The sequence below is a fragment of the Notamacropus eugenii genome, chromosome 1 (assembly GCF_028372415.1).
Source record: "Notamacropus eugenii isolate mMacEug1 chromosome 1, mMacEug1.pri_v2, whole genome shotgun sequence".
NCBI lineage: Eukaryota > Metazoa > Chordata > Mammalia > Diprotodontia > Macropodidae > Notamacropus > Notamacropus eugenii.
The window spans coordinates 444020296-444164474 of NC_092872.1; the positions used below are offsets into that span (position 1 = coordinate 444020296).

Sequence of the window (144179 nt, forward strand, 5' to 3'; positions counted from 1 at the left end):
CCATTGGAGTCATGCTCTCTAACACAGAGTTTGAATGCTTGGCAGTTTAGTTCGAGAAAGGACTTTAGCGTCTGTTATCTTATCCTGTCAGTTGATCTACAGAATCTTCCTAAGACAATTCAAATGGAAGCAATTCAATTTCCTGGCATGGCATTGGTAGACTGTCCAGGTTTCACAGGCATACAGCAATGAGGTCAGCACAACGACTCTGTAGACCTTCAATTTGGTACTCAGTATAATACTTCTTCTCTCCCACACATACAGAGCCTCCCAAACACTGAGCTAGCTCTGATAATGCCTATGTCAACCTCAATATCAAGTGTACATGACCAAGGTAAGTGAACTTACACACAGCATTCAAAACTTCTCCATTTGCTGTAACTGATGGTTCCATGTATGGATAGTTGGTGTTGGCTGATGGAGCACCTATGTTTTCTCGGTGTTAATTGTTTGGCCAAAATTAGCAAAAGAAGCAGAGAATTGATCCTTTGATACTTTATTGTATCTCAGCTTCAGAGGCAAACAGAAAATCATACACCAACACTCCCTCCACTTCGGTCTTGGCTTGTAGCCTTTTCAGGTTGAAGAATTTACCTCTGTCTGGGCAGCTGATCTTGATGCCATGTTCATCCTCATTGAAAGCATTTGACAACATGGTTGAAAACATCATGTTAAAAAGCATGGGGGGGCGGAGCCAAGATGGCAGAGTAGAAAGACAAAAAAATGCAGGCTCTCCCCACACAGCCCATAAAAAACCTGTAGAGAGAAACTCTCAACAAGTTTTGGAGCAGCAGAAGTGGAGAACAACAGAGGAGGAGATTTGCTGTCTAGGGTGACCTGAAAGGTCAGTTGCACAGGATGGAGAACCAAGCATGGAGCCAAGTGCGGAGCTGAGCATGAAGCCCAGCCCAGCCTTGGCCACACCATGTGGCTCACAAACAGCCCTCAGGGGTGGAATCTCCAGTCGCAGCAGCTTCAGGTCCTCAGATCCCTCAACCCACAGGGGCCAAAGGTCAGTGATGGGATTTTTTCAGCTGGCCAGGAAGGGAGAAGGGCCTTTCCATAGCTCTGGCCTCAGGTAGTGGCCACAGAGGCCACACCAGGCAGGTGGCAGGAGATCTTAGGGCAGCCCCTACAGCAGCCTGAGACCATTGCTGGATTGTAAAAATCCCTGGGGGCAGTGAGGGAGGTGGTCTTTGTCTCGCACTGAATGGTGGCCCTGCCCCAACAGCTTGATTGAATCCCACCCACCCAAGTGCTAGCTTGGTGGAACTGGAAGTCAGGTGCCTGTGGAGAGGAAACTCTGCTAAGATTTTGGGTACAAAAACCCTTTCCTGCGGCCAGACCAGTACACACGTGACTGTGCCACCTTGGAGGAACTGATATCTTATATGTCCCCAGAGTCTTGACAAAGGACCCAAAAGTGAAGTAACTGGTTGGGAAAGTGCCCCAAAAGGGGAAAAAGGATGGGACTGTGGAGGGTTGCTTTCTTGGGAAGTGGGTGTCTCCTTCCATCCTTTCAGATGGGGAGGAGCAATGCTTGCCATTAGGGAGGGACATGGAAGTCGGGACTTCTGTATCCCAAACATCCAAGGTGGATATTCAATGGTCTCGGGCCATGGAGGAGCTTGGGAAGGATTTTGAAGATCAAATTAGAGAGGTGGAGGAAGAACTGGAGAGAGAAATGAGAGAGATGCAAGAAAAGCATGAAAAGCAGGTCAACACCTTGCTAAAGGAGAACCAGGGAAATGCTGAAGAGGATAACACCTTCAGAAATGGGCTAACTCAACTGGCAAAAGAGGTCCGAAAAGCCAATGAAGAGAAGAATGCTTTGAAATATGGAACTGGCCAGGTGGAAAAGAAGGTTCAAAGGCTCACTGAAGAAAGTAGTTTTTTGAAAATTGGAATGGAAAAGATGGAGGCTAATGACTTTGTGGGAGGCAGAGAAGTCACAAAACAAAACCAAGGGAGTGAAAAAATGGAAGATAATGTGAAATGTCTCATTGGAAAAGCAATTGACCTGGAAAATAGATCCAGAAGAGAAAATTTAAAAATTATGAGACTGCCTGAGAGCCATGATCAAAAAAGAGCCTAGACATCATCTTTCATGAAATTATCAAGGAGAACTGCCCTAATGTTCTAGAACTAGGGGGCAAAATAAATATTGAAGGAATCCACCAATCACCTCCTGAAAGAGATCCAAAAAGAGAAACTCCTAGGAACATTGTGGCCAAATTCCAGAGTTCCCAGGTCAAGGAGAAAATATTGTAAGCAGCTAGAAAGAAACAATTCAGGTATTGTGGAAATACAATCAGGATAACACAAGATCTAGCAGCTTCTACATTAAGGGATCGAATGCCATGGAATATGATATTCCAGAGGTCAGAGGAACTAGGACTGAAACCAAGAATCACCTACCCAGCAAAACTGAGTATAATACTTTAGAGGAAAAAATGGTCTTTCAATGAAATCAAGGACTTTCAAGCATTCTTGATGAAAAGACCAGAGCTGAAAAGAAAATTTGACCTTCAAACACAAGAATGAAGAGAAGCATGAAAAGGTAAACAATAAAGAGAAATCATAAGGGACTTACTAAACTTGAACTATTTACATTCCTACATAGAAAGACTATATTTGTAACTCTTGAAACTTTTTTCAGTATCTGGGTAGTTGGTGGGATTATACACACACACATACACACACACACACACACACACACACGGAGCACAGGGTGAATTAAATAGGATGGGATCATATCTTTAAAAAAATGAAATTAAGTGGTGAGAGAGAAATATATTGGGAGGAGAAAGGGAGAAATGGAATGGGGCAAATTATCTCTCATAAAAGAGGCAAGTAAAAGACTTTTCAGTGGAGGCAAAGAGAGGGGAGGTGAGAGAAAAAACATGAAGCTTACTCTCATCACATTAGACTAAAGGAAGGAATAAAATGCACACTCATTTTGGTATGAAAACCTATCTTACAATACAGGAAAGTGGGGGAGAAGGGGATAAGCAGGGTGGGGGGGATGATGGAAGGGAGGGCAGTGGGAGGAGGGAGCAATTTGAAGTCAATACTCTTGGGGAAGGACAGGATCAAAAGAGAGAATAGAAGCAATGGGGGGCAGGACAGGATGGAGGGAATTATAGTTAATCTTACACAACACGACTATTATGGAAGTCATTTGCAAAACTACACAGATATGGCCTATATTGAATTGCTTGCCTTCCCAAAGGGAATGGGTGGGGAGGGAGGGATGGGGAGAAGTTGGAACTCAAAGTTTTAGAACAACTGTTGAGTACTGTTCTTGCAACTAGGAAATAGAAATACAGGTAATGGGGTATAGAAAGTTACCTTGCCCTACAGGACAAAAGAGAAGATGGGGATAAGGGAAGGGAGGGATGTTAGAAGAGAGGGCAGATTGGTAATAGGGGTAATTAGAATGCTCAACGTTTTGGGGTGGGGGGAGGAGAGAAATGGGGAGAAAATTTGGAACCCAAAATTTTGTGGAAATGAATGTTGAAAAGTTAAATAAATAAAAAAAGCAACATTGTTAAAAAAAAAAAAAAAGCATGGGAGCAAGTACTCATTCCTGTTTCACTCCATTGGTGACTGGGAAATCACGAGAGCATTGTCCAGTATCTAGAACCCGGGCAAACATGCCATCATGAAATTAATGTACAATACTGATGAACTTCTCTGGGCAACCAAATTTTGACATAATTTTCCATAAACTGTCATAACTAACAGTGTCAAAGGCCTTGGTCAGATCTACATACTTTGTATGCAGACCTCTGCTCTGCTCTTAGCATTTCTCTTGGAGTTGTTGGGCAGCAAACACCATATCAACTGTTCCAAGGCCCTTTCTGAAGCCACATTGACTCTCAGGTAGATGACCATTTTCCAGGTGAAGAATTAGGCTACTGAGGAGGATTCCAGCAAGAATCTTGCCAGCAAAAACTAAGAGAGAGACACACAGTGATTGTGGCAGGACAATCTATTCTCTTTACCTTTATAGAGCTGAACAATGGAGGCATCCTTAAACTCCTGGGGGGTAACCTCCTCGTGCAATATAACCTGGAAAATTTCAGTCAACTTTTTTATGAGCAATGGTCCCCCTACCTTGTAAATCTCATCTGGAATAGAATCATCACTAGGTATTTTGCCACATGAAAGGAGCCTAATGGCACTCAAAACCTCTTCTTCAATTGGAAGTTCAACTAAGGAGGAATTGACTTCAACCTGAGCTAAATGGTCAATGACCTCAGCATTGATTGATGATGGTCTGTTGATAATACTATGGAAGTGTTCAGCCCATACCTCCAGGATCTTGTTCTTATCACTAATCAATGTGGTTCCATCAGCACTGAGTGTTTGTGATGCATCATAGGTTTTTGGTCCTTAAATAACTTTCAGGGAATCATAAAAGCACTTTGGATTGTTACTATCAGCATAAAGCTGAATTTCATCTGCCTTCTTACTGAGCAGGAATCTGGCATCTCTCTAAGCTTTTCTTGTATTTTGCTTTTGATGGAATTAAATGTTGTCTTTTTAGAGGTGGATGAATTATCCCATTGGTAAGTCCTGTGGAGTTCTCGCTTTTCATTTAGCAACTTCTGAATTTCCCCATCATTTTCATCAAATCAGTGTCTGGGAGTGTTCTGAACCAAATGAGCAAATCCAGTGCTGTACATCAAATTTCTGAAAGCTGTCCACTCCTTTTCTGCTCCTCTGTTGCCAACTGTGTGTTGGCTCAACTTTCCCTCCAAGTTAGTAACAAATTGTTCACACTCAGAGAAGACCTCTAATTTATTGACATTAATTCTTCTGGTAGTCATTTTGCCATGGGGGTGGCACTTTTGATGAATGCAAATATTTAGGTTGAAAAGGATAAGTCTATGATCAGTCCAGCACTCTGCACCACACATTGCCTTTGTCACTGTCACATCTTGTCTGTTTCTTCTCCTTACAATCACATAGTCTATTACATGTCAATGTTTGCTTCGAGGGTGCATCCAAGAAGTTTTATTGCATTTAGGTAAATGGAAGACAATGTTGGTGATGAGAAGGTCATATGATGCACAAGTCTTCAGCAGTAAATGACCATTGCTGTTCCTGTTTCCAACTCTATTCCTCCCTAGGACTCCCTGCCAAGTCTGGTAGTCTGAGCCTACTCTAGCATTAAAGTCACCCAGAATTATAAGCTTGTTCTCCTTTGGCACATTGATGATAAGGGTCTCTAGGTCTTCATAAAATTTTCCTTTGACCTCATCAGGATTCATCATGGTGAATGCATAGGCACTGATGATGATGGCATGGAGTTTTCCTGCAAGTGGCAATAGCATTTGTCATGAACCTGCCATTCACTTCTTTTGGCAGGCATACCAACTTGCTGACTAGATTAATTTTGATTGCAAAATCTATGCCAGCTTCATGGCACTCCCCTTCACTGTGACCACTCTAGAAAAATATGTATCCAGCTCCAACTTCAATAAGGTGACTTTCATTTGCAGCCTTGTTTCACTCATGGCTGCTATTTGGATGTGATAGCTGTTGAGGTCTTCTGTCTGTGTATGTATGTGTGTATATGCATACATACATGTACATGTACATACCTACACATATATAATATACACATACATACATACCCATACACACCTTAGTATATAGATATGTGTGCGTGTATACATACATACATATATATATACATATATATATATGTATATTCTGTCTAACTACCCTAATACTGAAAAAGGTCTCATGAGTTACAAATAACTTCTTTCCATGTAGGAATGTAAACAGTGCAACTTTAACGAGTTCCTAAAGGCTTCTCTTTCCTCTTTATGTTTTCATGTTTTTCTTGATTCTTGTATTTGAAGTTCAAATTTTCTATTCAGCTCTGCTCTTTTCAATAAGAAGGCTTGAAGTCCTCTATTTCATTGAAATTCCTTTTTTCCCCCTGAAGTATTATACTCATTTGTACTGGGTAGGTGATTCTTGGTTTTAATCCTATCTCCTCTGACCTCTGGAATATAATATTCCAAGCCCTTCAATTCCTTAGTGCTAAATTCTGTGTTATCCCGATTGTATTTCCACAATACTTGAATTATTTCTTTCTGGTTGTTTGTAATACTTTCTCCTTGACCAGGGAAATCTGGAATTTGGCTATAATATTCCCAGGAGTTTTTCTTTTGGGATCTCTTTTGGGAAGTGGTCTGTGAATTCTTTCCATTTCTATTTTACCCTCTAGGTCTCGAATATCAGGACAATTTCCTTGATAATTTCTTGGAAGATGATATCGAGGCTCTTTGTTTTGATCATGGTTTTCAGGTAGACCAATAATTTTTTAATTATCTCTCCTGGATCTATATTCCAGGTCAGTTGTTTTTCCAATGAGATATTTCACATTGTCTTCTATTTTTTCATCCTTTTGGTTTTGTTTTGTAATTTCTTGGTTTCTCATAAAGTCATTAGCTTCCATCTGCTCCATTCTAATTTTGAAAGAACTATTTTTTTCAGTGAGCTTTTGAACCTCCTTTTCCATTTGGCCAATTCTGCTTTTTAAAACATTCTTCTTCTCATTGACTTTTTGGACCTCTTTTGCCATTTGAGTTATTCTATTTCTAAAGGTTTTATTTTCTTCAGCATTTTTTGGATCTCCTTTAGCAAGCTGTTGACTCGCTTTTCATGATTTTCTTGGGTTGCTCTCATTTTTCTTCCCAATTTTTCCTCCAGCTCTCTTACTTGATTTTCAAAATCCTTTTTGAGTTCTCTCATGATCTGAGACTGTTGCATATTTTTTTGGAGATTTTGGATGTAGAAGACTTGACTTTTGTGTCTTCCACTGATGTTATGCTTTGTTCTTCCTCATCCAAAAGAATGGAAGAAAATACCTTTTCACCAAGAAAGTAACCTTCTATAGTCTTATTTTCCCCCCTGTTTTTTGGCATTTCCCCAGCCAGTTAATTGACTTTTGAGTTCTTTATCAAGTGGAAGGTATACTCTAGGGACCTGTAAGTTCTCAGTTTTTTCAAGGTGGCATATTCAAGGGAGACGAGTTTACTTCTCTCCTGGCCTACACTCTGGTCTGGGAGCCATGAAAAGCAGTCTCTTCTGTCTAGGATCTGTGAGTAGGATTCTGTTGGGGGACAGCTCTGGACCGGGGTCCCCCGTGAGGACCGTGAGACGCCTGAGGGTCTGAACCTGCTTACGTGGCAGGCTAGCTGGTCTAGCAAGCCACGAGGTACTGGGATGGCCCTGGTAACAGTCTGGCTCCACCCACGGGGAGGCACTTGGGAGGAGCTCGCCCGCCCATGGGAGATACGGGGGAGGAGACAGGGGATAATAAAAGGGGATGACCATGAGAGCTAGGGAGAGAAACGGAATAAAGCTTGCTGGCTGCAACTCCTTTCGGGTGCTCTGCCTGTTTATTCCCCTTCCCCAACAGGGAGAGGGAATTCCCTCCCCTGAACCAGGAGGAGGGCCGGAGATGTCCGAGGACCGGGGATAGGTAAGTAGAAGGTGAAGGCCCGGGAGTCGCCCCGGGCAGGATTCCATCTACAGAGTCATCACCAGCTCCACCACATCAGCACTCATCTTTACCCCAAGATTGCCAGTCAGAACTGAGACCCAGATCATCTACTTGATTCCCCCAGCCTAAAAGCTGAGGGCTCCAGAAGTGGGTGCTGCTGCTTCGGGGCTGGGACTGGGGCCAGACTGTACTCCCTTCTCACCCAGGTGAGATCTTTGAAGTTGTCTTTGGCATTTCTGGGTTGAGAGATATGGGAACCACAGCTGCTACCTGTGATTCCATGACCTGAAGTCTGCTCCATTCCTGTCTGTGCCACACCACTTGGCCAAGACTGAGCTGTGCTCTTCTCTGAGATCTATGGTATAGACATTTCCTGTCAGTCTTTTAGGCTGTCTTGGGCCAGAAATCTCTTTCATTCTGTCATTTTGTGGCTTCTGCTGCTCTAGCATTTGTTTAGAGTCATTTTTTCAAGTATTTTATGGGCTGTGGGGGGAAAGTTTCTACAGGTCCATCCTTCTACTCCACCACCTTGGCTCTACTCCCTCAAGCAGACAATTTTTAGGGCACCTTTTCTATCTCCTTCCTCACACCAGGATGTGAGCAGTACAGTCCTTAAAAAGGCTGCTCAGGCATCCAGGATGCTGCCATATCCCACTGTTGCTTTCACTGAGAACATAATGTATGTCTTGGGCCACCTGTGTGCAGGATAATGACTGCAGTTTCCAGTGTATCCACACCTATTGCTTCATCACTTTCTTGTCACCACAGGAATTTGAGAGGTAAAATGGTATTGGTGATGCCTTTTCATTAGGGTGCAATTTGGATTTAAATGAGGCAGAGTTTCACATAGTCATCAGCCCTACTCTCTTCTCCAGAGTCATCACAGTCCATTGGCAGGACAAGATGACTGGTGATGGCTCAAGATGCAGTGGGTGACCTTGGTATCTATCATGTCTAACCAAGCACTAAGCACTCCATAGCACCTGCTTCAGCTGCCTTCAAGGTTGTTGGAGCAAATTTCTCTCATCTGTCCATTCTACCGTGGGAAGCCTTTATATAAGTGGTTTAAATACCCTCATAACTCACCAATAGGTTTGAGACCCCTTGGTTATCCTCAAACTGGTTTAACCCATCTGCTGAAATATTTTACAGGGGTAAGGCTGCCGTGCATGCTGCAGCTTCTTGGAGCCACAGGTGAGAGTTAGGTAGAACAGATGAACCCTAAAAGTGGAAAGCAACCCTGAAAAGGGCCCAGCAGCTCTCAAACCAGAGGTACTAGTCCTCCCTGAACACACTCTGTACCCCAACATACAAGCCATAACATATGAACCAAATACAGAGAAGATCAATGATGGCAGGACAGTGAATGAAGACCTTCAGCTTGTCCCCAATCAATTGTTCAATACTCACTCTAGGTGTGCCAAGCTATCCCTTCTCTTCATGTGTGGTGGCTTCTGTTAAAATTATTTCCACTTGTAATTTGAATATATCTATATTTATATATATAATTTTAAAAATAGTTGAGCTTGATGAACTTGATGTGATATCCTTGCTCTCTACAGATTTTTCCTTCCCATTTGTAATCATCACCACCATTATTTTCATTGTAATAATAATAACAACAACGTTTTCTTTGATGGTCTATGATTACAACTCATTGGCTTGTGCTACTTTTTGCAAGTCTTTTCACAAGTCCTCCACAGTAGGTATACCCAATGTTCTAAGGAGCTTCCTTTATATCTCTTGATACATTGTGAGTACCAGTACAACACATGGGACATCCCTCCATTATCTCCCAGTCTTTCATCTCCTTTTCAGATTTTACATCTCTCCTCTGCCATATGTCCTCTTTCTGCAAAATGTATTGGAAAAGCATTGCCATTTGTTCACACCAACCATGCACCTCTACATTGTCTTTCATTTATACTCACAACTGTAGTTCTTCAGGAACTATGGCACAAACACATAATATGATCAGAAGAAATTGCAATACACACAGAAGACCACATTTACCTTCCTAGGTCCTTTGACTCCAAGTCATAGGTTCTTGGCCCTACATCATGCTGTAATCAAAGCTATTTAGAAATGGAATACACTGAGTCAGAGACATGATAAACTTATAAATGAGAAAAAGACATACATTTTCACACATGGCTAATGTAGAAATTTGTGTGGTTGAATGATCCAGTTATGTAGTTAGGTCTTTATTTTTTCATTTTAAAAAAAATGCTGATTTGTAGGAGTAATGGGAGAAAGAGATTCAACTTTCAAATGCTTGTTTAGAAAAAATTGTAAACTATTTTTAAAGAAGAATCAAATGTGGTTTTATATGTATGCATATATATATATATGCACATATATGTAGCACTTTTCAACTTTAAAGCGCTATATAAATGGCAATTATTATTGTTGTTTTTAAGAAATAGGGGATCCAGAAAATAATTTTGCATGTGTAGGGGGGGCGGGGCAGGAGAAAGATATTCAGTTCTATAGCTTGAGGTGTCTATGGGAATGTTTGGGATCCTTCTGGGAATGTCCAATAAGCAGTCAGCGATACAAGACTGGAGCTTAGGAAAGAGATGAAGACTGTGTGTAGAGATGAGAGTTATATGCATAAGGATGATAATTGAAGGCATGAGAGTTAGTGAAATCAAATAGAGAGAGCATAAATAAAGAAAAGGGCTCAGAATCTAGTCATACAGTTGGTTCAGATCTTTCATTCTTGAAGAGGGCCAAAATGACACCACTATGTTGGAATCAAGGTACAGTGTATCCAACTGTGGCTGATCAGACCAATATGAGCTAGGAAGGCTCTACCACAGTTCAAGCACAAATAGCTCATCGGATCTTGTGGGATACAGATGTCTCTAAATTTCCATACTTCACTTTTTTTGAGCTACTCCAATTTTCTTTGCTTATAAAGCATAGAACTTTCTTTGATATGGGCACACCTTTACTAGTATCTTCTGTGTCACACCAATGATTCCAAACTTCTTCAGAGAGACCTTGAGAGTGTCCTTGTACCACTTCTGACCACCATTGAGCATCTGCATTATGTGAGTTCTCCATAAAATAGTCTTTTGGGCAAAGGTAAGTTTAACATTTGAATAATATGGCTGGCTCATCTGAGTTGTGCTCTCTGCAGTAGAGTTTGAATGTTTGGTAGTTTAGCCCAAGAAAGAACCTAAGTGTTTGGTACCTCATCTTACCAGATGATCTTCAGAATCTTCCTAAGACAATTCAAAGAGGAGCAATTCCGTTTCCTAGCATGGTGCTGGTATGCTGTCCAGGTTTTTTGAGAAAGGAATATTTCTCTCTTATATTTAATAACTAATTCTAGTATTAGCACCAAGGTTTTTTCCCCCCTTTCTACTTCCTCATCCAGAAACCAACCAGTGTGGAAAATCTCTCTTAAAGATTTGCTTAGGTCAAGATCTAAAAAGACAGTAAAATAAATACTACATTTGGGCTAACGGATGCATTCCTACTCACCGTCTTTGCTCAGACAGGTCTACAAAAATGTGGATCCACTCTTTTGTCTTAACAAGTAATATGGTAATTGATGTCTCTATGACCAAGATTTGGATGACATAGATCACATACCCCAAGACCCTATTTTTAGTATAGCTCACCTCATATTGGGTTATCCAGTGACAACTGATTGCCACCCCTCAAAAAAGCCTGCTCTCTGAAGTGTATATATGCCATGAGCCCACTACCATGATGGTCTTTGGTGTGAGAGAGATAATCAAATGACCAACCATTCATTAATAATGAGATGACCTTATTAATAAAATGATTAGATAATTATTTTCTAGAACTGGAAAAAATAGTATCAAAATTCATCTGGAAGAACAATAAGTCCAGAATGTCAAGGGGACTAATGAAAAGAAATTCTAGGGAAGGTGGGCTAGTGCTATCAGATCTCAAACTGTATTATAAAGCAGCAATGATCCAAACCACTTGTTACTGGCTAACAAACAGAAGGGTAGATAAGTGGAATATGCTAGGTACTCAAGACACAGTAGACAATGAATATATCAATCTACTGTTTGATAAACCCAAGGACTCCAGCTTCTGGAATAAGAACTCACTGTTTGACAAAAATTGCTGGGAAAACTGGATAAAAGTGTGGCAGAAACTAGGCATAGACCAATGCCTGACACCATACACAAGAATAAAATCCAAATGGATACACAATCTGGGTATAAAGATTGATGTTATGGACAAATTGGTGGAGCACAGAATAGTGCATTTATCAGATTTATGGAGAAGGGAAAAATTTTTGACTAAAGAAGAAATAGAAAGCATTATGAAGTGCAAGATGGATACTTTTGATTGCATTAAACTGAAAAGTTTTTGCACAACCAAACCCAATGCAACCAAAATTCAGAGGGATGTAGAAAACTGGGAAAGAATTTTTACAGCTAATGTTGCTGATAAAGGCCTCATTTTAAGAATATATAGAGAACTGAGTCAAATGTACAAAAATACAAATCATTCCCCAATTGATAAATGGTCAAAGGATATGAACAGGCAATTTTCAGAGGAAGAAATTGAAGACATCTATAGTCATACAAAAAAATGCTCCAAAAAATTTTTGATTAGAGACATGTAAATCAAAACAACTCTGAGGTACCACATCACACCTATCAGATTGGCAAACATGACAGAACAGGGAGATGATAAATGTTGGAGAGGGTGTGGGAGAGTTGGAACACTAATACATTGTTAGTGGAGCTGTGAGCTTATCCAGCCATTCTGGGGAGCAATTTGGAACTATGCCTAAAGGGCTACAAAAATATGTATACCCTTTGACCCAGTAATATTGCTTCTAGAACTGTATCCCCAAGAGATCGTAAAAATGGGAAAGGGTCCTACAAAAATATTTATAGCAGCACTCTTTGTGGTGGCCAAAAACTGGAAATCAAGGCAATGCCCATCTATTGAGGAATGGCTGAATAAATTATGGTACATGAATGTAATGGAATACTATTGCCCTATAAGAAACGATAAACAGGAAGACTTCAGGGAAGCCTGGAAAGACTTATATGATCTGATGCTAAGTGAAAGGAGTAGAACCAAGAGGACATTGTGCACAGCAATGACCACAGTGTGCAAGAGTTTTTTCTGGCAGACTTGGAACTTTGTAGCAACTCAAGGACTTAAAAAAAATTCCCAGTGGTCTTCTGAGGCAAAATGCCTTCCACATCCAGAGAAAGAATTATGGAATTCAATCTCAGAATGTAGCAGATAATTTTTTGTATGTGTGTATTACGTTTTGGTTTGTTATATGATTTCTCCCATTCAATTTAATTCTTCTACACAGCCTGACTATAGTGAAAATGTATTTAATAAGAATGTTTGAGTAGAAGATATATAAAATTGTATGCTGTCTTGGGGAGGGAGGGGGGAGGTAGGAGGAGGGAGGGAAAATAATAATCTAAGTTATATGGTAGTGATTTTAGAACACTGAAAATAAATAAAATTAATTGATTAAAAAAAGAAAATAACCAATAAATAGTGTCTCTGGCTGACTGGAAAAATAAAATAAAATGATTAAATTACCCAGAAACTGTGTCTCTTAAACATTTTTAATCACCACAGCTTCACAGGTATACCACAATGAGGTCAGCACAATGGTTCTGCAGTCTTTTACTTTGGTAGGCAGTCTAATACCTCTTCTCTACCACAGTTTCCTTTGGAATCCTCAAACACTGAGCTAGCTCTCACAACCACATCATCTGTATGTAAATCCTGGGAAAGTGTACTGCCAAAGGTAAGTGAACTTATCCATGGTATTCATGATTTCTCCATTTTCTGTAACCAATGATTTCATGTATCAATGGGGTGGTGATGCCTGGTAGAGAACCTGTGTTTTCTTGCTGTTGATTGCAATCATATAGTACAGCCACATGTGCAGGATATGACATAAGTAATTCATTATTAATCAAAGGAGGCTAAAAAGGAGCAATCAGAAAGGAGAATTAGGAGAAAGTTAATTTATGAAAACTCAGGGAGGAGAAAATGTCTAAGAGGAGATGGTGTCTCTACTCTTTTTTTTTCTTTTTTTATTTTTTAATGTTTAACAATCACTGCCATACAATTGAGATTTTATCCCCCCCCCACCTACACCCCACTACCCCCCTCCCTCCCCACGACTGCATACAATTCTGTATAGATTCTACATATACTTTCCTATTGAGTATATTTTCACTATAGTCATGCTATGTAGTCAGACTAAAATAAATGAAAGAAATCGTATAACAAATCAGAACATGATACACAAACACATACACATACACAAACATGATCTGCTACATTTTGTGAGTGACTTCTATATTTCTTTCTCTGAGTGTGGAAGGCATTTTGCCTTGAGAACCACCTTTGGGATTTTTTTTTTTTATAAGAAGTTTTTGCGTTATTACAAAAATCCAAGTCTACCAGAGGTGTCTCTACTCTTCAACAGAATTAAATGTTGCTGAGAGGAAAAAAGGGATGTAGACTGAGTAAAGACCATGGTTTTGTCAACTAAGAGATCAATGAGCATCTTGGAGAGAGTAATTCCAGTTGAGTGAAGAAGTCACAAGTCAGTTTGCAAAAGGATGAACAAAGTAGGTAGAGGCAAAATGTATACATAGTATTGATGGTATTTCTGAGGAGTTTATGAAAGGAAGAGTTTGAATAAACATTTTGTTTGTTTTCAAATAGGGAGATTTTGGCCTCTTTGCAAGAAAAAAAGAGCCATTATTTAAGGAGAGGTTGAAAATTAGGGGAGGGAAAGGGATGATGAATGGGCAAGTTGTGAAAAGAGACAGGCAGATATGGAAAGTGTGTATTAGTAGAAGAGATTGACACTGAGAAGAAGGGTCATCACATCCTCAGAAATAGGAGCGAAAAAGGAAAAAATAGGAATTGATACTGAAATGGTTAGATACATAGAATTAAGAAAGTAGGAACACAGGCCTTCTTTTTTTCAGTGATGTGTGAGGCAAGGTTCTCTGCTGCGAGGAAGAGATAAAAGCAGCATTGGTGTCTTGAGGAGAGAAAAGAGGTCAAATGAGATGATGCTTTTGCTCCCTCCTACTTCAACTCTCTATTATAAGATCCTTCTAACTTCAACATTCTCTATTTTATATTCTAGCATTCTGTTTTTTAAGAGCACTTCCTATTCTATCATTCTGTGCTCTGTAGAAAGGCACCATGTTATACTAGGAATGAGCACTGGATCTGGAATTGGAACTGAATTCAAGTTCTGATGTGCAACCTATCACTTATGTGACCATGAGAAAATCCCTGGGTCTCAGTTTCCTCAACTGTAAAATGAAAGGGAAGGAACTCAAGATTTTCAAACTACAATTCTCTGTTTTGTGGAATCATGTAACTAGAGAGTTTTTAGATGTGTTGCTTTTTACAAACTTCTTCGGGGCAGCTAGGTGGTGCAGTGGATAGAGCACTGTACAGGAGTCAGGAGGACCTGAGTTCAAATCTCACCTCAGACACTTTACACTTACTAGCTGTGTGACCTTCGACAAGTCACATAACCCCATCCTGGGTCATCTCCAGTCATCCTGAGGAATATCAGGTCATTGGATTCAGATGGCTCTGGAGGAGAAATGAGGCTGGTGACCTGCACAGACCTCCCTCACTCAAAACAAAGTTAAGCGCAAGTCATGTCATCAACTCTCTGATGGCATGATCTTCTTCAGCAATGAAGGATGAACACACACGCACACACGCACACATGCACACATGCACACACACACATACACACACACACACAAACTTCTTCAATCCACAAGAAAGGAATGCTTTACCAGGTATAATTATAGCTAACTCAACAGAAAAAGACAACTCTCTGGGTGAGATAAAACTTTGTGAATTAAAAATGGATAATTTTAAGATATAAAAGTCTCACTAAGTGCCTCCTTCTCCACCAGTCTCCTTGTTCTTGAGGGAGCAAACAAAAATAAACTCACAGGTTTGTGTCTTGAAACCCAACTGTCGGGGGGATACTACATAAATATTCTTCAATCATTGCTACAATAATTTTGCCCATATATCACACCTTTACTCTGTAAGAAGTGGAAGGTGTTGATTCTTCTCAGCCATATGAAAAAGAGGAGATCAGAAAGAGAAAGTGAGTGGAGAGTCATATGAGCAACTCTATTAAGCTTAATCAAAAAGGGATTTGAAAATCAGCTGGGACCAGTCCTGTATCACCCAGATGAAGGACCTAGGTCTATTACTCTTCACATTAACCAATATGAGAAAGTTAAGTCAGCCTGTCTACCCAGCCGTGGTGGTCAGAAATAAAGAGTGTTTGACTCAATAGAGTTCTCAATGAAGAATTTTAAAGCATAATTTGTAGAACAATAAAAATTGCATACATGATGGAAACTCTCTCTAAAGAAGTCGAAGTTATGAAAGAAAGAGACAGAGATAGACAGACAGACACACACACCCACACATACACACACAGAGAAAGAGAGATAGAGAGCAAACAAAACAAATACTGAACTATCTCAGGGCATTCATTCACCTAAAATCAAGAAAAAATAAAACACAAAAGAGACAGATGATTTATGCGCACACACACACACACACACACACACACGCACACACTCATACCATGAGAGATAGGGCAGATGCTGTCCCTTTCCACCCACATCCAGTAACTCATAGCACTTCTTGCCTCACTTGCTACTGGGAAGTAAAAGCACAAAAGAGTGAGTGACATGTTTTGCTCAAGGTCCCAAACTGGGAACTGTCAGAACTGAGATTAAAATCCAAATTCTTGGATCCTGGGTCTGCTGCTTTTCCTACTGTACCACACTTCCTGAAATGACCAACTAGCAAAAGACTTTCTCCCTTATCTGTCAGGAACTAGGACTTAGTCCCTTTCTGTTGTGTGCTACAGGAGATTAGTTGGAGTTAGAATATGGTACAGGATCAGTAACAAGATCAAACCAATAGGCCTCCAAGCCATTAAAGCTAAACAGTCAGTTTCTTTGTTATATAGAATGGCTCTCAGGAAGGAGAGTTGTGCGGATTAAATGAGATAATATATATAAAGTTCTTGGCAAGCCTTAAACTACTACTATTAGAAATGCTAAACTGCCATTATTGTTATTATTTTTAGTATTGTGATGATGATGAAGTTGGTTCCCCACCAGACTCAACTGTTGCCCCTACCACTAATGGTTTTAGGTGGGTCCTTTGATGGCTTGATGGATGGTTTGAGTCTATACATCATCCAAGTTGCCCTTCTTTGGATATATTCCAACTTGTTAATATCCTTCATACAACGTAGTGCTTAGAAAGCACTATTAATGTAACATCAGCTTCAATAATATTTCTTAAAGAAACTATAGTTACTCTATCTTTATGAGGCAATAGAATCTTAGTAGAATGACAGAAAAACTTGTTCTAGAAAGCAACTTGTCATGGCTGAAGAGATATTGAGTGATGATAGAGTGGAAGGGGATAAACGGAAACGTTTTCCATGAGAGAACTGTTTTGATTCTTGTTTTGAAGAGAAACATGAAGAGAGTCCTTAAGAAGATATTTTTATTTACCAGTAAAGTTCTCTCCTGACACAACTGAATAATGGGACTGCAGTTCCAGAATTAAGAACTCAGAAGTTGAGATAACGATTAAAGATGAGGTCAACTGTGATCTTTCTCACAGCTAATACATTGTAGAAAAGTATTTATGTTTATCTGTTATTATTTGTTATGCGGTCAATAAATTGTGTAGCCAGTAACCTTGATGTTTATTGAAGTTTAGAAGGTGGGAGAGAATGATAAATAATCAACAGTTTATGGGAGAAGAAGTTGCTATGAGTTGATTAGAGAGATGTCACAATTTTAGCAATAAATAGGCAATTAATCAGAATATTACCCCTTGTCTTTGAAGCCAGAATAAGAAAGAATAATGAAAAATAGACTAAAATCAGGTTGAGAGAAAGGTGATGACCCCACCTATGCTATATGTGAAGGTTATATATGGGATTTTAACTTCTTTTCTTCACTGTAGGCATTTTCTCTCTCGTTATAAACCTACTGCAAGCATAAATATAAAATTCCTGATAGTTGTCCTGATAATTAGTAACACAAATCTGTCCATTTTACTATTTATTTCATAAATATTAATTACATACAACTATTGTTTCATCAATGATTGCTATATGCATTACATATTCAATAATTAGTTGTATTAATTAATACTACTTGAAAAATTGGAACCTCACCTGTTTAATAAATAATGTGATGTTTTTGAATGGAAAAGTGACAGTGGTCTCCTGATTTTAGGAGTAGACCTACAAAATTAAAATATGTAAATTGACAAGATATTGAAAAGTCAAAGAATTGTGAGGTTTTATGATAATTCATAGCAAAGTCAGGGCTAGGGAGACAACTCGGTATTCTACAAATTATTCAATTTATTACATCACTCAAAAATGCCAAATACATTTTCATACTAAGGAAATGAAGTTTATCAGGAGAGTAAAGGCTCTAGTAATTAAAGGAAGCTCGACAGTAGGAAGATTGTAAGATGTTTTTAAGTCATAAAGGGATAAAAGAAAGACCAATCCTGGGTCCTCTAGACTAGAAAGAGAAAGCTCACGTGTGAGTAAAGCAAAGACTAGATCCTTTGAAGTGAACAAAAATGTGACATCTGTAGGCAAGGCTGCATACTAAATATGTTATTAGATATATTAGATACATCATTGCAGAGGGATAGCCTAAGCTGGAAAATTTCTGGGAAAGTACTCTATCTTTTGCAAGGGAAATTTGACTCATCAGGTAAGAGAATTGTTGTTGCTGTTTTATAATTTTATTTCTTTTGTTTTTTAAATTTTTTTTTTATTTTTAGGTCCAAATTCTCTCCCTCTCTCTTGCCTCTCCTCCCTGCCTTGAGAAGGCAAGAAATACAATACATATTATAAATATTAAGTCATGCACAACAAGTTTCCACATTAACCATGTTTCAAAAAAGGCAAAGCAAGAAAAGTAAAGAAAGTAAAAAAAATATGCTTCAATCTGCACTCAGAGTTCGTCAGTGCCCATTTTGGAGGTCATGAGTCCTTTGAAATGTCATGAATCATTATATTGATCAGAGTACTTGGTTGTCATTACAAGATTATTGCTATTGTGAATGGTGTTTTCCTAGTTCTGTTCATTTCGCTTTGTACTGGTTAATACTGGTCTTCCCAGGTTTTTCTGAAACTATCTCCTTCATCAAACATCCCATCACAATCATATACCATAATTCCATTTATTATATAACTGAGGAGCATCCTTTTACTTTATAATTCTTTGCCACTGAGAAAAGAGTTACTATACATATTTTTGTACTATGGATCCTTTTCCTTTCTCTTTTATCTCTTTGGAAAGTAGACCTAGTAGCATTGTTAGGTCAAAAGGTATGCCCTGTTTTATAGCTTCTGGGCATAGTTCCAAACTGTTCCCCAGAATGATTGGAGGAGTTCACAGCTCCATCAACAGTCTATTGATGTCCCTATTTTCCCACATCCCCTGCAGCAGTATCTTTTACCTTTTTGTAACAAAATAATGACATAATTCTTAGTTGTCTAAGTTAGAAAGTATGAGTAACTTAATAGAATGTCTATTGGATTTGCACAGAGCTTGAGGATTACTTAACCTGATTACTTAATCACATGGCAAACATTTCTACAAAACATTTCTACAAAAACCAGAGGGATGATTTGGTGTTAGTGAGATGTCATGGAAGGTGTACGATTCCATTGTTAAAAGTCCTCTTCAGTACAAAGGGAAGAATTGACTGATTTTATAGTTTGTGTGAACCCTCAACTGAAGAGCGCACCTGAGGAAGTGGGTGAGGTTAAACTGGAATGAATGCGTAACAGTCTGAAACGTAACTCAGAGATAAAATGATGTCTACATGACATCGGTCAATGTCATCTTATACTAAATATCAAAAAGTTGATGGATATAGTATGTAGAATAGAGTATGACCACAAATCTGTCCAGGACTGCTTGCCCATCTAAGACTCATCATCATGCAGCCCTAAAGTATTTTCTCAAAGGATAAAAAAATGTATGAAGAAAGTGTGGCAAGTTGGAACCACAAGAAAAAAATTTTTTTTCTGTGTGAAAATTGAAAATAAAAAAACATCAAAAGAAAAACAAACATAGGTCAAAACAATCTGGTGTAAAACCATGACCAGAACAGTACAAATTGGAAAAGTCAAATTATGTTCCTTTACATCTGTGGTCCCTGATTGGGACATGAGGGATGAATATACTCAGAAGAGGAATGACAAGGTGGTAAGTAAAAAGCTGAATTCCAAAGAATCAGCACCAAGAAACAAAGATGACATCAGGGATGGAAGTCATCCTGAACCCTGAAAACAATGGGAATGACTTCACTGGCAGTTAGATCACAATCATTTAATACAAAAATATTACCACTAATATCTAGTACAAGTGTGGTCATAAAAATACCAAGTGCACTTATTTATTTCCTATTTATCTTGTATTTAGTTTGCTTGTATATATTTGTTTTCATGTAACTTCCCCCATTGTATTGTCATTTCTCTGAGGCTGGAGATTATCTTTTGTCTCTTTTAAGCACTGGAATTTACCTGGGCATACTATATATAATAGACACTTAACAAATGTTGGTTGATTGATTGATTATGACTTCCAGTGAAAGACTGACTAGTAGTGAGCCTATACCATCAAAAACTTAGGTAGAGATATAGAAAGCTCAACAAAAGAATTTGACTATAAGTCCAACTCATACATAGGCTGGATTATAATGCTGTAGGAAGATGAGAAGTGGTAACTTATGCAGGTGGATGAAGTTTCTATTTTGGAGTTATGTATAATGTTACATTATATTTTTGATATGTATATGCAGTATTTTGCATGTATTCTTATCATATTTAACTAAGCACAGTAGTATTCCATTGTATTCATATACCATAATTTTTTCAGCCATTACCCAACTGATGAGCATTGCTTCAATTTCCATTTCTTGGTTACCACAAAAAGAGTTATTATAAATAATTTTGTACATGTGGGTTCCTTTTCCCCTTTTTGATATCTTTGGACTAAAGAGCTAGTAGTGGTAGCATTGCTTGGTCAAAGGTTTTATATGTACACATATATATATATACACGCACACATATATGTACATATATATATATATGAAGATATAAAACTTGGTTTTAGAGCAATTGAGGCATAGTTTCTAATTGCTCTCTAGGATGGTTGGATCAATTTACAACTCCACCAATAGTTCCATAGTATCCCAATTTTCCCACATCCTTCCAACATTTATTATTTTCTGCCAAAATAGACAATCAGATAGGTGTGAAGTGAAATCTCAAATTTGTTTTAATTTGTTTTTCTCTAATTAATAGTTGTTTAAAGTATTTTTTAATATGATATAGAGATAACTTTGATTTCTTCATCTGAAAACTACCTGTTAATATTCTTTGAGCAATTATCAATTGGGGGAATGCCTTCTATTCTTAAAATTTGACCCAGTTCTCTATATCTTTGAGAAATGAGGCATTTATCAGAGAAATTTGGTGTAAAAATTGATTCTAACTTACTTTTTTCCTTCAAATTTTGGATTCTCTATGGAGAATTTATGCAGAAATGTGGAAAAATAAGTTTGAGTTATTTTTATTGTTATGAATTATGGGATGAGTAGAGACAATGTATAATTCCATGACCTGAGTAAAATTAATTTATGGCTCTATGAAGGACAAGAGAACATCCCCCTGCTAAGGACTTTTTTCAGGGAGTCATTAATATCTCTATTTCTCAGACTGTAGATGAAAGGATTCAGCATGGGAGTCACCCCTGTATACATCATAGAAAAAATAATGTCTTTGATATTAGAGTTACTGGAGGAAGGTAAAAAGTACTGACCAATGATTGTGCCATAAAATAATGATACCACAGAGAGGTGGGAGCCACAGGTTGACAAAGCTTTGCAGATCCCCTTGGTAGAAGGGATCTTCAGGATGGTGGCAAGAATATGGATGTAAGAGATAAGGACACATACTAATGGCAGTATGATGACTGCTACCCCTGCAGCGAATATCGCTATTCCATCAAGGGAGATATCTGAGCAGGATAGCTTGAGCAATGCAGCCAAGTCACAGAAGTAGTGGGCTATGGTGTTGTCTGCACAGAAGGAGTGTCGGGCCAGAATAAGGGTGTGGGTCAAGGAACTGACGCAGGCGAGGGTCCAGGACCCAACCATCAGCAGGCTGCAGAGACTCTGGTTCATGACAGTGGTATAGTGGAGAGGGTGGCAGATGGCAACATAGCGATCATAAGCCATTGCAGTGAGCAAAACGCTGTCCAGATCAGTAAAGAATATGAAGAAATACATCTGTGAGATGCAGTCATTGTAGGAAATGGTCTGGCTTCTTGTCTGTATGTTCACCAGCATCTTTGGGGTAGTGACTGATGAGAAACAGACATCAGTGAAGGCCAAGTGACTGAGGAAGAAATACATGGGTGTACGAAGGCGAGAGTCTAATCTGATGAGCAAGATGATAAGCAGGTTCCCAAACAGTGTGGTGAGATACATGCTCAAGAATAGGATGTAGAATAACATCTGTTGCTGTGGTCTGATGGGAAGTCCTAGGAGGAGGAATTCAGAGACACTAGTCTCATTGTCTCTTCCCATGCTGTTCTGCTAGCTGCTGGAAGAAAAGGGAATCAGAAATAACGCCACTGAGTCACAAAAATCGTAGTGTATTGAATATATTATGCTTCATAAAGTCACAAATCTTTAGACAAGATTTAGAATGCAACTTTAGAATATTAGTTAAAAGGGACCTTAGAAAATAAAATGTTTGAGCAGGAAAGAACTTTAGAGCCTACAATGGTAGCACCAGTATGTAAAATGTGAAAGATGCATTTTAAAATAAATACATTATAGCACAGCCAATATAATGTTCATATTTGTATGAACATATAACCTAGGATGTTATGATATAGAGCATGTGGCATTAAACCTAGAAGGGACTTTACCTCATACAACATAAGACCATGGACTCCACGAACTATGGTCATCCTGTTACAAAATGCTGCCTTTGTAATCTATCTTTGTTCAACAAAATCTCCCCTTATTCAGAGATAAAAATCATCCTACTGTGACTTTCTCTGAGGGATAACTGCAATGGAGTCTCTATTGAGAGATAATAGGGAGAGAAGAGGTTTTCTCACACACTTGATTCCCCTTTCCAAAGAACTGCACCTTATAGATAGCATGGAGCCCTACATTTCCTCATTATAGAGAGATGGAAGAGGCCTCTGAGATCATTTTATCCAACCCCTTCAATTTATAATTGAAGACACTGAAGCTGAAGTTGGTCTCAAGTTGGTCAATGGCAGCACCTATTTGAAATTAAGTTCTTTGACTTTATGTCCTTATGCTTTTTCCTACTGAACTACATTGCCTTTATGATAAAGTAATCTTTTATTCACTTGATTTCTCTTTCTCGTCACCCTTCATTAAAATTTCTCTGCAATTGTTCATTGTACCATGGAGGTGGCCTTGAATTTTCTATTCTGTCCAGTGGATCAAAACTCTTATAGTTCCTACCAAGTTGGGAAGACTTCATATGTGGACCTGATAATGACTGCATGTCTCTTTTTTGAGGAACACTTATGAGGGCAAGCAAAGTAGGATCTTGAACTGTTTTTGCTTAAGTATAATCAAGAAGTATAATGCTGCTATTTGTTCCAGGATCCATGGCCATTTAGACTGTAAGGCGAAGAATCCTGGAAGTGTGGATTGTAAGGGCAAGCAAAGTAGGATCTTTTGCTGTTTTTGTTTTGCTAAAAGTGCCTGTGAATAATGTGATTAAGGAGGATCTTTCCCACCCATTGTTGGGCCTGGGAAGATTTGTAGGAAGGTCCATACCTTTTGTTAATGAGGCACTATGATACCCTGTGGATCTAAAAAGTATTTAAAACTCCTAGGTGCAGATTTACCTTAGGGCTTAATTGTTGAAAGAAGGTTTATGTGCCAGATGAGAGACTCTGGGAAGCTGCTAAGCAGTCCCCCTGACTTTGAAAAACCCAGATGTTGGTGCTTCCCTCTCTGGTAACTATGGTCAGACAGTTGGACCTGTCTGTTAAATTGTGATGTATGTATGGATTATGGTCAGAGAGAGGAAGCCATGCCTGTTTATCTTTGATTTCTCTGTATTTTGTCTGAAGTACAGGGTACTGACTTTTTCCCCTGAACTAACTGAATGATACATGTGCTTGATTAAAGTGACTGTTAACCCCTCAGAAGTTGCCTTTATTTTTTAAAGAAGCAGATCAAAGAACCTGTGATAGTAGGACCTCCTGTGTATGTCGGGGTGCATACTGATACAACAGTATAGCTAATATTATGGACAGCTAGGTGACTCTGAAGATAGACCTGAGTCAAGAAGACCTGAGTTCAGACACTTTATAGTTGTGTGACCATAGTCAAGTCATTTAACCCTGTGTGCCTCAGTTTCTACATCTATAAAATGAGCTGGAGAAGGAAATGACAAAGCACTACAGAATCTTTACCAAGAAACCCCCTAAAAGGAGTCACAAAGAGTCAGAGATGACCAAAAAATGATACAACAACATAGCTAAATTTGCAGAAGACCTCATCTCATCACAGCTAATGAATCTTTTGGCTAGCAGTAACCACAAAAAAGAAGATGATGGAAAATTAAGAGCAGTATCACTTCATAAAACATCAAGAAACAATTACACAGAAGTGAGTCAGGCATTACAAAAGCATTTAAAGATGGAACTGATGGTGTAAAGGACAAACAAAAACAGAGAAGAATAATCTGACAACATTTCCATGACAAACTATTTTGTTTTATCAATGACTGTGGGATGACTACATCTGGATTCTGCCATCTCGGTTCCAGATATTTTTAGTAAATGATCTTGATCACAGTTAGCTGTAAATAGTCTAGCTGATACAAACATTGGTGTGGGTCTTACACAAGACTGAATTTTGGAGTAGGAGAGTAAAATAAATCAAATGTTTTGGCCCAAGAAGCTAAATTCCAAGCACTTAATTTTTTTCTTGATATCTTTCATTTTCACATCACCTTCTTCTTAATCATCATCCCTCTTCCTTCCCCCAACAAAGAAATTCACCCTTTTAAATACAAAATAAAGTCAAAAGGAAAGAAAAGAGTTTGGTAAAATTAACCAAAATATCAACCAACAAATACATATAGTGTTCCACAAACATAGTCCTCAGGTTCTGCAAAGAACGTAGAGAGACAAGTGCATTCTCTTCTCTTTTCTTCAAGGCTGAGCTTAGCCATGCTCACAGAACACTTCAAATAGCAGACAATTTTGGGCATTCCCAGCTTTGCAAAACATCTCCAAAATATGTGATACTGAAAAGTGTACACTTTTCTCATAAAGCCCTTTCAGTTCTTCTTATAATCCTATTTGGTCTTATCTTCAAAACATAGCTCAAATGCATAAAAGATATTTTATATTTTCAAGATCTCAAAATCATTTCCAGAAGGAAATCTTGAGTTCAACTCATTGAAATTCTAATTTTATAGATTATGAATCTGAATACATGGGAGGTGAAATTATTTGCTCAAAAATCACATTGATGATTTTGAAGTTGGGGGTGGGGTTGGATTTAAACCCAGTTCTGAAATTTCAAACCCAGTGCTCGATACCCTTTTCTAAGTTTGATTACAACCTCTCCATGTCTTCTCTTCCCAGATTGTTCTTGTCCATGTTTTCTCATAAATTCCATCGAGCAAATTAAAGAACAAGTTACCCAGTGAATGAGATCTTTTTTCTAACTCATTAACAAGTTTGTCCATTCATTGTCTCATTCTTGATTCATGACTGATCTACCTATTTTTCTGGTCATATACATCAATTGCACCCAAATTACTGTGGGTAACATTGAGCAGCTTGCTTATACCCACTTTGAACCATTCCTTTCCTGTGTGAGTAGTTTAGCATCTCAATAGTTAAATAGATAGAATGTTGGACTTGGAACTCAGGGAAGGACGGAGTTTAAATCCTGTCTCAAAGAATCCCCAACTGGACACTACCGGGCAAATCCAATAGCATCTGCTTCACAAAATAGGAGAGGATCAAATGAGATATGTAAAGTACTTTGCAAACCTTAAAGCAATACAGATATATACTACTATTATTATTATTTTTTATACTTAACTTGTTTTGTGATTGTTGCATTCCATGATTTTCAAGCACATAAAATCTCCAGGAGGATATTGGAAGCAGCAAAATAGAAGAAGGAGAAGTAATATGCAAATATAGCCTAATTCATGAGAAAGAGGAGACAGGGTGAAAAAAATAAACATTAAAAGTTACAAAACGTGGAATCTAGGATAATTTAGAAAGAGAGCAAAAAGCCCATTGTACATCAGCAGCTCCTCAGGAAGCCATTCTATTAAGGTATAGAATATTAATTTATCTTCCTTATGATGACCCTAAGCAAAAAATAAAGCGTTCAATTATTTTTAATTTGTTCTTTTTCTAGTTTTTTTTTTTTTAGCTGCATGCTCAATTCATTGATCCCCTCTGGTTCAATTATTTTTAGCAAGATAGATGGCATAAGATAGTGAATAAGCCTGGATATGGGGTCAGGAAGGTCTGTCTTTGAATCCTTCCTCGAAAAACAGAGGCAGCTAAATAGCTCAGAGGATAGACCACTGGACCTGGAGTCAGGAAGACCTGAATTCAAATACAACCTCACACACTTATCAGCTGTGTGACCTTGGACATGCCACTTAACCTCTGTTTGCCTTAGTTCTTCGAAGAAAGAAATAGCAATCCATTTCAGTATCTTTGCCAAAAAAACCCATGGATAATATTGGTGTGCTGTGGTCCACAGACCACAAAGAATCAGACATGATGGAGCAAAAAAAAAAAAAATACCAGCTGTGTGACTGAACGAATCACTTATTGTCTTAATTCCCCCAAACTCTATTCTAAGACCATAAGTTGACGAGTATATATCAATCTAGATTGGTTTATGTAGTTTCTTACCTGGGAATTTTCTATTCTAATGAAATCACAAGGCACAAAATGATCAGTATATTCTTTGTCCTATATTAGAATCTCTGTCCAATGTCTCATAATGGAATGGAGGTGACCATGGGTTTTCAAAGTCTATGCCAGTAGAACACAAACTGGACCTTGCTGCTACATTCTCTGGGTAGACCCAGACATAAAAAAAGTTTCTGAGGAGGTATCAAGCTAAGTGGTGAAAGGATCATGATTGGAAGGTTGCTTTCAAGGTATTGAATTGTTACCTCAGTAACTCATGAAGACCCTCTATGAAGGCACAGAGTGGTGGCCATCAGTGGAGGGAGTATCTACACAAATGAAATCATGGATATTTTTTTCTTTTCCAGAAAAAATAAAGTTAGACCAGGAAGATAGTCTGCAGAAAGTTCATATTAAAATGATTAACATTAAAAATTTTACTTCTAAAATGGTAAGGTTTTCAGTTTCTGGAGAATTCATGTATGTTACAGGATATCCATTATGTTGTTAGATAAATTAAGTTTTTTTGTTTATTTTTCAATCCTTTCCTTTCTCAAATACTTTGAAAAATATCTTTAACCTAAAATATTTATATTCTTTTACAAAAAAAGGGATATGAAGAATTTGTGATTCTTTTTTAAGCATGGGAGTTCAGGGAAATTCCCTCTATCACCACAAATTGCAACCTGTACATGATTTAGTAAATAAATCCTAGGGATTTGCCTGAGACATTTAAAAGCTAAATGAGTTGCTCAAGGTTATACATTAAGTATATATCACAGGTGGTGTTGAACCCTTTTTCCTCCTTTATTTAAGTCTTTTTAAAAAATTCATTTTAAACTTACACAATAACAAAAGGAAAAGAAGCATTATAAATTTAAATATTAAAACATTAATACAAAGTAAGAAAAGGAAAAAAGAAAAAAGAAAAAAAAATCACCATGTGAACAGCCAAATGTAAGAAAGGATTCAAAATATACAGCAATAAATTTCCATCTCAAGAAGGCCTATATACTAAATACTACACATTGTGTTCAGAGCTGGCCCTCTTTTCTTTGCTTCCTTGTAAGTTTTCTTTTGTTCTCTGCTGTGCAATTTTTACTTCATTTTTTTATTCTCCCTTCCTCTCCTTCACCATGCTCAAGAAGATTACAATTAAGCCCAGATATATATATATATATATATATACACATATATACACATACACACATATATATACCTACACATACATATACATATACACATTACACATGTACATATCACACATGTTACACATATACACATATATGTTTATATATGCACAGAGATATATACATATACATACATATAGACACAAAGATATATACATGCACATGCTCATACATATGCACATATTTTTAGATATTTATAATCATACTCACATATAGACACACATTCATATGCATCTATGTGAGACTGCATTATACTTCTTTGTCCTCTATTTCTCTAGGGGCAGATAACCTCTTCCTTCATAAGTCGGAGATTTCCATATTTTTCCAAATCTACCAATTCATCATTTCCTGTACCATAGAAATATTCCAACCTTATGCTGTTTAGTTATTTTAAATAGCCTAAAACAATATTGATCAATATAGCTGACATATAGTGTCATATTCTTATTTTTCTCCTTCCTAGATCTATTGTAACTTTAACTTTGTTTGAAATCATGATTAGTAACCCTGCTTTTATTTCCCCTATAAGTTTTACTCCAGATGTTTATTTTAAGTTTGTGTGTATCTCTTATTTACTGTACCTCCTGACTCTGCTACTTTTACTTCTACCAGCTACCTTGCTCTCCTATTACTTAACCTATCCGCCCCGCGCTCCCCCCTCCTCCCCCCCCACCCCCCGCCATCGCTGGGTGACATTGTGCAAGTCACTTTATATTTAGCAGTCTCAGTTTCCTAATCTGGAAAATAATCATAATACCACCTATGTTGCAATGTTCTTCTAAGGATCAAATGAGACAATATTTTTAAAGCTCTATGCAAACCTAAAAGTGCAACATAATGCTATCTATTATTAGACATTATTCTTTATTAAGTCTGAGGAAGCAGAACAGTATTATCAATCTGCCTGTCTCTGTCTCCCTCCCTCTGTCTCTCTCACACACACATACTACTTCACTAAGACTGTCCAAACCTTTCTTACCTCCAGCAGTATGAGATAAATTCAGAGGCTCTCAGCTCCAGAGAATAGAACTTCTCCCCAGGATACATGGGAATCTGGAAGGAACAGCAGAACCTAAATCTTCAGAATTCCAGAATGCTCATAGGGGATGGGGAGGTGGAGGAAGCACCATGATTGTTGTGAAGAAGTCCTTCATTCCTTTCCACTAACCAAAGGAGTTCCTGGCTTTTGCTTTATCCACCAGAGAAGTTACCCGGAGGTGGAAGACAATGCTCCCAAGATTCTGGTTAGAAATAAACATCAAGTAATTGCCTGATTCCCCCATAGGCTCCCTGTGAAATGGATACACGGGGGTTAAAGGAAGGAGAATGTTTGTGGCAGAGATTGGAGAAGACAACGCTGTGGGCCCTTGGGAAAAATGCCTTTGGGGGTGTCCATCCTCACTCCTCTGGGCCTGTGTGAAGAAATGATCAGCCTCTTATTCCCCAGCTCAAAGCTGCTTCTCCTGCAAGCATCATTCACTAATGATATCAGACTGGCCCAGGCACTGCGACAGCCATAATCAACCAAAACTTAGATTATTCAGATTTAGACAAGAATCCTCCTCCCCTTCATTTTAGTTTTCTTGTAGTTGGGGGTTAAAACATCTAAGGAATGAAGGAAACACATTTTGTGAGAGCAGAGATTATTTCATTTATGCTTGTATCCGCAGTGCCTAGCACAGTGTTTGGGGACAGAACAGGCAGCTAATAAATACTTACTGACTGAATGATAAACTACAATTTTAAATTAGCACATTAGAGTTTATAGACTTTTTATCAAAACAACTCTGAGAATTAGGTAGTAAATTCCCACACCTGTTTTAGAGATGGAGTTCATTTACAGTGTAGAATGTAAAAATGTATTCTGTTCATTGTATCATTACCAACAGCCACTCAGAAAATGGAAGTGATCTACTCAGGGTAATATTGTCCATTCATTCAATGAACACATGTATTCAGTATTCAGCAGCTATTATGGGGAAGGGTCTACGCTATGCTTTCAGAATATTCAAATGCATCCATCATCCCCTTGTTGATTCTGGATGCTTCACTTTGATGATTCAGAGAGCAACTCTTCTGTGTCTACCTATCCTTTGAGATTCTTGTCCCTCTATGTCCATAAGTTTATCTCTAGGTTCCACTCAACACACTAAGTTGCTTCCTTCTTTTCTTCTGACATAACCATGGAGTACTCTATCTGCCTACTTGTCATCCATCACTCCTACTCCATGGTCAATCCTTTCTCTTTTTTGCTCATAATTTCCCTTACTCATATTTGCTGCAGTTTTTTAAAGTTCTTTATTAGTCATATGTTGCAGCATTCTCACATCCACTATGAACATTTCAAGTGACTTCTGGGTAATGCTAATTTTTAATTTTTTGGAGCACTGTAGTGTTCCATGACTCAAAGTCATACAACACTGGGTCAATAAAAGCAAACATTTTTAAAAATCTTAAAATTGTAGACTCCTCAACTTTTTGATGGAACTTCAGGTCATTTCTTCTACTATCCACCCAGACAGTTCCTGACTTTGTAGATATCATAGTCTACTATATGAGTGAGGTTGTAAATACTTACAATATGAAACAGAACATGGTAAGTCTTTAAAAAATAAGCAATGATCTAAGATTTCATATATAAATTGTTTTCAAACTCTGTACTATAAAGAAGAATGCACTGGACTGTAAGGTATAAGATCTACATGTGAGTCATGCTTATACCATTTACAACAATAGAACACAAGTCTTCAGACTATAAGATTAGTGTTTATTTGACTGTTCTAATAAGAATATCTTACAAAAACACAGACTTATTAAGACTATAAATTCATATACAGCCTCATGTAGTGAAAAGTGAATTGAACATACAGTCACCACATTTGGATTGAGATCTCTGCTTTGCCACTTACTACCTTGGTATCCATGAAAAATTGCTTGCACCTCTTGGGTTCTAGTTTCCTTATCTGTGAAATGAGTCAGTAAGACAAAAATGATTTCTTACTTTCCTACTCTACTATTTAATGAAAAAGATAGCACATAAAATATTATACTTGCTCCTTGATGTTAAAACCCCTGTTTAATATCATGTTGGTTGTATCTTCATTACTTCAGGATGGCGTTACTAAATCAATTTTTTTGTAAAAATTATTTTTGGTTGTTCAATTAAATACTTTCAAATTTTATATAAAAAATTTTTTAACAATCATTTAAAAAATTTTTGGGTTCTAAGGTCTTTCCCTCCCATTGGCCCTCTCCCACTTTGAGAAGGCAAGCAATTTGATATAGACTATACATATGAAATCAAACAAAACTTATTTTCATATTTGCCATGTTGTAAATGAAAACACAAGCAAAACAAAACAATAAAAGTAGATGAAAGAAAAATATGTTTCAAAGTTTTTCAGAGTTAATCACTTTTCTCTCTGGAGGTGGATAGCATTTTTCATCATGGGTTCTTTTCAATTGTCTTGGATTGTTGTCTAAGTCTTTCACAGTTGATCACCCTTACAGTATTGCTGTTACTATGTACAATGTTCTCTTCATTCTGCACACTTTACTTTGCATGAGTCCATGGGAGTCTTCTCAGGTTTTTCCGAAACCATACTGCTAATTATTTCCTATAGCATAATAGTATTCCATTGCAATCATATACCACAACTTTTTCAGCCAATACTCAATGCATGGATATCCCTTTGTTTTTCCATTCTTTGCTACCGCATACTCAAAAAAAGCTTCTATTGGAATTTTTGTACAAATAGGTCTTTGTCTTTTTTCTTTGATAATTTTGGGATGCAGACATAATAGTGATACTGCTGGGTCAAATGGTTAGGGTTAGAATTAGGGTGAGGTTGATTAGGAGCTAGGGTTAGGATTAGCTCTTTGGGTATTGTTCTAAATTCTAAATTTGGGTGCCATTCTCCAGAATGGTTGGGCCAGTTCACAACTTTACCAACAATACATTAGCGTTCAATTTTTTCAAATACCCTCCAGCATTTGTCAATTTTTTTCTTCCATGTTAGCCAAACTTATGGGTGACTAATGGCATCTCAGATTTGTTTTAATTTGTATTTCTCCACTCTTCAGTGATTTAGCCTATTTTTTCTCTGAATGTGGAAAGCTTTGATTTATTCTTCTGAAAGCTACTTGTTTATATCCTTTGACCACTTATCAGTTAGGGAAAGTCTTTTACAAGTATAAATATGGCTTGGTTCCCTATATATTTGAGAAATGAGCTCTTTATCAGAGCCACACTGTAATATTTGTTTTCCACCTTTCTGTTTCACTCTAATGCTGGTTTTGTTTGTGCAAAACCTTTTTAATACAATCAAAATTATCCATTTTACATCTTGCAATGCTCTTTATGTCTTGTTTGGTCAAAAATTCTTCCTTTCTCCATAGATCTGACAGGGAAACTATTGCTTGCTCTCCTAATTTGCTTATGGAATCACCCTTTATATCTAAATCATGTCCCCATTCTGATCTTATCTTGGTAGATACCTAGATTCTAGCCTACTCTTTTCTAATTTTCCCAGAAGTTTTCATCAAAGAGTAAGTTCTTATTCCAGAAGATGGGATCTTTCATTCTATCAAATGCAGGATTGCTATGATCATTTACTATTGTGTCTTGTGTACCTAATCTATTCCACTAATCCAACACTCAGAATTAAGATATTTCTAAGTCAGACTTGTTTTCTGAGCTGGGCTGAGATACACACAATTTCTTGTTCTTTTTTTGGTTATGTTATATCAATTATTATCTTACTATAATCCAATTATCATGTTAAACATATCAACATCATATTGTATCTCAATTATGGAATTGTGCCTAATTACTCTTACATTTTCCATAAAGAAGCTTTAATGGACTCCAGAAAGATGATTTAAAATCGCTGGTTACCTTGAAATACTGTGGGGTTTATGCAGAAGTCTGAGACCTCAGGCTGTGGTGGTAGATTCAACAACAAAGCTAGGATGGCTAAAATTAGATGAGGACTTGGCTCTAGAGTTGTCTTTTAGAATTTCCATGTCACATTCTCCACTTCTGTTTCCTAATTACAGTCTCTTTCTTACTAACTCCCTCATTCGAGGAGGCAAGAGAGTTGTGGAGATTTTTAAACAGAAAGCCAGAATGAAAAAAGTCACACTATTGGTTCCCAGCTATGATCATAGTAACTGTTTGAACCATCACCTGCATTCCCTCCCCCACACCTCAACCCACACAGGATTATCAACATCCTCTTGAATAAGATCATGTTTCTGATTTGAACACTGATGATCAGGTGAATTTCCTTATCTGTGATAAGACAAGTATGTAATTCTCTAGGTTGCATACAAAAGGTACTAGCCTGGTTAGGGTCTTTAGCTCCTCTACCAGGATAAAGTTGTTGATAACTGAAGATTTTCCCTATCGTCTATCTTTGTATAGGGTCTCTAGAAGGACTTCCCCTGGTACTGGAAATGTGAATATATCCACAAGCAATAAAAATATTTTTACTATTGTAGGCTGGTTCTCACTGTCCTTGTGTTGCACAGTATGAATCAAGATCTTGTACAGGTTGTACACAACCAAAATGGAAAAGAAAACAAAGGATCATGGAATTAGAGCAAAAAGGGATCTTAGAGGTCATCCAGTCCAACTTCTTAATTTTACAAAAGAGGAAAATTGAGGTCTAGAGTGATTAATTAATTTGTTCAAGATCACACAGAAAATTGAGAATTGGTATGTGAATCTTGGTCTACTATCTCCAGATGTATTTCTCCTTCCCCTATATTGCTCTCTCTCTCTCTCTCTCTCTCTCTCTCTCTCTCTCTCTCTCTCTCTCTCTCTCTCTCTCTCTCTCTCTCTTTCTCTCTCAAAAAGTTGTTGCCTTTTTCTGGAATAAAATAGCATTACATGAAAATCAGTGTGAGGTTTTGGTAAGAGGTTTTGATTTGGTTTCAGGAGACCTGGCACTTCCTATGTGAAGAATGTAACATCCTTGAAGGCAAAGGACTGTTTTATATGTTTTTCTTTGTATTCTTAGTACCTAAGAGTGCCTTGAACATAAGGGGTCATAAAAATGTGTGGTAAAATAAATTAACTTTGGGTAAATTATATGAGCTCTTCAAAAATTAAGTTTCCTCATTACTAATGAATCCCTATGTTTCCTTCATAGAAATACCAAAAAGTCCATAAATGGTGGCTTGTGAACAATAAACCAACGTAGTTTTCTTTGCATTCATATGAGTGTTCTGTCTACCACTCAAGAGCTCCAAAAACTCTGCCTTTGCATCCTGGGAAATTCTTGTTGATATCTGATGGAGAATTTATGCAGAATTGTGGAAAAATAAGTTTAAGATTTCTATATTGTTATGAATTGTAGAATGAGTAGACACAATACATAATTCTATGGACTAAGTAAAATTAGATCACGACTCTGACTATGAAGACCAAGAGAACATTCCTCTACTAAGGACTTTCTTCAGGGCTTCATTAATATCTTTGTTCCTCAGAGTATAGATAAAAGGGTTCAGCATAGGAGTCACCACTGTATACATCATAGAAAAAATGATATCTTTGATGTTAGAGTTACTGGAGGAGGGGAAAAAGTACTGACCAATGATTGTCCCATAATACAATGACACCACAGAAAGGTGGGAACCACAGGTTGATAAAGCTTTGCAGATCCCCTTGGTAGAGGGGATCTTCAGGATGGTGGCAAGAATACAGATGTAAGAGACAAGGACACATATTAATGGCAATGTAATGACTGCTACTCCTGCTGTGAATATCACTAGTTCATTGAGAGAGACATCTGAGCAGGATAACTTGAGCAATGCAGCCAATTCACAGAAGTAGTGAGCTATGGTGTTGTCTGCACAGAAGGACAATCGGGCTAGGAGAAGGCTATGGGCCAAGGAGCTGGCACAGGAGAGGATCCAGGACCCAACCACCAGCAGGATGCATAGTTCCTGGCTCATAACAGTGCTGTACTGGAGAGGGTAGCAGATGGCAACATATCGATCATAAGCCATTGCAGTGAGAAGGAAACTGTCCAGATCAGTACATAATATGAAGAAATACATCTGTGAGATGCAGTCATTGTAGGAAATGGTCTGGCTTCTTGTCTGTATGTTCACCAGCATCTTAGGGGTGGTCACTGAAGAGAAACAGAGATCAGTGAAGGCCAAGTGACTGAGGAGGAAATACATGGGTGTACAAAGGCGAGAGTCTAATCTGATCAGCAAGATGATAAGCAGGTTCCCAAACAGTGTGGTGAGATACATACTCAGGAACAGGATGTAGAAAAACACCTGTTGCTGTGGTCTGATGGGAAGTCCTAGGAGGAGGAATTCAGAGACATTCGTCTCATTGTCTCTTTCCATGCTGTTTAAGTAACTGCTGGAATAAAAAGGAATCAGAAATAAATACCACTGAATCACAAAAATCATAGAGTATTGAATATACTAGGCTTCATACACATTAGTCATAAAGTCATAAATGTTTAGATAGGACTTAGAATACAGACTACATAATATTAGAGTTAAAAGGTACTTGGAACATGAAGTGTTGGAACAGGAAAGAACTTTCAAACCTGGAATGGTAGCATCAAGTATGTAAAATTCTTAGGGTGGAAAGTACATTAAAACATAGCCAATATGACATTATATTTGGATGAACATATTTGGATGAACAATATAACATTATATTTGGATGAACTAGACTATTATGAAATAGAGCACGTGGCATTAGAACTAGAAGAGACTTTAGCTCTTACAATATTAGAGCATGGACTCTATGGACTATGGTCATCCTATTACAAAATACTGCCTTTCTATTCTATCTTTGTTCAACAGGTTTCCCTCTTATTCAGAGACAAAAATCATCTTTCTGTGACTGTCTCTTAATCACATGGATTCTTCATTCAGGGACAATAGGAAGAGAACAGGCTTTCTCACATACTTCATTCTGCTCTCCAAAGGACTGTTCCTTATAGATAGCATAGAGCCTTACATTTCTTCATAATACATATTGAGATGGCTCTTCTGTGTTAGTTCTTCCTTTTTTACTTCATTCCTGTAAATAATTACTCTTTTTACCTGTTCCTAAAAGGTTTTATTTTTTTTAATTCATATCATACTCAGGTTTACCCAAATCTTTCTTACAAACTATCTAATTACTATTAGAAATCTTAGACATACCTTTTACATTTTCTCAAGTAAAATGTAAATGATCTGTCCTTATTGAGTCCCTTGTAATTAGTCTTTGAGATGTAGCTCATATTCCTTTTGCATCTTATGTACCAAATCTTCTGTTGTTCAAGGTCTTTTTTTAAACAAGTTCCTAAAAGCCTGACTTTTTATTAAACATTCTTTTTTTTCATTTAAAATTATGTGTAACTTCCCTGGGTATGATATTTTCAGCCATAACCACAGCTCTTTTGCTCTGAAATATGTAGTGTTCCAAGACCTGTGGTCTTTTAGTGTTGCTGCTACTACGTCTTGTGTGATTCTAATCATTGCACCACCATATTTAAATTGTTTTTTTTTCTTGTTTTTCATAATATGAGCTGAGATTTTAGAATTTGACTATGATATTTATGTGGGTTTTAATTGTAGGATCTCTTTCAGGTAATGATCAATGGATTTTTAAAATTTCTACTTTTCCCTCTTGTTCTAATGTTTCAGGACAATTTTTTTTAATTCTTTTTTTATCATAGTTTTCAGGTAGTCCAATTACTCTTATGTTTTCTCTTCTTGATCTGCTCTCCAGATCAGTTGTTTTTCTTATGAGATACTACACATTCTGTTCTATTTTTTCATTTTTTTTTTACATTTTCTTTTATTATTGTGTGGTTTCTTATAACTTGTCCAATTCTGATTTTCAAGGAGTCATTTTCTTTTTTAAATTTTATTTGTTTTATTTGTTTACAGTCTCTTTCATATATATTAGATTATTTTCTCCTCCATCCTCAACCTTCTCCCCTACCTTCCCATTCCCTCCTTGAGATGGCATACAATTTTATATAGGTTCTATACATACATTCCTATTAAATACATTTTCACCTTAGTCATGTTGCATAGAAGAATTAAAATGAATAGGAGAAATCATAAAACAAACCAAAACATAATAAAAAAGAACACGGTCTGCTTCACTCTGCAAATGAATTCCATAGTTCTTTCTCTGAATGTGGAAGGCATTTTGCCTTAAGAGACCACTGGGAATTTTTTTAAGTCCTTGCATTGCAATGAAGTACTAAGACTACCAGAAAAATTCCTCACACACTGTGCTTGTTTCTGTGTACAAAGCTCTCCTGGTTCTACTCCTTTCACTCAGCATCAGTTCATATAAGTCTGTCGAGGCCTCTCTGAAGTCTTCCTGTTCATCATTTCTTACAGCACAATAGTATCCCATTACATTCACATACCACAGTTTACTCAACCATTCCTCAATTGATGGGCATCCACTTGATTTCTAGTTTTTGGCCGCCAAAAAGAGAGGTGCTATAAATATTTTTGTACATGTGGGACCCTTTCCCATTTTTATGATGTCTTGGGAATATAGTCCTAGAAGCAATATTACTGGGCCAAAGGGTATGCACATTTTTGTAGCCCTTTGGGCATTATTCCAAATTGCTCTCCAAAATGGTTGGATCAACTCACCACTCCACCAACAATGATTTTAGTGTTCCAACTTTCCCACATCTTCTCCAACATTTATCATCTTCCTGTTTTGTCATGTTAGCCAATCTGATAGGTGTGATGTGGTATCTCAGAGTTGTTTTGACTTGCATCTCTCTAATCAAGTGATTTAGAGCATTTTTTCATGACTACAGATAGCTTTAATTTTTTCCTCTGCAAACTCCTTGTTCATATCCTTTGACCATTTATCAGTTGTGGAATGAGTCATTTTCTTAAGATTTTGTATGTCCTTTTCTAATTGATTGACATTTTTCATAATCTTTTTTTGTTTGTTTGTTTGTTTGGATTGTTCTCATTTAAAAGAAAAAATTCCTCAATCTTTCTCGTTTGATTTTTAAAGTCTTTTTGAAGTTCTTCTATGAATTCTTTTTAAGTAGGTGACAATTTGATGTTACTCTTTGGGGTATAGGAGGTTATTCTGTGTTTTGCTTTTTGCTTCAGTATCCTCCTCTGAAGATGACCCTGGTCTTCTCTAGTCACAAAGTATTTTTTGTGGTTGAGTTCTTTCTTATTTTCTTGCTCTTTTTAAAAAATTTGTAGCAGCTTATTTTTTGTAAGTACCTCTAGTCCCAGGGTATCATGGATGGTGACTCTGGTCTCAGTTTCTCACTCAGGTCTCCCCTCTAGTCTTGAACTGCAACTAAGAACTTTGTACTCATACAAGTCCCCACAGGCAGCAGCGTCCAGACCCCACTGTTTCTGCACTCACAGGGGTTTCTTGTTCTTTCTTGCTCAGGGCTGGGTGTTGGCAGCATAGGTGAGTCTGGCATTCCTTATCAGCGTAGGTTCCCTCAGTCTTCCCCCAGTGAGAAACCTGTTACCTCACTCTGTCCAGAGGTGGAAGTTCTTGTGGCTGGAGTTTAGGTTACTTCCAGCTAAGCCCAGGGATAACACTTGCTGTTTCAGGGGAACTAGACTGAAGGTATTTATGTTTCACAGGGACCAAACCTTAGTCCTAGGGTGTTTCTTCAAATCTTGTGCTATTGCTCCAGGAGAAACACTGTTCTGACTGAACTCTTGTTTATTTTTACTACTCTATGTTCTTCCTGATGTGCTACTTTATTGTGTTTCTGGGGGAAATATGAAAAATTTGTTATTTCCTGATCTGCTGTGCTATCTTCCTAGAATCTTCTAACCCACTTTTTTCAGACTCTAAGCCCTGCACTCTATTGACTACACCACACTGCCTCCACAGTGATACATATGGATTTCACAAATTAATCTTAAATGAAGTTATTCAGAAAAGCTATATGTACTTCAGGTTTTCATGGTTGTGATTCAAATGTTGTAATAAACTGGAATGAAATTGGAGGAAAGAATCACAACCTAAATCACATCAGTATTTCTTTTAAATGGCTGCTGTAATTTAAGATACTAGTCATCCTATTTCTTAACCATTTTTTTAAGGAAATATTCTGGTTTCCAAATGTTCAGATAGTTATCAATAAAAGTTTAAAATTAGATGCTGTTTGTTGAATTTAGTTTTTGTTTATATAGGATCAAGATTATCTGAGATTTCCTCACTGTGAATGCTACTTCCACTGATGCAAATTGTAACCGTTCTGCATCATAACAGATTGGTTTTTTGTGTTATCTAGATGAAAAATTATTAATCTTGTGTCCAATTTAGCGATGAGTCTTCCTAAACTGAAGCAAACTGGTGTTTTGATGACTGATAATCAATCATTTGCTAGGATTTATTTGAAGTGTTTCCACTGTGGTAGGATGTATCAGAGCTTACCCTCCATTTACAGAGCCTTTGAGAACTCAAGGACACCACTCACCATGATGACACACATTAAGACTTCAGATAAAAATGACAAAAGTGGGAGGACAAAGGACAATATTATTGTTCCACATACTTCCACGACACATAGTTCTACAACAAAATCAAAACTCCTGTGGCCTAGATCCACTTATCTACTAATGTGCTGTGTGGCCTTGGCCAAGTGGCTCAGTCTATCTTGGTCTTGGTTTCCTCATCTGTAAAATGTAGTAGTTGGAATAGTTGGACCCTTAGGTCATATGACATCATGTGACTCTATTACCGTCTCCAAATATCAACCCCTTCCAGTTACTGCCATGTCTACAGGGCTAATAACTGCCAATATCTCTCCATACATTCCATTATACCTTATTTCTGTAGGTATGACAGTGTGATCAGAAGAGGATAGACAATTACATAGCTTCTTAATTTAGTTTCTTCCTTCATAAACCTTTATATAAGGGTGGCATATTGGGGTCGGAGGAGGGGGCAGGGAAATTATGCCTCTCCCTGTTACGAGGATGAATGTAAATTTGGGAGTTATTACAAATGTCACACTCAAGGCCAGATTCAAATGGGTCTGAACTTCTTGTGCAAAAGTCAATACATTATCACAGTAAATCTTACTTCTTAAGGACAAAGAAGAAAGCACCAAAGCATTTCATATGAAAGTGAAAAGACTCATGAGGTTGGAATCAGAGGTTGGACTCTGTCAGTTAACTACCTATATGACTGAACAAATTATTAAACATCTCTGCAATTCAGCTTCCTCTATTAAAATGAAGGTCTTGGACTCTCTAAGGTAAATGGAAATAGATGGACTATAAGGTCCCTTCCAATTCCAAACAGACAATCCCATATTGAAACTGTTTTGTATATTCTTGTATATATGTCAAAAAAGTCCATCTGTCTTGACATAATTCTGCCCATAAGACAGTGATATTCTGAGATGGTCCTTCATTCAATTTATTCTCAGTGGGAAAACAAATGATCTGCTTGCCCTTTAATAAACACATCTAGCAAATTCTGGTACTCAAGAGGTATCTGGGTCCTTTGGTCTTTAATTGGGCTAGCACCTCTGGTTTTTCTCTTATTCCAGGTGAGGAGATTCCTAATTGGGGAAATTCCACTGACATGCATCCCATTCAACGTGAAAATTGAGATGTCTTAAACATGGCAATCCAAACATCATCCTTTCCACCTTCACCTAAATGGCTACTTCCCTCTACTGCCATCTGCTTGTCACATGATGGGAATGATTTTGTACTATATCTGCCTTTTTATCCAGAGACATGTATTCCACATAATCTGCATATATCTTTTTGAAGAGAAGCAATCCTATTTTCTCACCATATTCTAGGAAATATATTCCAGGTAATCAGAACTGTCTTTCTATTTAACCTCTCCCTGGGAATTTTCCATTGTGAGAGTTAATGTGGCAAGGGAGTTCTTGGTCCCCAATTCCCTTTCTTTACCTTTGATGAATCAGCTTTCTAGCAAAGAATTCCTGGTTTGCTTTTTCTATCCCTGTTTTGATTCATGCATAGAATCTGCCTACAGTATTAAAGCACATGGGTCACAAAGTTGTTTCCCATTAGGCAATCATTATGTTTAGATTCTAAATACATATTTAATGTCATTGTGTATAATGTTTCATCATAGCTGCTGCAAAAGAGATCTATGCAAAGCCATATTTGAAAGGCTTTCTGATAAGCAACTCAGTCTTTAAAAGAAAATTGACCTCTTGCCACACAGGGACAGTGTCACAAGGCCCCAGATACTTGGAAAGACAACAAATGCTCTCCCACAATTGTTTCCCAATTCCCCTAGGAAAGTGGTCCCAGATAATCCTAATACAAGAAAGTATTTTCCTTAAAAAAGTCACAGTGAAAAAGCACCTTTCCTGTAGCCTAGAGAGTCTCACCTGGGCCTTAATCTCACAAGAGTGAGTCAACCTAATTAAACTTATTGAATCCAGTAAGTCTTCCTCTTTTTCCTGAATAGGATTGATAATATCAGTCAGTGCAATACAACCTCTCAGAATGAATTCAATACTTTCCACTACCTTTAATGCTAAACTGGACTAGTATTCTCACTTGCACCACAGTCTCTGTCTATCCTAACAGCAATTTTTCCTGTGGTTGGGAGATTGAGCTAGATTGTACAGGATCGAATAGATTCCGTTGTAGCTGAATCTGCAGGACACTTTATCACCACTTAAATATCTTTTTGTATATACTATGTCCTAACTCCCAGCCTTTTCAGGACCTTACTGTGGACAACACCATACCAAGAGGAAACAGGAAATGGAACATGACTCCTGTATCACTATCCTCCTCACAGACATAGCTGCCAGGACCATACTCAAAATATCAGAAAAGATAGCAAAGTAAAGTCACAGACCACCACTAGAAAGTCAACATAACCTCCTTTTAGCCTTTTAAGTTCACTTCCCTTCCCTCATAAGTCCTACTGTAATTTCTGATGGGATTGGCCAATCTGACTAAGGTTCACATACCTCCTCAGCAGAGCACTCTTCCTCTAGCCGTACTGGATGTGGATGCTCTACTCCTTAATTCTGTTATACTGATTAATCATCAATAATGCACATCTCCAATTGACTCCAATCTGGGCCAAAGCTTAGATGAACATCTTTACTTCTGTGCTTTTTAATAGCACTAATACACATAAAAAGACCAAAACATGTTATTCACACATAAGATTCTCTTATTATCAAAATAGGGATCCATGTATATTTAGATTATTCATTGAAAGGTCTTCTTTCAAACACACACATATAACTTGTACAGATATACACAAAGCTCTCTCTCTCTCTGTATATGTATACATATGAATGTATATGCACAGGCATATTTAAATGTTTTAATATATAAAATATATGTCTGTAAATATATACATACACACAATATATGTAAGTGTGTGTGTGCAAAATGAGCATTAGAAGGGAACTCAAAAGTCATTCTATTCAACTCATAACTGAAATATGGACCTTCTCAATATAAGCTTCAATCAGAGTTCATACAGACTGTGAATATCTCCAGGGAATAGCAATTCATTACTTGTACAATCAACCTCCTTATTTTTGCATCCTTTAATTCTAGTAAACTTCTTTAACATCTACAACCTTAAACATATTTGAATTATGCTCCAACTACATCTTCTCTCCTCAAGGATAAATTTCCTCAATATCATAACGACTTGAACAAGCTTATATAGATAAGATGTGACAGAGTCCATGCATGACAGAATTTAAGGGTATAACGGGACCTCATAGGTCTTCTGGTGAAACTCATATCTAAAAAGCATGTCCTCTACAACATGCCAATCAAGTGACCTATCAGCTTTCACCTGAAATTCCCTAGGAGGAAGAATCCATTCTATTCAGAAGGATCCCATCCCACTTTAGAACAGTTCTAATTGTTAAGAAACTTTTCATTACATCAAACCCATCTGCCATACCTCTATAACTTTGACCCATTGCTCTGAACTCTCCTCTTAGAATTCAAACAAAACAAACCAATTAACTGAAGGGGTTCCAAAAACAAGTGGATGAATTAAGAAAGATATTTTGCAGGTAACTCTACTACAGATGAGATTTGAAAGGAGAGAAGGAGCCGAGAAGCAGAAATGAGGAAGGAGAGAATTTCTGTTGTGAGGCTAAACCCAGGCAAAGGTTCAGCAGTGGGAGGTGGGGTTTCACTTGTATAGAGAACATCCAAGTAAGCCAGTTTGGTTAAAGACTGGAGTGTCTGAGGGGAGCTCATGTTTAATCAGTCTGGACAGAGATACTGCTGTAAGATTTGGGGAACTTTCTTGCTAAACAGAAAACGTTTTGTTTTTGTTTTAGATACAATTATGAGTCTTGTACATTTCTTGAGCAGTTGAGAGACACGGTCAGACCTGTATTAAAATTCTGTATTCTAAGTCGTTTGTTTGCAAAATGATTTTCCTAAAGCTCAGATCTGATCATGTCACCCCACCCCCTCAATTCCTATGCACACGCACACACACACATACACACATACACACACAAACACTCAATGAAGTCCTGTGGCTTCCTATTCTCTCCAGGATCAAATACAACAGGCTCCGTTTAACAATCAAAGCCCTTTAAACCTAGCCCCATTCTCCATCTCCAGTCTTCTTACATGTTATCCAAGCTCTTCAATCCCAGTGAAACTGACCTCCTGGCTGCTCCAGAGACAAGACACTGCAGCTTTCAGTTCTGGGACTTCTCTGTGGCTGTCCCTCAAGTTTGGAATGCACTCGCTCATCTCTGCCTACTTTCATTTTCTTTAAGTCCCAACTAAAATCCCATCTTTCATAGGAAGTCTTTCTCACCTCCTCTTAATTTTAGTGCTTTCCTTCTGTTCAATTATTTTATATTTTCCCCTTATATTTGTTTTTATATTGCTTGCATGTTGTTTTCCTCATTAGCTTGTGAGCTCCATGAGATCAGGAATTGTATTTTTCTTCCTTTTGTAACCCCAGTGCTTAGCACACTGCTTGGCATAAAGTAGGCACTTAATAAATGTTTATTGATTGATTCAAAAATTTTTTTCATCATTAATATCCCACATGCCATGTTATAGCAGTCTATTCACTAGCATAATGATTCAAGTAAACTGGGAATATGCATTGAAAAATTTTAGGCACCAAAATGAATAGAGTATTGGATGTGGATTCAGAAAACTGCAGTTAAAATTCACACACTTGTTAGTTTGGTGACATTGTACAATTCAATTTACATTTTTCAGTCTAAGTTTCCTCATCTGGAAAATAAGAACAATATCACCTACCCCATAGAGTAGTAGAGAGGAATAAATGAAGTAATATTTGTAAAACGCTATGCAAATGTAAAAGTATAACAAAATGGTAGTTCTTATTAAGCATTATTCTTTATTAAATGTAAGGAAGCAGAACAGTATTATCAATCTGCCTATTAGTCTCTGTCTATCTCTATCTCTTTTTGTCTTATTTAGGTTCTCTCTGTCTGTCTCTCTCACAGACACATAGAACATGCAAACACACAAATATATTATTTGAGTAAAGATGTCCAAATCTATCTGACCTGCATCAGCATGGGATAAATTCAGATGTTCTCAGCTCCAGAGCATAGAGCTTCTCACCAGGACACATGGGAATATGGAAGGAACAGCAGAAGCCAAATCTTCAGAATTCCAGACTGCTCACAGGGGCATGGGGAGGTGGAGGAAGCTTGGTATTTGTTGTGAAGATGCTCTTCGTTCCTATTCACCACCAACGGAGCTTGGGGCTCCTGCTTTATCAGTCAAAGAAGGAACCAGGAGGTGGGAGACAATGCTCCCAAGATTCTGATTAGAAATAAATGTGGAGTAACTGCCTGATTTTCCCTTGGGCTCCCTGTGAAAGGGAAAAACTGGGCTTGGGGATGGGGAATGTTTGTGTCAGAGGTTGGAGAAGGCAATGCTGTGGGCCCTTGGGGGAAAAGCCTTTGGGGTATCCATTCTCACTCCTCTGCGCCTGTGTAAAGAAATGATCAGCTTCTTATTCTCCAGCTCAAAGCTGCTCCTCCTGCAATCTTCATTCACCTAATGACACCAGCTCTGGCCCAAACCCTGGTACACCCATTGTCAACCAAAAGTTAGATTATTCAGATTTAGAAAAGAATCCCCCTCACCTTTATTTTAGTTTTTCTATGGTTGGGGGTTAAAGCAGTTTACTAAGGAATGAAGGAAACTAATAAAGTAAATCTTGTGAGAGTAGGGATTGTTTCATTTATGCTTGCACCCCCAGTGCCTAGTACAGTGCCTGGGCACAGAATAGGCAGCTAATAAGTAGTGCCAACTGAATGACAAACTAAATTTTGTCAAAAGTTGGCAATGCTGTAGCACTTTAGAGTTTATAGACTCTCTTTCATGAAAATAGGTCTGTGTGTTAGGTAACAAATTTCCACCCCCTATTTTAGAGATGGAGTTCACTTGCAGTATAGAATATAGAGAAGTATTCTGTCCATTGTATCATGACCAACAGCAGTTCAGAAAGTGGATGTGACTTTCTCAGGGTCATATTGTCCATTCATTCAATGACCATATGTATTCACTATTCAGCAGTTATTGTGTGCAAAGCTCTAGGCTAACTTTAGGGGATATTCAAATGCATCCATGATCCCCTTCTGGATGTTTGCCTTTGAGGATCCAGAGAGCATCCCTTCTATGCCTACCCATTCTTGGAGATTCTTTTCCACTTATGTACATAAGTTTGTCTCTAGATTCCACCCAACATATTAGGTTCCATGCTTCTTTTCTTCTGACATAACCCCAGACTATTCGATCTGCCCATCTGTCATCCCTCACTCCTCCTCTATGGCCGATCCTTTCTCTCTTTTTTGCTCATAATTTCCCCTACTCATATTTGCTCCAGTTCTTTAAAGTTCTTTATTTGTCATATGTTGCAGCATTCTCACATCTACCATGAACATTTCAAGTGACTTCTGGGTATTGCTGATATTTAATTCTTGGGGCACTGTAGTATTCCATGACTCCAAACCATACAACAATGGGTGGATAAAATGCAACATTTTTTAAAAAATCCTAGAGTTCTATACTCCTAAATGTTTGATGGAAACTTAAAGGTCATCTCTTCCAATTCCTACCTGAATAATTCCTGACCTTGTAGAAATCATAGTCTAGTACATGAGAGAGGTTGTAAATATTCTCAATATGAAACAGAACATGGTAATAAAAAGTAAACAAAGATCTAAGACTGTTCATATGTAAATTTCTTGCAGGCTCTATATTATAGGGAAGGATGCACTAGATTGTAAATTTTAAGATTTGGCTGCATGTGAGTCATGCTTATACAGTTTACAGCAATGGAACCCAAGTCTTCAGGCTACAAGACTAGTGTTCATTTGATTGTTCTAATAAGAAAATCCTATAAAATCAAAGACTTATTAAGACTATTAATTCATATGCAGTCTCATGTAGCAGAAAGTGCATTGGACATGGAGTCAGCACATCTGGGTTGGGCTGTCAGCTCTGCACTTACCAACTGGGTATACATGAAAAATTCTTGAACCTCTTGGGTTCCACTTTCCTTATCTATGAAATGAGGCAGTAAGACAAAAATGACTTCTCAGATACATTACTATTCTACTATTTCATAATTTCATGAAAACACATAACACATAAAACATGGCACTTACTCCTAGATGTTAAGACTGCTTGTTAATATTTTGGTTTTGTCTTCATTGATTCTGTATAGTGTTACTAAATCACTTTATTTTTAAAATAATTTCTGATTGTTTTGTTAAATGCTTCCAATTTTATATAAGAAAATTTTACCAATCATTTTTCACAATTTTAGTTTCTAAATTCTTTCCCTCCCATTGTCCCTCTCTCCCTTTGAGAAGGCAAACAATTTGATAGAATTTATAAATTTCAAATCATGCAAAATATTTCTATGCTGGGCATGTAGTAAATGAAAACACAAACAAAATTTAAAAAATACATGAAATAAAAATCTGTATCCAGAGTTCATCAGTTTTCTCTCTGGAGGTAGATAGCATTTTTCACCACAGGTTCTTTTCAATTTCTTGGATCATTGTCTTGATTAGAGTAGCTAAGTCTTTCACTGTCGATCATCCTTGTAATATTACTGTTACTATGTACAATGTTTTCTTGGTTCTGATCATTTTATTTTGCCTGAGTTCATGGGAGTTTTCCTACATTTTTCTGAAACCAAGCTGCTAATCATTTCTTGTAGCACAATAGTATTCCATCTCAAACATGTAACCACAAGTTTTTCAGCCATCTTCAATTAATGGATATCCCTTTGCTTTTGCATTCTTTGCCACTACATATACAAAAAAATAGCAATTAGTATTTTTGTACAAGTAGGTCCTTGCCCCTTTTCTTTGGTTTCTTTGGGATACAGAGGTAATAGTGATATTGTTGGGTCAAAACATTAGGGATAGATTTAGGGTCAGGGGTTAAGGGTTAGGGTAAGCTCTTTGAATGTCACTCTAAGTTCTTAGGGTTAGGGTTATCATTTTGGGTCTCATTCTAAATTGTTTTCCAGAAATTAGTGTCCAATTTTTCCACGTGCCATCCAGCATTTGTCAATTTTTTTCTTCCATGTTAGACAATCTTATAGGTGTGTGGTACTTATCTCAGATTTATTTTTATTTGCATTTTTCAACTCAGTAGTGATTTAGAGTATGTTTCTCCTGTGACTCTTCATAGCTTTGATTTCTTCTTCTGAAAGCTACTTGTTTCTATCTTTTGACCACTTACCACTTATCAATTAAAGAATGACTCTTACTTTTATAAATATGGCTTTATTCCCTATATATTTGAGAAAAGAGGCCTTTATCAGAGACACGCTATAAAATGTTTCCCAGCTTTCTGTTTCCTTCTAATCTTGGTTGTATTGGTTTTGCTTGTACAAAATTTTTTAATACAATCAAAATTATCCATGTAAAAATTGGCTCTAAACAAATTCTAGAACAGTAGAAGCCACAAAATGATAGACTGAAGTAAATTTTGAAAGTAGACAGAAAGAGTCTGTTGCACAAGGCTGGGAGAGGAGCACAGTTCAACGTAGGCCATGCTGGCATGGACTGAACCAGGAGCAGGCCTTAGGGGACTGAATTGTTGGCAAGTGCTGTGGATTCCCAACTTCTCAACCTACAGGTATTAAGGACAGCTTCAAAGGTCAGTGGGAATGGTTTCTCACTGGGTTGAGAGAGGACCATGGTCCAGCTTCAGCCCTGGCCCTGGCCCTTGCCCCTGCCCCAGTCTCAGGGCAGCTGCTACCACTGCTGAAGTGGAGGCTTCTTTTGGAGCCCTCCACTTAACAAAGCTTAAAAGTCAAGTAATTGGCTGGGAAATGAGCAAACAGGGGAAAAAGAAAGACTTCTTACTTTCTCAGTGAAGAGGTTTTCTTATGTCATTGGTGATGAGGAGGATCAAAACATATAGCCAGAAGAAGATAACAAAGCCAAAACTCCTATTTTCAAAGCCTTGAAGAAAAATATGAGTTAGTCTCCAGTCATGGAAGAGCTCAAAAAGAATTTTGAAAATCAAGTAAGAGAAGGGGAGGAAAAATTGGGAAGAGAAATGAGTGATACAAGAAAATCATAAAAAATGAGTCAACTTGCTCATTTAGCTCAATTAGTCAACTTGCTAAAGGAAACACAAACAATGCTGAAAAAAACCTTTAAAATTAGACTAACCCAAATGGCAAAAGAGGTCCAAAAAGTCAATAAGAACAAGAATGTCTTAGAAAGCAAAATGAGCCAAATGAAAAAAGAAGTCCAAGAGCTCAATGAAGAAAATAATTCTTTAAAAATCAGAATGGAACAAATGGAAGTTAATGACTTTATGAGAAGTCAAGAAATTATAAAACAAAGCCAAAGGAATGAAAAATAGAAAGCAATGTGAAGTATCTCAATGTAAAAACAACTGAACTGGAAAATGGAGCCAGGAGAGATGGTTTAAAAATTATTGGATGATCTGAAAGCCATGATCAAAAAAAGAGCCCAGAAATCATCTTTCAAGAAATTATCAAGGAAAACTACCCTGATGTTCTAGAACCAGAGGGTAAAATATAAATGGAAAGAAAGAATCCACCGATCACCTCCTGAAAGAGATTCCCAAGAGAAAACTCCTAGAAATATTGTAGCCAAATTCCAGAGGTCCCAGGTCAGGGAGAAAATATTACAAGCAACCAGAAAGAAACAATTCAAGTATTGTATAAACACAATCAGGATAACACAAGATTTAGCAGCTTTTGCACCTAAGGGACTGGAGGATTTGAAATATGATATTCCAGAGGTCAAAGGAGATAGGATCAAAACCAAGAATCACCTACCCAGCAAAACTGAGTATAATATTTCAGGGGAATAAAATGGAACTTGAAAGAAATAGAAGACTTCCAAACGTTCTTGTTGAAAAGACCAGAGCTGAGTAGAAAATTTGAGTTTCAAATACAAGAATCAAGAGAAGAATGAAAAGGTAAACAAGAAAAAAAATATAAGGGACTTATTAAAGTTGAACTATTTATATTTCCTACATGTAAAAATATTTGTAACTCATGAGACGTTTCTCAGTCTTAGGATAGCTGGAGGATACATATGTGTGTAAGTATATGTGTATGTATATATATATGTATATATAGATATATATAGAGAGAGACAGAGACAGAGAGAGACAGGGGGCACAGGGTAAGCTGAATATGAAAGGATGATATCTAAAAAAGAAAATTAAGGATGAGGAATGTACTAGGAGAAATAGAAAGAGAGAGGTAGAACGTAGTAAATCATCTCACATAAAAGAGATTTTATGTGAAAAAGCTTTTACAATGGAGGGGAAGAAAGGGAAGGGGAGAGGGAGGATTTGTGCCTGATTCTTACTCACACTATCCATAAGGAAGTTTGAATGGGGTATAGGCAGTAGATTTAAAATGGCTAGTTAGCCTGTAGAACAGAGAGAAGTGTCAAAAATTTTGAGACCTCAGGCTGTGGTACTAGATTCAATAACAAAGCCAGGATAGTTAAAATTATGTGAGGGTTAGGAAAAGTGTGAAGGTTAGACTGTCATGTGTGAAATCTGAAATAAATGAGCAATCAAAGGTTCAAGCTAAGCTTATAGATTTATGTAGCAGTACAAGCAATTGCATAACCAATAGGCATCAGGATGCCTGAGCTTGACACTGAACCATCAATAAAGAGGGAGAGAGATTTTTATGTATTAGAATATTACAGTAAGCAAAATAAAAATAGGAAGCATAATTCAGTAACTTGAATCTTAATTAGAGGAAAGATTGGGGGCCTTCTAAGTTAAAAGGTGAAGCATCAACAGGTCAAATTTCCTGGAATCAGAAAAAGAGGGCTTCCAAATGTCTGTATTGAGCCAAAGGAACATGAAAACAATAACTGATTGACCACTATGATTTTCAGTTAAGATGCATTGGTTGCTTGAGATGTATAATTATGAGAAAACTTCTTCCATCAGTCTTCATATCTGACTGAGTTTATGATAAACATAGGCTAGGTCCATGGGCAGAAGTGCCCCAGCTTCCCAGACACTCAAGTCTAGTTTCAAGCAATGCAAGCAATGCAATAATTGAAGAAAATTTTCTCACAGATTTTGAACTAGGTCTGTAATTCAACAGAAAGGGAACTGATCAAGAACATAGTCACACGATGGAGTCAGTGTGCTTCACTCAATTTTCACAATGACTTCAATGGCCACCATCAAGGGAGACAGCAAAGAGGTGGTACTACTGATAGACTTCACTCAGCTTCCAGTGTTACTGAGGCCTGGATCTAGAGTTGTCTTTTAGAATTTCCATGTTACATTCTCCAATTCAATTTCCTAATACAAGGCTATTTCTTACTAACTCCCTAATTCAAGGACATGAGACAGTTGTGGAGGTCTTAAAAAAAAGTCACATTGAAAGAAAAGTCATTCTATTGGTTTACAGCTACGCTCATAAAAATTGTGTGAACTATCATGTGTGTCCCCTCTCCTACATCTCAACATTCATGGAATTATCAATATCCTCTAGAACCAGATCAGGTTTCTGGATTGAATCATGGTGGTTCTTATTTATTTCTGATTCATTTTTCTTACAGCAGTTACTAAAATAGCATGGAAAGAGACAGTGAGAAGAATGTCTCTGAATTCCTCCTCCTAGGACAGAACTGTGATAAGATACATAGGTGGCTCTCTAGGTTGCAAAAAAAAGTACTACCTTGGTTATGGACTTTGACTCCTTGATCAGGATAAAGTTGAAGATTTCCCCTCCAGTCTACTATTGCATAGGGTCCCTTGAAGAAACTACCCCTCCTACTGGAAATGTGAATATATTCACAAGCAATAAAAGTTATTTTTGCTACTATAAGCTGGTTCTCACTGTCCTTGTGTTGCACTGTATAAACTAAAACTGGGCTGCATCCAACTAAAGTGGAAACGAGACTATTACGAGTATCATGGAATTAGAGCAAGAAGGGACCTTACAGGTCACCCAGAACAACTGTTTCATTTTATAAAAAGAGAAATTAAGCACTCAACTGGTTAAATCATTGGTTCAAGGTCACACAGATCATTGGTAGTTGGGAGAACTGACATGTAACCACAGAATACTACCTCCAGGTGTATTGCTCTTTCCCCTATATTACTCCATCTCCCTTCTCTAAAATGCTCTTGCATTACTTCTGGATTAAAACAGTATTATCAGAACATTAGTGCGAGCTTTTGGGAAGAGGCATAAATCTGGTTACAGGAGACCTGGAACTTCCTTCGTAAAAAATGTATCCTCCGTGAGGACAAATGACTGTTTTGTATTTTTTCCTTGTATTCCTACTATCAAAGAGTGCCTTGGACATAAGGGATGCTAAAAATGTTTGGTAGATTAAATTAACCTTGGAAAAATTTTGTGAAGTGTTCAAAAATTAAGTTTCCCATCTCTAAAGAAATTCTGTTTCCCTCACCAAAATATCATAAAGTCCACAAATAATGCCTTGCAAACAATAAAACAAAGTAGTTTTCTTGGCATTTGGGTGAGTAGTCTGCCGACCACTCCAGAGCTCCACCAATTCTATCCTTTATCATTGTCAGAATATCTTGATGATGTATGATGGATATTCTAAGGATAATTTATGCAGAAACCTGGAACTAATAAGTTGAAGTTATCCATATTTTTATGAATTGTAGGATGAGTAGGCACAAATTATATTTCCATATACTGAGTAAAATTAAGTCATGGTTCTGGCTATGAAGGACAAGAAAACATTCTTCTGCTAAAGACTTTCTTCAGAGCCTCATTAATATCTCTGTTCCTCAGACTGTAGATAAAGGGGTTCAGCATGGGAGTCACCACTGCATACATTATAGAAAACATGATGTCTTTGATATGAGAGTTACTGGAGGAAGGGAAAAGGTACTGGCAAGTGATTGTCCCATAATATAATGATACCACAGACAGGTGGGAGCCACAGGTTGATAAAGTTTTGCAGATCCCCTTGGTAGAAGACATCTTCAGGATAGTGGAAAAAATACGGATGTAAGAGACAAGGATACATGTTAATGGCACTATAATTATTGCTACCCCTACAGTGAATATTAGTAGTTCAGTAATGGGCTATGGTGTTGTCTGCACAGAAGGATAGTTGGGCCAGGGAAAGGGTGTGGCTCAAGGCATAGGCAAAACTGACTGTCCAGGACCCAACCACTAGTAGGATACATAGTTCCTTGCTCATGAGAGTGGTATAGTGGAGAGGGTGGCAGATGGCAACATAGCGATCATAAGCCATTGCAGTGAGCAGGAAACTGTCCAGATCAGCAAACAATATGAAGAAATATATCTGTGAGATGCAGCCATTGTAGGAAATGGTCTGGCTTCCTGTCTGCATGTTTATCAGCATCTTTGGGGTTGTCACTGATGAGAAACAGAGATCATTGAAGGATAACTGACTGAGAAAGAAATACATAGGGGTATGGAGACGAGAGTCTAATCTGATCAGCAAGACGATAAGCAGGTTCCCAAACAGTGTGGTGAGATACATAATCAGGAATAGGATGTAGAACAACCCCTGTTGCTGTGGTCTGATGGGAAGTCCTAGGAGGAGGAATTCAGAGACATTTGTCTCATTGTCTCTTTTCATGCTGTTTTATTGTGTGCTGGAGGAAAAAGGAATCAGAAATAAATATCACTGGGTCACGAAAATCAGAATATTGAATATACTAGGCTTCATATGAAGTCACAAATTTTTAGATAAGATTTAGAGTACAGACTTTATAACGTTAGAGTTAAAAAGGACCTTAGAACATAAAATGTTAGAACAGAAAGGACCTTTAGAAGTGACAATGGTAGCACTAGTATATAAAATGCTAAAAGTGAAAAGTACCTTAGAGTATAGTCAGAACAATATTATATTTGGATAAAATCCTAATCTACAGTGTTGTAAAATAAGACATGTGGTGTCATAATTAGAAGGAACTTTAGATCATAGAATGTTACACCATGGACTCCATGGGCTGTATTCATCCTATTACAAAATGCTACCTTTGTAATCTACTGTAAAAGCAAGCAAAATTGGATTTGTATTTTTTTCTTTTGGGAGTCCAGTTTCCCAGTCTCATAGTAAACATCTGAAGGATTGATCTCCTTTGAACCCTGATGGCTAACAACTGTGCTGGGTCATGCTGGTTTTGAACCTAGTGGCTCTGAGTCAATCAAGAAATGAGTCCTTTTTTTATATCCTGGGAGGTTTGGGGGGCTTGTTTATGAAAAGGGCCTTTTGATTCCCTGGAAATAACTCTGAGTCACTATGTTAAGAGACATCAGACTACTCAGAGTTTTGTGCTCTCCCATTTGGGTGGTATATGTAGGTGGTTGTATTACTTTGTTCAGACAGTAAGAGCCCTATCTCTTCAATCTCTATGCTAATTCCTCTGTTTGTATTTACTGTTTTCTTATTAAAATAAGATTTTTGACCCCTTAAAAGTTGCTTTCCTTTAGAAAACCAAATGAAAGAACCTGTGCTATACATTCATCCTAGGTTTTCTAGGATGCTTGCTAATACATCTACCTGTACAGTCTTTGTTCAACAAGTTTCCCTCTTATTCAGAGACAAAAATTATCCTTCTGTGACTGCCTCTGGGTGGTTATCATATGGATTCTCCATTCAGAGTCTATAGGGTGAGAAGAGTGTTTCTCATACACCTGATTCCACTCTGCAGAGTACTGTTCCTTATAGATAGCATATAGAACCAAACTTCCTTATAATATATATAGAGATGGAAGAGGCCTTTGAGATAATCTAGCATAAACCCTTCATTTCATAGTTTGAAAAATGATGCTAAGACAGTGACTAACCCAAATTGCTAAGGAGAGGGGCCTCTAAATGAACACTGACTCTATGATCAATTATATTTATTTTTCTTTGTGTCTTATTCCTCATCTAACGTTCCCCCACAGCAGCTCAATGTGAGATGGAAGTGCCCCTGAATTCCTGGGCTATCCAACATATCAGAAGCACTCGTAGGCCCTGCCAAGCTGAAAAGACTTCATATATGGGCCCTGTGATGACTAAATATTTCTTGTTTGAGAAGCAGAATAGATAATTTTATGGATAGGTAGGAAGCACAGTGTGTAAAATGATGGGTATAGAGTCAGGAAGCCCTGAATTCAAATATAGCCTCACACATTTATATCCGTGTGACCCTGGACAATCCTTTGATCTCCATTTGCCTTAATCCACTGCAGAAGGATATTACAAAACCTTTCAGAATCTTTACCAACAAAATCCCATGCATATTGTTGGTATGCTATGGTCCATGTGTCATATGCAAGAAGATTCAGACAGGACTGAAGAATAACAAAAAAGATTCCTGCTGGGTAACTGTGTATGAGTCACTTAGTTTCTTAATGCAAGCAAGCAATATTTTAAGAACAAAAGTTGTAAAGTGTGTATCAATCTACATCAATTTATGGAGTTTCTTCCCTGGGAATCCTCTATTCTAATGAAATCACAACTCACAAAGTGTTCACTATATTCTGTTTCCTATACTACAAAATCTGTCCAATGTCTCATTATGGCATGGAGATGAAGCTGGGCTTGCAAATTCTATACCAGGAGATCACAAAACAGACCTTACTGATTAACTCTCCGGCTTTGAGTTTTGGCTAGACTCAGACAAAAATGTTTCCAAGGAGGCATCAAACAAAGTGAAGAAACGATCATGACTAGAAGGTTGCTCTCAAGGTAATGAATTGTTGCCTCAGTTATTCATGAAGACCATGTATGAAAGCACACAGTGACGGCCATCAATGGAGGGAGCATCTACACAGAAGAAATCATGGATTTTTTGTAGTACATTCTATTCCAAAAAGAAATTTAATCTAGAAAGATATTTTCCAGAAAGTTTATACTAAAATGATTAAATTAAAGTTTTATTTTTAAAAGGGTAAAGGTTTCAATTTCTGGAAAATTCCTATCACAGGATATAAATATGCTGTTGAATAAATTAACTATTTCCTATTTTTTTTCAAATCCTTTCATTTCTTAAATCCTTTCAAAAACACCATTACTATCAAAATTTTTTATTCTTTTACAGAAAGGGACACAAAAATTTGTGATTTTTTGAAGCATGAGGATCCACTGTGGAAATTGCCTCTATCACCACAAATTGCATCCTGTACATGACTTAGTAAATAAATGCTTGGGAATTTCCTGAGGCATTTAAATATTAAGTGACTTGCTCGAGGTCACACAGCTAATGTGTATTTTAACTGACAGGTCTGAACCCACTTTTTCCAGAATATAAGTCCTGCATTTTGTTCACTACACAACACTGATTCCACACTGATGTGTTTCATTTTCACAAATTAACTATAACTGATGTTGTTCAGAAGGACTGCATGTACTTCAAGATTTACATGGCTGTGATTCAAATGGTGTGACAAGTAGTGATCATATTGGGGAAAAAACAGAACTTGAATCACAGTAATATTTCTTTTAAATGGCTGCCATAATTTGAAGTACGATTATTCCTATTTCTTATCCATGTTTTCCTCACATAATATGGTTTCCAAATGTTCAGATAGGTATCACTGTGAAGTTTCAATCAGTTTGTGTTCGATGAATTAAGTTTCTGTTTATAGGATATCAAGATTATATGAGTTTTCTTCAACTATTGTGTGCCCAAATACATTGTTTTTTTGTGTTATCTTGGTGAAAAATTCTTCATCCTGTGTCCAATCCAATGACAATCCTTCCTAATCTGAAATACACTGGTATTTGCATGACTGATAAACAATCAGTTGTTAGGATCTATTTGAAATGCTTCTTCTGTGGCAGGATGTGTCAGAGCTTATCCTCCGTTTATAGAGCCTTTGAGAACTGAAAGTCACCCTTCATTATGATGACAGGTACTAAGGTTTTAGACAAGAATGACAAAAGTGGGAGGAGAAAGGACAATAAGCCCAGATACCACAACAAAACCATAACTTCTGTGGTCTACATCCACTTGACCACTAATGTGCTCTGTGACCTTGGGCAAGTTGCTCAACCTGTCTTGCTCTTGGTTTCTTCATCTGTAAAATGTAGGAGAAGTTGATCTTCAAAGTCATGTGCATGCTTAATATCATATGACTCTATTACCATCACCAGGTATCAATCCCATTCCAGTTGCTTACATGTATGCAGAGCTATTAACTGCCAATACCTCTCTACCCATTCTATTATACCTTATTTCTGTAGTATGAATTAGTCTGATCAGAAGAAAGAAGGTAGACCTTTACTTAGTTTCATGGTTTACTTTCTTCCTTCATAAACCTTTGTATAAGGATGACTTTATGGAGGGTGAAAAACTACGCCTCTACCTGCTACCAGAATGAATGCAAATTTGGGAATTATTACAAATGTCACATGTGAGGCCTGGAAGGCCACTCCTGGTCTATCTCCTAATATATCTAAAATGTTCATGTAAAAATCAATACATGGCCCTAGAAAATTTTGTTTCTTAAAGAAAAAGAAGAAAGCACCCCAGCATTGCATGTGACAGTGAAAAGAGTCATGGCTTTGGAGTCAGAGGCTGATCTCTTGTCAGTAAACTAACCATGTGACTGATCAAGGCTTTTAACATCTCCAGCATTCCACTTCCTCATATTCAAAATGAATTTCTTGGACATCTAAAGTAAATGGAAATAGATGACCTATGAGGTTCTTTCTAATTCCAAATGGACAACCTCATCTTGAAATTAATTGCTTTATATGTTCTTGTACACTATATATCTATATAAAAGAAACTCACATTTCTTGCTAAATAATGTCATAATTCTGTTCAAAAGGTAGTGATAATCTGAAAAGTTCCATGACCCAATTATATTCTTTATGGGAGAGCAAATGATCTGCCTTCCTTTTAATAAACACATCTAGCAAATCCTGATACTCAGAATCTGAGTCCTTTCATTTTTAATTGAGGCTAATATCCCTGAGTTGTCTCTGGTTCCAGGTGAAGAGATCTCTACTTGAGGAACATCATGCTGACATACATCTCATTCAGTGGGGAGACTGAGCTGTCCTACACATGGCAACCTGAACACCATACTGGCTACTTTCACCTCAATGGCTACTAGAATTATTTTTCCTCCACTGACATCTGCTTGCTGCATGATGGGAATGATTTTGTACTCTGTCAACCTTTTTATCCAAAGACATGCATTCCAAGTAATCTAAATATATCTTTCTGTAGAAAAGCAATCCTATTTTCCCACATATTCTAAGTAATATATTCCAATTAATCAAAACCATCTTTCTATTTTGCCTCTCCCTGGAAATTTTCAATAGTGAAAGTTAATGTGACAAAGGAGTACCTGGTCCCCAAGTTCCCTCTCTTTAACTTTTAGGAACTCAGCTATCCAACAGATAATTCCTGATTTGATTTTTCTATTCCTGTTTTGACTCATGCATAGAATCTACTTATAGTACCAAATCACATGGGTCATAAAGTTGCTTCCCATTAAGCAGTCATTATATTTAGATTCCAAACACGTATTTAACATCTTTGGATATAGTGTCTCATCACAGTTGCTGCCTAAGAAATTTATACAAAGCCATCTTTGAAAGGCTTTCTGATAAGCAACTCAGTCTTTAAAGGAACATTGAGCTCTTGCCACTCAGTGCCAGTACCCCATGGCCCCAGATACTTGGAAAGGCAACATGGAGACACTGATATTCTTCCCCAATTGCTTCAGTAACTCCATTAATAGAGTGGCCCTAAACAACCCTAATACAAGAAAGTGTCTTCCTTAGAAATGTCACAGTGGAAAAGCACCTTTCCTGTAGCCAAGAGAATCTCACCTGCACCTTAATCTCACAAGAGTGAGGCAGCCTAACTAAACATACTGAATCCAGTAACAGTCACCCTCTTCTTGACTAAGCAGGTAATACCAATCAGGGTAATGCAGCCTCTCAGAATGACTCATTGCTCTCCACCACCTGAATTCTAAACTTGTCTAATATTCTCAACTGTATCACAGTCTCTGTCCAGTCCTGAGAGCAGTCTTCCCTATGGGTTGGGGCTTGAGCTAGATTTTACAGGATCAAATAGATTTCATCATCCTGAATCTTTAGGACAGTTTTTCATCACTTAAATATCTTTTGGATACACTATGGCCTAACTCCCAGAGTTTACAAGACCATACCCAGAGGAAACACAAAATAGTACATCATCTCCTGTATTACTATCCTCCTCATAGTTATAGCAAACAGGGCCATACTAATATATCAGAAAAGATAGAAAAGAAAAAGCACAGACCATTACTAGAAAGCCACCAAGAGCTTCTTGGAACCTTTAAAGTTCGCTTCCCTTTCCTTATAAAATCTACTGTAATTACTGAAGGTACTAGCCAATCTAACCAAGATTCAGATGCAACAAAGGCAGGGCACTCTTCCTCTAGCCAGCCTGGATGTGGGTGCTCTACTCCTTACTTCTGTTATACTGACTGATCATCAATGATGCATATCTCCAAATGACTATCGTGAATGTCAGAGCCAAGATTAGCTGTGGTTTGCAAGAGCACTGAAATACATAAAATGACCACAACATATTATTGGCATTATTCACACATAAGATTCTCTTCTCATCAAAATAGGGATCAATAACACATGTATATTTGGATTATTTGGTGAAAGACTATCCTTCAAATACACAAACCTGACTTGTGAATACATTCACACATCTCCCTCTCTCTGTATATAATAACATATATATGTATGTATTTAAATATACTCATTTATATTTATATATTTTAATATATGAAACATGTCTATACATATATACATAATGTATGTCTGTGTGTGTGTGTGTGTGTGTGTGTGTGTATAAAATCAGTATCAGACAGGAACTAAAATGTCATGTTATCCAACCAAAAACTGAATTATGAAGCTTCTCAATATAACTTTCAATCAGAATTCATTTGGACCCTGAATATCTCCAGGGACTACCAACTCACTACTTATGCAATCAGCCTCTTTAATTTTGGATCCTCCAATTCCCTTTAAAGTACTTGATCTTTACAGCCTTAAACACATTTGAAGGAAACAATTATGTTCCACCCACTCTTCTCTTCCCCAGGATAAATTTCCTCAATGTCATAACTACTTGAACAAACTTATGTAGATAAAGAGAAGTGACAAAGTCAGTGAATCACAGAATTTACGTGTATAAAGGGACCTCACAAGTCTTCTGTTTGAACTCATACCTAAAAGTTATGTCCTCTAGAACATGCCAAACAAGTGCACTATCAACTTTCACCTGAAATTCTCAAGGAGGAAGAATGCCTTCTATTCACAGGAATCCCATCCCAATTAAGGACTGTTCTAATTATTAGGATCCTTTTCATTACATTGAACCATATACCATACTACTACAACTTTGACCCATTTTTCTGGATGTTGCCCTTTACATTCAAGCAAAACAAACCAATACCTTTTCCACATGACAGTCCTAGAACTATATAAAGACAGCTGTTAAATTACCCCAAAGTTTTCTCCTCTCTATTTTGAAATTTTTAGGTCCTTAAGTTTTTCCTTGGTTGGAATGATCTCCAGTCTTGCTCCACATTGCGGTTTCTTTCCTATGGGAATTCTCCAGCTTTTTAATGGGGCATGAAACACTGAAGAGAATCCTATAGATATGGTCTGACCAGGGCAGAGACCAACAGGGCTATTTCTTCCCTTGCTCTGGATGCTGTTTCTCTTAATGTAGCCTGACCATCTTACCATTTATATGTTGGCTACCATAATGCACCTTTGACTCACTTTGACTTTGCAGTCTACCAACTCTCCTAGATCTTTTTTTTTGATACAACCTGTTGCCTAGCCATGCCTTTTCTCTCTCGAACTTCTAGAACTCATTTTTTGAGATCAAGTGGAGTATTTTGCATTTATTTCTATTAAATTGCAAGGTATTGAATTTCGTGTATATTTCTAACCTTTCTTCTGATGTTTTTGAATACCAACTCTGTCGTTCCACATTCTAGCTCTCCATCCTAGATTTGACACCTGCAAAATTCAAAGCTTTGTTATTTATCACTTACTCCAATTCACTCATAAAATACTAGAACACAGTGCAATCCTTGTATCAAAGAATGTTAGATTTACATAGTCAAAGAAATATAGAATCATATAATCTCACCTTAGCAGAATCTCAGAGCTAGCCTAATAGAGCCTCAGTATTTACAGAAACCTCAGAATTAATTTAGCCCAAAGTAACACTCCATGTGAGAATCAACTACACAGCATCTTTGGCAGGTGGTCCTTTAGCCTCTACTTGAACACTCCAGATAGAGAGAGTGCTCACTCCTGCCCTACACAGTCCATCTCCCCCTTCAATCTCTGATTTGAGGGAAGCCCTTATGTTGCAGTGAATGTTTCCTGAATTCTAGCCTTTCTCCCATCCACCAGATTTCCTTACACTGAACAAGTTGTTCATGTGAGGAGAGGATCTTGTAATTTCATTTTATTCACTTTCTGAGCTAAGGAGAGAGAGCAAGGAGGACAGGGGATCCTAGGGCTTGCTACCAGAGAGACTGCAGTATGAGAGCTGGGGTCATCAGTTGTTCAACCTCTAAGAAAAGGATCAAGGAGGTCAGGGGATGCATTGCAGGGAGGATGGTATTAGGAGCCAGAAGAACTGAGGACTGTGACTTGGCTCCTTGACTAATTCACGCACTGATATTGACATCAACAGGATCTTTTTTGGCTTCAGTTTTCTTCTCTGTTTAATGGATAGTTCAGACTAGATTACCTTTTATGATCCCTTCCCTATCTAATCTTTTAATTTCCTTTCTGGTGTGAAGATTAAAAATAGCTTACATATTTAGACATTTCTTATTCTATTATTTGATATCCTGAAAAGGTATTCTTTACACCCTTTGTTCAGATAAAGAAACTGAAACTCAAAATGTGAGGTGATTGCCCCACAGGTAAATGGCTATGTAATTGACCAATATGGGACTGAAACTCAAGGCTTCTGATGTCAAGTATGGTGTTCGATGCACTGGATTAAGTTCTCTCTCCATTCCATTTTTAAAGTGTTTAGAGTTTATATTCTTAGGTTCCTATAATTTCGGAGGTTTTCATCATCATTCTAAGATTCTTTCCTTGCTAAGATTCTATCCTATATTGTCTCAAGGTCTCTTCCAGTTCTAAATCTAATTTAATTTAATTAAATTCAACAAACATTTATTGAGTAACTACTACTTGCCAGTCACTGTGGTACATACTGAGCGCACAAAAACCTGTACCAATACCATTTATGTCAATACAAAATACCCTAAAATGCAAAGTAATTGGATGAGGGTATTCCAAAAATAAGTAGATGAATTAAGAAAGGTATTTTACAGGTAACTGTACTATAGATGAGCTTTGAAAGGAGTGAGAGCCAAGAAGCAGAAATGAGGAAGAAGAAAATTTCTGGTGTGAGACATAACCCAGGCAAAGGCTCACCAGTGGGAGATTTGGTTTCACCTGTGTATAGAGAACAGCCAAGTAAGCCAATTTGGTTGAAGAGTGGAGTGTCTGAGGGGAGCTCATTTTTAATTTTTCTAGACAAAGAGACTGGTGAGAGATTTGGGTACTTTTCCTGCTGAAGAGAAAATGTTCTCTTCTATTTCGTTTTAGAGGCAATTAGGAGCTTTTTACATTATATTATATTTACATTTGCAGTTGAGAGACATTTTCAGACTTGTATTAAAATTCTATATTCTCTGTCCTTTATTCACCAAAGTGAGTTTTCTAAAGTTCAGGTCTGATCATGTTGCCCCAGTCACTTGACTCCTCTACACACACAAACACACACACACACTTAATAAATTCCAGTGGCTTCTTATTATCTCCAGCATTAAGTACAACATGCTGTGTTTGGCAATCAAAGACCTTTAAACCTAGCACCACTCTCCATCCCTGGTCTTCTGACATGTTAACCCTGCTCTTCAATCCCAGTGAAACTGACCTCTTGACTGCTCCAGAGACAAGACACTGCAGTTCTCAGTTGTGGGACTTCTCTGTGGCTGTCCCATGTGTATGGAATGCATTCCCTCATCTCTGCCTACTGATTTCTTTGGTTTTCTATAAGTCCCAACTAAAATCCCATCTTTCATAGGAATTCTTTCCCAACTACTCTTAATTTTCGTGCTTTCCTTATGTTAAATTATTTTCTATTTATCCTGTATAATAATTTGTATATGTTCATTGACATTCTGTTTTCCCCACTAGATTGTGAACTACCTGAGGGGAGGAACTATCTTTTGCCCTTTTTGTAACACCAGCAGAGTGCTTAGCACAAAGTAAGCACTTAATAAATGTTTCATGATTGATTTAAAAATCTTTTCTCTCATATTCCATGTCCTGACATTCTATGGTCTAACATGATGATTCAAGTAAACTGGGAATCTGTGTTATAAAGTTTAAAAGGCTCACTGGATAGATGCCTAGAACTGGACTCAGAAGACATGAGTTCAAATTCAGACCCTAACTAGCTGCATGATGTTGTACAAGTCACTTTACAATTTTTCAGACTCAGGTTCCTCACCTGATAAGTAAGAACAATGTAATCTACCTCTTAATGTTCCTGAGGGGATCAAATGAGATACTGTTTACAAAACACTATGCAAACCTAAAAGTGCTATAAAATGTCAGCTATTATTTGGAATTATTCTTTGTTAAATTTGAGGAAGCAGAATAATATCAACACATCTATTTGTCTCTCTCTATCTCTGTCTGCTTGTCTCTGTTTATCTGTCTGTCTGTCTGTCTCTCTCACACACACACTAACACACACATGCAATCTACCTAAACACATATTACTTGAGAAAGGTTTTTCAAAGCTATCAGACCTGTTCCTTCATGGGATAAATTCAGATGATCTCAGCTCCAAATCAAAGAGGTTCTCACCACGATACAGGGGAGTCTGGAAGGGAAAGCAGAACCCAAACCTTCAGCCAAAATTCCAGACTGCTCACAAGAGATGGGGAGGTAGAGGAAGCATGATATTTGTTGGGAAGATCTGCTTCATTCCTCTTCTCCACAAAAGGAGCTTGGAGCTTCTGCTTTATCAAAGAAGGAATGAGGAAATGGGAGACAATGCTCCCACAGTGCTGGTTAAAATAAACATGGTGTAATTGTCTGATTCCCCAATAGCCTCCCTGTAAAGTAGATACACGGGTGTTGGGGGAAGGACAATGTTATTGCCAGAGATTGAAAAAGGCAATGCTGTGGGCCCTTGGGAAAAATTCCTTTGGGGTGTCCATCCTCGCTCTCCTGGGCCTGTGTAAAGAAATCATCAGCTTCTCATTCTCTAGCTCAAAACTGCTCCTGCAGCATTCCTCATTCGCTAATTCCACCAGTACTGGTCCAGTATCTTAGACATCCATAATCAACCAAAAGTTAAATTATTCAGATTTTGACAGGAATCCTCCTCACCTTTATCATAGTTTTGATATTTTTAGAGGTTAAGACTTTTTTCTAAGAAATGAAGGAAAGACATAAAATAAACCCTGTGAGAGTAGAGACTGTTTCACTTACATTTGTATCCCCAGTGCCTAGCACAGTGCTTAGGCACAGAATAGAGAGCTAATAAATACTACTGACTGAAAGAAAAAATACATTTAAAAAAAAACCTGGCAATGTTGTGTCACTTTAGAGTTTATAGACACTCTTTCATCAAAATAGGTCTGTACATTAGGTAACAAATCCCTCTCCTTCACCCCGCCCCCCTATTTTAGAAATGGATTTTATTTGTAATATAGAATATAGAGAAGTATTCTGTTCTATGTATCATTACCAACATCAGCTCAGAAAGTGGAAGTGACCTTCTCAGGGTCATATTGTCCTTTCATTCAGTGAGGGCATGTATTCAGCAGCTATTATATGCAAGGCTTTAGGCTATACTTTGAGAATATTCAATTGCAACTATGATCCCCTTGGTGGTTCTGGATGTTTCCCTTTGATGATGCAGAGGACAACTCTTCCAACCCTTCTAAACCATCCTTGGAGATTCTTTTTCATGTATGTCCATAATTTTGTATCTAAATACATGTTTAATGTATTTGGCACCAAATACCATGTTCCATCCTTCTTTTCTACAGACATAACCACAGACTACTCGGTCTGCCAATGTGTCATCCATTATTCCTCCTCTATGGCCAAACTTTTCTCTGTTTTGCTCATAAATTTCCCTGTTCATATTTGCTGCAGTTCTTTAAAGTTCTTTATTTGTCATATGTTGCAGCATTCTCTCATCCACCAGGAACATTTCAAATGAATTCTGGGTAATGCTAACATTTAATTCTTTGGAGCACTGCAATGTTCCATGACTCAAAGCCATACAAGAACACTTGTGAATGAAAGGCAAGAACTTTTAAAAATAATCCTAGATTTCCAGACTCTTGAATTTTTTATGGAATCTTAAAGGTCATCTTTTCCAACTCCTACCTGAACAGTTCTTGACCTTGTAGAGATCATAGTCTACTATATGAGTGATCTGTCAATAATAATAATATGAAACAGAACATGGTAAATCCTTAAAAAATAAACAAAGATCTCAGAGTGTTCATAAGTAAATTTCTTGCATGCTTTATACCATAGGGAAAAATGAACTGGAACTTATGGTATAAGATTTGGTTGCATGTGAGTCATGTTCATAGAAATTACAAGAATGGAACACATGTCTTCTGGCTACAAGGCTAGTGTTCACTGGACTTTTCTAATAAGAATATCCTGTGAAACCACAGACTTATTAAGACTATAAATTCTTATGCAGCCTCATGTACCAGAAAGCACATTGGACATGGAGTGAGCACATCTGAGTTAGAATCTCAGCTTTGTCTGTCACCACTTGCATATCCATGAAAAATTACTTGAATGTCTTGGGTTCTAGTTTCCTTATCTATGAAATGAGACAGTTAACAAAAATGACTTCTCAGATGGCTTCCTACTCTAATCTTTTAAGATTTCATGAAAACATATACCACATAAAATGCGGTATTCCTATTAAATGTTGAAACTCTTGTTTAATATCATCTTTTTTCTTCATTACTTCAGTACAATGTTTCTAAATAATTTTATTTTTAAAATCATTTTTGTTTGTTTTATCAAATACTTCTAAATTTTATGTTAGTAATTTTAACAATAATTTTTTAAAATTTTGAGTTCTAAATTTTTTCCCTCCCATTGCATCTCTCCCTCTTTGATAAGACAAGAAATTTGATGTAGATCATACACACACAATCATACAAAACAGATTTCCATATTTGCCATGTTTTCAAAAAACACAAAAACAAAATAAAACAATAAAAATAAAGGAAAAAAATATGCTTCAAAGTTTATCAGTTTTCTCTGAGGAGGTGGATAGCATTTGTCATCATAGAATCTTGCAATTGTTTTGAATCTTTGTCTTGATTAGAGAAAGTAAGTCTTTCCTAGTTTACATACTTTTAATATTGCTGTTACTATGTACAATGTTTTCTTGATTCTACTGACTTTACTTTGCATGAGTTCTTGTGATCCTTCCAAGGCATTTCTGAAACCATGCTGCTAATCATTTCCTATAGCACAACAATATTCAATCAAAATCATATAATGCAACTCTTTCAGCCAATCTTCAATGGATGGACATCCCTTTGACTTCCCATTCTTTGCCACCACATGCAAAAGGCAGCTTCTATTAGCATTTTGTGCATGTAGTGCCTTGCCCCTTTTCTTTGACCTCTTTGGGATACAGTACTAATTGTGGTACTGCTGGATCAAAATGTTAGGTTTAGAGCTGGGTTAGGAGTTAGAATTAGGTTTAGCTCTTGTAGTGTCATTCTAAATTGTTAGGTTTAGGGTTAGTGTTAGGATTAGTTCTTTAGTTGTCATTCTAAATTGTTCTCCAGAATGGTTGGACTAGTTTATAACTCTGTGAATAATTTATTCATGTCCAATTTTTCCACATATTCTCCAGAATTTGTCATTCTCCTTTTCTCCCATGTTAAACAGTCTTATAGGTGTGTAGGGGTATCTGAGATTTGTCTTTTTATGCATTTCTCTACTCAGTAGTGATTTAGGACATTTTTATCTGTGACTATTAACAGCTTTGATTTCTTCTGAAAGCTTATTGTTTGTATGTCTTGATCAATTATCAATTAAGGAATGGCTCTTCCTTTTATAAATAAGGCTTGGTTCCTCATGTATCTGAGAAATAATATCTGTATCTTTATCAAAGCTATGCAATAAAAATTGTTTCCTAGCTTTCTGCTTCCTGGTAATCTTGGTTGTATTGGTTTCATTTGTGCAAAAACTTTTTAACACAATCAAAATTATGCATTTTACATCTCATAATACTCTCTTTATCTTGTTTGGCTAAAAATTCTTCCTTTCTCCATAGTTCTGACAGGTAAACTATTGTATGCTCTCCTGAATTCCTTATGGTATCTCCCTTTATGTCTATATCATGTACCCATTTTAAACTTCTCTTGATAAATAGTCTAAGATATCAGTGTACACCAATCTTTTTCAATTTCCACAGAAGGTATCATGAAATAGTAAGTTCTTATTCTAGAAGCTGGGGTCTTTGACTTTATCAAATACTAGCCTGCTACAGTCATTTACTAGTGTTTCGTGTGTACCTCATCTATTCCACTAATCTAACACTCAGAATTCAGAAATTTCTAAGTCACACCTGCTTTCTGGGGACAGCTATATACTGGTTTTCTGTATGCCTTTGTCATGTTATATATCAATCATCTTATGCCTATAAATGAATTTTCATATAAAGTAAATCAATGTCATGTTATATATCAATTAGGGATTCCTAATTATAATTTCCACCAGTGAGCTTGAATGGGGTTCAGGCAGTTGATTTAAAATGAGTAGTTACCCTCCAATACTAAGACGTGTGTGGAAAATATTGAGATCTCAGTCAGTGTCAGTAGATTCAATGACAAAGCCTGGATGGCTCAAATTATGTGAAGATTGGAAAAGGTGGGAAGGCAGGAGTGTCATGTGTGAAATCTGAAATAAATGAAGAATCAAAGGTACAAGCTAAACACATAAATTTATGAAGTAGTGAATCCAATTTTATAGCCAACAGGGAACAGGCCTCCCGAGCTTGGCATTGGACCTTGAATACAGGAATAGAGAGACTTCATTAATTAGAATATTACAATATGCAAAAACAGGAAGTATAATCAAGTAACTTGATTTCTAATTGAAGGAAAGAAAGGGTGCCATCCAAGTTGAGAGGTGAAGGATCAACAGATGAAATTCCCTGAATTCTGAAAAAGAGGTATCTCCTCACCCCAAATATCTCTATTCAGTCAAAAGACCATGGAAACAATAGCTGATTGAACAGTATGGGACCAGTTTCCAGTTAAAATGCATTGGTTGTTTGAGGTGTATCATTGTGAGAAAACTTCTTGCATCAGTCTTCAGATCTGACTGAGTTTCTGATAGGCATAACCTAGATCCTTTGGCAGAGGTGTCCCAGCTTCCGAGACACTCAGGGCTAGGTTCAAACAATGCAATAAAGTTTTCTCACAGTTCCCCTAACTGAAGCAAGTTTTCTCACAGATATTGGACTATGTCTGTAATTAAATAGAAAAGAGACTGATCCAGAATGGAGTCACAAGATGGAGTCAGTGTGCTTCACTCAATTTTCACTATTACCTCAAGGGCCCCCACTAAGGAAGAGAGGAAAAAGGTAATAATGCTGATAGACTTCACTCAGCTTCCAGTCTTACTGAAGCTTGGCTCTCGAGTTGTCTTTTTGAATTTCCATGTCATATTCTGTACTTCTATTTCATAATAACAGCCTCATTCTTATTAACTCCCTCATTCAAGGATATGAGACAGTTGTGGAGATTTTAAAATAGAAAACCAGATTGAAAAAAAAGGTACTATATTGGATTAGTTGGAACTGTCGTGTGTATCCCCTCCCCCATGTCTCATCACTCATGGCATTATCAGCATTCACTTGAACCAGGTCATGTTTCTGGCTTGAGTCATGATGTTCAGGTAAATTCCCTTCACTGTGATAGGACACTTACGTGACTCTCTTGGTTGCGTACTACCCTGGTTAGCATATTTGGCACCTTGATCAGGATAAAGTTGAAGATTTCCCCTCCAGTCTACCATTGCATAGTCCCTAGAAGGGACACCCCTGCTATTGGAAATGTGAATGTATCCACAAGCAATAAAAGTTATTTTTGATACTACAAGTTGGTTCTCACTATCCTTGTGTTAACTGTATGAACCAAGACTTTGTACAGGCCCTATTCAACCAAAATAGAAAGAGATGCAACTATCAGCATGCATTTAGAACAAAAGGGGAAGTTAGAAATCATTCAGTACAACTCATTCTTTCTATGAAAGGGGTCATTGAGAACTCGACTGATTAAGTCCTGTGTTCAAGATCGCATAGACAGTTAATAATTAGGCAAACTGGTATGTAATCCCAATGAACTACCCCCAGATATATTGCCCTTCGCCCTATGTTAAAGCATCTCTGTTCCATAAAATGCTCTCTCATTATTTCTAGATTAAAAGAGTATTACCTGAACATCAGTGTGAGCTTTTGGAAGAGCCTTTGATTTGATGTCAGGAGACCCAGCACTTCCTATAGAAACAATGTAGCGTGTTGGAGGGCAAAGGACTATTTCATACATTTCTCTTTGTATTCTTAGTACCTAAGAATTCCTTGGGCAAATGAGATGATAAACTGTTTGTTAAATTAAATTAACTTGGGAAAATTATTTGAGCTATTCAACAATTAAATTTCCTCATCTCCAAATAATTTCTAGGAGCAGGAAACCCTGGGCAGTCTGAGCAGCAGCACTGAGAAATCTCATGCATATCAGCCCAGGCCAGGAGTCCAGTGGAATTGAGCAGGAGAGAACTGCAGAACCCCGCGTAACTGCAGCAGCCACTCCTGAAACTATTAGTCAGGAGATTAAATGTCTGTAACTCACTTACTTGAACTTCCAGGAGACAAAATGGTGGAGTGATTGGTAAATGCTCCATCTGTTTCCTTGTTGATCTTGAAAAACCCAGAAAATATTTCCCCAGGAAAACCTGGTAACAGTGAGATAAGTCATAGAGGTATACAGTCTCTTAATCTGTGAGGCTAGGAAAATCACAAAGGGGAGGGATCCCTCCTGCTGTGGCTGAAGGGGATCAGTGTAGGACTGGAGCTGTCCCATACAGCCCCACATTAGCAAACTGGGAGGAAATCCTATGGCCCAAAGTGTTGGAGCCCATAATCGTCAACACCAGGACTTGAGGCCTGCTTCACTAGCACAAGGGGAATCGGGAAGACACTAGTGCAAATGAGGTTCACCAACCACTAAAACTGCCTGTGCTCAGGAGAGGAGACCTCCTATGGACAGACCACACCTCCTTGACACTTAACAGAGCTAGCTCCAGGGTAACTCTGGGGAAATTCAGAAAGACTTCACCTGGCCTCTGCTTTGGCACATCAGCCAGCTCAGCACAAGGTAAGCTACAGCATTCTAACTTCCAGCTGAAAGTATCAGAGGCCACAATACACAAAGCCTCAAGTTCTAAGCTCAAGAAGGTGAAACAGAGCACCCTGTGCCCCAAAAGCAGAGATCCACTTTAAAAGCCAGTAAAAGGGTGATCTTCATGAGCAAGAAGCAAACCAGAAGAGATAAGACCACAGAATATTTCTAATTGGAGGACAAAAATGAATACCAAAGATGTCATCATTGAGACTGTACACAAATCTGAAACTTCAGAAGGAAATATGAACTGGTCTCAAGCCCAAAAAGGATTCTTGGAAGAGCTCGAGAAGGATTTTAAAAGCCAAATTAGGAAAGTAGAAGAAAAACTGGCCAATGATCATAAAAATATGAAAAAAGAAATCACTGAAGAATTTAAAAGGAAAATTGTGCAAATAGAAAAGGAAGCACAAAATCTAACTGGGAAAATTGGACAAATGGAAAAGGAAGTATAAAAACTAACTGGAGAAAATAACTCCTTAAAGGGAAAAATTGGACAAATGGAAAAGGAGATGCAAAAATTAACTGAAGGAACCAATTTGTGAAAAATTAGAATGGGGCAAATGAAAGATAATGACTCTATAAGACATCAAGAATCAGTCCAACAGAGTCTAAAGAATGAAAAAACAGAAGAAAATGTAAAATAATCTTGATGGAAAAGCAACTGACTTGTAAAATAGATCCAAGAGAGAAAATCTAAGAGGTATTTGTCTACCAGAAAGCTATGATGAAAAAAAGAACCTGGACAATATCTTCGAAGAAATCATCAAGGAAAACTTCCCAGATTCATAGATCAAAATCAGATTCATAGGGCAAAATAGTCATCAAAAGAATCCACCATTCACCTCCTCAAAGGGATCTGAAACTGAAAACACCATGGAATATTGTTGCCAAATTCCACAACAATAAAGTAAAGGAGAAAATACTGCAGGACACAAGAAATAAACAATTCAAATACTGAAGAGCTAGAGTTAGGATCACACAGGACCTTGTACCTTCCACACTAAAAGATCATAGGAATTGGAATATGATATTCCTTAAGGCAGAGGAGCTGAGACTACAACCAAGGATCAATTACAAAGCAAAAAATGAGCATAATATTTCAGGCAAGGAGGTGGACATTCAATGAAATAAGGGATTTGCAGACCTTGATGAAAAGGCCAGAGCTTAATAGAAAATTCAGTCTTCAAACACAAGTCTCAAAAGAGGTATAAAAAGGTAAATGGAGGGAGGTAGAGCGAAGATGGCAGAGTAGAAAGGTGCATATACTGTAGTGCTTCCCTCACAGCCCACAAAATACCTGTAAAAGATGACTCTCAACCAAATCTAAAGTAGTCAAAATTTGGAGGGATGTAGAAAACTGGGAAAGAATTTTTACAGCTAATCTTGGAGATAAAGGCCTCATTTCTAGAATATGTAGAGAACTGAGTCAAATGTACAAAAATACAAGTCATTCCCCAATTGATAAATGGTCAAAAGATATGAACAGGAAATTTTTGAGAGGAAGAAATTAAAGAAATTTATAATCATATGAAAAAATGCTCTAAATAACTTTTGATTAGAGAGATGCAAATCAAAACAACTATGAGGTACACCATCATACCTATCAGATTGGCAAACATGACAGAACAGGAAGATGATAAATGTTGGCGAGGATGTGGTAGAGTTGGAACACTAATATGCTGTTGGTGGAGCTGTGAGTTGATCCAACCATTCTAGAGAGCAATTTGGAACTATACCCAAAGGGTTACAAAATGTGAATATCCTTTGACCCAGCAATATCACTTCTAGGATTGTATGCCTAAGAGATCATACAAATGGGAAAGGGTCCCACATGTACAAAAGTATTTATAGCAGCACTCTTTGTGATGACTGAAAACTGCAAACCAAGGTGATGTCCATCAATTGCGGAATGACTGAATAAATTATGGTATATGAATGTAATGGAATATTATTGTGCTATAAGAAATAATGAACAGGAAGACTTCAGAGAGGCCTGGAAAGACTTATATGATCTGATGTGACTGAAAGGAGTGGAATAAGGAGAACTTTGTACACAGCAATGACCACAGTGTGGGAGAGTTTTTCTGGTAGACTTGGAATTTTGTAGCAATGCAAAGATTTAAAAAAAATTCCCAATGGTCTTCTAATGCAAAATGCCTTCCACATCCAGAGAAGGATCTATGGAATTCAATCGTAGAATGTAGCAGATCATTTTGTGTGTGTGTGTGTGTGTGTGTGTGTCTGTGTGTGTGTGTGTGTGTGTGTGTGTGTGTTTGTGTGTGTGTATTGTGTTTTGGTTTGTTAGATGATTTCTTCCACTCATTTTAATTCTTCAATACAACATGGCTATAGTGAAAATGAATTTAATAGGAATGTATGTGTAGAACCTATGCAAAATTGTATGCCATCTCAGGGAGGGAGGGAAAAATAATAATCTAAGTTATATGGTAGTGATTTTAGAACACTGAAAATAAATAAAATTAATTAATTAAAAAAATGACTCTTCACAAATTCTAGAGTAGCAGAAGCCACAGAAGAACAGAGTGAAAGAGGTTTCCAGCCAAAGGTAACCTGGAAGGCCATCAGGAAAGGTCAATCTCATGGCATGCTGAGCAGAGCAGAGCCCAGCCCTGGCCATGTGGCATGGGAGGAACAGGACCTGAACACACCTCCAGGGCAGAATTCCCAGCAGGTAGGGTCCCAGATCCCTCAACCCACAAGTGACACAGAAAGCTCCAAAGGTCAGTGTGGGAGAGCTTTCCCAGCTGAGCGAGATGGGAGCAGAGTCCCCTCACCACTGGCACTAGGTGGTGGCAGGTGAGGAGCACTAGGACCCTCCTCTTGACAATCAATTTAGAAGTCAAGTAACTGGCTGGGAAAATGCTCAAAAAGAGAAAAAAATAAAACCATAGAAGATTACTTTCTTGAGGAACAGGTGTCTCCTTCCATCCTTTCAGATGAGGAAGAACAATGTACACTGTCAGAGGAAGTCAAGGTTTCTGCATCTAGAACTTCCAAAATGAATATGCAGTGAGTTCAGGCCATGGAAGAGCTTGAAAAGTGAGTCAACAGCTTGCTAAAGGAGACCACAAAAATGCTGAAGAAAATAACACCTTTAACAATAGGCTAACTCAATTGGAGAAAGAGGTCCAAAAAGCCAATGAGGAGAAGAAAAGGAGGTCCAAAAGCTCACTGAAGAAAATAGTTCTTTAAAAATGAGAGTGGAGCTGAGGGAAGCTAATGACTATATGATAAACCAATAAATTACAAAACAAAACCCAAAGAATGAAAAAAATAGAAGATAATGTGAAATATCTCATTGGAAAAACCAATTGACCTAGAAAATAGATCCAGGAGAGACAATTAAAAAATTTTGGGACTACCTGAAAGCCATGATAAAATAAGAGCCTAGACATTATCTTTCATGAAATTATCAAGGAAAACTTCCCTGATATTCTAGAACCAGAGAGCAAAATAAATATTAAGAGAATCCACCAATCACCTCCTGAAAGAGACCCGAAGAGAGAAACTCCTAGGAATATTGTGGCCAAATCTCAAAGTTCCCAGGTCAAGGGAAAAATATTGCAAGCAGCTAGAAAGAAACAATTCAAGTATTGTGGAAATACAATCAGAATAAAACAGAATCTGGCAGCTTCCACATTAAAGGATTGAAGGACTTGGAATAGGATATTCCAGAAGTCAAAGGAACTGGGATTAAAACCAAGAATCACCTACCCAGCAAAACTTAAAATATATTCAAGGGAACAAATGGTCATTCAATGATATAGAGGACTTTCAAGCATTCTTGATGAAAATACCAGAACTGAAGAGAAAATTTGACTTTCAAACACAAGAATCAAGAGAAGCATGAAAAGGTAAACAGGAAAGAGAAATCATAAGGACTTTCTAAAGCTGAACTGCTTGCATTCCTACATGGAAAGATAATATTTGTAACTCTTGAGACTTTTCTCAGTATTTGGATAGATGGTGGGATCACACACACACACACACACACACGCACACACACACACACACACATATGGACAGAGAGCACAGGTTGAGTTGAATCAGAAGAGATGATATCCATTAAAAAATACAATTAAATTAAGTGGTGAGAGAAGAAAATACTGGGAAGAGAAAGGGAGAAATGGAATGGTACAGGCTATTACTCATAAAAGAGATAAGAAAAATCTTGTTCAATGGAGGAGAAAAGGGAGGAGGTGAGGGGGAAAAGTGAAGCTTACTCTCTTCACATATGACTGAATAAGGGAATAATATGCTCACTAAATTTGGTGTGAAAATCTATCTTACACTACAGGAAAGTAAGGGAAAAGGGGGACAGGCAGGGTGAGGGGGATGATAGAAAGGACATCAAATGGGAGAAGGAAGTAACTAGAAGTAAACAATTTTGGGAAGGGACAAGGTCAAATGAGAGAACAGAAAAAAGGGGGGACAGGATAAGATGGAGGCCAATATAGTTAGTCTTACACAACATGATTATTATGGAAGTCTTTTGCAAAATGACACATATATAGCCCATATTGAATTGCTTGCCTTCTCAGTGGGAATGGGTAGGAAGGGAGGAAGGGAGAGAAGTTGGAATTCAAAGTATTAGAAGAGAATGTTGAGAATTATTATTGCATATAACTGAGAAATAAGAAATACAGGTAATGGGGTACAGAAAATTACCTCATCCTACAAGTAAAGAGAGAAGATGGGGATAAGGGAAGGGTGGGGTGCTATAGAAGGGGGGACACATTGAGGGAAAGGGTAATCAGAATGCAAGGTATTATGGAGGGCGGGGAGGGGAGAGATGAGGAGAAAAATTGAAACTCAGAATTTTGTGGAAATGAATGTTGAAATCTAAAAATAAATAAATAAACATAGGCATAAAAAAGGTAAACAGGAAAAAAAAAAACTTGTCCTTCAATATGGGCAATCTGTTTCCATCCCTATAAGGGAAGATGAGAATTACATACTTATCATGATATATAAAAGGGATATACATAGATAGAGGGAGGGGGTATAAATTAAATGATGATTAAAAGTATCATTTAAGGGTGTGAAGTGATTGAAAAGGAGGAGGTAGAGAAAGGTAAATTATATCACAGGAAGAGGCAAAAAATATACTACAGTAGAGGGAAAGAGGGGAGGGAGATGAGCATTCTTTGAGAATTACTCTCATCTGATTTGGTTCAAGGAGGGAACAACAAACTCACTTAGGTATAGAAATCAAACTAGCTCTATAGGCAGTAGCAGGAGAGAGGGGAAAGAAAAAGGGGGGCAGGCTAAAAGGGAGGGAAGAAGTAATAAGGGAAGTAATAAGGGGAAAAGGGAGTTAAAGGGAGGGAGACTCTAAGAAAGGAGGGAAGACTGAGGGAGGTGGTGGTCCAAAATTAAAACTCTAATGTGGAGAGTATGGGAGAAAGGAGAAGTAAAAGCATAAATCGGGGTAAAGAAGATGGAGGGAAAGACACAGATAGTAATCATAACTGTCAATGTGAATGGGATGAACTCTCCCAAAAAACAACGGCACATAGCAGAATGGATTAAAAGCCATAATCCAACAATATGTTGTTTACAAGAAACACACCTGAAACAGGGTAAAGGTAAAAGGTTGGAGCAGAATATATTGTGCTTCAGCTGGTGTTAAAAAAAAAAAAAGGCAGGAGTAGCAATCCTAATCTCAGAAAACGCAAAAGCAGAAATAGAACTAATCAAAAGAGATAAGGAAGGAAACTATATCCTACTAAAAGGCAACATAGACAATGAAGCAATATCATTACTAAACATATATGCTCCAAGTGGTATAGCATCCAAATTTTTAGAGAAGAAGTTAAGGGAGTTACAGGAAGAACTAGACAGCAAAGCTATACTAATGGGGAACCTCAACCTCCACCTCTCTGAACTTGATAAATCTAACCATAAAGTAAACAAGAAAGATGTTAAGGAGGTGAATAAAACTCTGAATAAGGTAAATATGATAGATCTCTAGAGAAAATTGAATGGGTATAGAAAGTAACATACCTTTTTCTCAATAGTATATGGCACATATACAAAAAATAATCACATACTAGGGCACAACAACCTTACAATCCAGTGCAGAAAGGCAGAAAAAGTCAATGCATCATCCTCCCATCATAATACAATAATAATTATATGTAATAAAAGGTCATGGAAAAAAAAACCAAAAATTTATTGGAAACTAAATAATCTAATCCTAAAGAATGAGTGGGTTAAACAACAAATCATGGAAACAATTACCAACTTCATTCAAGAGAATGACATTAATGAGATAACCTACCAAAACTTATGGGATACTTCAAAAGTAGTTCTTAGGGGAAGTTTTATATCACTGAATGCCTACATAAATAAAATAGAGAAAGAGGGGATCAACGAATTAGGCATGCAACTGAAAAAGGTAGAAAAACAACATATTGAAAAACCCCAAGTAAATATCAAATTAGAAATACTGAAAACCAAAACATAATTTAATACAAGTGAAATTAGAAAAAGTACTGAACTAATAAAGAAAATTGAGTTGATTTTATGAAAAAAAATAATTAAATTGAAAAACCTTTGGTCAATTTGATTTAAAAAAGTAAGAAGGAAAGCAAATTGTTATTAACAAAAATTGAAAAGGTGAACGCATCTTCAACAAGGAGGAAATTAAAACAATAATTAGAAATTACTTTGCCCTACAATATGCCCATAAATTTGGCAATTTTTAAAGAGATGGTTGAATATTAACGAAATATATATTGTCCAGATTAACAGAAGAGGAATTTTGATACTTAAATAAGCACATCTCAGAAAAAGAAATCAAACAAACCATCAATGAACACCCTACGAAAAAATCACCAGTGCCAGATGGATTTACAAGTGGATTCTATCAAACATTTAAAGAACAGTTAAACCTAATACTATATAGACTATTTGGGGAAATTGGTGAAGAAGGGTCCTACCAAATTCTTTTTATGGTACAAATATGGTTCTGATACCTAAACCAGAGAAAGAAAATTATAGACCAATTTCTCTAATGAATATAGATGCAAAAATTTTAAATAACATGTTAGCAAAAAGAATACGACAACTTATCACGAGAATAGTACATTATGACCAGGTAGGATTTATATCAGAAATGCAGGGATGGTTCAATATTGGGAAAACTATAAGCATTATGGATCACAGCAACAAAAAACTAGCAGAAACCGTACAATTATCTCAATAGATGCAGAAAAAACCTTTGACAAAATATAGCACCCATTCCTATTAAAAACACTGGAGAACATAGGAATAAATGGAGCCTTCCATAAAATAACAAACGGTATCTATCTAAAACCATCAACCTACTTTCTTCAGGGCCCTATTAATATCTCTGTTCCTCAGACTGTAGATGAAGGGGTTTAGCATGGGAATCACCACTGTATATATCAGAGAAAAAAAAGATGTTTTTGACATTAGTTACTGGAGGAAGGGAAACTACTGGCCAGTAATTGTCCCATAGTATAATGGTACCACAGAGAGGTAGGAGCCACAGGTTGATAAAACTTTGCAGATACCCTTGACAAAAAGGATCTTCAGAATGGTGGCAAAAATACAGATGTTAGAGACAAGGATACTTATTAATGGCTGTATAATGATTGCTACTCCTACAATGAATATCAGTAGTTCATTGAGGGAGATATCTTAGCAAGATAACTTTAGCAAAGCAGCCAAGTCACAGAAGTAGTGGGCTATGTTGTTGTCTGCACCGAAGGATAGTCTATACACATCAGTCATGAAGTCACAAATGTTTAGACAAGTTTTGGAATACAGACTTTATAATGTTAGAGTTAAAAAGGACTTTAGAGCATAGAATGTTATAACATGAGGGAACTTAAGAAATGACAATGGTAGCAGTGGTACATAAAATACTAAAGATGTTGTATCTCAGAGTATAGCCAGAACAATATTATATTTAGATGAACACATAACCTAGCATGTTAAAAAATAAAACATGTTATTAGAAATCAAATGAACTTTAAATCACAGAAAGTTAGACCACATATGCCATTGACTATGTTCATCCTATTACAAAATGCTGCCATTGTAATCTCCTGTAAAAGCAGGCAAAATGGGATTTGTATTGTTTTCTTTTTGGAGTTCAGTTTCCCAGGCTCATAGTAAACATCTGAAGGGTTGATTTCCTTTGAACCCCGATGATTAACAGCTATGCTGAGTCACGTAGCTTTTGTACCTACTGGCTCTGAGCCAATCAGGAACTGAGTCTTTGTTATATGTCCTGGGAGGTTTGTATTTAACTTTGGGGGTGTTTATGAGAAAGATCTTTTGGTTCCCTGGTAGGGACTCTGAGAAGCCATTTTTTAAGAGCTCCTCAACTACTCAGAGATTTGTTCTCTCCTGTTTGGGTGGTGTATGTAGGTGGTTATATTACTTTGCTCAGACAGTAAGAACCTTCCCCGTCTCTTGAATCTATGTGCTAATTTCTTTGCTTGTATTTAACTGTTTTTAATTAAAGTAAGATTGTTGACCATTGAAAAGTTGCTTTCCTTTAGCAAACCAAATCAAAGAACCTGTGCTACCAGTACATGCTGGGTTTGCTAGGATGCTTGCTAATACATCGTCCAGTACAGTCTGTTCAACAAGTTGCCCTCTCATTCAGAGACTAAAATTATCCTACTGTGACTTTCTCTGGGTGGTTATCACATGGAGTCTCCATTCAGAGACAATAGAGAGAGAAGAGGTTTTCTCATACACCTAACTGCTCTTCAAAGACTGTTCCTTACAGATAACATAGAGCACTATCTTTCTTCCTAATACATATAGAGGTAGAAGAGGCCTCTGAGACCATTTTGTCCAACACTTTGATTTCATAGTTTAAAAACTGATGCTAAGAGAGTGACATGCCTAAGTTGTTAAGTAGAGGTTTGTGTATAAGAACCTTGGCACTACATTGTCTGTATAATAAATCAATTATATTTATTTTGCTTTGTGTTTTATAGCTTATCTAAAGTTCCCCCACAGTAGTTCATTTTTGTGTGGAATTACCCTTGGATTCTCTGAGCTCTTCAAAAATCAGAAATGCTCATAGTCCCTACAAAACTGAAAAAACTTGATACAGGGTCACTGGGTTGACTGTCTCTTATTTGAGAAGCAGCATAGATAATTTTGTTGGTAGGCAGGAAATTCAGCATATAGAACCCTGAATTTGGAGTCAGGAAGACCTGAGCTCAGACACAGCCTCCTATACTTATATCTGAGAGACTCTGGACAAGTCATTTGACCTCCATTTGCCTTAATCCACTGGAGAAAGAAATTACAAAACATTCCTGAATCTTTGCCAAGAAAAATCCAACCATAGTATTGGTATGCTATGGTCCATGTGTCATACATATGAAGATTTGGACACAACTGAAGAACAACAAAAAACACATTTGCTGTGTAATTGTGGATGAGTCATTTGGTTACTTAATGCCCCCAAGAAATATTCTAACACCCAAAGTTGCCTAGTGTTTATCATTTATATCACTTTATGGAATTTTATCTCTTGAAATCCTCAATTCTAATGAAATGAAAAACTCACAAAGTGTTCACTATATTCTGTCTCCTACATGAGAAAATCTGTCCAACGTCACATCATGGTATGTAGATGTCGCTGGTCATTAAAAGTCTATGCCAGGAGAACGCAAACTGGACCTTGGTGCTTAACTCTCTGACTTTCAGTTTGGACTAGACTTAGACAAAAATGTTTCTGAGGAGACATCAAGCTAAGTGAAGAAAAGATCATGCATGGAAGATTGCAGTAAAGGTATTGAATTGTTGCCTCAGTAACTCATGAACACCCTCTATGAAAGCAACTGATTGGTGGCCAAAAATGGAGGACACATCAACACAGAGGAAATCATAGATTTTTTGCAGTATACTCTGTTCCAGAAAGAAATAAAGTTAAATTAGGAAGATAGTGTGCAGAAGGTTTATATTAAAATGATGAAACTAAAAATTTTACTTCTAAAAGGGTAACGGTTTCAATTTCTGGAAAATTCTTATCACAAGATACAAATTATGCTGCTGAGTGAATTCTGTCTTTCCTATTTATTTTTAAATCCTTTCATTCCTACAATCCTTTGAAAAATTCCTTTATTTCAAAAAATGTATATGCTTTTACAAAAGGGGACACAAAGAATTGGTGTTTATTTTAAATTGTGAGGACCCCCTGAGGATATTGCCTCCATCTCCACAAGTTGCATCCTATACATGATCTAGTAAATAAATCCTTGGGAATTTCCTGAGGTGTTTAAATATTAAGTGATTTGCTCAAGATCACGCAGCTAATACGTGTTTTCAGTGACAACTTCGAAATCACTTTCCAGCCTCTAAGTCCTGCATTGTGTGCACTACCCAACAATGTTTCCATACTAATGTGATCCAGTTTCACAAATTAACGTAACTGAGGTTGTTCAGAAGGGCTGCCTATACTTCAGGGCTTGCATGGCTGTGATTCAAATGGTGTAAGATGTTGGGATCAAATTGGGGAAAAGAACCACAACCTGAATCACAGTCGTATTTCTTTTAAATGGCTGCCATAATTTGAGGTACTGTTCTTCCTACTCCTTAGCCATTTTATTTTACAAAATACTACAGTTTCCAAATGTTCAGATAGTTATCATATGAGTTTAAAATCAGACTGTGTTTGATGAAATGATTTTGTGTTTATAGGACATCAGGATTATCTGAGACTTCTTCACTGTGGATATTCCTACAAAGTGTAACCATGCTGTGCCCTAAAAAATTATCTTTTTGTGTTGTCTTGGTGAAAAATTCTTCATTCTGTGTGCAATCCTGTGACAAGCATTCCTAAACTGAAGTAAACTGGTGTTTGCATGACTGATAAACAAGCAGTTGTTAGGATCTAGTTGAAGTGTTTCCACTGTGGTAGGATGTGTCAAAGCTTGCCCTCCATTCATAGAGCATTTGAGAACTCAAGGTCACTTCTCAACATGATGAGAATTTAGACAAGAAAGACAAAAGTGGGAGGACAAAGGACAATAAGCCCAGATTCCATAAAAAATCCAAAACTTCTGTGATCTACATCCGCTTATCAACTAGCATACTATGTGACCTTGGCCTAGTTGCTCAACCTGTCTTGGTGTTAATTTCTTCATCTGTAAAATGTAGGACTAGTTGATCTCCAAAATCATGCTGCATGCTTGACATCATGTGACTCTATTACCATCACCAGGTATCAATCCCAGTCCAGTTGCTTACATGTGTGCAGGCTAATAACTGCCCCTACCTCTCTATTCATTGTATTACACCTTATTTCTGTAGGTATGACTTAGTATGATCAGAAGACGATAGACAGTTTTTTTTCATGAATTAGTTTCTTCCTTCATAAACCTGTGTAAAAGGATGTCTTATTGGGGTGGGAAGCAGCGAAATTATGCCTCTCCCTGTTACAAGGATGAATACTAATTTGGGACTTATTACAAAGGCCAAACTAGAGGCCAAGAAGGTCTCCCTTGTTCTATCTCTCAATGGATCTAACCTGCTCATTTAAAAGTCAATTCGTGCCTTTCACAGCAAACCTTGTTCCTTAAGGACAAAGAAGAAATTACACCAGCACTGGATATGAAAGTGAGAAGAGTCGTGACTTTGGAGTCAGAGGCTTGTCTCTGTCAGTTATCTACCTATGTGACTGAACAAATTTTTTAACATCTCTAGGAGTCAGCTTCCTAATATTTAAAATGAAGTTCTTGGACCTCTAGAGTAACTGGAAATAGGTTACTATAAAGTTCCTTCTAATTCCAAATAGATAGTCCAATGTTTAAATTAATCATTTTATATATTCTTCTACATATGTCAATAAAGCTCACCTTTCTTGCTAAAGAAGGTCAGAATTCTGCTCATAAGGTAGTGATAATATGAAACATTCCATGATCCAATTATATTCTTGGTAGTATAACATATGAATTTTTAATTCATTTTAAGTATATCTAAGAAGATATTTAAGTAGTGATAAAGTGTCCTGCAGATTCAGCTGCAATGGAATCTATTTGATCCTGTAATAAAAACATCTAGGAAATCCTGGTAGTAAAGATCTAAGCTCTTTAGTCTTTAAAAGTGGCTTGTCTCTGATTACAGGGGAAGGGAACTCTGCTTGAGGAATTACACTGATATGCATTCCATTTAATATGAAGACTCATTTATCTTAAACATGGCAAACTGAACATCATACTGGTCACCCTCCCCTGAATGGCTTGTAGAATTGTTTTCCCTCTGCTGCCCTATGCGTGTAGCATGATGGGAATAATTTTTACCATGACAACTTTTTTATACAAAGACATGCATTCCATGTTACCTGAATATATCTTTCTACAGAGAAGCAATCATATTTTCTCACCATGTCCTAAGTAATATATTCCAATTACTCATAACCATCTTGCTATTTTGTCTCTCCCTGAGAATTTTCCATTGTCATACTTAATGTGGCAAGGGAGTTCCTCATCCCCAAGTTCCCTCTCTCCACCTTTGATGAACTCAGCTTTCTAAAAGAGAATTCCTGGTTTGCTTTTTCTATCCCTGCTGTGACTCATGCAGAGTATCTGCCTATAGTACTAAATCACATGGGTCATAAAGTTGCTTTCTTTTCGGTAATCATTATGTTTATTATTCCAAACAAATATTTAATATCTTTGGGTATAGTGTCTCATCACAGCTGCTGCATAAGCGATTTATGCAAAGCCTTCCTTGAAAGGCTTTCTGAAAAGCAATTCAGTCTTTCAAGGAACATTGACCTCTTGCCACACAGGGACAGTATCCCATGGCCCCAGATAATTGGAAAGGGAACAACCAGTCATAGATACTGTCCCCTAATTGCTTCATTAACTCTACTAAGAGAATGGCCCCAGATAATCTAAAACAAGGAAGTATTTTTCTTAACAAAATCACAGTGGAAAAGCACCTTTCCTGTAGCCTAGAGAGTCACACCTGGGTTTTAATCTGAGATGAGTGAATCAGTCTAATTAAAATTACTGAATCCAATAACAGGCTCCCTCTTCCTGAACAGGCATGGTAATAACAATCAGGATAATGCAGCCTCTCAGAATGACTTACTGCTCTCCATCACCTTAATGCTAAACTTGCCTAATATTCTCGACTGTACCACAGTCTCTTTCCACTCCTGAGAGCAATCTTCCCTATAGGTGGGAGATTGAGCTAGATTGAACAGGATCAAATAGATTCCATTGGAGCAGAATCTGCAGGACACTTTATCAATACTTAAATATCTTGTTGGATATAGTATGTCCTAACTCCCAGCCTTTACAAGAGCTTACTAAGGACAATACCACCCTCAGAGGAAACAGAAAATGGTATATAAACTTCTGTACCGCTCTCCTCCTCAGAGGTATAGCCGCCAGTACCAAACTCAAAATATCACAAAAGAGAGGAAAGTTAAATCACAGACCACCACTAGAAAGCCACCACAGGCTTCTTGAAACCTTTAAAGTTCCCTTTCCTCATAAATTCTACTGTAATTACTGATCATATTGGCCAGTCTGACCAAGGTTATACAGATTAATCATCAATAACACATCTGAAAATGACTGCAACGTGAGTGTCAGGGCCAGAACGTCAGTGAACGTTTTTCTGTGCTTTGTAGTAGCACTGATATACATACCAAGACCAGAACACATTAGTGGCATTATTCACACATAAGCTTCCTTATTACCAAAGTAGGGATCAATAGCACATGAATATTTGGATTATTCATTGAACAGCCTGTCTTCAAACACACACACATAACTTGTGCACACATTCACACATCTACATCTTTCTCTGTATATATCAACATCTCTATGTATGTATCTAAATTTATATTTATATATTTACATTTATTTATATTTATGTATTTTAATATATAAAACATTTCTGTCTACACACATACATAATTTGTGTGTGTATGTGTGTGTGTGTGTATATAAAATGATTATCAGAAGGGAACTCAAAAGTCATGCTAGACAACCCAAAACTGAATTTTGAAGCTTCTCAATATAACTTTGTCAGAATTCATTTGGACTCTGAATACCCCCAAGGACTAGCATCTCAATACTTATGCAATCAACCTCCATTATTCTGGGTCCTTTAATTCTAATAAAGTACTTTAACATTAGAGCCTTAAACACATTGGAAGGAAACAATTATGCTCCAACTACTCTCCTCTTCCCCAGGATAAATTTCCTCAAAGTCATAACTACTAGGACAACAAGACTATGTAGATAATGGGATGTGACAGAGTCAATGAATCACAGAATTTAAGGGTACAAAGGGACCTTACAGGTCTTCTGGTTGAAATCATACGTAAAAAGCATGTGCTCTACAACATGCCAAACAAGTGGCCTATCAGTTTCACCTGAAATTCTCTAGGAAGATGCAGTACAGTGAAGATGGTATTAGAAGTCAGAAGAACTGAGATCTGTGACGACTCTGTGACAAATTCACTTATCAATACTGACCTCAACTATATATTTTCTGGATTCTGCTTTCTTCTCTGTTTAATGGGCAGTTCAGAATAGGTTACCTTTTATGATCCCTTCTCTATCTGACATTTTAAGTTCTTTTCTAGTGTGAAGATTCAAAATAGTTTACATTTTTAGAGGTTTCTTATTTCATTATCTGATATCCTAAAGTTATTCTTTATACCCTTTTATTCAGAGAAGAAAATTGAACATGACATATAAAGTGATTGCTCCACATGTAAATGGCTAAGTAATTAACCAAGATGGGACTGAGCATCAAGGCTTCTGGTGCCAAGTATAGTCATCTTTCCACTAGATGATGTTACCTCTCCATTCTAAATTTTTAAGTTTTTACATTTTAAATTCTTAGGTTCCTATAAATTCTGCTATTTTCATCATTATTCCATGATCCTTTCCCTGCTGAGGTTCTATCCTATATGGTCTCAAGGTCTCTTCCAGTTGTAAATGAAATTAAATTAACTTCAGCAAACATTTATTAAGGCACCTACAATTTACCAGTCATTGTGCACATGTGGAAGATACAAGAACCTATATATGTACAAAATATCCTACAATGCAAATAAATTGGGCGAGGTGGTTCCAAAAACAAGTGGATGAATTAAGAAAGTTATTTTACAGGTAATTCTACTACAGATGAGATTAGAAAGGAGTGAGAGAGCCAAGAAGCAGAAATGAGGAAGGTTGACCCTTTCTCTTTTTTACTCATAAATTTCCCTGTTAATATTTGCTCCCGTTCTTTACAGTTCTTTATTTTCATATGTTGCAGAATTCTCTCATCCACCATGGACATTTCAAGTGATTTGGGGGTAATGCTAATATTTAATTCTTTGCAGTACTGCAATGTTCCACGATTCAAAGTTTCATAAAAACACTTGTGGATAAAAGGCAGCAACTTTTTAAAAAATCTTAGAATTCTAGATTCCTGATTTTGTGATGGAACCTTAATGATTATCTCTTCCAATTCCTACCTGAACAGTACCTGACCTTGCAGAGATCACAGTCTAGCACTTGGGTGAAGGTGTAAAGAAAAAGAATATGAAGCGAAACATTGTAAATTCTTAAAAGGGAAACAGAGATCTAAGACTGTTCATATGTAAATTGCTTGCACATTCTGTAGTCTAAGGAAGAATGCTCTGGGCTATAAAGTATAAGATCTGACTGAACTGGAGTCATACTTGTACAGTTTACTACAATGGAACAAAAGTCTTCAGGTCACAAGGTTAGTGTTCACTGGACTGTTCTAATAAGAGTATCCTATAAAACCATAGACTTATTAGGACGATAAATCCATATGCAGCCTCGTAGCAGAAGGTGCATTGAACTTGGAGCCAGCATATCCGGGTTGGGCTCTCCGTTTTGCCACTTACTACTTGGGTATCCATGAAAAATTACTTGAACCTCTTGGGTTCTAGTTTCCTTATCTATGAAATGAGGTAGGTAACAAAAATGACTACTCAACTTCCTACTGTAATCTTTTATGATTTTATGAAAACATATATCACATAAAATATGGCATTCCTACTAAATGTTAAAACTCTTGTTTAATATCATCTTGTTTTTGTTTTCATTACTTCGGGACAATATTCCTAAAACCAGCATGTGAGAGTTTTTCTGGTAGACTTGGAACTTCATTGCAATGCAAGGACTTAAAAAAATTCCCTATGGTGTTTTAAGGTAAAATGCCTTCCACATCCCGAAAAAGAACTATGGAATTCAATCACAGAATATAGCAGATCATTTTTTTTATATGTGTATCATGTTTTGGTTTGTTATACGATTTCTCCCATTCATTTCAATTATTCTGCACAACATGACTATAGTGCAAATGTATTTAATAGGAATGTATGTGTAGAACCTATAAAAAATTGTATGTTGTCTCAGGGAGGGAGGGGTGAGGAAGGAGGGAGGGAAGCAAAAAAAATCTGAGTTATATGGTAGTGATTGTAGAACACTGAAAATAAATAAAATTAATTAAAAAACAATATCCCTGAATAAAATTATTTTAAAATTATTTTTGGTTGTGTTATTAAATACTTCCAAATTTTATGTAAGCAATTTTAACAAGCATTTTTTTAAATTTTGAGTTCTAAGTTCTTTCGATCCCATTACATCTCTTCCCCTTTGAGAAGCCAAGAAATTTGACATTGATCATACACACAAAATCATACAAAACATATTTCCATATTTGCCATGTTTTCAACAGAAACAAAATAAAACAATAAAAATAAAGGAAGAAAAATATGCTTCAATGTGTGTTCAAAGTTTATCAGTTTTCTCTCTGGAGGTGGATAGTATTTTTCATCATAGGATCTTTGCAATTGTCTTGAATCTTTGTCTTGATTAGAGTAGTTAAGTCTTTCCTAGTTTATCATTCTTTTAATATTGCTGGTACTATGTGCAATGTTTTCTTAGTTCTACTGACTTCACTTTGCATGAGTTCTTGTGAGCCTTCCAAAGTTTTTCTGAAACGATGCTGCTAATCATTTCCTATGCCACAATAATATTCAGTCACAATCATATGATACAAATCTTTCAGCCAATCCTCAATGGATGGACATCCCTTTGATTTCCCATTCTTTGCCACCATATACACATACAAGAAGAACTTTTATTAGCATTTTTGTACAAGTAGATCGTTGCCCCTATTCTTTGCTCTCTTTGGGATACAGTCCTAATAGTGATACTGCTGCATCAAATTGTTAGGTTTATAATTAAGGTTAGAGATTAGGATTAGGATTATCATCTGGAATTAGCATCCTTCTAAATTCTTAGGATTAGGGTTAGGATTAGTTCTTTCCTTGTTATTCTAAATTGTTTTCTGGGATGGTTGGACTAGGTTATAATTCTACAAATATTGCATTAGTGTCAAATTTTTCCACATGCCCTCCAGCATTTGTCATTTTCCTTTTCTTCCACTATAACCAATAATATAGGTATGTAGGGGTATCTCATATTTGTCTTTGTATATATTTTTCTACTCAATAGTGATTTAGGGCATTTTTTCCTGTGACTGTTAATAGCTTTGATTTCTTCTGAAAGCTTATTGTTTGTATGCCTTGACCACTTATCAATTAAGGAATGGCCATTCCTTTTAAAATATGGTTTAGTTCCCTATAGATTTGAGAAATGAGGTCTTTATCAAAGATATGCCATAAAAATTGTTTCCCAGCTTTATGATTCCTTCCAATTTTGTTTATATTGCTTTTGTTTGTGCCAGAACTTTTTAACACAGTCATAATTGTTCATTTTACATGTTATAATACTCTCTATGTTTTGCTTGGTCAAAAATGCTTCCTTTCTCCATAGATCTGAAGGGTAAACTATTTTTGCTCTCCTGATTTCCTTAGGGTATCACCCTTTATGTCTAAATCATGTACCCATTTTGAATTTCTTTTGATAAGCAGTCTAAGATGTTAGTCTACACCAAGATTCTGCCCTACTCCTTTTCAGTTTCCCCTGAAGGTATCATCAAATATTAAGTTTTTATTCTGAAAGCTGGGGTCTTTGATTTTTATCAAGTACTAGACTCTTATGGTCATTTACTAACGTCTTTTGTGTGCCTAATCTATTCCACTATTTCAATGCATAGAACTGAAAAACTTCTAGGTCAGACCTGTTTTATGAGCTGGGTATAGCTACACATGATTTCTTTGTCTGCCTTTTTCACATCACATATAAGTTATCAAATTAAGTAAATCAATATCATATTATATATGTATTCAGGATTTGTGCCTGATTCCTACTCACACTATCCATAAAGGAGTCTGAATGGGGTTTAGGCAATAGATTTAAAATGGCTAGTTAGCTTGCAAAACAGAGATATATGTCAAAAATACTGAAACCTCAGGCTGTAACAGTAGATTCAATAGCAAAGTTAGGATGGTTAAAATTAAGTGAGAGTTGGAAAACGTATGAAGGCCAGATTGTCATATGTGAAATCTGAAATAAATGAGGAATCAAAGATTCAAGCTAAGCTTATAGATTGATGTACATAACCAATAGGTAACAGGACACCTGAGTTTGACACTGGACCATCAATAAAGAGGGAGAGAGATTTTTATGTATTAGAATATTACAATAAGCAAAATAAAAATAGGAAGTACAATTAGCTAACTTGAATTCAAATTGGAGGTAAGATTGGGGGCTTTCTAAGTTGAAAGGTGAAGGGCCAACAGGTCAAACTCCCTGGAATCAGAAAAAGAGGTCTCCCATCTCTCGAAATGTCTGTATAAAGCCAAAGGAACATGGACACAATCATTGACTGACCATTATGGTTTCCAGTTAAGATGAATCAGTTGCTTGAGATGTATAATTGTGAGAAAACTTCTTGTATCAGTCTTCAGATCTGACTGAGTTTATGATAACCATAACCTAGGTCCATTGGCAGAAGTGTCCCAGCTTCTGAGACACTCAGGGCTAGGTTCAAGTAATGCAATAAAGTTTTCTCACAATTCCCCTAACTGAAAAAAATTTTCCCACAGAAATTGTACTAGGTCTGTACTTGCACAGAAAGGGAACTGATCCAGAACATAGTCACAAGATGGAGTCAGTGTGCTTCACTCAATTTTCTTTTCTTTTCTTTTTTTTATTTTTTAAAAAATTGCTTTAATCAAAAATCTGGTTGGGCAAATCAGTAAGCACTACAAGCTTTCAAATATTTTCAGGAAAGGCAACAGGGACCTAAGTGGAAAGAAGCAGCAGCCACTGCAAATTCTTTGGTTATTAGGAGAGTGCCAGGCACAACGGGAAGCATGGAGGGCCTGCCCCCGCAAAGGCCCCCACCCCAGCCTCCTTCCAAAAGTCTGAGGGGGATGTGCCCAAAATAAACTCCCAGCATCCCCCAGAGCACAGAATGTCTCCAAGTCAAAGCTGCTTTCAAGTTTGGGTTCTTTTTGTTACAATCAATGTGTAGGATTTGAGCCTTGAAGTCAAACATGAATTTCTTTGTAGTCAATTCCAGGACACTAACTCCCCACACCCCACATGGAGACGACCAGCAGGACCTGTTTTCAAAACAGCCATTTCCTGTTGTCCGGCCCCAGGGATGCTTCTGAGGCTCATCCCACCCCCACAACTGAGGAGCTCTGGTTTCAAAGAGTGCCCACCTTTGCCACACCCTTCCCCAGCTGTGGGTGTGCACTTATGGAACCAGCAGACTATCATTTCTTGGGGTGTGGAGGTCCTGGCTAAGATGTTCCAGATTACATGGTGGACTTACTTTCCCCTTCCTCTGAACTATTGAATCTAGCAAGTTGAGACTGTAACCTCTAGGCTTACTTCAGGGGACCATGGATGAGGATCCAGAGGATAATATAAGGCAACCTGATTTTATCAAGTTGTTACAATAATGCAGTTCCTCCGACTCAGTGGTCCACTGAGTCTCTTGTGGTTCTATGTGATATGGGGGCCTGTGCCTCATGTGTTTTAACATCAATGGCCTCAGTTCAGTTTTCCCTGGGAAGGGCTGCAAGAGCCAGGACCACCCAGCAGTCCTCTCAGCAGGGGTAACAAGGGTCTCTGAGCACACACAGCTGCCTATACTAATACCTTCAATAAATAACCTGACTGCAGACAAAGATCAGAAAATTATCTCAGTAGAATAAATTAAAATATTGCATTTATATTAGCCTGTTTTGCTTCTTTTTTAAAAAATTACTTGGAATGTTTTTTGTGTTGGTTCTTTTTTCTAAATAAAGAGACCCCCATTAAGAAGTGGCTGCTGCAAACTGTTTGGCCTTCACCTCCCTCTCCTCAGACTTCAACAGCTTCTTTGAAGCAATAATGGTGTTCTTCATCAGCATGGCAACTGTCATGGGCCCCATGCCCCCAGGGACCGGTGTTATGGAGCTGGCTTTCTTCTTGACTTCTTCAAAGTCCACCTGTCCCACTAATTTGGGCTTGGCAGTGATGGGATCATGAACCCGATTTATCCCCACATCGATGACAGCAGCCCCTTCCTTGATCATGTCTGCTGTGATCAGATTAGGGATACCTGCAGCGGACACTACGATATCTGCAAGAATCGTGTGGTTCTTCAGCGGCTCCTTGGGAGTGTAACGGTGAGAGATCACCACAGTGGCATTGCCTCCGGGCCGTTCATGTCTGCCATCCGTAGGTAGCAACACGGCGATGGGCATGCCCACATTCTTGGACCTGCCAGCCACCACCACGTTTCTCCCCAATGTGGGAATGCCTGTCCGCTTAATGATCTCCCACTCCCCTAGGGCATCGCGAGGGGCATGGAGTACGGGTCCAGGCACATGTGCCCCACCTTGATCCCATGAAAGCCATCCACATCCTGATCTGGAGCCACAGCACTGCAGACCTTTCTCTCATCGATGTGCTCAGGAAGAGGGAGCTGAACCAGGAGGCCATTGACATGGTCATCATCATTGAGCTTACTGATTCAATCCAGCAGCTCTTACCTCTGAAATGGAGGCAGGTGTCAAAATTGTTCCACTGCTGATTCCCACATCTGCAGCAGCCTTGGTCTTGTTCAAGACATAGGAGTGACTTGCAGGGTTCTCTCCCACCAGGACGACACTCAAGTAGGGCCTTTGGTTACCTAAGGCGACCCACTGTTCCACTTCCTGCCGGGCCTCCTGCCTGGTCTGTTGGGCCAGCTTCTTTCCAGAAATTCCAATGGCTTCATTTCTGGCCGCCGTAGCGTGCAGCAGGAGCCAGGCGCTCAGCACCGGCCGCAGGAGCCATGCTCCCCGCGGGGCCACAAGGGCTGCTGGAGCCGCCATCCCGCCGCCATCCCGCCGCTGGCAACCCAACGGAGCACAGACCGACGAGAGAGCTACGCTCGTGGCTACCTCGCCGGCCAGAGAAGGGCTTCACTCAATTTTCACAACGACCTTAATGGCCACCACCAAGGGAGAGAGCAAAGAGGTGGTACTACTGATAGACTTCACTCAGCTCCCAGTGTTACTGAAGCCTGGTTCTAGAGTTGTCTTTTAGAATTTCTATGTTACATTCTCCACTTCTGTTTCCTAATACCAGACTATTCCTTACTAACTCCCTCGTTCGAGGTCATGAGACAGTTGTGGAGGTCTTAAAACAGAAAGCCAGATTGAAAGAAAAGTGACTCTATTGGTTTCCAGCTATGCTGATAATAACTGTGTGAACCATCATGTGTGTCCCCTTCCCTACATCTCAACACTCATAGAATTATCAACATCCTTTAGAATCAAGTCATGTTTCTGGCTTGAACCATCATGGTTCTTGTTTATTTTTTATTCCTTTTTCTTCCAGCAGTTAGTAAAACAACATGTAAAGAGACAATGAGAAGAATGTGTCTGAATTCGATAGCTGACTATCCAGGTAGCACATAAAATGTATTACCCTGGTTAGGGGCTTTGACTCCTTGATGAGGACAAAGTTGAAGATTTCCCCTCCAGTCTACCATTGTACAGGGTCCCTTGAAGTGCCTCCCTCTCCTACTAGAAATGTGAATATATCCACAAGTAATAAAAGTTATTTTTGCTATTGTAAGGTGGTTCTCACTGTCCTTGTATTGCACTGTATAAACTAAGACTGGGCTGCATCCAACCAAAGGGGAAAAGAGACTATTAATAGTATCATGGAATTAGAGAAAACAGGGACCTTACTGGTCATCCAGTCTAACGGTTTCATTTTATAAAAAGGGAAATTGATGAATCAACTGATTAAATCATTTGTTCAAGGTCATACAGATCACTGATAGTTGGAAGAACTGGCATGTAACCACGATTTACTACCTCCAGGTGTATTGCTCTTTCCCCCATATTATCCCATCTGTCTTCTCTCTAACGCTTTTGCACTACTTTTGGATTAAAACAGTATTACCTGAACATCAGTGTGAGCTCTTGATAAGAGGCATTGATTTGGTTTCAAGAGACGTGGCACTTCCCATATAAAGAATGTACCGTCCTTGAGGACAGATGACTGTTTTGTATTGTTTCCTTGTATTCATATTACCAAAGAACCTTGGGAAAATTTTGTGAGGTGTTCACAAATTAAGTTTTCTCATCTCTAAAGAATTTCTGTTTCCCTCACTGAAATACCATAAAGTCCAAAAAAAGTGGCTTGTGACCAATAAACCAAAGTAGCTTTCTTGGCATTCGTGTGAGTGGTATGTATACCATTCAAGAGCTCCACCAATTCTAGCCTTTGTCAATGTTAGAATTTCTTGACAATATCTGATGGATTTTCTCTGGAGAATTTATGCAGAAATGTAGTAAAATAAGTTTAAGTTATCTATATTTTTATGAATTAGAGAGTGACTAGACACAAATTATATTTCTATGTAATAAGTAAATTTAATTCATGCTCTGACTATGAAGGAGAAGGGAACATTCCTCTACTAAGGACTTTCTGCAGAGCCTTATTAATTTCTCTGTTCCTCAGACTGTAGATGAAGGGGTTCAGCATGGGAGTCACCACTGTATACATCATAGAAAAAATGATGTCTTTGATATTAGAGTTCCTGGAGGAAGGGAAAAAGTACTGACCAATGATGGTCCCATAATATAATGACACCACAGAGAGGTGAGAGCCACAGGTGGATAAAGCTTTGCAAATCCCCTTGGTAGAAGACATCGTCAGGATAGTAGAAAGAATACGGATATAAGAGACAAGGACACATGTTAATGGCGCTATAATTATTGCTACCCCTACAGTGAATATCAGTAGTTCATTAAGGGAGATATCTGAGCAGGATAGCTTGAGTAAAGCAGCCACATCACAGAAGTAATGGGCTATGGTGTTGTCTGCACAGAAGGATAGTTGGGCCAGGGGAAGGGTGTTAGTCAAGGCGTAGGCAAAGTTGACTGTCCAGGACCCAACCACTAGTAGGATACATAGTTCCTTGCTCATAAGAGTGGTATAGTGGAGAGGGTGGCAGATGGCAACATAGCGATCATAAGCCATTGCAGTGAGCAACAAGTTGTCAAGATCAGCAAACAATATGAAGAAATAGATCTGTGAGATGCAGCCATTGTAGGAAATGGTCTGGCTTCCTGTCTGCATGTTTATCAGCATTTTTGGGGTAGTCACTGATGAGACACAGAGATCAGTGAAGGCTAAGTGACTGAGGAAGAAATACATAGGGGTATGGAGATGAGAGTCTAATCTGATCAGCAAGATGATAAGCAGGTTCCCAAACAGTGTGGTGAGATACATACTCAGGAATAGGAGGTAGAACAACCCCTGCTGCTGTGGTCTGATGGGAAGTCCTAGGAGGAGGAATTCAGAGACATTCGTTTCATTTTTCCTGTCCATGTTGTTTTAGTAACTGCTGGAAGAAAAAGAAATCAGAAATAAATACCACTGGGTCACAAAAATCAGAGTATTGAATATGCTAGGCTTCATACACATGAGTCATAAAGTCACAAATGTTTAGACAAGATTTAGAATACAAACTTTATCATGTTAGAGTCAAAAAGGACCTGAGAACATAAAGTGTTAGAACAGAAAGGAGCTTTAGAAGTCACAATGGTAGCACTAGTACATAAAATGCTAAATATGGAAAGTACCTTAGAGTATAGACAGAACAATGGTATATTTGGATAAAATCATAATCTACAATGTTATAAAATAAAACATGCGCTGTTTGAATTAGAAGTGACTTTACATCATATAATGTTACACCATGGAATCCATGGACTATATTCATACTATTACAAAATACTGCCTTTGTAATCTACTGAAAAAGCAAGAAAAATTGGATTTGCATTGTTTTCTTTTGGGAGTCCAGTTTTCCAGTCTCATAGCAAACATCTGAAGGATTGATCTCCTTTGAACCCTGATGGCTAACAACTGTGCTGAATCATGTAGATTTTGAACCTGCTGGCTCTGGGCCAGTCATGATATGAGTCCTTGTTTTATATCCTGGGAGATTTGTATTTAGCTTTGGGGGACTTACTTGTGAGAAGGACCTTTTGATTCCCTAGAAGGGACTCTGAGTAGCTATTTGTTAAGAGGCCTCAGAATACTCAGAGGTTTATGCCCAGTATGTAGAATGATGGGTTTAGAGTCAGGAAGACTTGAGTTCAAACATAGCCTCACACATTTATATCTGTATGACACTGGACAATCCTTTGACTTCCATTTGTCTTAATCCACTGCAGAAGGATATTACAAAACATTTCAGAATCTTTGCCAACAAAGCCCCATCCATAGTATTGGTACACTATGGTCCATGTGTCATACCCAAGAGGATTCAGACAGGACTGAAGAATAACAAAAAAGATTCCTGCTATGTAACTCTGTATGAGTCACTTAGTTTCTTAACGCAAGTGAGCAACATTTTAAGAGCAAAAGTTGCAAAGTGTGTGTCAATCTACATCAATTTATGGAGTTTCTTCCCTGGGAATCCTCTATTCTAATGAAATCACAACTCACAAAGTGTTTATTATATTCTGTCTCCTACATTACAAAATCTGTCCAATGTCTCATTATGGCATGGAGATGATGCTGGGCTTGCAAATTCTATACCAGGAGATCACAAAACAGACCTTGCTGCTTAACTCTCTGGCTTTGAGTTTTGGCTAGACTCATACAAAATGTTTCTAAGAAGGCATCAAGCAAAGTGAAGAAAGGATCATGATGGGAAGGTTGCTCTCAAGGTAATGAATTCTTGCTTCAGTAACTCATGAAGACCATGTATGAAAGCACAGAGTGATGGACGTAGAGGGAGGGAGCATCTGCTCAGAAGAAATCATGGATTTTTTGAAGTATATTCTACTCCAGAAAGAAATTTAAACCAGAAAGATATTTTCCAGAAAGTTTATATTAAAATGATGCAATTAAAATTTTATTTATAAAAGGGTAAAGGACAAAGGTTTCAATTTCTGGAAAATTCCTATCACAGGATATAAATTGTTCTGCTCAATAAATAAAGTCTTTCCTATTTATTTTTAAAACCTTGCATTTCTTAAATTCTTTCAAAAACCACCATTACCACCAAAATTTTTTATCCTTTTACAGAAAGGGACCCAAAGAATTTGAGATTTTTTGAAGCATAATGATTCACTGGGGAAATTGCCTCTATCACCACAAATTGCATCCTGTACATGACTTAGTAAATAAATGCTTGGGAATTTCCTGAGACATTTAAATATTAAGTGACTTGCTCAAAGTCACACAGCTAATATGTATTTTAAGTGACTTGTCTGAACCCAATTTTTCTACAATATAAGTCCTGCATTCTGTCCACTATACAACATTGCTTCCACACTGATGTGCTTCAATTTCACAAATTAATCCTAACAGAAGTAATTCAGAAGAGCTATATGTACTTCAAGGTTTACATGGCTGTAATTCAAATGGTGTAACAAGTTGGGATCCAACTGGGGATAAAAGACATGACAAATCACAGTAATGTTCCTTCTAAATGGCTGCCATAATTTGAGTAACTATTCTTCCTATTTCTTAATCATATTTTCCTCAAATACTATTTTTTCCAAATATTCAGATAGATATTACTGTAAAGTTTCAATCAGATTATGTTTCATGAATTAAGCTTCTGTTTACAGAATGTCAGGATTATCTGAGTTTTCTTCACTGTGGATATTCCTTCCACTCACCCATATTGTAACTAACCATTCTGTGCCCCAATACATTGTCTTTTTGTGTTATCTTGGTGAAAAATTCTTCATCCTGTGTCCAATCCAGTGACAATTTTTCCTAAACTGAAATAAACTGGTGTTTGCATGACTGATAAACAATCAGTTGTTAGGATCTATTTGAAATGCTTCTGCTGTGGCAGGATGTGTCAGAGCTTGCCCTTCATTTATAGAGTCTTTGAGAACTGAAGGTCACCTCTCATTATGATGACACGTACTAAGACTTTAGACAAGAATGACAAAAGTGGGAGGACAAAGGACAATAAGCTCAGATATCACAACAAGACTAAAACTTCTGTGGTCTACACCCACTTGACCATACTAATATATCAGAAAAAAATAGAAAAGTAAAAGCACAGACCACCACTAGAAAGCCACCAAGAGCTTCCTGAAATCTTTAAAGTTCACTGTCCTTTCCTCATAAATTCTACTATAATTTCTGAAGGTACTAGCCAATCTGACCAGGATTCAGATGGAACAAAGCAGGGCACTCTTCCTCTAGCCTGCCTGGATGTGAGTGCTCTGCTCCTTACTTCTGTTATACTGACTGATCATCAATGATGCATATCTCCAAATGACTCTAATGTGAACATCAGGGCGAAGATTAGCTGAATTCCCTTACATCTGTGCTTTGTGATGGCACTGAAATATATAAAATGACCACAATATATTATTCACAAGATTTTCTTCTTGTCAAAATAGGGATCAATAATGCATGTATATTTCGATTATTTGGGGAAAGACCACTCTTCAAACACACAAACATGACTTGTGAATACTTTCAAACATCTCCCTCTCTCTCTGTATATAATACCATATATATGTATGTATTTAAATACACTCATTTATATTTATATATTTCAATATATGAAACATGCATCAATATATACAGACATATACATAATTTCTCTGTGTGTGAGTGTATAAAATGAACCTCAGAAGGGAACGAGAATGTCATGTTATCCAACCCAAAACTGAATGAAGCTTCTCAGTATAACTTTCCATCAGAATTCATTTGGACCCTGAACATCTCCATGGACTACCAACTCACTACTTATGCAATCAGCCTCTTTAATTTTGGGTCCTCTAATTCCCTTTAGAGTACTTAAATATTGTAGTCTTAAACACATTTGAAGGAAACAATTATGTTCCACCCATTCTTCTCTTCCCCAAGATAACTTTCGTCAGTGTCATAACTACTTGAACAAGCTTATGTAGATAAGGGGATGTGACAGGGTCAGTGAATCACAAAATTTAAGGGTTTAAAGGGACCTCACAGGTCTTCTGGTTGAACTCATACCTAAAAATTATGTCTTCTACCACATGCCAAACAAGTGCACTATCAGCTTTCATTTGAAATTCTCTAGGAGGAAAAATCCATTCTATTCATAGGCAACCCATTGCAATTAAGGACTTTTCTAATTATTAAGAAACTTTTTATTACATTGAACCATATAGCAGGTTTCTACAATTTTGACACATTTCTCTGGATGCTGCACTTTGAATTCAAGCAAAACAAACCAATTCCTTTTCCACATGACAGTCCTAGAGTTATATGATGACAGCTGTTAAGTTCTCCCAAAGTTTTCTCCTCTTTATTCTGAAATTTTTAGGTCCTTAAGTTTATCCTTGGATGGAGTGATCTCCAATTTTGTTCCACACTGGGGTTTCTTTCCTATGGGCATTCTCCAGCTTTTCAATGGGACATCAAACACTGAAGGGAATCCTATAGGTATGGTCTGACCAGGGCAGAGACCAACAGGGCTATTTCTTCCCTTGCTCTGGATGCTGCTTCTCTTAATGCAGCCCAACCATCTTACCATTTCTATGCTGGCTACCATAACACACCTTTCACTCACTTTGACTATGCAGTCCACCAACTCTTCTAGATTTTTTTGGACACAACCTGTTGCCTAGCCATGCTTTCTCTCTCTTGAACTTCTGGAGCTCATTTTTTGAGATCAAGTGGAGTATTTTACATTTATTTCTATCAAATTTCAAGGTATTGGATTTGGCCAATGCTTCTAACCTTTCTTCTAATGCTTTTGAATACCAACTCTGTCATTCAACATTCTAACTCTCCCTCCTAGATTTGTCATCTGCAAAATTCAAAACTGTCTTATTTATTAGCTAATCTAATTCACTCATAAAATACTAGAACACATTAGAGTCCTTGTATCAAAGAATCTTAGACTCATATAATAAAAGAAACAGAAGCATATAATCTCAGTTTAGAAGCATCTCAGAGCTAGCCTAATAAAGCCTCAGTGTTCAAAGAAATCTCACAACTAATTTAGCTCAAACTACCACTCAGTATGAGAATCAACTACACAGCATCCCTGGCAGGTAGTCCTTCAGCCTCTACTTGAACACTCCAAATGGAGAGAGGTCTCACTCACTTACACATTCTATCTCTCTCTTCAGTATCTCTGATTTGGGGGAAGCTGGTTTGTTACACAGAATGTTTCCTGAATGCTATCCTTTCTTCCACTCACTAGATTTCCTTACATTGAATGAGCTGTTCATGTGATGAGAAGATCTTTTAATTTCATTTTATTAACATTCTGAGCTAAAGGGAGAGAGCAAGGAGGACAGGGCATCCTAGGACTTGCTACCAGAGAGGCTGTAGTATGAGAGCTGGGGTCATCAGTTGTTCAACCTCTAAGAAAAGGATCAAGGAGGTCAGGGGATGCAGTGCAGGGAGGATGGTATTGGGAGCCAGAAGAACTGAGAACTGTGACTTGGGTCTTTGACTAATTCACTTACTGATATTAACCTCAACCACATCGTTTTTGGCTTCAGTCTTCTTCTCTGTTTAATGGATAGTTCAGAGCAGAATACGTTTTATGATCCCTCCCCTACTTAACCTTTTAATTTCCTTTCTGGTGTGAATATTAAAAATAGCTTACACATTTAGACATTTCTTATCCTATTATTTGATATCCTACAAAGATATTCTTTACACCCTTTCAGATAAGGAAACTGGAGCTCAAAATGTGAGGTGATTGCCCCACAGGTAAATGGCTAGGTAATTGACCAAAATGGGATTAGAACTCAAGACTCCTGATGCCAACATGGTGGTCTGTCAAGAAGATAATGTTCTCTCTTCATTCCATTTTTTAAAGTTTTTACAACTTATATTCTTAGGTTCTTATAATTTCTGACGTTTTCATCATTCTAAGATCCTTTCCCTGCAAAGATTCTATCTAGTATGGTCTCAAGGTCTCTTAAAGTTCTAAATCTAATTTCATTAATTCAGCCAACATTTATTAAGTAACTGCTATTTCCCATTTACTGTGCTACATGATGAAGATACAAAAACCTACACAAATACCATTTATGTCAATACAAAGTACCTAGAAATGCAAATTAATTGAGTAAGGGGATTCCAAAAACAAGTGGATGAATTAAGAAAGGTATTTTGCAGGTAACTGTGCCACAAATGAGATTTGAAAGGAGTGAGAGAGCCAAGAGGCAGAAATGAGGAAGGAGAGAATTTCTGGTGTGAGGCAAAACCCAGGCAAAGGCTCAGCAGTGGGAGATTGGGTTTCATCTGTGTACAGAAAACAGCCAAGGAAGCCAGTTTGGTTGAAGAATGGAGTGTCTGAGGGGAGCTCATGTTTAATCTGTCTGGACAGAGAGACTGGTGCACGATTTGAATAGTTTTGCTGCTGAACAGAAAATGTTTTCTTATGTTTTGTTTCAGAGTCAATTAGGAGCCTTTTACATTATATTTACATGTACAGTTGACAGACATGTTCAGACCAGTATTAAAATTCTACATTCTCTTCTTTGTTCAGCAAAGCGATTTTTCAAAAGTTCAGGTCTGATCATGTCACCCAACCCCCTTAACTCCTACACACACACACATACACACACACACACATACACACACATTCAACAAACTCCAGTGACTTCCTGTTAATTCCAGGATGAAACACAAAATGCTCTGTTTGGTAATCAAAGCCCTTTACAATCTAGCCCCATTCTCCATCTCCATTCTTCTGATCTGTTACATATATTCTTTAATCCCAGTGCAACAGACCTCCTGGATGTTCCAGAGACAAGACACTGCAGCTCTCAGCTCTAGGACTTCTTTTAGCAGTCTCTTATGTTTGGAATGCACTTGTCCCAACTAAAATTCCATCTTCCTTGGAAGTCTTTCCTGACTCCTCAATTCTAGTGTTTTCCTTCTGTTAAATTATTTTCTTTTTATCCAGTATAACAATTTTTATGTGTTCATTGGCATTCTGTTTTCCCCACTAGATTATGAGCTACTTGAGGGGAAGAATTATCTTTTGCCTGTTTTTGTAACACCAGCACAGTGCTTAGAACAAAGTAAGCATTTAATAAATGTTTCATTATTGATTCTTTTCTGTATGCTCCATGTTCTAACAGTCTATGGTCTAACATGGTGAGTCAAATAAATTGGGAATCTCCTTTGGAAAGTTTAAAAGGCTCAGTTCCTAGAGACCTGGAGCTGGATTTAGAAGACATGAGTTCAAACTCAGACACTTACTAGCTGCATGAGATTGTGCAAGTCACTTTACAATTTTTCAGTTTCAGTTTCCTTACCTGAAAGGAAAAATAATATCACCTAACTCTCAAACTTCTTGAGGGGATCAAATGAAATACTGTTTATAAGACATTTTGAAAACCAAAAAGTGCTATATTATTTGGAATTATTCTTTGTTATACCTGAGGAAGCAGAATAATATGAATCTTTCTGTCTCTATCACACTGTCTCTCTCAGTCACTCTCTCTGCTTGTATGTGCCTCACTGTTTATGTCTCACTGTCTATGTCTCGCTATCTCTGTCTGCCTGACTGTCTGTCTGTGTCTCTGTGTCTCTGTCTGTGTCTCTCTATCACACGCGCGCGCACACACACACACACACACACACACACACTCCACATTAACACACAAACACTCTTTACTTGAGTAAGGATGTTCACATCTATCTGACCTGTTCCTCCTGAGATAAATTCAGATGTTCTCAGCTCCAGAGAATACAAGTGTACAAGTACAGATTATACAAGTTCTCACCAGAATAAATGGGAGTCTGTAAGGAGCAGCAGAACTCAAATCTTCAGAATTCCAGACTGTTCACAGGGGATGAGGAGGTGGAAGAAGCTTGATATTTGTTGGGAAGAAGCTCTTCATTCATCCTCACCACCAAAAGACCTTCAGGCTCCTGCTTTATCAGTCAAAGAAGGAACCAGGAGGTGGGAGAGAATGCTCGCAAGATTCTGGTTACAAATAAACATCAGGCAATTGCTTGATAACCTCATAGGCTCCCTGTGAAATGGATACAATGGCATTGAGGGAAGAGGAATATTTGTGCCAGAGATTGGAGAAGGCAATGCTGTGGGCCTTTGGGAAAAATACCTTTGGGGTGTCCATCCTTAATCCTCTGGGCCTGTGTAAAGAAATGATCAGCTTCTCATTCTCCAGCTCAAAGCTGCTCCTCCTGCAAGCCTCATTCACCTGATGACACCAGACTCCCCAGAACCTTGGACATCTGTAATCAACCAAAAAATAGATTGTTCAGATTTAGATAAGAATTCCCCTCACCTTCATTTTAGTTTTGATGTGGTTGGAGTTAAAACACTTTTCTAAGGAATGAAGGAAACACATAAAGTAAACCCTGTGAGAATAGGAATTGTTTCATTTATATGTTTAACTACAGTGCCGAGCACAGTGCTTGGGCACAGAATAGGCAGTTATTAAATACTCCTGACTGAATGACAAAATGCATTTTATTAAGTTCATTATGTTTTATGTTCTTTTATGCTTTAGTTCTTTAGAGTTTATAGACTTTCTTTCATCAAAAGAGCTCTGCCTGTTAGGTACCAAATTTCCACCCCTTTTTTACAGATGGAGTTCATTTGCAGTACAGAATTTAGAGAAGTATTCTGTTCACTGTATCATTAACAACAGTAGCTCAGGAAGTAGAAATGACCTTCTCAGGGTCATATTGTCCTTTCATTTAATGAACATTTGTATTCAGCAGCGATTATGTGTAAGGTTGTAGGCTATACTTTGAAGATATTCAACTGCTCCCCTTGATATTTCTGAATGTTTCCCTTTGATAATTCAGAGAGCATTTCTCACTATTCTAACCCATCTTTGGAGATTCTTTTCCATGTATATCCATAATTTTGTCTCTAGATTTCACCCAAAATGTTATGGTCCACCCTTCTTTTCTTCTGACATAACCATGGAGTACTCGATCTGACCATTTGTCACCCCTCATTCCTCCTGTACACACAATCTTTTCTCTTTTTGCTTATAATTTTCCCTGTTAATATTTGCTCCAGTTCTTTAAAGTTCTTTCTTTAAATGAATATTTCAAGTGAATTCTGGGTAATGCTAATATTTAATTCTTTGGAGCACTGTCGTGTTCCATGACTCAAAGCCATAAAGGAACACTTGTGGATAAAAAGCAACATCTTCAAAAACCAAAATCTTGGAATTCGGGACTGCTGAATTTTTGATAGAATATTAAAGGTCATCTCTTCCAACAACTAAACAGTTCCTGACCTTGTAGAGATCATAGTCTGGTATATGGGTGTGGTTGTAAGTAATTATAATGTGAAACAAAACATAGGAAATCCATAAAATAAACCAAAGATCTAAGATTGTTCATATGAAAATTGCTTGCAGGCTGTGTACTGAAGGGAGGAATACACTGAACTGTAAGCGTAAGATTTGACTACATGTGAGTCATGCTTGTACAGTTTAGAGCAATGGAATACTAGTCTCATTGGACTGTTCTAATAAGAAAATGCTACAAAACCATAGACTTAGAAAGGCTATACATTCATATGCAGCCTCATGTATCAGAAAGGGCGCTGGACACAGAGTCAACACATCTGGGTTGGGCCCTCACCTTTGCCACTCACCACCTGGGTGTCCATGAGAAGTTCCTTGAACCTCTTTGTTTCTAGTTCCTTATCTATGAAATGAATCAGTTAACAAAAATGACTTCTCAGATACCTTCCTACTCTTATCTTTTTTGGTTGTATGATAACATACAGAACATAAAAGACATCATCTCTACTAAACATTAAAACTCCTGTTTAATATTATCTTGAATTTGTCCTTATTACTTCAGTACAATGTTCCTAAATTATTTTATTTTTAAAATTACTTTGGTTGCATTGTTAAATACTTTCAAATTTTATGTAAGAAATGTTTTACAATCATTTTTTTAAAAATTTTGAGTTCTAAATTCTTTCCCTCCCTTTGCATCTCTCCACCTATGAGAAGTCAAGCAATTTTATGTAGATCATACACATGAAATCATACAAAACACATTTTCATGTTTTCCGTATTGTCAACAAAAACACAAGCAAAATAAAACAATAAAATAAAGAAAGGAAAAATATGATTCAGTCTGTGTTCAGAGTTTATGTTTTCTCTCTGGGGGTGGATAGCATTTTTCATCATGGGATCTTTGCAATTGTCTTGGATCTTTCTCCTGATTAGAGTAGCTAAGTCTTTCTTAGTTTATCATTCTTATAATATTGCTATTACTAAGTACAATGTCTTCTTGGTTCTACTTGCTTTACTTTGCATGGGTTCATGGGAGTCTTCCTAGGTTTTTCTGAAACCATTCTGCCAATCAGTTCTTATAGCACAATGATATTTAATCATAAGCTTAGTATATAATTCTTTCTGTGAATTCTCAATGGATGGATATTCCTTGGATTTCCCATTCTTTGCCATCACATATGCAATAAAAGCTTCTATTAGCAGTTTTTGTACACCTAGATCATTGCCCCTTTTTTCTGATCTCTTTGGGATACAATTCTAATAGTGATATTTCTATGTCAAAGTTTTGGGGTTAGAGTTAGGGATAGGGGTTAGGATTAGGGTTAGCTTTTTGAGAGTCATCTAAATTGTTCTGCAGAATGGTTGAACTGATTTAAAACTCTACCAACAATGCATTCATATCCAATTTTTCCACATGCCCTCCAGCATTTGTCATTTCCCTTTTCTTTCCTTTCAGCCAGCCAATCTTAGAAGTGTGTGCTGGCATCTCAGATTTGTCTTGATTTGCATTTCTCTTCTCAGTAGTGATATAGTGCATTTTTTTTCCTGTCACTATTAGTAGCTTTGTTGTTCTTCAGAAAGCTTATTGTTGGTATCCTTTGACCACTTATCAATTAAGGAATGGCTCTTCTTTCGTAAATGCAGCTTGGTTCACTATATATATGAGAAGTGAGGTCTTTATCAGAGACATGCTGTAAAATTTGTTTCCCAGCTTTCTGATTCATTCCAATCTTGGTTGCATTGGTTTTGTTTGTGCAAAAACTTTTGAATAATATCAAAACTATTCATTTTACATCTTATAATACTCTTTGTCTTCTTTGGTCAAAAATTCTTCCTTTCTAAATAGATCTGACATGCAAACAATTTCTTGCTCTACTGATGTGCTTAAGCTATCAACCTTTATATCTAAATCATGCACCCATTTTGTTTTTCTTTTGATAAATAGTGTAAGATGTTAATCCATACCTAGATTCTGCCCTACTCTTTTCCAGTTTCCCCAAAAGGTTTCAACAAATGGTAAGTTCTTATCCAGAAACTGAGGTCTTTGTCTTTATCAAATAGTAGACTGCTATGATCATTTACCACTGTGTCTTGTGTAACTAATCTATTATACTAATCCAACACTCAGAATTGAGAAATTTCTAAGTTTACACCTATTTTTTCATCTTTTTGATTTTATCTGTTTTCAGTGTTCTGCAATCACTTCCATATATCTTAGATTTTTCCCTTGCCTTCCCCCCATTACCCGTACCTCCACACTCTCTCCCTGCAATGGCATGCAGTTTTATATAGATTCTACACATACATTGCTATTAAATACATTTTCACCTAAGTAATGTTGCATAGAAGAATCAAAATGAATGGGAGAAACCGTAAAACAAATTTACATATAATAGAAAAGAAAATGATCTCCTTCATTCTCAGATCAAATTTCATAGTTCTTTCTCTAGATGTGGAAGGCATTTTGCCATAAGAGGCCACTGGGAATTTTTTAAGTCCTTGCATTGCAATGAAGTTCTAAGTCTGCCAGAATAAATCCTTGCACACTGTGGTTGTTGCTGTGTACAAAGTTCTCCTGGTTCCGTTCCTGTCTCTCAACATCAGGTTATATAAGTCTTTCCGGGCCTCTCTGAAGTTTGTCTGTTCATCACAGACACAATAGTATTCCATTGCCTTCATATACCACAATTTAATCAACCACTCCTTAACTGATGGGCATCTCCTTGATTTCCAGTTTTTGGCCACCAAAAAATAGTGCTGCTATAAATATTTTTATACATGTGAGACCCTTTCCCATTTTTGTGATCTCTTGGGGATACAGTCCTAGAAGAGGTATTGCTAGGTCAAAGGGTATAAACATTTATGTAGCCCTTTAGGCAAAGTTTCAAATTGTTTTCCAGAATGATTGTATCAGTTGATAGCTACATCAGCACTACATTAGTGTTCTAACTCTCCCACATCTTCTCCAACATTTATGATCATCCTGTCTTTTCATGTTGGCCAATCTGATGGGTGTGATTTGGTATTCCAGAAGTGTTTTGATTTGCATATCTCTAATCAATAGTGATTTAGAGCATTTTTTCATATTACTATCGATATCTTTATTTTCTTCCTCTGAAAACTGCTTGTTCATATGCTTTGTCCATTTATCCATTGGGGAATGACTCGTATTCTTGTACATTTGACTCAGTTCTCCATATATTTTAGAAATGAGGCCTTTATCACAGACACTAGGGGCAAAAATTCTTTCCCACTTTTCTGCTTCCCTCCTAATCTTGGTTGCATTGGGTTTGTTTGTGCAAAAACTTTTCAATTTAATGTAATGGAAATTATCCATTTTGCACTTCACGTTTTCTATTTCTTGTTTAGCAAAAAAATCTTCCCTTCTCCACAAGTTGGTTAAATACACTATTCCTTGCTCCACTAATTTGTTTATAGTATAAATCTTTATACCTAGATCACATACTCATTTGGACTTTTTTCTTGTGTATGGTGTCAGGCATTAGTCTATGCCTAGTTTCCATCACACTATTATCCAGTTTTCCCAGCAATTTTTGTCGAACAATGAGTTCTTACTCCAGATGTTGGGGTCCTTAGGTTTATCAAACAGTAGGTTGCTATATTCATTGAGAACTGTGTCTTGGGTATCTAACCTATTCCACCCTTCTCTTTCTTAGTCAGTACCAGTTGGTTTTGATAATTACTGTTTTATAATACAATTTGAGACCTGGTGGAGCTAGACCACTTTCCCTAGCATTTTTTTTCATTAGTTCCCTTGATATTCTAACCTTTTGTTCTTATGAACAAATTTTGACATCACTTTTTCTAGCTCTCCAAAATAATTGTCTGTTATTTTTATTGGTATGACACTGAATAAGTAAATTAATTTAGGTAGAATTGTCACTTTTATTATATTGGCTCAGCAACCGATACTTTTCTACTACTTATATTTGGCTTTATTTGTGGGAAAAATGTCTTGTAATTGTGTTCATATATTCCCTGCCTTTGTTTTGGCAGATAGACTCCAAAATATTTTATAGTGTCTACCCAGCTTTAAATGAGATTTGGCTTTCTATCTCTCAGTGTTTGGCTTTGTTAGTGATATAGAGAAATGCAGAAGGTTTGTGTGGGTTTATTTGGTAATCTACAACTTTGCCCAAGTTGTTTATTATTTTAAGTAGTTTTTTTACCTGATTCTCTGGGATTCTCTAAGTATATCATCATATCATCTGCAAAGAGTGATAACCTAGTTTTTTTCTTTGCCTATTCTAATTCCTTCAATTATTTTTCTTCTCTTATTGCTACAGCTAATATTTCTAGTACCATATTAAATAATAGTGGTGATAATGGACATCCTTGTCTCACCCCTGATCTTATTTGAAATGCATCTAGGTTATCTCCACGGCATATCATACTTGCTGAATGTTTTAGGTAGATACTGCTTATTATTTTTTGGAAAATTCCATTTATTCTGATGCCCTCCAGGGTTTTCAATAGGAATGGGTATTATATTTAGTCAAAAGCTTTTTCTACATCCATTGAAAAAATCATTTGGTTTCACTTAGTTTTGTTGTTGATATTGTTGATATTTGGGTTCTCTTAGTTTTGTTGTTGATCAATAATGTTAATAGATTTCCTAATATTGAACCAGCCCTGCATTCTTGGTATAAATCCTACCTGATCATAATGTATTATTCTGGTGATAAATTGTTGTATTCTTTTTGCTAAAATCTTATTTAAAATTTTTGCATCTATATTCGTTAGAGAAATCAGTCTATAATTTTCTTTTTTCTGTTTTGGCTCTTTCTGGTTTAGGTATCAAATCCATATTTGTGTCGTAAAAAGAATTTGGGAGGACTCCTTCCCCAATTTTCCCAAATAGTCTATATAGTTTGGGAATTGACTGCTCTTTAAATGTTTGATAGAATTTACTTATGAATCCCTCTGTCCCTGGAGATTTTTTTCCTAGTGAGTTCATTGATAACTTGTTCAATTTCTTTTTCTGAGTTGGGGTTATTTAAGTATTCAACTTCCTCTTCTGTTAATCTGGGCAATTTATATCTTTTTAAATAATCATTCATCTCATTTAGAGTGTTGTATTTATGGATATATAGCTCAGGCTATGGTGGTAGATGCAATAACAAAGTCAGGATGGTTAAAATTATATGAGGGTTGGAAAAGGTGTAAAGGCAAGAGTGTCATGTGTGAAATCTGAAATAAATGAGGAATCAAATGTTCACGTTAAGTATATAGATTTATTAAGAAGTGTAGTCAATTGTGTAACCAATAGGTATCAGGCATCCTGAGGTTGACACTGGACCATCAATAAAGAAAGAGATTGTTTTTATGTATCAAAATTTTACAATAAACAAAATAAAAATATGAAGTAAAATTAGGTAACTTCATTTCTAATTAGAGGAAAGATTGGGGGCCTTGCATGTTGAAAGGTGAAGGATCAATAGGTTAAATTTTCTGAAATCAGAAAAAGAGATCTCTTGTCTCCCCAAATGTCTATATTCAGTCAAAGGAACATGGAAACAATAGCAGATTGACCAATATGGGACCCATTTCAAGTTAAGATGCATTGGTTACTTGAGATGTATCACTGTGAGAAAACTTCTTGCATCAGTCCTCTGATCTGACTACATTTATGATAAGTATAGCCTACATCCTTTGGCAGAGGTGTCTCAACATCCCAGACACTCAGAACTAGGTTCAAACAATGCAATAAAGTTTCCTCACAATTCCCCTAATTGAAGAAAGATTTCTCACAGAAATTGGACTAGGTCTGTAATTGAATAGAAAGGGGACTGATCCAGAACATAGTCAAAAGATTGTGTCAGTGTGCTTCACTCAATTTTAACCATGACCTCAATGGCCACCACCAAGGAAGAGAGCAAGTAGGTGGTACCACTGATAGTCTTCACTCAGCTCCCAGTCTTACTGAGGTCTGGTTCTAGAGTTATCTTTTACAATTTCCATGTTACACTCTCTATTTCTATGTCCTAATACCAGGCTATTTCTTAGTAACTCCCTCATTTGAGGTCATGAGAGAATTGTGGAGGTTTTAAAACAGAAAACCAGATGGAAACAAAAGTCACTCTATTGGTTTCCAGCAATGATCATAATAATTGTGTGAATAATCATGGGTGTCATTTCCCTCACATCTCAACACTCATGGAATTATCAACATTGTCTAGAACCAGACCATGTTTCTGTCTTGAACCAAGAGGGTTCTTATTTATTTCTGATTCTTTTTTCTTCCAGCAGTTGGTAAATCAGCATGGAAAGAGACAATGAGAAAAATTTGTCTGAATTCCTCCTCCTAGGGCTTAACTGTGATAAGACATATAGCTGATTCCCTAGATTGCATAAATTCCTAGAAGCACCTCCCCCTGCTACTGGAAATGTGAATGTATCCACAAGCAGTAAAAGTTATTTGTGCTGCTGTAATCTGGTTCTCACTGTCCTTGTGCTGCACTGTATGAGCTAAGACATTGTATGGGCTGTATACAACCAAAGTAGAAAACACACTATTAACAGTATCATGCAATTAAAGCAAAAAGGAACCTTACAAGTCATCCATTCCAACTGTTTCATTTTACAAAAACGGACATTGAGGACTCAGCTGATTAAACCATTTGTTCAAGGTCAGATAGATCATTGATAGTTGGAAGAACTCACATCTAACTACAGTGTACTACCTCCATGTGTATTGCTCTTTCCCCTATATTATGCCATCTCTCTCCTGTAAAAGGCTCTTCCATTATTTCTGGATTAAAACACTATTACCTGAACATCAATGCAAGCTTTTGGGAAGAGGCATCAATTTCATTTCAGGAGACCTGGCACTTCCTATATAAAGAATGTATTGTCCTTGAGGACAAATGACTGTTTTGTATTTTTTCCTTGTATTCCTAGTACCTAACAGTGTCTTAGACATAAGGGATGCTAAAAATGTTCTGTAAATTAAAATAACCTTGGGAAAACTATGTGAGCTATTCAAAAATAAAGTTTCCTCATCTCTAAAGAATTTCTGTTTCCATCAAGAAAACACCATAAACTCCATAAACAGTGGCTTGTGAACCAATTGAGTTTTTCTTTCAATTCGTGTGAGTGATCTGTCTACCACTCAAGAGCTCCACCAATTCCAGCCTTTGTCATAGCCAAAATTCCTTCATGATGTGTGATGAATTTTCTATGTAGGATTTAGGTAGAAATGTGGAAAAATAAGCTTAAGTTATGCATATTTTTATGAATTGTAGAATGAGTAGACAAAATTATAATTCCATGTACTGAGTAAAATTAATTCATGAGTCTGGTTACAAAGGAAAAGAGAACATTCCTCTACTAAGGACTTTCTTCAAAGCCCCACTAATATCTCTGTTTCTCAGACTGTAGATGAAGGGGTTCAGCATGGGAGTCACCACCGTATACATCATAGAGAAAATGATGTCTTTGATATTAGAGTTGCTGGAGGAAGGGAAAAAGTACTGGCAAATGATTGTCCCATAATATAATGACACCACAGAGAGGTGGGAACCACAGGTTGATAAGGCTTTACAGATCCCCTTGGTAGAAGACATTTTCAAGATAGTGGCAAGAATACGGATGTAAGAGACAAGGACACATGTAAATGGCACTATAATTATTGCTACTCCAACAGTGAATATCAGTAGTTCATTAAGGGAGATATCTGAGCAGGATAGCTTGAGCAAAGCACCCACATCACAGAAGTAATGGGCTATGGTGTTGTCTGCACAGAAGGAGAGTCGGACCAGAGGAATGGTGTGGATCAAGGAGGAGGCAAAGTTGACTGTCCAGGACCCAACCACCAGTAGGATACATAGTTCCTTGCTCATGAGAGTGGTATAGTGGAGAGGGTGGCAGATGGCAACATAGAGATCATAAGCCATTGCAGTGAGCAACAAGTTGTCAAGATCAGCAAAGAATATGAAGAAATACATCTGTGAAATGCAGCCATTGTAGGAAATGGTCTGGCTTCCTGTCTGCATATTTACCAGCATTTTTGGGGTAGTCACTGATGAGACACAGAGATCAGTAAAGGCCAAGTGACTAAGGAAGAAATACATAGGGGTATGTAGGTGAGGGTCTAATCTAATCAGCAAGATGATAAGCAGGTTCCCAAACAGTGTGGTGAGATACATACTCAGGAATAGGACATAGAATAACCCCTGTTGCTGTGGTCTGATGGGAAGTCCTAGGAGGAGGAATTCAGAGACATTTGTCTCATTGTCCCTTTCCATGCTGTTTTAGTAACTGCTGGAAGAAAAAAGAATCAGAAATAAATACCACTGGGTCACAAATATCCTAGTGTACTGAATATGCTAGACTTCATACACATCCATCATAAAGACACAAATATTTAGATAAGATTTAGAATACAGAGTCTAAAATGTTAGTGTTATAAAGGACCTTAGAACACAAAGTGTTAGAACAAAAAGGAGCTTTAGAAGTGACAATGGTAGCACTAGTACATAAAATGCTAAAGATGGAAAGTACCTTGGAGTATAGCCAGAACAATATTCTATTTGGATAAAATCATAATCTACAATGTTATAAAATAAAACATGTGCTGTTTGAATTAGAAGTGACTTTACATCATATAATGTTACACCATGGAATCCATGGACTCTATTCATCCTATTACAAAATACTGCCTTTGTAATCTACCTTTAGAGAAAGAAAATAGGATTTGTGTTGTTTTCTTTTGTAGTTCAGTTTCCCAGGCTCCCAGGAAACATCTAAAGGACTGATCTCCTTTGAACTCTGATGGCTAACAGCTATGCTGAGTCATGTAGGTTTTCTATCTTCTGACTCTGAGTCAATCTAGAAATGAGACCTTGTCATATATCCTGGGAGGTTTGCGCTTAACTTTGGGAGGTTTGCTTATGAGAAGGAACTTTTGATTCCCTAGAAGGGACTCTAAGTAGCCATTTGTTAAGAGGCCCTAGACTACTCAAAGTTTTGTGCTCTCCCATCTCTCCCATTTTAGTGGTGTATGTAGGTGGTTGCATTACTTTGTTCAGACACTAAGAACCCTATCTCTTGAATCTATGTGCTAATTTACCTGCTTGTATTTACTGTTTTCTAATAAAAGTAAGATTGTTGACCCTTTAAAAGTTTCTTTCCTTTAGCAAACCAGATCAACAAACCTGTGCTACCAGTTCATGCTGGGTTTGCTAGCATGCTTGCTAATACATCTACCAGTACAGTCATTGTTCAACAAGTTTCCCTCTTATTCAGAGACAAAAATTGTGCTGCTATGACTGTCGCTGGGTGGATATCACACGAATTCTCCATTCAGAGTCTATAGGGAGAGAGGAGGATTTCTCAAACACCTTATTCCCCTCTCCAAAGTACCGTTCCTTATAGATAACATACAGTCCTACATATCTTCATACTATATATAGAGATGGAAGAGACCTCTGAGATTATTGAGTACATACTCTTCATTTCATAGTTTAGAAAATGATACTAAAACAAATAATCCATATATACATGTGCTATTGATACCTATTTTGACAAGAAGAAAATCTAAGGAGAGGTGCCTGTATATGAACCTTGGCATCAAATTGATTCTGTGATCAATTATATTTATTTTGTTTTGTGTCTTATACTTCATCTAAAGTTCCCCCACAGTAGCTCATTATTGTGTGGAAGTGCCCCTGGATTGCTGGGCTATGCAATGCATCACAAGCACTCATAGGCCCTGTCAAACTGAGAAGACTTCATATGTGGGCCCTGTGATGACTAAATGTAATTACTGGTGGTACTAAGCCATCTGACCAAGATTCAGATGTGACAAAGGCAGGGCACTCTTCCCCTAGCCAGCCTGGATATGGGTGCTCTACTGATTATTTCTGTTATACTGACAGATCATCAATGATGCATATCTCCAAATGACTCTAATGTGAATGTCAGAGCCAAAGATTAACTGAACTTCCTTACTTCTGTCCTTTGTGATAGCACGGAAATACATAAAAAGACTACAACTTATTATTGACATTATTCGCGCATAAAGATTTTCTTCTTGTCAAAATAGGGATCAATAGCATGTGTATATATGGACTATTTGTTGAATGATCACACTTCAAACACACAAATATGACTTGTGCACACATTCACCCATCTTCTTTCTCTGTATATAATAATGTATATATGTATGTATTTAAATACACTCATTGAATTTATATATATTATACATATTTATATTATATATGTGTGTATTACACATATTTAAAAATATGTGTTTATATATGTATATATTTATATATTATATATGAAACATCTGTCTATACATATATACATATACATAATATATGTATGTATTTGTGTGTGTGTGTGTGTGCAAAATAAACATCAGAAGGGAACCAAAAAGTCATCCTTTCCAACCCAAAATGGAATTATGAAACTTCTCAATATAACTTTCAAACAGAATTCATTTGGACCCTCAATATCTCCAGGGACTACCAACTCACTGCTTATGCAGTCAGCCTCCTTAATTATGGATCCTTTAGTTCTAATAAAATACTTGAACATAACAGCCTTAAACATATTTGAAGGAAACAATTATGGTCCACCCACTGTTCTCTTCCCCAAGATAACTTTCCTCAATGTCATAACTACTTGAACAAACTTATGTAGATAAGAGGATGTGACAGAGTCAATGAATCACAGAATTTAAGGGAATAAAGGGACCTCATAGATCTTCTGGTAGAACTCATACCTAAAAGTTATGTCCTCTAGAACATGCCAAAGAAGTGGACTATCAGCTTTCATCAGAAATTCAGGAAACACTCAGTGCAACATAACAGTTTCCCCAAAATCAGAGGGATTGAAGGGGAGATAGACTGTGTAAGGGAGGAGTGAGCACTCTCTCCATTTGGAGTGTTCAAACAGAGGCTAAAGGACCACTTGCCAAGGATGCTATATAATTGATTTTCATACTGAGGGACAGTTTGGGCTAAATTAATTCTGAGGTTTCTTTCAGCACTGAGGCTAGCTCTGAGATTCTGCTAAGCTGAGATTACATGATTCTATGTTTCTTTGACTATATGAGTCTAACATTCTTTGACACAAGGATTCTAATGTATTGTAGCATTTTATGAGTGAATTAGACTAAGTAATAAATAAAAAAGTTTTGAATTTTGCAGATGACAAATCTAGGAGGGAGAACTGGAATGCTGAATGAGTTAGTATTCAAAAACATCAGAAGAAAGGTTAGAAACATAGGCCAAATCCAAAACATTGCAATTTGATAGAAATAAATGCAAACTACTCCACTTGATCTCAAAAATGAGGTCTACCAGTTCAAGAGAAAGAAGGGATGGCTAGGCAATGGGTTGTGTGATAAAAATATCTAGGAGACTTGGTGGATTGCAAAGTCAAAGTGAGTGAAAAGTGTGTTATAGTAGCCAATATAGAAATGGTAAGATGGTTGAGCTACATTAAGAGAAGCAACATCCAGAGCAAGGGAAGAAATAGCCCTGTTGGTCTCTGCCCTGGTCAGACCATACCTATAGGATTCCCTTCAGTATTTGATGCTCCATTGAAAATCTGGAGAATGCCCTTAGGAAAGAAACCCCAGTGTGGAGCAAGTTTTGCTGCTGAACAGAAAATGTTTTCTTATATTTTCTTTCAAAGTCAATTAGGAACCTTTTACATTATATTTACATGTACAGTTGAGAGACATGTTCAGACCTGATTAAAATTCTACCTTCTCTGTCCTTTGTTCACCAAAGTGATTTGTCTAAAGTTCATATCTGATCTTGTCACCCAACCCCCTTAACTCCTACACACACACACACACACACACACACACACACACACACACACACACACACACACACACACTCACTCACTAAACTATACAAAATGCTCTGTTTGATAGTCAAAGCTCTTTACAACCTATCCGCATTCTCCATCCCTGGTCTTCTGACATGTTACCATGCTCTTCAGTCCTGGTGAAACTGACCTCCTGGTTGCTCCAGAGACAACGTACTGCAGCTCTCAGCTCCAGGACTTCTCTTTGGATCTCTGTCATGTTTGGAATGCACTACTTCATCTCTGCCCACTGAATTTTTTCATTTGCTTTAAGTCCCAACTAAAATCCTATCTTTCATAGGAAGTCTTTCCCAACTATTCTTATTTTTTGTGCTTTTCTTCTGTTAAATTATTTTCTATTTTTCCCGTATAATAATTTGTATATGTTCATTGGCATTCTGTTTTCTCCACTAGATTGTGAGCTACTTGAGGGGAAGAGCTATCTTTTGCCCCTTTTTATAACACCAGCCTCGTGCTTGACAGAAAGTAAGCACTTAATAAATGTTTCATGATTGATTTAAAAATCATTTATGTCTTTCATATCCCATGTCCTAATAGTGTTTGGTCTCTCATGGTGATTCAAATAAATTGGGAATCTGTGTTGGAAAATTTAAAGGGCTCACTGGATAGATTCCTGGAACTGGATTCAGAAGACATGAGTTCAAACTCAGACACTTGCTAGCTGTGTGACACTGTGCAAGTCACTTTACAATTTTTCACTCTCAGATTGCACATCTGAAAAGTAAGAACCATATCACCTACCTCTCAATGTTACTGAAGGGATCAAATGAGATACTGTTTATAAAGCACTTTGCAAACAAAAAGTGCTATAAAATGTTAGCTATTAATAAGAATTATGCTTTGTTAGATGTGAGGAAGCAGAATAACATGAACCCATTTATTTGTCTCTCTGTCTCTATCTGCTTCTCTCTCTCAGTCTCTGTCGCTGTCTCTTTCTCTGCCTCTGTTAGTCTGTCTCTCTGTCTCTCTGTCTGTCTCTCTCTCTCACACACACACATACACACACAAACACATACACAATCTACATAAACACACATGATTTGAGTAAGGTTTTGCAAAACTATCAGACCTGTTCCTTCATGGGATAAATTCAGATACTCTCAGCTCCAGAGTATAGAGCTTCTCACCAGGATACATGGGAGTCTGGAAGGAGAAGCAGAACCCAAATCTTCAGCCCAAATTCTGGACAGCTCATAGGGGATGGGGAGATGGAGGAAGCATGATATTTGTTGGGAAGATCTGCTTCATTCCTCTTCACCATCTCTTCACCCCAAGCAGGAGCTTTGGGCTCCTGCTTTATCAGTCAAAGGAGGAATGAGGAGGTGGGAGACAATCCTCCCACGATGCTGGTCAGCAATAAACATGGAGTAATTGCCTGATTCCCCCATAGTGTCCCTATAAAATAGATACACTGGTGTTAGGGGAAAAAGAATGTTATTGCCAGAGATTGGAAAAGGCAATGCTGTCAGCCCTTGGGAAAAATTCCTTTGGGATGTCCATCCTCACTCTCCTGGGTCTGTGTAAAATAATCATCAGCTTCTTATTCTCCAGCTCAAAGCTGCTTCTGCTGCAGGTCTCATTCACTAATGTCACTAGTACTGGCCCAGTCTCTTATACAACCATAATCAACCAAAAGTTGGATTATTCAGATTTTGATAGTAATCCTCCTCATCTTCATCATAGTTTTGATATTTTAAGAGGTTGAAACATCTTTGTAAGAAATGAAGGAAACACATAAAGTAAACCCTGTGAGAGGAAAGATTGTTTCACTTACATCTGTATCCCCAGTGCCTAGCACAATGCTTTGGCACAGAATAGACAGCTAATAAGTGAAAGAAAAATTCACTGAGTTAAAGAAAAAATATGTTTTTAAAAAGCTGGCAGTGTTTTAGCACTTTGGAGTTTGTAGACACTCTTTCATCAAAAGTGGTCTGTACATTAGGTAAAACATTTCCTCCACCCTGTTTTAGAGATGGAGTTCATTTGTAATACAGAATATAGAGAAGTATTCTGTTCACTATATCATTACGAACAGCAGCTCAGAAAGTGAAAGTGACCTTCTTAAGGTCATGTTGTCCATTCATTCAGTGAGGGCATGTATTCAGCAGTTATTATATGCAAGGCTTTAGACTATACTTTGAGAATATTCAATTGCAAAGATGATCCCCTTGGTGGTTCTGGATGTTTCCTTTTGCTTATGCAGAGGACAACTCTTCTAACCCTTCTCAACCATCCTTGGAGATTTTTTCCCTGTATGTCCATAATTTTGTATCTAGATTCCACCAAAAATGCTATGTTCCATCCTTCTTTTCTTCAGACATAACCACAGACTACTCGGTCTGCCAATTTGTCATGCATTATTCCTCCTCTATGGCCAAACTTTTCTCTTTTTTTGCTCATAAATTTCCCTGTTCATATTTGCTCCAGTTCTTTAAAGATCTTTATTTGTCACATGTTTCAGCATTCTCTTATCCACTATGAACATTTCAAATGAATTCTAGATAATCCTAATGTTTAATTCTTTGGAGCACTGCAATGTTCCATGACTCAAAGCCATACAAGAACACTTGTGCATGAAAGGCAACAACTTTTAACATTAATTCTAGAATTCCAGACTCTTGAATTTTTTATGAAACCTTAAAGGTCATCTTTTCCAACTCCTACCTGAACAGTTCCTGACCTTGTAGAGATCATAGTCTACTATATGGGTGAAGGTGTCAATAATAATAATATGATACAGAATGTGTAAATCTATAAAAAATAAACAGAGATCTAAGAATGCTCATATGTAAATTGCTTGCAGGCTCTGTGCTATTGGGAAGAATACATTGGAACTGAAGGTATAAGATTTGGCTGCGTGTGAGTCATGCTCGTACAGTTTACAACAATGCAACACAAAGTCTTCTGGCTACAAAGCTACTGCTCATTGGACTGTTCTAATAAGAATATACTATAAAACCATAGACTTATTAAGACTATAAATTCATATGCAGTCTCATGTACCAGAAAGCACATTGGACATGGGTTGGACTCTCAGCTTTGCCTCTCACCACCTAGGTATCTATGAAAAATTACTTGAACCTCTTGAGTTCTAGTTCCCTTATCTATGAAATGAGGCAGTTAACAAAAATGACTTCTCAGATACCTCCCCACTCTAATCTTTTATGATTTTATGAAAATATATACCACATAAAATATGCTATTTCCATCAAATGTTAAAACTCCTGTTCAATATCATCATTTATTTCTTCATAACTGCAATTTTCCTAAATCATTATATTTTTAAAGTCATTTTTATTTGTTTTATTAAACACTTCTGAATTTTATGTAAAAAATTTTAACAATCATTTTTTAAAATTTATAATTCTAAATTCTTTCTCTTCTATTACATCTCTCCCCCTTCAAGAAGCCAAGAAATTTGACATAGATCATACACACAAAATCATACAAAACATATTTCCATATTTGCCATGTTTTCAACAGAAACAAAATAAAACAATAAAAATAAAGGAAGAAAAATATGCTTCAATGTGTGTTCAAAGTTTATCAGTTTTGTCTCTGGAGGTGGATAGCATTTTTCATCATGGGATTTTTGCAATTGTCTTGGATCTTTGTCTTGATTAGAGTAACTAAGTCTTTACTAGTTTACATACTTTTAATATTGCTGTTACTATGTACAATGTTTTCTTGGTTCTACTGACTTCACTGTGCATGAGTTCTTGTGAGTCTTCCAAGGTTTTCTGAAACCATGCTGCTAATGATTTCCCATACCACAATAACATTCAATCAGAATCATATAGTACAATTCTTTTAGCCAATCCTCAACAGATGGACATCCCTTTGACTTCCCATTCTTTGCCATCACATATACATGCAAAAAAAAAAAAAAAACACCTTCTATTAGCATTTTTTTACAAGTAGATCCCTGCTCCTTTTCTTTGATATCTTTGGGATACACTACTAATAGTGATACTGCTGAGTCAAACTGTTATGTTTAGAGTGAGGGTTAGGGGTTAAGATTAGGTTTAGCTCTTGTACTGTCATTCCAAATTGTTAGGTTTAGGGTTAGTGTTAGGATTAGTTCTTTGGTTGTCATTCTAAATTGTTCTCCAGAATGGTTGGACTAGTTTAAAACACTATGAATAATAGATTTGTGTCCAATTTTTCCACATACTCTCCACAATTTGTGATTTTTCTTTTCTCTCATGTTAGCCAGTCTTGTAGGTGGCATTTGTCTTTATATGCATTTCTCTGCTCAGTAGTGATTTAGGACATTTTTTCCTGTGACTATTAGTAGTTTTGCTTTCTTCTGAAAGTTTATTGTTTGTATGTCTTGGCCACTTATCAATTAAGGAATGGCTCTTCCTTTTATAAAATGGCTTGGTTCCTCATACATTTGAGAAATGATATCTTTATCTTTATCACACATATGCAGTAAAAAGAGTTTCCCAGCTTTCTGCTTCCTTGTAATCTTGATTGTATTGTTTTCATCTGTGCAAAAACTTTTTAATTCAATCAAAATTATCTTTTTTACATCTCATAATACTCTCTTTATCTTGTTTGGTTAAAAATTTTTCTTTTCTCCATAAATCTGACAGGTAAACTAATCTTTGTTCTTCTGAATTCCTTATGGTATCTCCCTTTATGTCTATATCATGTACCCATTTTGAACTTCTTTTGATAAATAGTCTAAGATATCAGTGTACACCAAGATTCTGCCCTACTCTTTTTCAGTTTCCCCTGAAGGTATTATCAAATAGTAAGTTCTTATTCTAGAAGCTGGGGTCTTTGACTTTATCGAATACTAGCCTGCTATGGTCGTTTACTACTGTTTCATGTGTACCAAACCTATTACATTAATCCAACACTCAGAATTGAGAAATTTCTAAGTCACACCTCTTTTCTGAATTGGGCACGGCTTCACACCATATCTCTGTCTGCCTTTGTCATGTTATATATCAATTATCTTACAACTATAAGTAAATCAATATCAAGCTACATATCAGTTAGGGAATTGTGTCTGATTCCTACTTATACTTTCCATAACAAGCTTGAATGAAGTTCAGGCAGTTGATTTAAAATGGCTAGTTAGCCTGCAATACTGAGAGGGGTGTAGAAAATATTGAGACCTCAGGCTATGGCGGTAGATTCAATAACAAAGCCAGGATGGTTAAAATTACATGAGTGTGGGAAATGGTTTGAAGGCTAGAGTATCATGTGTGAAATCTGAAATAAATGAGGAATCAAAGGTTCAAGGTAAGCATATAAATTTATTAAGTAGTGCAGTCAATTGCATAACAAATAGGGACTAGGCCTCCTGAGCTTGACACTGGATCATCAATACAGGAGGAGAGAGATTTTTATGTATTTGAATATTACAATAAGCAAAATACAAATAGGAAGCACAATTAGGTAAGTTGAGTTCTACCTGGAGGAAAGATTGGGGTCCTTAAAAGTTGAAAGATGAAGTGTCAACAGGTAAGATTCCTTGAAATCAGAAAAAGAAGTCTCCCATCTCCCCAAATGTCAGAATTCAGTCAAAGGAACATGCAAGCAAATGCTGATTGACCACTATGGGACCCATTTCCAGTTAAGATGCATTGGTTGCTTGAAATGTATCATTGTGAGAAAACTTCTCACATCAGTTTTCAAATCTGACTGAGTTTCTGATTAGCATAGCCTTTGACAGAGGTGTCCCAGTTTCCATGACACTAAATGCTAGGTTCAAACAATGCAATAAAGATTACTCACAATTCCCCTAACTGAAGAAAGAAATTGGACTAGGTCGGTAATTGAATAGAAAGGGGACTGATACAGAACCTAGTCACAAGATGGAGTCAGTGTGCTTCATTCAGTTTTAACAGTGTACCACAATGACCACAGACAAGGGAGAGAGCAAGGAGGTGGTACCACTGATAGACTTCACTCAGCTTCCAGTCTTACTGAGGCCTGGCTCTAGAGCTGTCTTTTAGAATTTCCATGTTACATTCTCCACTTCTATTTTCTAACACTGAGCTATTTCTTACTAACTCCTTCATTCAAGGTCATGAGACACAGTTGTGGAGGTTTTAAAACAGAAAGCCAGATTGAAAAAAAAAATCACTCTACTGTTTTCCAGCTAGCATTAAAATAATTATATGAACCACTACATGTGTCACCTCCCCCACATATCAACACTCGTGGAATTATCAACATCTTCTAGAACCAGATAATGTTTCTGGCTTGAACCCTGATGGTTCTTATTTATTTCTGATTCCTTTTTCTTCCGGCAGTTACTAAAACAACATAGAAAGAGAAAATGAGAAGAATGTCTCTGAATTCCTCCTCCTAGGACTTAACTGTGGTAGGACATATAGGTTACCCACAAGGTTGCATACAAAAAATACTACCCTGGTTAGGGTCTTTGATTGCTTGATCAGGATAAAGTTGAAGATTTCTCCTCCGGTCTATCATCGCGTAGGGCCCCTAGAAGGGCCTCCCTCTGCCACTGGAAGTGTGAATATATCCACAAGCAATAAAAGCTATTTTTGTGACAGTAAGCTGGTTCTCACTGCACCTGTGTTGCACTGTATGAACTAGTATGTTGTATGGGCTATATCCAACCAAAGTAGAAAAGAGACTATTAACAGTATCATGGATTTAGAGCAAACAAAGACCTTACAGGTCATCCAGTCTAACAGTTTCATTTTATAAAAAGGGAAACTGAGGAATCAACTGATTAAATCATTTGCTCAAGGTGACACAGATGGTTGATAGCTGGGAGAACTGGCATGTAACCACAGTATGTTACCTCCAGGTGCATTGCTTTTTCCCTTATATTGCACCATCGCTCGCCTGTAAAAGGCTCTTGCATTATTTCTTGATTAAAACAGTATTACCTGAACATCAGTGCGAGCTTTTGGGAAGAGAGATTGATTTGGTTTCAGGAGACCTGACACCTCCTATACAAAGAATTTACCATCCTTGAGGACAAGTGACTGTTTTATATTTTTCCTTGTATTCCTATTAACTTAAGAATGCCTCAAACATAAGGGATGCTAAAAATGTTTGGTAAATTTAATTAGCCTTGGGAAAATTATGTGAGCTTTTAAAAAATTAAGTGTTCTCATCTCTAAAGAATTTCTGTTTCTCTCACCGAAATACCATAAAGTCCACAAATAGTGGCTTGTGAACAATAAACCAAGGTAGTTTTCTTTGCATTTGTGTGAGTGGTCTGTCTACCACTCAAGAGCTCCACCAGTTTTAGACTGTCTCATTCTCAGAATACCCTGATCATGTCTGATGAATTTCCTATGGAGAATTTATGCAGAAATGTGGAAAAATAAGTTGTTATCTATATTTTTATGAATTGTAGAATGAGTAGACACAAATTATAGTTTCATGTATAGAGTAAAATTAATTCATGACTCTGGCTATGAAGGACAAGAGAACATTCCTCTACTAAGGACTTTCTTCAGAGCCTCATTAATATCTCTGTTCCTCAGACTATACATGAAGGGGTTCAGCATGGGAGTCACCACTGTATACATCATAGAAAAAATTATGTCTTTGATATTAGAGTTACTGGAAGAGGGGAAAAAGTACTGACCAATGATTGTCCCATAATACAATGACACCACAGAGAGGTGGGAGCCACAGGTTGATAAAGCTTTGCAAATCCCCTTGGTAGAAGACATCTTCAGGATAGTGGAAAGAATACGGATGTAAGAGACAAGGACACAAGTTAATGGCACTATAATTATTGCTACCCCTACAGTGAATATCAGTAGTTCATTGAGGGAGATATCTGAGCAGGATAGCTTCAGTAAAGCACCCAAGTCACAGAAGTAATGGGCTATGGTGTTTTCTGCACAGAAGGATAGTTGGGTCAAGGGAAGGGTGTGAGTCAAGGAGTGGGCAAAGTTGACTGTCCAGGACCCAACCACCAGGAGGATACATAGTTCCTTGCTCATGAGAGTGGTATAGTGGAGAGGGTGGCAGATGGCAACATAGAGATCATAAGCCATTGCAGTGAGCAACAAGTTGTCAAGATCAGCAAAGAATATGAAGAAATACATCTGTGAAATGCAGCCATTGTAGGAAATGGTCTGGCTTCCTGTCTGCATATTTACCAGCATTTTTGGGGTAGTCACTGATGAGACACAGAGATCAGTAAAGGCCAAGTGACTAAGGAAGAAATACATAGGGGTATGTAGGTGAGGGTCTAATCTAATCAGCAAGATGATAAGCAGGTTCCCAAACAGTGTGGTGAGATACATACTCAGGAATAGGACATAGAATAACCCCTGTTGCTGTGGTCTGATGGGAAGTCCTAGGAGGAGGAATTCAGAGACATTTGTCTCATTGTCCCTTTCCATGCTGTTTTAGTAACTGCTGGAAGAAAAAAGAATCAGAAATAAATACCACTGGGTCACAAATATCCTAGTGTACTGAATATGCTAGACTTCATACACATCCATCATAAAGACACAAATATTTAGATAAGATTTAGAATACAGAGTCTAAAATGTTAGTGTTATAAAGGACCTTAGAACACAAAGTGTTAGAACAAAAAGGAGCTTTAGAAGTGACAATGGTAGCACTAGTACATAAAATGCTAAAGATGGAAAGTACCTTGGAGTATAGCCAGAACAATATTCTATTTGGATAAAATCATAATCTACAATGTTATAAAATAAAACATGTGCTGTTTGAATTAGAAGTGACTTTACATCATATAATGTTACACCATGGAATCCATGGACTCTATTCATCCTATTACAAAATACTGCCTTTGTAATCTACCTTTAGAGAAAGAAAATAGGATTTGTGTTGTTTTCTTTTGTAGTTCAGTTTCCCAGGCTCCCAGGAAACATCTAAAGGACTGATCTCCTTTGAACTCTGATGGCTAACAGCTATGCTGAGTCATGTAGGTTTTCTATCTTCTGACTCTGAGTCAATCTAGAAATGAGACCTTGTCATATATCCTGGGAGGTTTGCGCTTAACTTTGGGAGGTTTGCTTATGAGAAGGAACTTTTGATTCCCTAGAAGGGACTCTAAGTAGCCATTTGTTAAGAGGCCCTAGACTACTCAAAGTTTTGTGCTCTCCCATCTCTCCCATTTTAGTGGTGTATGTAGGTGGTTGCATTACTTTGTTCAGACACTAAGAACCCTATCTCTTGAATCTATGTGCTAATTTACCTGCTTGTATTTACTGTTTTCTAATAAAAGTAAGATTGTTGACCCTTTAAAAGTTTCTTTCCTTTAGCAAACCAGATCAACAAACCTGTGCTACCAGTTCATGCTGGGTTTGCTAGCATGCTTGCTAATACATCTACCAGTACAGTCATTGTTCAACAAGTTTCCCTCTTATTCAGAGACAAAAATTGTGCTGCTATGACTGTCGCTGGGTGGATATCACACGAATTCTCCATTCAGAGTCTATAGGGAGAGAGGAGGATTTCTCAAACACCTTATTCCCCTCTCCAAAGTACCGTTCCTTATAGATAACATACAGTCCTACATATCTTCATACTATATATAGAGATGGAAGAGACCTCTGAGATTATTGAGTACATACTCTTCATTTCATAGTTTAGAAAATGATACTAAAACAAATAATCCATATATACATGTGCTATTGATACCTATTTTGACAAGAAGAAAATCTAAGGAGAGGTGCCTGTATATGAACCTTGGCATCAAATTGATTCTGTGATCAATTATATTTATTTTGTTTTGTGTCTTATACTTCATCTAAAGTTCCCCCACAGTAGCTCATTATTGTGTGGAAGTGCCCCTGGATTGCTGGGCTATGCAATGCATCACAAGCACTCATAGGCCCTGTCAAACTGAGAAGACTTCATATGTGGGCCCTGTGATGACTAAATGTAATTACTGGTGGTACTAAGCCATCTGACCAAGATTCAGATGTGACAAAGGCAGGGCACTCTTCCCCTAGCCAGCCTGGATATGGGTGCTCTACTGATTATTTCTGTTATACTGACAGATCATCAATGATGCATATCTCCAAATGACTCTAATGTGAATGTCAGAGCCAAAGATTAACTGAACTTCCTTACTTCTGTCCTTTGTGATAGCACGGAAATACATAAAAAGACTACAACTTATTATTGACATTATTCGCGCATAAAGATTTTCTTCTTGTCAAAATAGGGATCAATAGCATGTGTATATATGGACTATTTGTTGAATGATCACACTTCAAACACACAAATATGACTTGTGCACACATTCACCCATCTTCTTTCTCTGTATATAATAATGTATATATGTATGTATTTAAATACACTCATTGAATTTATATATATTATACATATTTATATTATATATGTGTGTATTACACATATTTAAAAATATGTGTTTATATATGTATATATTTATATATTATATATGAAACATCTGTCTATACATATATACATATACATAATATATGTATGTATTTGTGTGTGTGTGTGTGTGCAAAATAAACATCAGAAGGGAACCAAAAAGTCATCCTTTCCAACCCAAAATGGAATTATGAAACTTCTCAATATAACTTTCAAACAGAATTCATTTGGACCCTCAATATCTCCAGGGACTACCAACTCACTGCTTATGCAGTCAGCCTCCTTAATTATGGATCCTTTAGTTCTAATAAAATACTTGAACATAACAGCCTTAAACATATTTGAAGGAAACAATTATGGTCCACCCACTGTTCTCTTCCCCAAGATAACTTTCCTCAATGTCATAACTACTTGAACAAACTTATGTAGATAAGAGGATGTGACAGAGTCAATGAATCACAGAATTTAAGGGAATAAAGGGACCTCATAGATCTTCTGGTAGAACTCATACCTAAAAGTTATGTCCTCTAGAACATGCCAAAGAAGTGGACTATCAGCTTTCATCAGAAATTCAGGAAACACTCAGTGCAACATAACAGTTTCCCCAAAATCAGAGGGATTGAAGGGGAGATAGACTGTGTAAGGGAGGAGTGAGCACTCTCTCCATTTGGAGTGTTCAAACAGAGGCTAAAGGACCACTTGCCAAGGATGCTATATAATTGATTTTCATACTGAGGGACAGTTTGGGCTAAATTAATTCTGAGGTTTCTTTCAGCACTGAGGCTAGCTCTGAGATTCTGCTAAGCTGAGATTACATGATTCTATGTTTCTTTGACTATATGAGTCTAACATTCTTTGACACAAGGATTCTAATGTATTGTAGCATTTTATGAGTGAATTAGACTAAGTAATAAATAAAAAAGTTTTGAATTTTGCAGATGACAAATCTAGGAGGGAGAACTGGAATGCTGAATGAGTTAGTATTCAAAAACATCAGAAGAAAGGTTAGAAACATAGGCCAAATCCAAAACATTGCAATTTGATAGAAATAAATGCAAACTACTCCACTTGATCTCAAAAATGAGGTCTACCAGTTCAAGAGAAAGAAGGGATGGCTAGGCAATGGGTTGTGTGATAAAAATATCTAGGAGACTTGGTGGATTGCAAAGTCAAAGTGAGTGAAAAGTGTGTTATAGTAGCCAATATAGAAATGGTAAGATGGTTGAGCTACATTAAGAGAAGCAACATCCAGAGCAAGGGAAGAAATAGCCCTGTTGGTCTCTGCCCTGGTCAGACCATACCTATAGGATTCCCTTCAGTATTTGATGCTCCATTGAAAATCTGGAGAATGCCCTTAGGAAAGAAACCCCAGTGTGGAGCAAGTTTTGCTGCTGAACAGAAAATGTTTTCTTATATTTTCTTTCAAAGTCAATTAGGAACCTTTTACATTATATTTACATGTACAGTTGAGAGACATGTTCAGACCTGATTAAAATTCTACCTTCTCTGTCCTTTGTTCACCAAAGTGATTTGTCTAAAGTTCATATCTGATCTTGTCACCCAACCCCCTTAACTCCTACACACACACACACACACACACACACACACACACACACACACACACACACACACACTCACTCACTAAACTATACAAAATGCTCTGTTTGATAGTCAAAGCTCTTTACAACCTATCCGCATTCTCCATCCCTGGTCTTCTGACATGTTACCATGCTCTTCAGTCCTGGTGAAACTGACCTCCTGGTTGCTCCAGAGACAACGTACTGCAGCTCTCAGCTCCAGGACTTCTCTTTGGATCTCTGTCATGTTTGGAATGCACTACTTCATCTCTGCCCACTGAATTTTTTCATTTGCTTTAAGTCCCAACTAAAATCCTATCTTTCATAGGAAGTCTTTCCCAACTATTCTTATTTTTTGTGCTTTTCTTCTGTTAAATTATTTTCTATTTTTCCCGTATAATAATTTGTATATGTTCATTGGCATTCTGTTTTCTCCACTAGATTGTGAGCTACTTGAGGGGAAGAGCTATCTTTTGCCCCTTTTTATAACACCAGCCTCGTGCTTGACAGAAAGTAAGCACTTAATAAATGTTTCATGATTGATTTAAAAATCATTTATGTCTTTCATATCCCATGTCCTAATAGTGTTTGGTCTCTCATGGTGATTCAAATAAATTGGGAATCTGTGTTGGAAAATTTAAAGGGCTCACTGGATAGATTCCTGGAACTGGATTCAGAAGACATGAGTTCAAACTCAGACACTTGCTAGCTGTGTGACACTGTGCAAGTCACTTTACAATTTTTCACTCTCAGATTGCACATCTGAAAAGTAAGAACCATATCACCTACCTCTCAATGTTACTGAAGGGATCAAATGAGATACTGTTTATAAAGCACTTTGCAAACAAAAAGTGCTATAAAATGTTAGCTATTAATAAGAATTATGCTTTGTTAGATGTGAGGAAGCAGAATAACATGAACCCATTTATTTGTCTCTCTGTCTCTATCTGCTTCTCTCTCTCAGTCTCTGTCGCTGTCTCTTTCTCTGCCTCTGTTAGTCTGTCTCTCTGTCTCTCTGTCTGTCTCTCTCTCTCACACACACACATACACACACAAACACATACACAATCTACATAAACACACATGATTTGAGTAAGGTTTTGCAAAACTATCAGACCTGTTCCTTCATGGGATAAATTCAGATACTCTCAGCTCCAGAGTATAGAGCTTCTCACCAGGATACATGGGAGTCTGGAAGGAGAAGCAGAACCCAAATCTTCAGCCCAAATTCTGGACAGCTCATAGGGGATGGGGAGATGGAGGAAGCATGATATTTGTTGGGAAGATCTGCTTCATTCCTCTTCACCATCTCTTCACCCCAAGCAGGAGCTTTGGGCTCCTGCTTTATCAGTCAAAGGAGGAATGAGGAGGTGGGAGACAATCCTCCCACGATGCTGGTCAGCAATAAACATGGAGTAATTGCCTGATTCCCCCATAGTGTCCCTATAAAATAGATACACTGGTGTTAGGGGAAAAAGAATGTTATTGCCAGAGATTGGAAAAGGCAATGCTGTCAGCCCTTGGGAAAAATTCCTTTGGGATGTCCATCCTCACTCTCCTGGGTCTGTGTAAAATAATCATCAGCTTCTTATTCTCCAGCTCAAAGCTGCTTCTGCTGCAGGTCTCATTCACTAATGTCACTAGTACTGGCCCAGTCTCTTATACAACCATAATCAACCAAAAGTTGGATTATTCAGATTTTGATAGTAATCCTCCTCATCTTCATCATAGTTTTGATATTTTAAGAGGTTGAAACATCTTTGTAAGAAATGAAGGAAACACATAAAGTAAACCCTGTGAGAGGAAAGATTGTTTCACTTACATCTGTATCCCCAGTGCCTAGCACAATGCTTTGGCACAGAATAGACAGCTAATAAGTGAAAGAAAAATTCACTGAGTTAAAGAAAAAATATGTTTTTAAAAAGCTGGCAGTGTTTTAGCACTTTGGAGTTTGTAGACACTCTTTCATCAAAAGTGGTCTGTACATTAGGTAAAACATTTCCTCCACCCTGTTTTAGAGATGGAGTTCATTTGTAATACAGAATATAGAGAAGTATTCTGTTCACTATATCATTACGAACAGCAGCTCAGAAAGTGAAAGTGACCTTCTTAAGGTCATGTTGTCCATTCATTCAGTGAGGGCATGTATTCAGCAGTTATTATATGCAAGGCTTTAGACTATACTTTGAGAATATTCAATTGCAAAGATGATCCCCTTGGTGGTTCTGGATGTTTCCTTTTGCTTATGCAGAGGACAACTCTTCTAACCCTTCTCAACCATCCTTGGAGATTTTTTCCCTGTATGTCCATAATTTTGTATCTAGATTCCACCAAAAATGCTATGTTCCATCCTTCTTTTCTTCAGACATAACCACAGACTACTCGGTCTGCCAATTTGTCATGCATTATTCCTCCTCTATGGCCAAACTTTTCTCTTTTTTTGCTCATAAATTTCCCTGTTCATATTTGCTCCAGTTCTTTAAAGATCTTTATTTGTCACATGTTTCAGCATTCTCTTATCCACTATGAACATTTCAAATGAATTCTAGATAATCCTAATGTTTAATTCTTTGGAGCACTGCAATGTTCCATGACTCAAAGCCATACAAGAACACTTGTGCATGAAAGGCAACAACTTTTAACATTAATTCTAGAATTCCAGACTCTTGAATTTTTTATGAAACCTTAAAGGTCATCTTTTCCAACTCCTACCTGAACAGTTCCTGACCTTGTAGAGATCATAGTCTACTATATGGGTGAAGGTGTCAATAATAATAATATGATACAGAATGTGTAAATCTATAAAAAATAAACAGAGATCTAAGAATGCTCATATGTAAATTGCTTGCAGGCTCTGTGCTATTGGGAAGAATACATTGGAACTGAAGGTATAAGATTTGGCTGCGTGTGAGTCATGCTCGTACAGTTTACAACAATGCAACACAAAGTCTTCTGGCTACAAAGCTACTGCTCATTGGACTGTTCTAATAAGAATATACTATAAAACCATAGACTTATTAAGACTATAAATTCATATGCAGTCTCATGTACCAGAAAGCACATTGGACATGGGTTGGACTCTCAGCTTTGCCTCTCACCACCTAGGTATCTATGAAAAATTACTTGAACCTCTTGAGTTCTAGTTCCCTTATCTATGAAATGAGGCAGTTAACAAAAATGACTTCTCAGATACCTCCCCACTCTAATCTTTTATGATTTTATGAAAATATATACCACATAAAATATGCTATTTCCATCAAATGTTAAAACTCCTGTTCAATATCATCATTTATTTCTTCATAACTGCAATTTTCCTAAATCATTATATTTTTAAAGTCATTTTTATTTGTTTTATTAAACACTTCTGAATTTTATGTAAAAAATTTTAACAATCATTTTTTAAAATTTATAATTCTAAATTCTTTCTCTTCTATTACATCTCTCCCCCTTCAAGAAGCCAAGAAATTTGACATAGATCATACACACAAAATCATACAAAACATATTTCCATATTTGCCATGTTTTCAACAGAAACAAAATAAAACAATAAAAATAAAGGAAGAAAAATATGCTTCAATGTGTGTTCAAAGTTTATCAGTTTTGTCTCTGGAGGTGGATAGCATTTTTCATCATGGGATTTTTGCAATTGTCTTGGATCTTTGTCTTGATTAGAGTAACTAAGTCTTTACTAGTTTACATACTTTTAATATTGCTGTTACTATGTACAATGTTTTCTTGGTTCTACTGACTTCACTCTGCATGAGTTCTTGTGAGTCTTCCAAGGTTTTCTGAAACCATGCTGCTAATGATTTCCCATACCACAATAACATTCAATCAGAATCATATAGTACAATTCTTTTAGCCAATCCTCAACAGATGGACATCCCTTTGACTTCCCATTCTTTGCCATCACATATACATGCAAAAAAAAAAAAAAAACACCTTCTATTAGCATTTTTTTACAAGTAGATCCCTGCTCCTTTTCTTTGATATCTTTGGGATACACTACTAATAGTGATACTGCTGAGTCAAACTGTTATGTTTAGAGTGAGGGTTAGGGGTTAAGATTAGGTTTAGCTCTTGTACTGTCATTCCAAATTGTTAGGTTTAGGGTTAGTGTTAGGATTAGTTCTTTGGTTGTCATTCTAAATTGTTCTCCAGAATGGTTGGACTAGTTTAAAACACTATGAATAATAGATTTGTGTCCAATTTTTCCACATACTCTCCACAATTTGTGATTTTTCTTTTCTCTCATGTTAGCCAGTCTTGTAGGTGGCATTTGTCTTTATATGCATTTCTCTGCTCAGTAGTGATTTAGGACATTTTTTCCTGTGACTATTAGTAGTTTTGCTTTCTTCTGAAAGTTTATTGTTTGTATGTCTTGGCCACTTATCAATTAAGGAATGGCTCTTCCTTTTATAAAATGGCTTGGTTCCTCATACATTTGAGAAATGATATCTTTATCTTTATCACACATATGCAGTAAAAAGAGTTTCCCAGCTTTCTGCTTCCTTGTAATCTTGATTGTATTGTTTTCATCTGTGCAAAAACTTTTTAATTCAATCAAAATTATCTTTTTTACATCTCATAATACTCTCTTTATCTTGTTTGGTTAAAAATTTTTCTTTTCTCCATAAATCTGACAGGTAAACTAATCTTTGTTCTTCTGAATTCCTTATGGTATCTCCCTTTATGTCTATATCATGTACCCATTTTGAACTTCTTTTGATAAATAGTCTAAGATATCAGTGTACACCAAGATTCTGCCCTACTCTTTTTCAGTTTCCCCTGAAGGTATTATCAAATAGTAAGTTCTTATTCTAGAAGCTGGGGTCTTTGACTTTATCGAATACTAGCCTGCTATGGTCGTTTACTACTGTTTCATGTGTACCAAACCTATTACATTAATCCAACACTCAGAATTGAGAAATTTCTAAGTCACACCTCTTTTCTGAATTGGGCACGGCTTCACACCATATCTCTGTCTGCCTTTGTCATGTTATATATCAATTATCTTACAACTATAAGTAAATCAATATCAAGCTACATATCAGTTAGGGAATTGTGTCTGATTCCTACTTATACTTTCCATAACAAGCTTGAATGAAGTTCAGGCAGTTGATTTAAAATGGCTAGTTAGCCTGCAATACTGAGAGGGGTGTAGAAAATATTGAGACCTCAGGCTATGGCGGTAGATTCAATAACAAAGCCAGGATGGTTAAAATTACATGAGTGTGGGAAATGGTTTGAAGGCTAGAGTATCATGTGTGAAATCTGAAATAAATGAGGAATCAAAGGTTCAAGGTAAGCATATAAATTTATTAAGTAGTGCAGTCAATTGCATAACAAATAGGGACTAGGCCTCCTGAGCTTGACACTGGATCATCAATACAGGAGGAGAGAGATTTTTATGTATTTGAATATTACAATAAGCAAAATACAAATAGGAAGCACAATTAGGTAAGTTGAGTTCTACCTGGAGGAAAGATTGGGGTCCTTAAAAGTTGAAAGATGAAGTGTCAACAGGTAAGATTCCTTGAAATCAGAAAAAGAAGTCTCCCATCTCCCCAAATGTCAGAATTCAGTCAAAGGAACATGCAAGCAAATGCTGATTGACCACTATGGGACCCATTTCCAGTTAAGATGCATTGGTTGCTTGAAATGTATCATTGTGAGAAAACTTCTCACATCAGTTTTCAAATCTGACTGAGTTTCTGATTAGCATAGCCTTTGACAGAGGTGTCCCAGTTTCCATGACACTAAATGCTAGGTTCAAACAATGCAATAAAGATTACTCACAATTCCCCTAACTGAAGAAAGAAATTGGACTAGGTCGGTAATTGAATAGAAAGGGGACTGATACAGAACCTAGTCACAAGATGGAGTCAGTGTGCTTCATTCAGTTTTAACAGTGTACCACAATGACCACAGACAAGGGAGAGAGCAAGGAGGTGGTACCACTGATAGACTTCACTCAGCTTCCAGTCTTACTGAGGCCTGGCTCTAGAGCTGTCTTTTAGAATTTCCATGTTACATTCTCCACTTCTATTTTCTAACACTGAGCTATTTCTTACTAACTCCTTCATTCAAGGTCATGAGACACAGTTGTGGAGGTTTTAAAACAGAAAGCCAGATTGAAAAAAAAAATCACTCTACTGTTTTCCAGCTAGCATTAAAATAATTATATGAACCACTACATGTGTCACCTCCCCCACATATCAACACTCGTGGAATTATCAACATCTTCTAGAACCAGATAATGTTTCTGGCTTGAACCCTGATGGTTCTTATTTATTTCTGATTCCTTTTTCTTCCGGCAGTTACTAAAACAACATAGAAAGAGAAAATGAGAAGAATGTCTCTGAATTCCTCCTCCTAGGACTTAACTGTGGTAGGACATATAGGTTACCCACAAGGTTGCATACAAAAAATACTACCCTGGTTAGGGTCTTTGATTGCTTGATCAGGATAAAGTTGAAGATTTCTCCTCCGGTCTATCATCGCGTAGGGCCCCTAGAAGGGCCTCCCTCTGCCACTGGAAGTGTGAATATATCCACAAGCAATAAAAGCTATTTTTGTGACAGTAAGCTGGTTCTCACTGCACCTGTATTGCACTGTATGAACTAGTATGTTGTATGGGCTATATCCAACCAAAGTAGAAAAGAGACTATTAACAGTATCATGGATTTAGAGCAAACAAAGACCTTACAGGTCATCCAGTCTAACAGTTTCATTTTATAAAAAGGGAAACTGAGGAATCAACTGATTAAATCATTTGCTCAAGGTGACACAGATGGTTGATAGCTGGGAGAACTGGCATGTAACCACAGTATGTTACCTCCAGGTGCATTGCTTTTTCCCTTATATTGCACCATCGCTCGCCTGTAAAAGGCTCTTGCATTATTTCTTGATTAAAACAGTATTACCTGAACATCAGTGCGAGCTTTTGGGAAGAGAGATTGATTTGGTTTCAGGAGACCTGACACCTCCTATACAAAGAATTTACCATCCTTGAGGACAAGTGACTGTTTTATATTTTTCCTTGTATTCCTATTAACTTAAGAATGCCTCAAACATAAGGGATGCTAAAAATGTTTGGTAAATTTAATTAGCCTTGGGAAAATTATGTGAGCTTTTAAAAAATTAAGTGTTCTCATCTCTAAAGAATTTCTGTTTCTCTCACCGAAATACCATAAAGTCCACAAATAGTGGCTTGTGAACAATAAACCAAGGTAGTTTTCTTTGCATTTGTGTGAGTGGTCTGTCTACCACTCAAGAGCTCCACCAGTTTTAGACTGTCTCATTCTCAGAATACCCTGATCATGTCTGATGAATTTCCTATGGAGAATTTATGCAGAAATGTGGAAAAATAAGTTGTTATCTATATTTTTATGAATTGTAGAATGAGTAGACACAAATTATAGTTTCATGTATAGAGTAAAATTAATTCATGACTCTGGCTATGAAGGACAAGAGAACATTCCTCTACTAAGGACTTTCTTCAGAGCCTCATTAATATCTCTGTTCCTCAGACTATACATGAAGGGGTTCAGCATGGGAGTCACCACTGTATACATCATAGAAAAAATTATGTCTTTGATATTAGAGTTACTGGAAGAGGGGAAAAAGTACTGACCAATGATTGTCCCATAATACAATGACACCACAGAGAGGTGGGAGCCACAGGTTGATAAAGCTTTGCAAATCCCCTTGGTAGAAGACATCTTCAGGATAGTGGAAAGAATACGGATGTAAGAGACAAGGACACAAGTTAATGGCACTATAATTATTGCTACCCCTACAGTGAATATCAGTAGTTCATTGAGGGAGATATCTGAGCAGGATAGCTTCAGTAAAGCACCCAAGTCACAGAAGTAATGGGCTATGGTGTTTTCTGCACAGAAGGATAGTTGGGTCAAGGGAAGGGTGTGAGTCAAGGAGTGGGCAAAGTTGACTGTCCAGGACCCAACCACCAGGAGGATACATAGTTCCTTGCTCATGAGAGTGGTATAGTGGAGAGGGTGGCAGATGGCAACATAGAGATCATAAGCCATTGCAGTGAGCAACAAGTTGTCAAGATCAGCAAAGAATATGAAGAAATACATCTGTGAAATGCAGCCATTGTAGGAAATGGTCTGGCTTCCTGTCTGCATATTTACCAGCATTTTTGGGGTAGTCACTGATGAGACACAGAGATCAGTAAAGGCCAAGTGACTAAGGAAGAAATACATAGGGGTATGTAGGTGAGGGTCTAATCTAATCAGCAAGATGATAAGCAGGTTCCCAAACAGTGTGGTGAGATACATACTCAGGAATAGGACATAGAATAACCCCTGTTGCTGTGGTCTGATGGGAAGTCCTAGGAGGAGGAATTCAGAGACATTTGTCTCATTGTCCCTTTCCATGCTGTTTTAGTAACTGCTGGAAGAAAAAAGAATCAGAAATAAATACCACTGGGTCACAAATATCCTAGTGTACTGAATATGCTAGACTTCATACACATCCATCATAAAGACACAAATATTTAGATAAGATTTAGAATACAGAGTCTAAAATGTTAGTGTTATAAAGGACCTTAGAACACAAAGTGTTAGAACAAAAAGGAGCTTTAGAAGTGACAATGGTAGCACTAGTACATAAAATGCTAAAGATGGAAAGTACCTTGGAGTATAGCCAGAACAATATTCTATTTGGATAAAATCATAATCTACAATGTTATAAAATAAAACATGTGCTGTTTGAATTAGAAGTGACTTTACATCATATAATGTTACACCATGGAATCCATGGACTCTATTCATCCTATTACAAAATACTGCCTTTGTAATCTACCTTTAGAGAAAGAAAATAGGATTTGTGTTGTTTTCTTTTGTAGTTCAGTTTCCCAGGCTCCCAGGAAACATCTAAAGGACTGATCTCCTTTGAACTCTGATGGCTAACAGCTATGCTGAGTCATGTAGGTTTTCTATCTTCTGACTCTGAGTCAATCTAGAAATGAGACCTTGTCATATATCCTGGGAGGTTTGCGCTTAACTTTGGGAGGTTTGCTTATGAGAAGGAACTTTTGATTCCCTAGAAGGGACTCTAAGTAGCCATTTGTTAAGAGGCCCTAGACTACTCAAAGTTTTGTGCTCTCCCATCTCTCCCATTTTAGTGGTGTATGTAGGTGGTTGCATTACTTTGTTCAGACACTAAGAACCCTATCTCTTGAATCTATGTGCTAATTTACCTGCTTGTATTTACTGTTTTCTAATAAAAGTAAGATTGTTGACCCTTTAAAAGTTTCTTTCCTTTAGCAAACCAGATCAACAAACCTGTGCTACCAGTTCATGCTGGGTTTGCTAGCATGCTTGCTAATACATCTACCAGTACAGTCATTGTTCAACAAGTTTCCCTCTTATTCAGAGACAAAAATTGTGCTGCTATGACTGTCGCTGGGTGGATATCACACGAATTCTCCATTCAGAGTCTATAGGGAGAGAGGAGGATTTCTCAAACACCTTATTCCCCTCTCCAAAGTACCGTTCCTTATAGATAACATACAGTCCTACATATCTTCATACTATATATAGAGATGGAAGAGACCTCTGAGATTATTGAGTACATACTCTTCATTTCATAGTTTAGAAAATGATACTAAAACAAATAATCCATATATACATGTGCTATTGATACCTATTTTGACAAGAAGAAAATCTAAGGAGAGGTGCCTGTATATGAACCTTGGCATCAAATTGATTCTGTGATCAATTATATTTATTTTGTTTTGTGTCTTATACTTCATCTAAAGTTCCCCCACAGTAGCTCATTATTGTGTGGAAGTGCCCCTGGATTGCTGGGCTATGCAATGCATCACAAGCACTCATAGGCCCTGTCAAACTGAGAAGACTTCATATGTGGGCCCTGTGATGACTAAATGTAATTACTGGTGGTACTAAGCCATCTGACCAAGATTCAGATGTGACAAAGGCAGGGCACTCTTCCCCTAGCCAGCCTGGATATGGGTGCTCTACTGATTATTTCTGTTATACTGACAGATCATCAATGATGCATATCTCCAAATGACTCTAATGTGAATGTCAGAGCCAAAGATTAACTGAACTTCCTTACTTCTGTCCTTTGTGATAGCACGGAAATACATAAAAAGACTACAACTTATTATTGACATTATTCGCGCATAAAGATTTTCTTCTTGTCAAAATAGGGATCAATAGCATGTGTATATATGGACTATTTGTTGAATGATCACACTTCAAACACACAAATATGACTTGTGCACACATTCACCCATCTTCTTTCTCTGTATATAATAATGTATATATGTATGTATTTAAATACACTCATTGAATTTATATATATTATACATATTTATATTATATATGTGTGTATTACACATATTTAAAAATATGTGTTTATATATGTATATATTTATATATTATATATGAAACATCTGTCTATACATATATACATATACATAATATATGTATGTATTTGTGTGTGTGTGTGTGTGCAAAATAAACATCAGAAGGGAACCAAAAAGTCATCCTTTCCAACCCAAAATGGAATTATGAAACTTCTCAATATAACTTTCAAACAGAATTCATTTGGACCCTCAATATCTCCAGGGACTACCAACTCACTGCTTATGCAGTCAGCCTCCTTAATTATGGATCCTTTAGTTCTAATAAAATACTTGAACATAACAGCCTTAAACATATTTGAAGGAAACAATTATGGTCCACCCACTGTTCTCTTCCCCAAGATAACTTTCCTCAATGTCATAACTACTTGAACAAACTTATGTAGATAAGAGGATGTGACAGAGTCAATGAATCACAGAATTTAAGGGAATAAAGGGACCTCATAGATCTTCTGGTAGAACTCATACCTAAAAGTTATGTCCTCTAGAACATGCCAAAGAAGTGGACTATCAGCTTTCATCAGAAATTCAGGAAACACTCAGTGCAACATAACAGTTTCCCCAAAATCAGAGGGATTGAAGGGGAGATAGACTGTGTAAGGGAGGAGTGAGCACTCTCTCCATTTGGAGTGTTCAAACAGAGGCTAAAGGACCACTTGCCAAGGATGCTATATAATTGATTTTCATACTGAGGGACAGTTTGGGCTAAATTAATTCTGAGGTTTCTTTCAGCACTGAGGCTAGCTCTGAGATTCTGCTAAGCTGAGATTACATGATTCTATGTTTCTTTGACTATATGAGTCTAACATTCTTTGACACAAGGATTCTAATGTATTGTAGCATTTTATGAGTGAATTAGACTAAGTAATAAATAAAAAAGTTTTGAATTTTGCAGATGACAAATCTAGGAGGGAGAACTGGAATGCTGAATGAGTTAGTATTCAAAAACATCAGAAGAAAGGTTAGAAACATAGGCCAAATCCAAAACATTGCAATTTGATAGAAATAAATGCAAACTACTCCACTTGATCTCAAAAATGAGGTCTACCAGTTCAAGAGAAAGAAGGGATGGCTAGGCAATGGGTTGTGTGATAAAAATATCTAGGAGACTTGGTGGATTGCAAAGTCAAAGTGAGTGAAAAGTGTGTTATAGTAGCCAATATAGAAATGGTAAGATGGTTGAGCTACATTAAGAGAAGCAACATCCAGAGCAAGGGAAGAAATAGCCCTGTTGGTCTCTGCCCTGGTCAGACCATACCTATAGGATTCCCTTCAGTATTTGATGCTCCATTGAAAATCTGGAGAATGCCCTTAGGAAAGAAACCCCAGTGTGGAGCAAGTTTTGCTGCTGAACAGAAAATGTTTTCTTATATTTTCTTTCAAAGTCAATTAGGAACCTTTTACATTATATTTACATGTACAGTTGAGAGACATGTTCAGACCTGATTAAAATTCTACCTTCTCTGTCCTTTGTTCACCAAAGTGATTTGTCTAAAGTTCATATCTGATCTTGTCACCCAACCCCCTTAACTCCTACACACACACACACACACACACACACACACACACACACACACACACACACACTCACTCACTAAACTATACAAAATGCTCTGTTTGATAGTCAAAGCTCTTTACAACCTATCCGCATTCTCCATCCCTGGTCTTCTGACATGTTACCATGCTCTTCAGTCCTGGTGAAACTGACCTCCTGGTTGCTCCAGAGACAACGTACTGCAGCTCTCAGCTCCAGGACTTCTCTTTGGATCTCTGTCATGTTTGGAATGCACTACTTCATCTCTGCCCACTGAATTTTTTCATTTGCTTTAAGTCCCAACTAAAATCCTATCTTTCATAGGAAGTCTTTCCCAACTATTCTTATTTTTTGTGCTTTTCTTCTGTTAAATTATTTTCTATTTTTCCCGTATAATAATTTGTATATGTTCATTGGCATTCTGTTTTCTCCACTAGATTGTGAGCTACTTGAGGGGAAGAGCTATCTTTTGCCCCTTTTTATAACACCAGCCTCGTGCTTGACAGAAAGTAAGCACTTAATAAATGTTTCATGATTGATTTAAAAATCATTTATGTCTTTCATATCCCATGTCCTAATAGTGTTTGGTCTCTCATGGTGATTCAAATAAATTGGGAATCTGTGTTGGAAAATTTAAAGGGCTCACTGGATAGATTCCTGGAACTGGATTCAGAAGACATGAGTTCAAACTCAGACACTTGCTAGCTGTGTGACACTGTGCAAGTCACTTTACAATTTTTCACTCTCAGATTGCACATCTGAAAAGTAAGAACCATATCACCTACCTCTCAATGTTACTGAAGGGATCAAATGAGATACTGTTTATAAAGCACTTTGCAAACAAAAAGTGCTATAAAATGTTAGCTATTAATAAGAATTATGCTTTGTTAGATGTGAGGAAGCAGAATAACATGAACCCATTTATTTGTCTCTCTGTCTCTATCTGCTTCTCTCTCTCAGTCTCTGTCGCTGTCTCTTTCTCTGCCTCTGTTAGTCTGTCTCTCTGTCTCTCTGTCTGTCTCTCTCTCTCACACACACACATACACACACAAACACATACACAATCTACATAAACACACATGATTTGAGTAAGGTTTTGCAAAACTATCAGACCTGTTCCTTCATGGGATAAATTCAGATACTCTCAGCTCCAGAGTATAGAGCTTCTCACCAGGATACATGGGAGTCTGGAAGGAGAAGCAGAACCCAAATCTTCAGCCCAAATTCTGGACAGCTCATAGGGGATGGGGAGATGGAGGAAGCATGATATTTGTTGGGAAGATCTGCTTCATTCCTCTTCACCATCTCTTCACCCCAAGCAGGAGCTTTGGGCTCCTGCTTTATCAGTCAAAGGAGGAATGAGGAGGTGGGAGACAATCCTCCCACGATGCTGGTCAGCAATAAACATGGAGTAATTGCCTGATTCCCCCATAGTGTCCCTATAAAATAGATACACTGGTGTTAGGGGAAAAAGAATGTTATTGCCAGAGATTGGAAAAGGCAATGCTGTCAGCCCTTGGGAAAAATTCCTTTGGGATGTCCATCCTCACTCTCCTGGGTCTGTGTAAAATAATCATCAGCTTCTTATTCTCCAGCTCAAAGCTGCTTCTGCTGCAGGTCTCATTCACTAATGTCACTAGTACTGGCCCAGTCTCTTATACAACCATAATCAACCAAAAGTTGGATTATTCAGATTTTGATAGTAATCCTCCTCATCTTCATCATAGTTTTGATATTTTAAGAGGTTGAAACATCTTTGTAAGAAATGAAGGAAACACATAAAGTAAACCCTGTGAGAGGAAAGATTGTTTCACTTACATCTGTATCCCCAGTGCCTAGCACAATGCTTTGGCACAGAATAGACAGCTAATAAGTGAAAGAAAAATTCACTGAGTTAAAGAAAAAATATGTTTTTAAAAAGCTGGCAGTGTTTTAGCACTTTGGAGTTTGTAGACACTCTTTCATCAAAAGTGGTCTGTACATTAGGTAAAACATTTCCTCCACCCTGTTTTAGAGATGGAGTTCATTTGTAATACAGAATATAGAGAAGTATTCTGTTCACTATATCATTACGAACAGCAGCTCAGAAAGTGAAAGTGACCTTCTTAAGGTCATGTTGTCCATTCATTCAGTGAGGGCATGTATTCAGCAGTTATTATATGCAAGGCTTTAGACTATACTTTGAGAATATTCAATTGCAAAGATGATCCCCTTGGTGGTTCTGGATGTTTCCTTTTGCTTATGCAGAGGACAACTCTTCTAACCCTTCTCAACCATCCTTGGAGATTTTTTCCCTGTATGTCCATAATTTTGTATCTAGATTCCACCAAAAATGCTATGTTCCATCCTTCTTTTCTTCAGACATAACCACAGACTACTCGGTCTGCCAATTTGTCATGCATTATTCCTCCTCTATGGCCAAACTTTTCTCTTTTTTTGCTCATAAATTTCCCTGTTCATATTTGCTCCAGTTCTTTAAAGATCTTTATTTGTCACATGTTTCAGCATTCTCTTATCCACTATGAACATTTCAAATGAATTCTAGATAATCCTAATGTTTAATTCTTTGGAGCACTGCAATGTTCCATGACTCAAAGCCATACAAGAACACTTGTGCATGAAAGGCAACAACTTTTAACATTAATTCTAGAATTCCAGACTCTTGAATTTTTTATGAAACCTTAAAGGTCATCTTTTCCAACTCCTACCTGAACAGTTCCTGACCTTGTAGAGATCATAGTCTACTATATGGGTGAAGGTGTCAATAATAATAATATGATACAGAATGTGTAAATCTATAAAAAATAAACAGAGATCTAAGAATGCTCATATGTAAATTGCTTGCAGGCTCTGTGCTATTGGGAAGAATACATTGGAACTGAAGGTATAAGATTTGGCTGCGTGTGAGTCATGCTCGTACAGTTTACAACAATGCAACACAAAGTCTTCTGGCTACAAAGCTACTGCTCATTGGACTGTTCTAATAAGAATATACTATAAAACCATAGACTTATTAAGACTATAAATTCATATGCAGTCTCATGTACCAGAAAGCACATTGGACATGGGTTGGACTCTCAGCTTTGCCTCTCACCACCTAGGTATCTATGAAAAATTACTTGAACCTCTTGAGTTCTAGTTCCCTTATCTATGAAATGAGGCAGTTAACAAAAATGACTTCTCAGATACCTCCCCACTCTAATCTTTTATGATTTTATGAAAATATATACCACATAAAATATGCTATTTCCATCAAATGTTAAAACTCCTGTTCAATATCATCATTTATTTCTTCATAACTGCAATTTTCCTAAATCATTATATTTTTAAAGTCATTTTTATTTGTTTTATTAAACACTTCTGAATTTTATGTAAAAAATTTTAACAATCATTTTTTAAAATTTATAATTCTAAATTCTTTCTCTTCTATTACATCTCTCCCCCTTCAAGAAGCCAAGAAATTTGACATAGATCATACACACAAAATCATACAAAACATATTTCCATATTTGCCATGTTTTCAACAGAAACAAAATAAAACAATAAAAATAAAGGAAGAAAAATATGCTTCAATGTGTGTTCAAAGTTTATCAGTTTTGTCTCTGGAGGTGGATAGCATTTTTCATCATGGGATTTTTGCAATTGTCTTGGATCTTTGTCTTGATTAGAGTAACTAAGTCTTTACTAGTTTACATACTTTTAATATTGCTGTTACTATGTACAATGTTTTCTTGGTTCTACTGACTTCACTGTGCATGAGTTCTTGTGAGTCTTCCAAGGTTTTCTGAAACCATGCTGCTAATGATTTCCCATACCACAATAACATTCAATCAGAATCATATAGTACAATTCTTTTAGCCAATCCTCAACAGATGGACATCCCTTTGACTTCCCATTCTTTGCCATCACATATACATGCAAAAAAAAAAAAAAAACACCTTCTATTAGCATTTTTTTACAAGTAGATCCCTGCTCCTTTTCTTTGATATCTTTGGGATACACTACTAATAGTGATACTGCTGAGTCAAACTGTTATGTTTAGAGTGAGGGTTAGGGGTTAAGATTAGGTTTAGCTCTTGTACTGTCATTCCAAATTGTTAGGTTTAGGGTTAGTGTTAGGATTAGTTCTTTGGTTGTCATTCTAAATTGTTCTCCAGAATGGTTGGACTAGTTTAAAACACTATGAATAATAGATTTGTGTCCAATTTTTCCACATACTCTCCACAATTTGTGATTTTTCTTTTCTCTCATGTTAGCCAGTCTTGTAGGTGGCATTTGTCTTTATATGCATTTCTCTGCTCAGTAGTGATTTAGGACATTTTTTCCTGTGACTATTAGTAGTTTTGCTTTCTTCTGAAAGTTTATTGTTTGTATGTCTTGGCCACTTATCAATTAAGGAATGGCTCTTCCTTTTATAAAATGGCTTGGTTCCTCATACATTTGAGAAATGATATCTTTATCTTTATCACACATATGCAGTAAAAAGAGTTTCCCAGCTTTCTGCTTCCTTGTAATCTTGATTGTATTGTTTTCATCTGTGCAAAAACTTTTTAATTCAATCAAAATTATCTTTTTTACATCTCATAATACTCTCTTTATCTTGTTTGGTTAAAAATTTTTCTTTTCTCCATAAATCTGACAGGTAAACTAATCTTTGTTCTTCTGAATTCCTTATGGTATCTCCCTTTATGTCTATATCATGTACCCATTTTGAACTTCTTTTGATAAATAGTCTAAGATATCAGTGTACACCAAGATTCTGCCCTACTCTTTTTCAGTTTCCCCTGAAGGTATTATCAAATAGTAAGTTCTTATTCTAGAAGCTGGGGTCTTTGACTTTATCGAATACTAGCCTGCTATGGTCGTTTACTACTGTTTCATGTGTACCAAACCTATTACATTAATCCAACACTCAGAATTGAGAAATTTCTAAGTCACACCTCTTTTCTGAATTGGGCACGGCTTCACACCATATCTCTGTCTGCCTTTGTCATGTTATATATCAATTATCTTACAACTATAAGTAAATCAATATCAAGCTACATATCAGTTAGGGAATTGTGTCTGATTCCTACTTATACTTTCCATAACAAGCTTGAATGAAGTTCAGGCAGTTGATTTAAAATGGCTAGTTAGCCTGCAATACTGAGAGGGGTGTAGAAAATATTGAGACCTCAGGCTATGGCGGTAGATTCAATAACAAAGCCAGGATGGTTAAAATTACATGAGTGTGGGAAATGGTTTGAAGGCTAGAGTATCATGTGTGAAATCTGAAATAAATGAGGAATCAAAGGTTCAAGGTAAGCATATAAATTTATTAAGTAGTGCAGTCAATTGCATAACAAATAGGGACTAGGCCTCCTGAGCTTGACACTGGATCATCAATACAGGAGGAGAGAGATTTTTATGTATTTGAATATTACAATAAGCAAAATACAAATAGGAAGCACAATTAGGTAAGTTGAGTTCTACCTGGAGGAAAGATTGGGGTCCTTAAAAGTTGAAAGATGAAGTGTCAACAGGTAAGATTCCTTGAAATCAGAAAAAGAAGTCTCCCATCTCCCCAAATGTCAGAATTCAGTCAAAGGAACATGCAAGCAAATGCTGATTGACCACTATGGGACCCATTTCCAGTTAAGATGCATTGGTTGCTTGAAATGTATCATTGTGAGAAAACTTCTCACATCAGTTTTCAAATCTGACTGAGTTTCTGATTAGCATAGCCTTTGACAGAGGTGTCCCAGTTTCCATGACACTAAATGCTAGGTTCAAACAATGCAATAAAGATTACTCACAATTCCCCTAACTGAAGAAAGAAATTGGACTAGGTCGGTAATTGAATAGAAAGGGGACTGATACAGAACCTAGTCACAAGATGGAGTCAGTGTGCTTCATTCAGTTTTAACAGTGTACCACAATGACCACAGACAAGGG

At 37.2% G+C, this 144179-nt stretch overlaps 6 protein-coding genes and 2 pseudogenes across 8 annotated transcripts; all 8 read right to left on the reverse strand.

The window, feature by feature from the left end:
- Positions 1 to 17187: 17187 nt before the first annotated feature.
- LOC140519116 (olfactory receptor 1J4-like) lies at positions 17188 to 22798 on the reverse strand. Its single transcript, XM_072631844.1, has one exon. It carries the CDS (start codon positions 22226 to 22228, stop codon positions 21284 to 21286), a length of 945 nt encoding a protein of 314 aa, XP_072487945.1. The 5' UTR covers positions 22229 to 22798; the 3' UTR covers positions 17188 to 21283.
- Positions 22799 to 30534: 7736 nt separating this feature from the next.
- LOC140519115 (olfactory receptor 1J2-like) lies at positions 30535 to 93600 on the reverse strand. 2 transcript variants are annotated; one of them, XM_072631842.1, is made up of 2 exons: positions 93518 to 93600; positions 30535 to 35169 (listed from the first exon to the last, which is right to left on the reverse strand). In XM_072631842.1, the coding sequence occupies exon 2, from the start codon at positions 35151 to 35153 to the stop codon at positions 34209 to 34211; it is 945 nt and encodes a 314-aa protein (XP_072487943.1). In that variant the 5' UTR covers positions 35154 to 35169; positions 93518 to 93600; the 3' UTR covers positions 30535 to 34208. The 2 variants fall into 2 exon arrangements, with proteins under 2 accessions (XP_072487943.1, XP_072487944.1); XM_072631843.1 differs by lacking the exon at positions 93518 to 93600 and adding an exon at positions 63148 to 65377 and having other exon boundaries at positions 30535 to 35166.
- On the reverse strand, positions 49459 to 56651 carry LOC140519117 (olfactory receptor 1J2-like; annotated as a pseudogene).
- On the reverse strand, positions 89476 to 91099 carry LOC140519112 (bifunctional methylenetetrahydrofolate dehydrogenase/cyclohydrolase, mitochondrial pseudogene; annotated as a pseudogene).
- Positions 91194 to 101271, reverse strand: LOC140519114 (olfactory receptor 1J4-like). Of its 2 annotated transcripts, none has more exons than XM_072631840.1 (2): positions 101006 to 101271; positions 91194 to 93627 (listed from the first exon to the last, which is right to left on the reverse strand). In XM_072631840.1, the coding sequence occupies exon 2, from the start codon at positions 93612 to 93614 to the stop codon at positions 92670 to 92672; it is 945 nt and encodes a 314-aa protein (XP_072487941.1). In that variant the 5' UTR covers positions 93615 to 93627; positions 101006 to 101271; the 3' UTR covers positions 91194 to 92669. The 2 variants fall into 2 exon arrangements, with proteins under 2 accessions (XP_072487941.1, XP_072487942.1); XM_072631841.1 differs by having other exon boundaries at positions 91194 to 93630.
- Positions 101272 to 109839: 8568 nt separating this feature from the next.
- LOC140518256 (olfactory receptor 1J4-like) lies at positions 109840 to 111710 on the reverse strand. The gene is made up of 2 exons (XM_072630233.1): positions 111703 to 111710; positions 109840 to 110785 (listed from the first exon to the last, which is right to left on the reverse strand). Exons 1-2 carry the CDS (start codon positions 111708 to 111710, stop codon positions 109840 to 109842), a joined length of 954 nt encoding a protein of 317 aa, XP_072486334.1.
- Positions 111711 to 121797: 10087 nt separating this feature from the next.
- LOC140518266 (olfactory receptor 1J4-like) lies at positions 121798 to 123668 on the reverse strand. Its single transcript, XM_072630244.1, has 2 exons — positions 123661 to 123668; positions 121798 to 122743 (listed from the first exon to the last, which is right to left on the reverse strand). Exons 1-2 carry the CDS (start codon positions 123666 to 123668, stop codon positions 121798 to 121800), a joined length of 954 nt encoding a protein of 317 aa, XP_072486345.1.
- A 10083-nt stretch (positions 123669 to 133751) lies between these two features.
- On the reverse strand, positions 133752 to 135622 carry LOC140518270 (olfactory receptor 1J4-like). The gene is made up of 2 exons (XM_072630259.1): positions 135615 to 135622; positions 133752 to 134697 (listed from the first exon to the last, which is right to left on the reverse strand). Exons 1-2 carry the CDS (start codon positions 135620 to 135622, stop codon positions 133752 to 133754), a joined length of 954 nt encoding a protein of 317 aa, XP_072486360.1.
- Positions 135623 to 144179: the final 8557 nt, after the last annotated feature.

Excerpts from the sequence above, each read along its gene's own strand:
- LOC140519116 (XM_072631844.1), bottom strand. The coding sequence starts at position 22,228 with ATGGGAAGAGACAATGAGACTAGTGTCTCTGAATTCCTCCTCCTAGGA.
- LOC140519114 (XM_072631840.1), bottom strand. The coding sequence starts at position 93,614 with ATGGACAGGAAAAATGAAACGAATGTCTCTGAATTCCTCCTCCTAGGA.
- LOC140519115 (XM_072631842.1), bottom strand. The coding sequence starts at position 35,153 with ATGGAAAGAGACAATGAGACGAATGTCTCTGAATTCCTCCTCCTAGGA.